Source organism: Ixodes scapularis, unplaced genomic scaffold (genome assembly GCF_016920785.2).
Source record: "Ixodes scapularis isolate PalLabHiFi unplaced genomic scaffold, ASM1692078v2 ptg000044l_1__unscaffolded, whole genome shotgun sequence".
Classification (NCBI taxonomy): Eukaryota; Metazoa; Arthropoda; class Arachnida; order Ixodida; family Ixodidae; genus Ixodes; species Ixodes scapularis.
The window spans coordinates 1498054-1642232 of record NW_024609897.1 but is presented as its reverse complement, the minus strand read 5'-3'; positions in this window follow the sequence as shown (position 1 = coordinate 1642232).

Sequence of the window (144179 nt, the reverse complement as noted above, 5' to 3'; positions counted from 1 at the left end):
CAGCATTTTGCTACATTTTACCGATCACCGCGAAACCCCACAGAATTCGAGACCGTGCATTGGTTAGGCCTACGTCAACCACACCGATCAGCTCAACTGGACCTGGGTGCGTGCCAGGGTTAAGAATGACATACAGTACATACCATATACGTTGAAATAAACAAGGCGAAATCTGGTTATAAGCAATAACAGTGCCTAAAATAACACAAGTGTCCGCATTCGCGAGGTGTACGACAAGGTTCGCGCTGCCGTTCACAACCAGCGACGGATCTGCCGAATCTTCGAATCTGCCGAATATTCATCGTGGGAAGTTCGGAAATATTCGAATCTGTCCGAATCCGAATCTCCTTTAATTCGTCCCATCACTACTTTTGATACATGAAGGGGCACAGTTTGATGCTGATGCGATGCGGCCAAACCGAGCAAGTCCGAATGCAACTACACCGCAGTAACAGCACAACATGCATGGGCGGGGATCGAACCCGAGCCTCTTGCGTGTAAGCCCAGCACGCTGCCGACTTGGCTACGTAATTATTTCTTTATGTTGCACAAAACACGCGATACACGCAAAGCACGCAGAAGAGACCGGGGCTAAACCACCACGTGCCCTTGCTGGTGGCCGCAGCGATCCTTAATACTCCTTCATACCTCTTGGGTCATTTATCAGGCCGACCCACTAGGGCGGGGTGTAACTCCTTTCAAAAACTCTCTTGACTTGCAAAACTTCAATAAAACTAGACTTTAAAAAAATAAGATAGCCGACTCGGCTACGTAATTCATTTTATTGCGTGTTTAGACAGGGTTAAAATTCACAAAGGGCACACACACACTTCCGAATCCACGAATTGCAAAAAAGCTGCCGCGCGTGCGCGAGCAGAGCGTGTTGTTAGCGCCCCCTGTTTGGATGGGAAACAAATAGGCGTGCCGGATATTCCTAGGCTGCTAAAAAGGCGCGGAAGGGAGGACGAATAGGGCTCGCGCGTCGTTTTGTTTGTCACCACGCCGGCGCACTGTGTTGCGGATGGTTGCGTGAATTACTTTTATGGTAAAGAGAACGCCAAGTTTTTAGATTTCCGTCGGCCAGGCTATATCCTGCAAAGAGAGAGGCTTGGATAGCTGCCACGGACGGCTCACCATGACAGCCGAGCGAGCTCTGCCGGATCTGCAGCGCGTATTTTGTCATGGGTAAGTCCATTTTGTCAGACAATTGAATCTGGGTCTCGAGGCAACGCCTGGAAGAAGCTGCGCGCCCGAGCTTTACGCCCCACATGAATCAAGCAAAGTCACGCATAGCGCAGCCTAGTTGCATTACAACCAATTAAAATTTGTTGTTGGCCTATTTGGTTCGAATGACAAGTGATGAGGCGGTGAATCACCTCACCACTTGTCACGAATGATAAGTGATGAGGCGGTGAATAACTGAGTAAACTGAACTTTTAATGGGGCGAACTTGTGCCCAAAAACAAAAGGAAAACGAAAGATAACAACAGAGCGTCGCGGGCGTCGAAGGCGGCGAAGCGGCAGGATCGAACGCTGAGGCGAAAGTGACTCGACAAGGTCGCGGGCGGCCTCTTATCTAGAGTGAGTCACTATCTCGAAGATTCGGCGGAGAAGGTTCGAGTGTAGCGCGCCTGGGGCGAGAATGAACACGCACTTTCTAGAACAACAAAAGCAGGGATAAACGATAGAAGTTATGTTCGCAGCAAGAATAAACGAGAACCTTCTGCAAGTTTGCGCGCGGCAATATGCATCTAGAAGTTTTTTGCGCGACACAAGGGACATCACAAGCGAGTAGACACGGACAAGCGCAAGACATTGCGCTTGTCCGTGTCTACTCGCTTGTGATTGTCTCTTGTGTTGTGCAAAAAAACTTCTAGACTGTATTACAACCCCTTTCCAGCCTCGCACCCAAAATGTCGATGTTTCCGTCGTTGCGCGATAGGCGGCGCACACTATCTTACAAATCGTGGATTCTAAAAGCGCGCTGGCCTCTGCGCAGGCCACGCGTTAACGTTAAAATCGTTTTAAACAAAGTAACACGCCCAGTATTGAAACCCATTCCAGTCGGTCAGGCGGTGAACGATACACTGCGCTGATATACGCAACGCTGTCTTTAACATTGTTCCTTGCAGGGCGGACCTCCGGGTCCCCTTTGTTGACGCCCGTCCTCGTTCTGCAAAGGCTGTGGAGGTTGAGGAGCATGAACGAGGCATACGGGACACCGCCTTCAGTTTCAAGAGGTAAAAACCGTATGCCACGCGCAGTGGGGGGATGCCTTGCTCTGCATTACTGGCCGCCTTTAAAACGCTCATCGCCTCGATGAAACACAAAACAAAACAAAGAAATTAAAAAGACGGTAAACTGAAGAACACAAAGCGCCTACAGCCCTATCGAGTGTAGAATGGCTTGTGTTGAGCGACGTGAACCACCTCGAGTCGTGGTCGGCGTCGTGAAGATGCCATGCGTTCCTTCGTGCACCACTTCGTAGTTGAGTTCCCCGAGGCGGCGAGGTGCCATGTATGGTCCGAAGTACTGTTTCACCAGTTTCTCGCTTAGCCCGCGGCGACGAATGGGTGTTCATACCCACGCCTTGTCTCCGGGATGAAATTGAGCGTCCCGACGACGAAGGTCGTAGCGGCCAGCGCCGCTACGACTTCTTCGACCCGTTGTGCAACCACATGGGCGTCGTCACTCTCATCTTCAGCTGGCTCGTGCGGCAGCATTGCGCCGAGAATCATCGTTACCTTCCGACCATGTACCAGCTGGACTGCTGCAACTCCAGTAGTCTTTTGAACGGCTGTTTTCTAGGCGAACATGGCGTAGGACGACACCTAGACCCATGTCTTGTGCTCTACGTTGACGGAAATACAGATTATGCCGGCCATTGTCTCGTAAGTCGCTCCGTCAGTTCGTTAAGGGGTGTCCAAACAGACACTACAAAACGCACGACTCCGACAAATCGTGAAAATTGAAGCGGGCGCGTCCGCTTCAATTTTCACGGTTTGTCGGAGTCGTTCGTTTTGTAGTGTCCTGTATGGACACCCCCTTCGTCTGCGGGCGAAATTCCGTGGTGGGACGATGGCTGGTGTGACTGAGACGATGACTTTTCTGCGTCAGCTGCGCCATAAAAGATGACCCGCGATCTGTGACTAGCACATCAGGAGCGCCACGCCTAAGAGCGACGGATTCGTTGAAAAAAATGGCGAATTCAACCGCAGCTCCCAACGGAAGAGCCTTGGTTTCGGTGTACTGTTTTAGATAATTGGTGGCGACGATTATCCAGCGGTGCCCCAAACCTGATGGCGGAACGGGACCAAGCAAATCAATTTTACTTTGCTGGAATGATGTAAACGGGGAAGTGATTGGCTGCGGGAGTCCTGCTGGTTTCATCGGTGGCCGTCCGGATCGGGACGGCCAACGGAGCGCTGGCACCGACCGGTGACCGCAAGGTCCTCTCACTTTTGTATCAATAAACTTTTTGATGATGATGATGATGATTCCGTTGTTGGCACTTGTGGCACAATCTGTTGTAGAGGTGAAGGATCTTCAAAGGCTTATGCCAGTATTACCTCTCGCGGATCCTGGCGAGTGTGCGGGTATAGACAAGGTGTGCCGAAGTTGGGTCATCGTGGCAGGCCTGAAAGATAACTTCTCGAAGGTCACTGGGAAATACCAAAAATATACGGTGTTGTTGTCGCGGAAGCTCTCATCGTAAACTACACCCCGTTGAATGACAAAGGACGGTAGGGCTCTCAAAAGGAGTCGGGGCATCTTAGGGTGCCGACTCGGGGCACATTAATATGCCGGCTCGATGAGTGTGCGCAGCTCAGTATCCTCCCGTTGAACTTCTACCATGTTGTTGGCGTTCACTGCGCCACAAAAAACGTCGTCGACGTCGTCGCTGTTTGTGTGCTCGGGACCCAACTCGACGGGGGCCCCGAAAGGCAATCGCCGTCACTATGCTTGCGGCCAGACTTTTAGATTAGAGTCATGTCGAATCCATGAAGAAGTCGACTCCGTCGCACAAGGCGTCCTGATGGATCTTCAAAATTTGCCAGCCAGCAGAGCGAGTGGGGGTCTGTAGCCATCCGAAACGGACTCCTATACAGGTACTGGCAAAACTGGGTTATCGCCCTAACGACGGCAAGGCACGCCTTCTCAATAATTAAGTAATTTCTTTCTGCCGTAGAGAGCGTCTAACTGGGGTAGGCAATCACTCGTTCCTTGTCGTCCAGCAGTTGAACCAACACAGCGCCAAGTCCTGTATTACTTGCTCCCGTGCGAATTTCGGTCTGCGCGAATTGGGCGAACGGGCCGAGAATCGGAGGCGTCTGGAGCCTTTGTTACAGCTCGTCGGAGGCACGCTGTTGCTCGTCTGTCCACTCAACTTTTACGGCGTCCTTCGTGAAGTATGTCAGTGGCGCGGACAGCTTGGCAAAATCTTGAACGAACCGCCTATTATAGGCACAGAGACCAAGAAATCTCCTTCGGTTTTCTCGTTAGAAGGCGGTGAAATTGCGGCCACGGCACGTTTCTTCGCGGGGTCAGGAAGAACACATTGTCTGCTTACTACGTGGCCCAGGAACTTTAGTTCCCCATAAGCAAATCGATATTTCGTTGGCTTGAGGGCGAGTTTAGCGGTCTTGACAGCTTGCTCGTCTCAATTAATCGTCGAAGTTACTGGCGTATACCACAACCTTGTCAAGGTAGACGAGGCAGTTCATCCATTTCAGACCGGCAAGCACGGTGTCCATGAGAAGCTGGAAGGTCGCTGGCGAACGTGCATTGCCCAAATTGCATCGGTTTAAATTCGTTGAGCCCATCCGACATGACGAAGACTGTCGTCTCGCGATCCCATTCATCGATCTCGACCTGCCATTATCCACTCTCCAGATCTATTGACAAAAAAAGTGAAAGCCGTTTACAACTCCCTGTAACGCCGAATTAGAGCGCAGCTCTTGAGGAGGAGGAGGGAAGGGTACTTGGGGGGTCAACTGACCAGGGGGGGTCACGTGACGATGACAATGCCGATGATGTCATCAGTGACGTCACTGATGACGTCATCAGTGACAATGACGATGCGGATACCGATGACGTCATTAGTGACATCACTGATGACGTCACCAGTGATGATCACGGTGACAATGCGGATGTCGGTGACGTTATCAGTGACTTCACTGATGACCTCATCAGTGATGATGACGATGACGATGCGGATGTCGGCGACGTCATCAGTGACGTCACTGATGACGTCATCAGTGATGATGACGATTACGATGCAGATGCCGGTGACGTCATCAGTGACGTCACTGATGGCGTCATCAGTGATGATGACGATCACTGATGACGTCATCAGCGATGATGACGATGCGGATGCCGGTAACGTCATCAGTGACGATGACGTCATCGGGGGTTACGTGACCTCGGCGGGGGGGTCACGTGACCTCAGGGAAGTCACGTGACTTCGGGGGATCACGTGACTTTAGGGAGGGGGGGTGTCACGTGACCTCGGGGGGGGGGGGAGTCACGTGACCTCGGGGGGGGGGGGGTCACGCGCCCCCCGAGGTTACGTGACCCCGGGGGGGGGGGGGGGGGCTCGCGCGGTGCGTTATGGGACATTTCCCATAATGCACCGCGCGGTTAAGCCGACGCTGACGCCGACGCCGACGCCGCTCAAGCCGGAAACGGGCGCCTAAGAGCTGCGCTCTAAAAACATATCTGGAGTAGCGACGTCGGTCCAACGTGTCGTCGATGAGAGGAAGCGGATAGACATCGTTCCCAGTCACATCGTTCCGGCAACGGTATTCCACGCAGAATCTGAACGTTCCCTCCTTTTAGAGCGCACCTCTTAGGGGCCTGTTTCCAGCCTGAGCGGCGTCGGCGTCGGCGTAGCCGGAGGGGGGGTCACGTGACCCCCCCCGAAGTCACGTGACCCATCCCCCCGAGGTCACGTGACCCCCCCTGAGGCCACGTGACCCCCCCCCCGAGGTCACGTGCCCCCCCCCCCCACCGAGGTCACGTGACCCCCTGAGGTCACGTGACCCCCCCCGGGGTCACGTGACTACCCGCAGGCGACGTGACCCCCCTCAGTACCCTTCCCAAGTCCTCCTCAAGAGCTGCGCTCCGATTCGGCGTTACAGGGATTTGTAAACGGCTCCCATTTTAGAGCGCAGCTCTTAGGGGCCCGTTTCCAGCCTGAGCGGCGTCGGCGTAACCGGGGGGGGGGTCACGTGACCCACTCCCCCGAGGTCAGGTGATCCACACGAGGTCACATGACCCCCCCCCCGAGGTCAAGTGATCCCCTCGAGGTCACGTGACCCCCAGGTCACGTGCCCCCCCTGAGGTCACGTGACCCCCTCCCCCGAGATCACGTGACCCCCCGGGGGTCACGTGACTACCCGCAGGTGACGTGACCCCCTTCAGTACCCTGCCCTACTCTTCCTCAAGAGCTGCGCTCCAATTCGGCGTTACAGGGATTTGTAAACGGCTTTCATTTCATTTTTTTAATGAGCACGTCTGGTGAGACCCTTGGACTGCTTGACGGCTGGATGATGTCATCATCGAGCATTTGTTCGGCTTGCTTCTGACTGATGTTCATCTCTTTTACGAAGACTCAGTACGATGTCTCGTGAACCGAGGACGCGTCGTCATTGCTTGCAATGCAGCGCTTCACTACCGTCGTTTGTCGCACTCATGAAAATGTAGCAAACCACTCAGTTAACCAGCCCAGTAGTTCAATCAGTCGTCCTCGCTCTGAAGCAGGAAGCTTCCGATCAATATCAAATTCCGTGGGCGGCGTTTTCTGTGTCTGCGATAATGAGGGGTCTTCGGAGAGTGCAGTGATTACGGCTGAGTCCGGAGTTCTTCCATGCTGCCTACGGCGGTACCTTTGGTAACGTGTTGCGGCTCTTGTCGGAAGTTAGTAACGATGACTGTGGCACGTCCGTCTTGAAGGGTTGTTCCACGTTCTTGCGACTCCAATTCCACTCTCCAGAAGCAACTATACGCTGCCCTTCAGCAGAACTTTGACGGTGAAAGCTTCGTCGGATTTGGCGGGTATCGAAACACTTGACCGCGACGGAAGGTTCACATGGTCGGCGAGTACTCGAACAGCAGCTGCATTCATCGTAGCACCTTTCGTCTTCGGCACAGATTGTCGGTGTGTCAACCTGTTACACCCTACTCGCACAAGAAGTTAATTTTGAGGAAAGCATTTCTCACAATCTTGAAGAACGACGAATAGCACGAGACTAGTTTCGCCGTGAACCTTGACGCGGGCGGTGCACCTTCAAACGGGTGTAATAAGGTGCCCGCCGGCGGTTCGTATGCCGGAACACGTAGATATGCCCGTTTCAAGTTCTGACGCCCCCGCCTTGTTTGGCGTGTTCCGGAACCAGTATTTGCAGTTCAAATATCTCAGCGTTTAGGTGTACCTGTATTATGAGGTATGCGTCCGTCTTGAGAAACTGGCCAATCAGGGAGCGCGCTTCCTTCCCGCCGCTAATCATTTGCTTTTTGTGTGCTTGACGAACGACCGTTGTCTCCGACGCCGGCAACGCCGGTGTCGCCGAGCTGGCCGAGCCAGCCGATCGCGGGGTCGGCCGGGGGCGTTACTGTCCACTTCTCGCGGTGATTTTTCAGCGCCAGGTCGCCTCTTCTTTCTTCAAGTTGCGTTGCAAACATGGGGGGGGGGGGGGGGGGGGGGGGGGGGGGAGAGGTGAGCTTCCCTCACAATGGTTTCAGTGGGGTGACGTTAGCATGCTGTGCTCACCACATGCTTGAGTGCCGTCACCCCGGTGGTGCCTCACCGGACTCCGTCTGCTTCTCTGCTGGCCTTATTAAACGAAGGATGCCTAGTGCAACTTCACCTTCAATTAAGTATTTATTCGTCTGTAAGATGTGTTGTTCATGGTAAATATCGTGATTCGCGATCAATCGCTTGGTGTCGCACATTGAGGCTTCGTGGGACAGGGTTACAATCGTGCCCCGCAGCCGTAATTTTAGTTTCGACGACAGGAAGATGAATCTTTTTTGTCCCCCTACTCCGTTTGGTACCAAGTAGCGACGGTGCATTTTCGCTCCGCGACGATGTTTTGTTCGATCGGCGCCATGCTTTGCACGTGAAACCAATCGAGTGATTGATAAATTGAAATATCTTTATTTTATAAAGAGATTCGGGAAGGAAAGAGGGTGTTCTTTCCAGTTCCAAACTTCCACTGGCTTAAGCTCTGCGGTGACCCTCTCTACCAGCCAGTGCTGGCAGGCTGGATCATCGCCACGCAGGCTGATCTTCCACTGCCCTTTTGACGTTTGTGTGTGATTGAGTCTATAGTTGGTTTGTATTGACATGCCCATACTATGTGCTATGCGTCCGCTTTTTCCCGGCAATACGGGTGGTAGCGAGAATATAGTGGGCGGTACCAGGAGTGTAGTCAAGCCGAAGTGGACACTGTGTTTGTCCGTAGTCTCCTAAGAATGTATTCCTCTTTTTAGTTAAGCTTTTGTCCGGAGGAGGTATGTTCTTCTTTAGAGTTGCAAGTCACTTAAATATTAGGTGAAGGTTATGGTCCCTATGTTGAGGGGGGGGGGGGGGGTGGCATTAGGTGTGTCAGATGAGAAGTCATCTGACTGTGGCGCGGCGGCCTCGTGTCCCTTTGGCCCCGCATGAACTGGCGTCCAGATGACGAGTACCTTCTCTGATGGGTGTTTACAAAATATTTGATGTGTGAGTGTGTAGACTGAGCACTGAATAAAGTGTGTACGGGCCTCTCACGAGTCTAAGATTTGTTGCCCAGGGATTGGATATGATGGCTAGAGCGATGGCTGCCTTTCCATTGTGTGACGATTTTTGACTTTAGTGCAGCCGAGTTGACCACACTTTCGTCCGCGGTGTAGTGACGAGAGCTACCATCTGTCCTTCTTGAAGCCCAGCAGCGCCTACGAATAGGACGTCCTGGTTGTGTTCCCACAGTCTACCGAGGGATTCGGCCCTAGCTCTCATCCTCTAGGCATTATGCAGGGGGTTGCATTTTTCTAGGTAACCGTCTGACGCTGATTTTCTCCCTCATCCCCGGTGTGAGAACTACCGGTGGCTCTAGGTGCCCGCCGAGGAAGGTAAAACCTTGCTACTCCAAGAGCCATTTGCCATTTTCTTCGATGCTTAAGCGTTCTATTCGGGTGATCTTCTGAGCTTCCCAGGGCTCTTGTACCATGTTGTGGACCCCGAGCTCCAAAAGTCTGTAGGAGGACGTAGAGCTCGGGATTCCCAGGGCGTCTTGTAGGCATTTCAGTTTTGAACTTCCAGCTTCTCCACCTCACCCTTGGTGAGCCGGAGGTACGCCATCTTGTAGCGAGACAATGAAGGCTTGCACTAGCCGAGAATCTTTCTTCTCACCAAGCCCGTGTCGCTTCTTCCTGATTCTTCTGATCATCCTGAGCACTTGTTCAGTTGCTTCTCCGAGCTTCCCCATCTCCCCTGCCCTGTGGAATGAGCTGTTCCAGGATTTTGACGCAGTCGAGTCGTGGGACCGGCTCGCCATTGATGTGAATTTTTATTTGTGTGATTGCTCTATTTTTTTGGTGTTCTTGAAAATTAGTAGCTCGCAGTTTTCCGTGGCGCATTGCAGACCGATGCCTCTGGCATATGCATGAACTATGTCTGCGGCCCTCTGCAACTTCTCTCACGCCTCCACGTCGTTCCCTGTCCTGTACCATACCATGATATCATGCGCACATATGGCGTGACTAGTTCTGGGAATACTGTCCGTTGCGGAGGAGAGCTCTGTGAATGTCAGGTTGAAAAGTTGGGACAAGTGAACCGCTTCCTGAGGGATACGTCTGGCACCTAATTATATCGGCTCCGATTAAATGTTCTCGACGGATATAAGGGCTTGCCTGGCCGTAAGCAAGCTTTTGATGTACCGGCAGGGCTTGGGTCCGCATCCAATATCCGTTTTCCTTTCGAGTATACCAAAATAAAGCACATAATCAAAGTCTCGCTTTAGGTGGAGTGCTAGAATGCACTTAATCTGGGCCCTGGTTGGCTTCGGAGCAGTATGTCTTGGGTGGACATGTGCGGCCTAAATTTAAATTGTATGTTTGTTTGCCAATTGCGAGTTATTTTCAATACATTTGGATAGTTTCGTGTTTCTTATCCTTTGAAAGAGTGTCCATAGATACGAGGTAAGCGAGATTAACCGGAGATTCTCTGGCTTGAGGCCCTTGTTAGGCTTGGGGATAAATCTCACTTCGCCTTTCTTTCAGCTCTGGGCTGTGCCTCCCAGGTCCTTGTATGTGATTGTGGTTAATGTTGTTCACGAGTTGGGCGATCGCATCCTCTTCCAGGTTGAACAAGTACCGGGCTGTAATGAAGTCTGGGCCGGGAGCTGCCGTCTTGTTTATTAGTAATAACTCGGCTTGGAGTTCTTCCGTGGTTGTTGGCCTATCTAATTCTGCATTCGGCTCACCTTCTTATTCAGGTAGGTCTTCCGGCCCATCGGCACAGTGCTATTTGTCAGCTAATCTCTGTATTACCTCTTCATCCGATCCTTCTACTAGATGTATGAGCTTGTTGATGTCTTGTGTGGGCTATCCTTATCCCGTTCGGAAAGAGTAGGCCCTTCAGTAGTTTCCAGGTTTTGACACGATTAATTTTCGCGAAATTGGTCGCATAGTGCATAGCAGTTTTATCCGGTCAAACTGATGGCGTAGCTCTCCGCTTCTCTATTGAGCTCTTCTATTTTATTGTTTAACTTGCTCTTAAGCTTTTGTTTCTTCCAGCATATCGTGAGGGCCCGTCTGGGTTCCCAGAGGTGTAAGACATAAGCGTCTAACACTAAAGTTTTGTCTGTAGCATTAATGACTTTAGTTTAGAGCTTGACATCTTCAACTCGGTTTCTCGTTCATATTTCGAGGTTTTCGATGGAGATCGCCTTATCGGCTGTGCTTGCTCTCCAGCTGTCCCATTCGGTGATTCTGGCTTGTGCAATTCTTCTATACCTGAAAACGTCAAATTCGGACGTCAAAATGTAGTCAATTCTTCCTGGGTTTTTGGTCGAGGTTTCTCCAATGTGGATTTCACACGTTTCTGATCATCGCAAGGTCAAGGCATGCATCTCTGCACCTACTGTTGCCCAGCCTGGTGGGAAATTTGTTGTCCGTGAGAAGGGTGCGGCCTTCCTTGTTGATTGCCTCTTTCAATCTCATGCCCTTAGGGGTAGCACTCGCATATCCCCACGAGGGGTGGCGGCGTTGAAGTCACCTGCAGTGATGGCGGGTTCCTCTTTCGGTTTTCCCAGAAAAATCCTGGTGAGTTAGGCAAGGTCCGTCTAACGGTTTTTGGGGAAGGGGGGATGCACACGTTAAGGATGTGTATTCCGGCCGTCCCTCTCGTGAGGGGAAGAATGGTAACCTGACAGTGTGAGGTGTGCGCGTCCAGTGATGATTGGAGGATGAGTTTGTTTGTGCACTAGTATGGCCCTGGAATGACCTTGCTGGTATGTGATGCAGTGCTGACTTGATGGGCGTTGTATTCAGTTCTTAAAGCAGAATGGCGGCTGGGTGGTTGTTTTACTGGGAGATATAAAGACTCAAATTGGATTGTTTGTGCCCTTAACCCCAGGAGTTTCATTGCCATACGCTTAGTTAGGGGGCGTTGGCATACTGTGTCAGAGGGCTGGTCGTCTGTAGTGGCTGTAGAGTCTTCGCGTTTTTACCTCCTTTTCTGCGTTTCCCCGCGCATAGCGGCGAGTGGCATCCGGTTTTCTACAATATTCTCTGCCATTCGCGTAATGGTTTGGTGGAACTGGGTTTGTGTTTGCTGGATCTGCTGGAACGAGGCTTGTAAATGCTGGAACTGTCTTTGTGTTCCGTCTCGAAGGGTTCTAAACTTTTGGGTGATTTGCTTGTACGTGTCCCTCAGAGCGGGTTGCGACTGTGTTTGCCGTTGGTTGTTTTGCTCAGCTTGTCTCTGCATTTGCAGAAGTGCTGATTTCGTGTTGGGCTCACTCGCGTCGTGTTGAGGTGTTCTTCTTTGAGAATTCCTCCAAGCCTGCTTCCATAGCTGCTACGCGCGCTTTAAAGCTATCACTTTTCTTTTTTGAGTGCAAGTAACTTGTCGTGGTTGCTTTGCTGAGTTTGTTGTGTTTGGGGGGCGGGGGGAGGGAGGGGAGGCCATTCTCTCCAGCTCAACTTACTCGACGTCTTGTGCATCTCCGGCAATAGGCGGCCCGAGGACGTCTGCTTCACCACGCTCTTTGGCTTGGCTTGAAGTCGGCTCCCTGGCTGATCAGTTCGGGCTACAATCTTTCGGCCGGCGCTCGCATTCTTAGCAAGCCCGGTAGAGTGGACGGCGGCGTGATGTGAAGCGGCCACGTGACTAGGAGCGGCTGCATGATGACGAGCGTTCACGTGTCACTAACATAGGTGTTGACGTCTTCCATCGCTCCTGAGGCTTCTACCTCAGTCGGCTTCGCCCCAGGCTATTTTACTCGTTCTTGTGTTTGCCCTCCGCCATCTTGAATGACTTATCTGGACGAAAGAGAACTTGCCTTCCTTCGCATGGGCCTTGTGAGGTTCCCTTCATGGCGCGCATACAGGAATATATAGGTGTTCATCCGCGGGATTGGCAAGCCCATAGATAGCGGAGGCATAACCTATCGGTTTTGGGCACACATCCGCTCTTTGCCCTGAAGCACTGCAATTGAGACATGCGCTCTAGTTTTCCTGTCGTTAAAATATTTCTTTTCTAGCCATTCGTACCTCACTGTGCAGGGCACTCTGTTACCGGCGAGGACGATCATGGCGAAATTCGTTCTGTATAGTCTTCTGGCTCTTAGGATGTTGACTCCTGGGTTTGGATTTCCTTCTCGATCTTGTCATTGTTGGTCTGGGATCTGACCCCGTGGATGATCCCCCTGCGTATGTCAGGCGGGAGTGTGGGGTATGCGTCGACTTCAATCTCTTTTGCAGTTAGGCGGATGAGACGTATCTTCGCGATTTCGGCCGCATCCTCTTCGTTGCATGTGCATGCGATAATGATATTTTGATGTTTATCTAGTCTCGTAAGTTGTCCTCCACGCAGCGGTACGGTTTGCGCTTCCCTAATGCTTCTCATGGTTTCCCACTCTACGTGTGTTTAGGCTGAGCCTGGTCTTGGGCTTGATGACGACCTTGTACGGAAAGTTGCGTAGGCTTGGCAGTTGTGGAGACTTGGCCCGTTCTCCTACCTACGCTTTCAGGGGTTCCGATTGTCTCTTTGTTTGGGGACTCTTGAGTGCTGCTTGTCTTTTACGGCTCTGTATTCTCCTCCTCCCCCCCCCCCCCTTCCCCCAGCGTCCTTCGGTGGCGCCAGCACCAGAGCTTTCTGTCGATATGCGCGCTGCTGCGTGAGATCCACGTAGTTATATTCCATTGCCACCGGGTAGATTAGCCTTGTTAGAGCCGTTCTAGAAGAGTCCATGTCCATCACTGTCGATCCGAACGTCTGTGGCTGGGGCGCTGGGCAACGCCTGACGCGAGGCCCAGACGAATGGCCGTCGCTGCCGGCCGGTGTGGACGTACTCGTGCTACGCCTATTACGCTTAGCTTAACCGCAGGATGGTGAACGGTTCAGAGTCTCGTAGCGCAAAATGTCTTGCACTCACCAGGATGTAAATTATATCGAGCAATTTCCTGCACTTTGAACCGTCCAATAAGGTACTATTCACGGCGAAGCAGACCTTTTACGCACAAAGGCTTGAAAAGGTGCGGAGCATATGTGAGGTGCGACCGACCGCTTTGGCCGTTCGCAGAACCTCTCCAATGCCGATCGCCATTGGCGATACCATCACGTCGCGTAGTAGACGACGCCGGTTTTTCCTCGAAAGCAGAGGCACTTGTAGCGGCCCCACTATAGACGTGGCCGCGAAGTACCTCCGCCAGCTTCCGCCGTGCTACGTATACTCTCCCTCCTTCGTCCATATTTTGAATACGCCCATGTTTCCCATATGGCCGTCCTAACCAAGACGTAAAATTTCGGTGCGTATACAAGCGCCGGAACACGTACTTTTTTTTTAAATGTTCTGGTACACGAATACAGTATACGTGTCGGCTTGGACCGCGCTTTCCCATTAGTGTAATATTTTGGTAGTGCTCGTATTTGTCCTGTGTGAATCCATATCAGTTATTTATTCTAGTTCGACTTTTGTCCGGGGTTACCCTTCAATATTATCGCTACAATATGACCCAACGAATATCTTGTCTTTTAGGTATTGGATAAATAAAAGTGTTAATAAACCCGAGATATATTACTGGAATATAATGTTGGACTAACCGAAATTTATTCTAGCAATTAAACTCTGGGTACAGTATTTCCTAAATTCCCCTGTGCTTTCACATTTTGTAAAAGTATGATTTTTTGAATCGTGCATGCCACACAGCAATTGGTGTTCAAAAACATTCGAAGTGCAGCCCCAAACTATCGAAGTAATAATTATCAAATAACAGATAAGATACGGTCAAGAAAATCCTAGGTTTAGGCAAAGTTAATAAATATTACTTATTTGTTTTATTCTTACCTTTATATTCGTAGTTACGTTCGCGCAGGCGTAACACGATGAGTTGCGATGCAGGAGTTCGCCATCGAATAGAACAAATAAGGGAACACTCCAGCTTGCATGGACCTATTTAATTAAGATACTCATGTCGCTTTAATATGGACGCCTCCGTCCCCCAGAAAAATAGTCCATATCCTGGCTCGTCTATAGTAACGAACCATGATCAAAACACAGAAATGAACAGTCGTAGACTACCAAAAGAAAAAAAAAAAACTGTATACATTCTTACTGTCTGTAATATGGGACTGCAAGTCTAACTGTAATTGTTTCTGGAAACCTGAAATCCAGGTAGCAGACGAAATAAGCTCTTGAAAACCTGAAATACATATAAAACCTAGATAAAGCTCCAGTTCCATAAACCAAATAGCAAAAAGTTATACTGGGTTTTTCGGTAGATAGCAACAAGGAATGTGTGGTTTATTTAGATAATCAAAAGTGAAAGATATGTGTTCGTACTAAAGATTTCCAAACTATTTTTATCCAGAAAGGTATCAGGCACCTGAAGTCTTCCTGTATCATCTGCAAGCGAATAGACACGTGGAACGTTTCAGTCAACTAAAGTTATGTTTACAACTGGCAACAGTTCAAGGGCGATCACTTCCAGAAGCACTTCGCGACTACTTAGAAGAGTACAGGCGTACTACTCACCCAACAACGGGTCAGTCTCCTGCAGTTCTTCTTCATGGACGAGTACATAAATGAAGACTGAATCCACAGGGTTTTCCGACACCTAAGGTGCCAGACAGAAGCACGTCACCGACAAATCTCCATACGAAAGTCAAGAAGTACCACAAAAATGAAGATTTACTCGGACGCAAGACGAGCTGCGGGACGGCCAAAGTTCATAGCCGGCCAAGCCGTCCGAAATTTTCGTCCTCGACACAGCGACAAGTTACTCAGCAAATACACAGGTCCGCAAGAGATTGAAAAGCAAGTTGGCCCTGCCACGTGCCAGTTTGGCGTCGGACGGAAGTAAAAAGCTAAGAAACTCACTCCTGCACCTCTCCAGGATCAAGCGAGTGCGCCATACGCAAGCAGATAAACTTCAGAAACGCAACCACTGCTACAAGTAAACTACTTTGACGAAGATGATGACGACGATTCAGCCTGCGATACGCTCAGGTTTTTGAAAATCTACGCAGCGACTATAGATCGCCCACGGCTCCAAGGAGACTGACCGCATCAGGTGAACCAGTAACAAGAATTCCTGAGTCTACGACGGCTGCTGAAAGAACAGCGATCGCTCTTGTCGCCCAGCCGGAGCCCGTAGTGTTACTTCTAGGCAACGTACCTGTAACGACGTGGCAGAGCCCGTCGCGAGTAAGACAAGCGACCCGGGTTGGCTAAACGACTCCGAGGTTTTATCGGTGCTCTCAAGACAAACACGAGGATCGAACGCCACGTGCCAAAGCGAAAAACCAAGCAGGGGATCCTCTTCTGGTATCCTTCTCCGTACTTGGTCAGCGTGGCGATGTACCACCTTTGATGGCGTTGAGACAGTCAGCATTCGCGACCCGGAGGTGGACTTGATTTGACCAGGCGTCCAGTTGTCTACATCCCCGTAGTTACGAAAATACACAGGATCCCCTGGAGCGAAATTCTATCCAGGGTCATCATTCCTAGCGTCCCGTGAAACCGATGGAAAGCAGGTGTCGATCCTCGATCGAATTAGATAGCCCAGCAGGACTTCCGACGGAGATCTTCCGGAGGCTTGTGGCGTTCTTCTGTAATTGAACAGCATCCGAACAAGGTTAGTTTCCAAGTTCTCGCCTCGCATCTTCTTAATCCCGTCTTTGACGGTGCGCACGGCCCTTTCTGCCAGACCGTTGGATTGCGGGTGGAAGGGAGCGGTTCGAAGATTCGAAATGTTGTTCATCGTGACAAACGTCTTAAACTCCTGACTTGTGAACTGAGTTCCGTTATCTGACACCAACGTGCGCGGCATTCCAAAGCGACTGAACCAGATACGTAACGTTGCTATCGTTGATTGAGTGGTCGCGTGGGAAAATGGTACGGCTTCGATCCATTTGCTGTGTGAATCGACAACAATTAGTACCATATTTCCCTTTATTGGCCCAGCATAATCACTGTGTATTCTTGACCAATTTTCCTTGGTCCCGGGTCAATTAACTGGCTCTTTCGCACTTGGCATAGGCATAGCTTGAACACATTCCCTGCAAACTGCCGCCTGGCTTTCAATTGCCCTGTCAAGACCAGGCCACCAGAACTTTGACCGCGCGGTCGCTTTCATTGAGGATGCTCCCTGGTGGGTTTCATGAAGCAGACTTAATAATCGTTCCCTCGCCTTTGCTGGAATCACGACCCGGTGACCCCAGTACACGGGGTCCTTTGCTACTGAGAGCTCGAGCTTCTTGTCATAGAATGGTTGTAATTCGACTTCTAGGGTGCTTTCGGCTCGCTGGCCATTCATCTAAAATGTGTCTTTTAACTTTTGAGAGCACGTCGTCACCGGCAGTCAGGTCTTTCAGCTCTCTGGTGGTTACGGTCCCTTCGTCAAAATTATGTAGTGCTAAGACATACTCCGGAAGCTCCATTGAGCTGCATGATTCCTTAGACGTCGGTAGCGGTAACCGGCTTAAAGCGTCTGCGTTGAACATCAGTTTACCAGGCTGGTAGTCCAGCTTGTACTGGTAGCCCCCAAGCAGCAGTACCCAACGCTGGATCCTTGCAGCAGCCATGGCAGGGGTCGGCCGACCCGGCTTTAGCAATCCCAGGAGTGGCTGCTGGTCGGTGACCAGGGTAAACTCTCTGCCCAAAAGGAAATCGCGGAACTTGGTCACACTGAAAATGAGAGCGAGTGCCTCGCGTTCCAAGTGGGAGTAATTTTTTTCCGCAGCAGTTAAGGTACGTGAGCGGAAACCGATCGGCCTGTCCTCCTTTCCTACATGGTGAAGCAACACGGCCCGAACACCGTATGGTGACGCGTCACACTTCAAGCGCAGTTCTTTCGCTGGGTCGAAATGGGTCAACACGGTTCCTATTGTTAAAGCTTTCCTTGCTTTCATAAATGCCTCGTCCTGTGCCGGGCCCCACACCCAACGACAACTTTTCTCTAAAGGTTAATACAGCGGTGATAGCAGTGTAGACATTTGTGGTAGAAATCTGCTGTAGAAGGTCAACATGCCGATAAATGAGCGCAGTTCACTCACGTGTTTCGGACACGGAGCCCCAGCGATGGCCTCAAGGTTCTTTTCTGTTGGGTGCAGTCCCGCTCCGTCAATCTGATGGCCAAGGTAGGTGACCGATTCCTGCCTGAATCTGCACTTTTCCTTGCGCAACTTCACTCCGTGCTCTCGGAATCGCTGCAAAAGACATTTCAGTTTTGTTCCATCGTTAGAGCTTTGTTCCGAAAGTATGACGTCATCCAAGTAGGCCTGCACATCTGGAAGACCTTGGAGGACACATTCTATCTTGCGTTGAAAGATAGCGGGCGCTGAGGCTATTCCAAATGGTAATCGGTTATAGCAAAAGAGGCCACGATGCGTGTTGATAACCGCAAGCTTTCGCGATTCCTGATCGAGAGGCACTTGGTTATACGCGTCCCGCAAGTCCAGTGTGCTGAAACGGTCACCGCCATTCAGACAAGCAAGCATGTTCTCGATAACCGGGAGTGGATACTGTTCTAACGCACAAACAGGATTCAGTGTCACCTTAAAATCCCCACAAATACGTACGGACCCATCTTTTTTTAGAACCGGCACAATGGGCGTAGCCCATTCAGAGTATACAACTGGTGAAATAATGCCGGCCTGTTCGAGCCTATCCAACTCCAGGGATACTTATCAAACTCCAGGGAAGGAGCCTATCAAACTCCAGGGAAAGCAAACGGAATAGATCTTGCCTTGCAAAACTTTGGAGTTGCTCCATCCTTGAGGTACAGATGCGCAGGTGGTCCCTGAATGACTCCAAGCTCTGGAGAGAAGAGGTCTTCGTACTCGTCCAGTAGACTCTGGAGACCTTGCTGTTGATCACAGGGAGATTTCGGGATTGCTGTCAGGCTCAAAACAGGTACGTCATGTTGATTCAATTTCTGAATCAAGTCTCGTCCGCACAAACATGGACCTCGGCAATCCACGACGGTCAATGTACCCTGTACGGTCGTCGACTGGTATACTACTTTCATGGTTAACTCTCCGATAACTGGAATTGATCCCATGTAGCAACCCAACTACACTTGAGGCTTTTGAAGTCTTGGCCAAGTTTTGCAATGCCTTTCGTACATTTCTCTCGTTATGACGCAGACAGGTGACCCCGTGTCGATTTCCATGACCAGATCAATTCCACCCCACGTGAACGTGCGTCGCACTGGCGGCACAAGCTTCCTTTCTGTTACGGTTACCGGATTCCAAATCTGTGTGGTCAGGCTGTCGTCATCTTCGTCCAGGGACTCTATTGCTCGTACTTGGTTGTTTTGTCCCTTGGCACTCTTAGGGTTACGACACTTGCGAGCCAAATGCCTTTGCTTGCCACACTGGAAACACTTTGCTTTCTGCCATTTACAGTTGCTACTGCTGCGATGGGCATTACCGCAACGTTCGCAGCCAACTGGTGAATGCAGCGATGTCCTGGCAGCGGGAGGCATCCTCTGCTGACCCTTCAGTGTGTGTACTTCAGATAGCCCACTTTTCCGCGCCATTTTTTGTGCGTCGGCTTCTGCAGTTTCTGCTGCCACGGCTAGTGCTTCGGCGTCCTGCAAGCTCAGCTCTCGTTTGGCCAGCAACTGTTTCTGCAGATTCTTTGATCTGACGCCGCAAAGGATTCGGTCTCGTAACATACTGTCCAATGTCGTCCTGAAGTTGCAGTTATTAGCAATTCTTATTTCCACGATGAATGCGTGCACTGATTCTCCTTCCTCTTGGCATCGATTGAAGAACTTGAAACTCTCCGAAATCTCATTTGGTTTCGGGTCGTAGTAATCGCTCAGAGCACGGACCGCTTGGTCGTACGTTAGCGAATTTGGCTTCCTGGGCGCCACCCTTCCGCAAAGCACTTGTATCGTACTTGTTCCCAGTGCTGACACCAGCAGAGCCCTTTTCTTAGCATCATCCACTACATCGTTGCCTTCAAAATATGTCTCTATCGTCACGAGGTAAGCGTTCCACTTATCTTGTTCATCATCAAATTGCGGCAGATGGTGGGCCATGCTTGGAGCGTTGCCGGTTATCCTTGGAAACCTCGTCGCCACTGTTACGACGTGGCAGAGCCCGTCACGAGTAAGACAAGCGTCCGGTGGTGGCTGAACGACTCTGAGGTTTATCAGTGCTCTCAAAACAAAAACGAGGATCGAACGCCACGTGCCCAAGCAAAAAACCACACGATCAAAAGAAAAAGAAAATATAAACACGTGCTTTGGCACATGATGAACATGAATACAAATTACACAAGGAAAACTTTCGTAGAAAATAATAACATGTGGCTGCGTTTTCTACAGTACCAGTGGAGTGTATTGACCCCGTCGACGCAAGCACCCCAGCGGCATCACGCCCCGAGACACAACCGTCGATGCCGCCTCTCGAATGTTCACGAAGTGACGTCAGTGATTCCGTGGCGGTGTCGGTGTCTCCAGTTGTACCAGTTGCACCACTCCTGTCTGCCATGGATCCAGGGACTGCTGAACCACGCGAACAATCTCAAGCTGGACATCGCCTGCCGTTCCAAAGCGTTCTACGCGGCAACGGCGACTTCCAGGAAGACTAATTACTAGGCACTTTCGTTCCTTGTTGTCAATAAGAGTAGCATCTCCGTTTACTTAATGACGAAATTGGACAAAAACCACTGATGCAATATTTTTTCCTCTCGTTATGTGAAAGTGCATAACGCTAGTTTTTAAGACATATTATTGCAGTGAATAACGGAAATCATAGTGTAACTTGTAGTAACGTGCATGACACGAGTCAGTGACTATTTAACGAGAAAGTGTACTAACGTACCTCGTAAAGGCGTTTAGAGTCAAGCGCTCCCTAGTTTTCGCTTAGTCTAGTTACTTGTTATATAAAATACGTTCTCTAACAACTGTTAGTCTCGCAGCAGTTTTAAATGTCTAAAATTAAAACTTAAGCTTCTTTGAGGAATAGTTTGACTATTCTAATCTCAGTAATAGTTGGTTGATTGTTAAAAAAAGGGGAAAGTATCACAAATTAATGCACTGGTTATCAGTAGACATGTTCATCGCTATTTCATATAAAAGAGGGATATTGTGGTGATGTGTAAAAGAGGACGATATGGGACATCACATCACACGAAATGACTGATTTGCTGACATTTGAGATTGTTATGAAATCAATAAAAGGCGAGTGATCCGGCCCATCGCTCGAGGACCCGTTGAGATCACGACCCGAACAAACGTATCTGTTGGCTTCGTCCTGCGGGAGCTGATGTCTTTGGCGGGATCGCCACTCCGAAATGACCGGCCATTTCCTGGAACCCACACGGAAGCCATACAAGTCGGAGCTCACAGATTCAGCGATGTCCCGGCAAACCGACCTTTAGGTCACGACACCTCATTTAGATACAGCCTGTAGACTAGTTGGTCCGCGCGCGGTCCTATAGTACGACAGGGGGCAGTATGGACATAAGAATAGCATATGTCGTGCGAAGATTAAAAATTCAAGTTCATGTTAGGTACCTGTTAAATGCCATGCTGCCCCATTTCTGATGTGTCACAAATAACTCGGTGGCATACAGAGTTCCTCATGGTTGTTTAACCTGTCAAATGTACAGCGCACAAGTTTAATTCAACAAGTTTGTCACTACAAATGTATCTTGAAATCTGGGCCACCCACTCATTCATGACTATGTGTCAAAAATTCGTTTTCATGTGCATTATGGTTTACGAGGCCTATGTTTCTGCACTGATTTGTTGCGATCGTGCTGAAACTGGTACGGGCTCTCATGGATATAAAATGAAAGAGATACACATTCCTTGAAATCAAAATATTTGAAACCTGGCACAGGATTTATATTAGATATGTTTGTCTTAGATTCTTCTTTTTATTGCATATGAGGCATTCAGTTTCTTATCTCATCATAATGTAAAAAAAAGTGAAAGCCGTTTACAAACCCCTGTAACGCCGAATTGGAGCGCAGCTCTTGAGGAGGAGGAGTGAAGGGTACTGAGGGGAGGGTAGACCACTCCTCCTTCTCCTCCTCCTCCCCTCATTCTTTAATATGGTCCGGGGGGGGGGTCACGTGACCTCGGGGGGGGGGGGGTGTCACGTGACTTCGGGGAGGGGGGTCACGTGACCTCGGGGAGGCGTGACCTGGGGGTCACGTGACCTTGGGTGTCACATGGGGGTCACCTCAAGGTCACGTGACCCCCAAGGTGACCCCCCACGTGACCTCAGGGGGTCACGTGACCTTGGGGGTCACGTGACCTGGAGGGGTCACGTGAACTCAGAGGGGTCACGTGACCTGGGGGGTCACGTGGGGACCTTGGGGTCACGTGACCTTGAGATGACCTTGGGAGCGGTCACGTGACCTCGGGGGTCACGTGACCTTGGGGAGGAGACCACGTGACATCAGGGGTCACGTGACCTCAGAGGGGTCACGTGACTTGGGGGTCACGTGACCTTGGGGGTCACGTGACCTTCAAAGGGTCACGTGGGGTCTTGGGGTCACGTGACCTTGAGATGACCTTGGGAGGGGTCACGTGACCTCGAGGGGTCACGTGACCTTGGGGGTCACGTGATCCCAAGATGGCCCCACGTGACCCCCAAGGTCATGTGACCTTGGGGGTCACGTGACCTTCAGGGGGTCACGTGGGGTCATGTGACCTTGATATGACCTTGGGAGGGGTCACGTGACCTGGAGGGGTCACGTGACCTTGGGATGACCTTGGTTACGCCGACGGCGACGCCGACGCCGCTCAAGCCGGGAACGGGCCCCTAAGAGCTGCGCTCTAAAACAGCGCAAACAAACACGGACGAAGGAGAAGAAACACGCACACGGTACAAGCGCTGTACCGTCTGCGTGTTTCTTCTCCTAGGTGCGTGGCAACACACCAATTACAAAACCAAAGTTGCAAAGTCTAAACATCTCCCCGCTCTTCAGCCCCTGACACTTTCACCACATTCTTCCCCCTAGAGGATCTCAATCGAGCGCAGTGTGTTTCGGACAAGCTTCAATAAACACTTACTGTATGTCTGTCTTTCGAGACGTTTGCCGTTTCCGTTTCAGGTGTTTTATAGAACGGCCCCGCACACACAAAGTGACGCTCATTGAGCGGACGTGCTTATAAAGAATATTTTAAAAATTCTGACGTATGTGTTATTCAGAAATTAAAGAAGGAACTGAAAACACGATTTCCAACATGGCGTTCGTGCCGATGACGACGAGGCTGCTATGGAGTGTTCGAGACTCGATTTATGCCTGAGGCGTGTATTCGTGTCCAAATACCACAATCTTACGACCTCGGGTGATTTTGGTGACGGTCTATTCCTTGTGAAGCGTGTAAATTTGTTTGAGAATTTTTATAAATCAGGTGAATTTCACGGGGAATATTACTTAAATATGCCCTTTTTCCTAACACTGTACCGTCTCAAAGTGGGGTTGGTTCGGCCGTTTTTTCGAATTCGTTCATCGTTCGAAATTTGGGCACCCTCGCCACACCAGGGAACGTTTTGGGGACAACGCAGTTTCCAACTAAAGGCAGAATATAAAGTGTTATGCCCTCGGAAAACGCCCTAGTGCTAAGGCAAGCACTTCAAAATTATTCCTTCTGGATAAAACCCGTCTCAAGGGTTCGGTCGTTTTGACGTATTCGAAGTTTTATTAAAATTTGGCCACACGCGCCTCACCGAGGAACCTTTTGATTCTAGCCGAGAAGTTAACTGTTAACGAAATACAAACTTCAAGACCCTCGACTATACGCTGCTGCTATCGCAAATCCTCCTAAACGAGCTATCTTTGAGTAAACTTGTCTGAAGTGGACATGGTGGGACTATTTTCAGGCATTCGTTCATAATTTCAAATATGGGCACTCGCGCCTGATCCAGGAACATTTTGAGTTCGGCCGAGTTCTTAACTAGTCACGAAACTTTAGGGCCTTCCACAAAGCGCTGCTGCTATAGCAAATCCTGTAAAATACGCCATTGGTTCCGAAAGCGTGTCTCGAAGTGAGCGTGGTTCGAGCGCTATGAAGTATGTGTGGATTTTGCTTTGGGTTTCTTTTTTTTTTTTATTTTGGGGCATTGTGCTGTGCACGGGGTTGTTCCGAGGAGTTCTAAATTGGCGAAACAATACAAAATTTAAGGCCGCCGACTACACGTTGTGCTATTGCGAAATCTGGAATATGTGATACCAAGTCGTATATTTCAATAAGCTCTGCCTCTCCCCCCCTCCCCCCCCCTCCCCCTGCCTGATTTTTGTCTTCTGTTGGTGCGCAGGGCGATTGGGAAAGTTCGTATAATGGAAAGATTTAGTAGGCGCCCAGATATTACTACAGACCTGGGAACGTTAATTTTGCAGGAACAGGCATCCCCTTATAAATTGTTCATTGACCACAGCTATAATTTGTCACATTAAAAATAAATTTGTTAAAATGACATAACATTATTATTTAGCGGGAATGTTTAGTAAACTTTTTTTTTTTTTGTAATACAGGCTGTATTAACGCCGTTTGTTTTTCTTGTTTATTGATGTCAGAGCAGAATACTGGAAATGATCGTAAACGTCTACACGAGAACGAATCCACCTTATTTGGCAAGATTGTCTGAAGAACCGAAGAAAAATAATGTTGAAAAAAAAGTGTATCCAGCACATTATCGATTCTTCTGGTTTCCTCCTGTCAAATAACAAACCTTGTATTTTGCGGCTTTTTGTTTTTAAATTGAGTTCGTTCGGACTTTTTCATGTAAAAATGCTTGAGGTGCTTCCGGAAGAGGTTTTTATACATGTATAATACACATCGTAGACACTACAAAATTGCCATAATAATGAAGATCATTCTATTTAATCGATACAATCATTCCGAGCCTTTTTTATAACCAAGAATAAACTGTACACTTGGATTCACTTTCATATGTGATCTCTAGTGGCAATACATCAACATATATATTCGACTGAGGAACCTGCAGTTTACATGTCATGATCTTGAACTTTTGGCAGAAGAATAGCCGTGTATAATAGAAAGGAAGAGTAGCACGGCAAATGAACCTTTTCCGAGAGGCGTTCTGCGCACGCGCGAGCGCCCGATGCCAAGCGGCGGAACTCGGCACGAAAAATCGAGGAAATTCGGAAGGAGGCTGTGGATCAGCGAGTAGAACACGTAATTGCAGCACATATATAATTGTGCTACACACAAAAAAGTGGACTAAAAAAAACAAAAAACACGACGCTTGGGTGGACGCCTTGGATGCCCCTCTTTAAAGTCGCGTTGGGCTCGAGTCGCAGCTCAGAGAGCGAAGAAACTCTTAGCGTAGCTCCCATTATTGGTTGGTAGCGCAGGTAGGTCACTTCCTCGATTTTTAGTTCGTGCAGCCACCGCCTGGTGCCGTCGGTATGTGAAAAAGGTTCATTACATTTATTCAACCCTTAAAGGCCCAATGGGCATTACATAAGGGGGGGGCAAGGAATATAAAATCAAAAATACAGAACACCGCTCGAAGCGAAAAAAACAAACAAAAAAACACATCAATTATACACTTGTACACGCTATAAAGATAGCAGGGAAAATCCACACAGAAACAAATGAGGTCAAAAATCACCAACATATCGTCTATGTAAGCACTCGACAAAAAAAAAAAAAAGAATAAAACAAAATAAGAAATATATAATAAAATATAAAAATAAGGTAGCCAACTATGAAAACAATGTATAAATCGCCTCACGGAACAGGCCGGTGTCACTAATGTCGACTATGGTGTTGGGAAGGTCGTTCCAATCGCGGATGCCTCGCGGGACAGCGGAGTTAATAAACGCATTAGTTTTACCGGTTAGGTGCTTGAAATTTTTGCTATTAGTGGTTCGATGGGAAGATCTGTTAGGAGGCTCAAGAAAAGGTATATTATTATCGTGATAGTAGAGCTTATGGATGAGGCACAGAAGAGCTATTTTACGGCGGTTTTCGAGTAGAGGGAGAGAACACTGATTTTTTAGAGTAGAAACACTTACGTTATACGAATAACTCGATGTTATAAAACGTGCCGCTCGATTTTGGACGGCTTCAATACGTTTGGTTAAGTAGACTTGATGGGGGTTCCAGATTGGTGAAGCGATTGGTGAAGCATAATCCAGTTTTGGGCGAACGTAAGTTTCGTAGGCTAGTTTACGGAGTTGAGGATGTGCTGCCTTGAGGTTACGCTTAATGTATCCGAGGGTTCGAGAAGCATTAGCAGTTACGTTGTTAACGTGGGTGATCCATGAGAGGTTAGAAGTGAGGTGAACTCCCAGATATTTGTAAGAAGAAGCAACGCTAACAGGCGTGTTACCAAAAGAATAGGGGAATGAGGAAAGGGTTTTTTTGCGAGTAAAATTAAGTAATTTGCATTTTGACGTGTTTAGGGGCATTAACCATTTGTCACACCAATTATGAATATTGTCGAGATCTCGCTGAATGATTAGATGGTCATTTGGATGATTAATATTTCGGTATAGCACACAGTCATCTGCAAACAAACGTATGTTAGAGGACAGCGAATTAGGAAGGTCGTTAATATAGATAAGAAACAGAAGAGGCCCTAAGACGGTGCCTTGAGGGACTCCCGAAGTTACGTTAGAAATGTCAGATTGAAAATCTCCATTGACGGTAAACTGAGAACGGAGAGAGAGAAAGTTTCGAATCCACGAGAGAGAGAATCAAGATTGAGCGAGGAGAGTTTAGATATTAAACGACAATGAGGTACGCGATCAAATGCTTTAGAGAAATCAAGAAATACGGCATCGGTTTGAGAGTTAGTGTTCATATTAACATGAAGGTCATGAGTGAATTCGAGCAGTTGCCTATCACACGAGAAGCCTTTTCGGAAACCATACTGATATTTATAAAATAAATTATTAGATTCAAGATGTGATGCAACATGAGAGAATATTATATGTTCCAACAACTTACATACAACACTAGTTAGTGATATGGGACGGTAGTTTTCCGCTGAATGACGATCACTGCTTTTGAAGATCGGAACGACCCTCCCAATTTTCCACTCATGCGGGATGCAGCCGGTGGATAATGACTGTTGGAATAATAGACAGCATATTTCACCTGCAACTTCCTTGGTATTTCTTAATATCTTTGAATTAATTGCGTCGACTCCAGCAGAGGTGGAAATTTTAAGTTTATCTATCAAGTCTACAATCCCTGATGGTGTTATGAGGATAGGCTCCATATACCTAAAATTGAGCTCTGGTACGGAAGGTACGTTCAAAATATCCTCGTTCGTAAACGTTGATGAAAAGAAATTTTTGAAAACCGAGGGGCATTCGGCATCGGGGATAATATTACCGTCGATGCTTGTCAACTGTATTGAACGGGATGGCTCGTTAGGGGAAATAAGCTTCCAAAACTTTTTTGGGTTGTTCTTTAATATTGTTGGGAGGTCGCAGCTGTAAAATTTGTCTTTAAAGAAACGCAAACTATTAATATAAAGTTTGGCCCAGGCGTTATAGTTAGACCAAGCAGTTTCAAAATTATAACTTTTTGCCACCTTAAGCAGTCTTTTCTTTTTGTTACTCATTGTGTTCAGAGTTTTATTATACCATGGTTTATTGCTGTTGGTACGAATGCGAGCACGTGGAACAAAGGTAGTAGTAAGTTCGAGTAGCTTATTTTTAAAAAGACTCCAGTTGTCACCAACTGTACGACAAGAAAAGCCCATAACATAAGATTCAAAAAACTCCAAAAGACCAGCATTAATCTTATCGAAATCCGCCTTATTGTAATCCAATATAAATTTGGAACCAGTAATATTCCTACCAGGTGCAAGTGATACAGTCATATGAATCAGCTTGTGATCACTAAACCCGTCGATGACAGAGACAGACTTAACTATCTGAGGGACTGATGCCAGACAAAGGTCAAGAATATTGTTTACACGTGTCGATTCATTTATCATTTGAACAAGGTTGAAATCAAGAGTTAGGTCGACAAACATCTGCGCTTCTTGGGAGGATGAACTTAGAGTAGACCAATCGACGTTGGGAAAATTGAAGTCGCCGAAGAGAAAAATATCGGCGTTGGGAAAATCGGCTTTTAAAACAGATAACACTTTCTGCAGTTCACTACAAAACGTTCCATCGCAATCGGGTGGCCTATAACAAACGCCAAGAAGACACATCGTCACGTTTGAATATACCGAGACCCAAAGAATTTCAAGATGACTATCTACATGAACACTGTTAGTACGTAGGTCTTTCTTTGTCGCAATTAACACCCCCTCTCCTCTTATCTAACCGATCCCGACGATAAATCTCAAAGTTGAAACTGTTATTGAGTACTTCGTCATCATTGTGTTCTGGCTTCAGCCATGTTTCGGTTAGTACAAGAATATCTGTCTTGCTATCAGTTATGAACGCGCTTAGTTCGTCTCGCTTGGAAAGAACGCTGCGTATGTTAGTGAAAGATATAGATAGGCTTTCCTCACGTCGTGTGTTTGCAGAAAAAGAAGGCTTTGTACAGCGCGCGCGATTAGAGTTGCACTTGCGTTGCTATCTGGATTCCTTGACAGAACCAGAAGCGGGGTCATATTCAAAAACCTTGTTATCGATTCTTAGCTTGTCAAAGCGAAGTTTGAAAGGAACCTGTTTTACTTTCGCGAATTCAAGCAGTTTATTTCTTGCGGTACGCACAGTTAAAGAAAAATCTTCCCTGATGGCGAAAGACGAGCCCTTTAATTTGTACCCCGAGCTCAATATACCTTCTTTGTCTTTAGACCGCAAAAATATAACAATAATGGGACGATCTTTGCCGGGTGCAAACCTACCCAAGCGATGGGCCCTGTCGATAACATCAGTTGTAAGATCAATACCAAGTTGCCCCATACAAAACTCGATGACTTTAGCTTCGGGTGCGTTCCACGATTCATTTGGACTATCTGCAATACGGAAGAACAGCAAATTACAACGCCTAAGTCCATTTCCAGCGTCGTCGCAGCGGGCTTGTACGTCGTTAAGCTTGGATGTAACCGCTGTCAAATTCTCAATCGGTATGGCATTAGCTCCAGCTTCTACTGTTTTAGACTTTTTAGACGTTTCAGTTTCAATGGCAGTAACCCTCGTGTATAACAGCCGTACATCATTCTCTGTCGCTTTCTGATTTTCCCGGAGTTCCTTTATCTCGGCAAGCACGGCGCTCTGCCCTTCCTCTATCCTTTGAACGGTAGCGAGTACGTTTGCGAGGACGACGTCCATGCTTGCTAATTGGACTTCATCGAAAGGCCCGGGATTTGATTCGACATCGCCCGACAACGTTAACAGAGCATTTCTCAAAGCTGCGGACATGGCCGCCCGACACCGAAAGCACACAGCACGAAGACGACACAACCAATCGTTGGGGCACGATACCACTAACACGAAAGAATTCTTTGATTTTGAGGTTTCTAAATAACTAACCTGTAGCAGAAAGATGCGTGAGTGCTCCATCATCGACGTGGCATCGTGCCCCAAGTGACCGGCGTGGTAGGCGGGCTTTTGTTGAGGACTTGTTATCGTTGGCGAAGACCAGTGTTGCCAGCGCTCGAACTGCAAATCCACCAAGATCGGTTGCGGGAACTGTTGATTTCCCCGCGCTGACTCATGGAAAGCAGGCCCAGTAGCGTTTCGGACACGTTCCAGTGCTCCGAGCACGTAGTCGTCGAAGTCACCGGCGGTGGTCAAAAGCAGGATCTGTAGCAAAAAGATGCGTGAGTGCTCCATCATCGACGTGGCATCGTGCCCCAAGTGACCGGCGTGGTAGGCGGGCTTTTGTAGAGGACTTGTTATCGTTGGCGAAGACCAGTGTTGCCAGCGCTCGAACTGCAAATTCACCAAGATCGGTTGTGGGAACTGTTGATTTCCCCGCGCTGACTCATGGAAAGCAGGCCCAGTAGAGTTTCGGACACGTTCCATTGCTCCGAGCACGTAGTCGTCGAAGTCGCCGGCGGTGGTCAAAAGCAGGATCTGTAGCAGAAAGATGCGTGAGTGCTCCATCATCGACGTGGCATCGTGCCTTTGTTCAAAGCGTAACGTTCCGGTGTTTTAGTCATATTTGTATATTAAATACATAAACTCTTAAATGCATGGCAGTAGCTGTCGCGCCGCCGTACTATCGGCGTGCGATTGCAACCAACGAAGAATGAACCACTCGCACGGGACGTCTGGGAAAAGGAAGCCCAGTGTTTTATTTCGTCAGCCCTTTTATAGGCAATCCTGCGGACGTCACCGATAAACAGAGCACACCACGTGTAGCTTTGTCATTGTTACACTGTCGCACTGTTATCACACTGATGCCACACCTGCCTTTCTTGGGAGAAATATAATAACATGTTAGCAAACAAAACAAAAAAAAAAACGTAAAAACTGAAACACTGTTCAGGATACAGCTTAATCATCAATCCCCAGTCTGATCGGTTTCTTAACTACTCTACCTGATCTTGTGGTTACGACGGTCGTCAGTGTCCCCGTAGTCACTGGAGAAGGATCGCAACTTATATCACTTCTAGCTTCCGAATATTGGACCCTTACGTCACTCTCACTGTCCGGTATATCGTAGCCTTCATCGTCCTCTGCCTCCGCTAGCAGTACCTTTAAGTTTCGGCGGTTTCGCCTTAACTTCACCCCTGGCTCGGTCTCCACCAAGTAAGACCTTGGTTTTTCTGTTTGGGCCACGACCGTTGCCCTTGCCTTTCTGTCAGAAACCCACACTTTGTCGCCCGCCTTCAACTCAGAAAGCTCCTTAGCCCGATGGCGCCTATCGAAGCTCTTGCGCTGCTTTTCTCTTAGTTGACGATCCTTTATCGCCAACATTTTGAAGTCAACGTTCCTTTGAAGGCGCAGCTGCGGAAGCATCGGTACGCGTGTCCGTAGACGTCTGCCCATAAGGATTTCTGACGGGCTTTTGCCGGCAATCCCTGGGGTGGGCCTATAGGCTAGGAGAGCTAAGTAAGGGTCTGCTGATTTGAGCACCAGCCGCTTAATTGTGTGCACCATTCTTTCCGCTTCTCCGTTGGCTTGAGTGTGCCTCGGGCTTGAAGTAACGTGTTGGAAACCGTATAGATTCGCAAACTCTTCAATATTACAACATGCAAACTGTGGACCATTGTCGGAGACAAGAGTCTCTGGCACCCCATGACGAGCGAATATGCTTTTAAGCCTCTCTATACCAACAGCTGCGCCAGTCGAAGGGAGAACACAAATTTCCGGGTACCTTGATAAATAATCTACAACCACAAGATAGTCAGAGTTCCTTATTTTGCACAAATCGACCCCTACTCTTTCCCATGGAAAACGTGGAGTCATGGTCGGCATCATCGGTTCAGCCTTCTGAAAACTGAACTCGGTACACACATTGCAGTTTTTTACCATCAGTGCTAGTTGCTTGCTTAGGCCAGGCCACCAAACGGACTCTTGTGCAAGAGCTCGACATCTGCCGATTCCTTGGTGCCCATCGTGCAGGCGAGATAACACTTCCTCGCGAAGTGCCTGGGGAACAACTAATCTTGTACCTTTTAACAAAAACCCATCACACACGGTTATGCCAGCCCTCTCTTGCCAGTACGGCCGAAGAGAGGACGGGACGGACGGTTTTTTAGGCCAGCCTTTATGAGACAGCTGAGCCACCGTTTTACACACTTCGTCTGTAGTTTGACTTGTTCTTACACGTGACAACAAATCGTCTCCTGCTTCAAGACCCATTAAACATCCCTGAGAGAACTTTAACACATCTTGAATTGTGAGACGTTCCCTTTCCATTGGCATTTGATTGAGAGGTGCCCGCGACAAAACATCGGCGGTTGCAATGCACTTGCCCGGTGCAAGCACAACCTTAAACCTATAGCGCATCAACCTCATTCTAAACCTTTGAACTCGAGGCGGCAACACATCTATCGGTCCTTGTCCCAGCAACGTAACTAGAGGCTTATGGTCGGTCTCGAACGTCGTGTCTAAGCCCCTTAGGTACTCGTCAAATTTTTCGGCAGCCCATGTCAGTGCCAAGGCCTCTTTCTCAATCTGCGCGCAGCGAGTCTCAGCTTTGGTCAAAGACCGCGAAGCAAAATCGATAGGGTACGTTCGTATCCCTTGCTGGTCTTGTAAGAGAACGGCTCCAAGCCCAAATGACAACGCGTCTGCCGAAAGGATTATCGGATGAGTTGGGTCATACTTAGCCATACACTCGGAAGAACAAATCATGCTTTTTAGATCGTTCCAAGCACTTTCCTGAGCAGGGCTCCAAGCCCATCCCGTGGTTTTTTTAGCAGTTCTCGCAACGGTGCAGTTTTCTGAGCGAGATTAGGCAGAAAGCGGCCCAAGTGATTGGCCATACCTAGAATGCTTCGTACTTCCGACACGTTTGTCGGCGATTTCATATCTTTGACCGCTTGCAGCTTTTTGGGGTCAGGCCTTATGCTATCTGCGCTCAGAAGATGACCTAGAAAACTAACTTCTTTTACACTGAACACACACTTCGCCCCGTTTAGTGTCATGTTTGACTCTGCGAGTCTGTCCATGACTTTTTTCACGCGCTCATCGTGTTGTGTTTTGTCCGAACCAAACACCAGGATATCATCCATCATGTTAACTACGCCAGAGAGGCCATCTAGAATATCCGACATTCTCTTTTGGAAGTATTCAGGCGCTGACGTAATGCCGAAGGGCAGTCTAGTGAAACAATACCTTTCAAAGGGCGTTATGAACGTCGTTAGTTCCTGGGATAACCTTGCTAGTTTTACCTGATGAAATCCCGAATTAGCATCTAACTTTGAGAATTACGCCGCCTCCGCGAGCAGTCCCAATGCCTGGTCTACCGTTGGGAGCACGTATCGCTCTCTCTGGGCATTTTTGTTTATTTGTGTGAAGTCAACACACACGCGCACGTTTCCAGACGGTTTTCAGACCGGAACGATCCCGGCGCACCAGTCTGTAGAACAATCGACTTTCCGGATGACTCCCATCCCTTCCATTTTTTCAATTTCTGGCTTTACCGCCTCACGCATAGGAATCGGGACTCGTCGGGGTGCGTGTATAGCGTACGGGACCGCATCCAAATTCAATCAGATGTTGTATTCTCCCGGAATGGTTCCAAGATCATTGAACACCTGCGGGTACAGAGCATCATAATTTTGTTTATCAAGAGACACACCATCGATGAAATTAACAACTCCCAAATCCTCGATGGCTGGTAACCCTAGAAGTACCTGGCGAAGCGGACTCACGACATAGACAGTTTGCATCAACACTTTGTCGTTCCAGAATAACTTAGCTTTGAACTTTCCAAGTACCGTAAGGCGATTTTCTCCCGCACCAGTCAGTACTTCGCTTGCTGTTTCCAGCCTAAACGGAATGCCTGGAAACGTAGACGGTACAAGAGTGGCCTCTGCTCCTGAATCGACTTTAGCAAACACTGGTACAGAGTTCAAGGTTATATGGACATACCGCCCTTTCGCGTCCGGAACATTTATCGCCCCCGGAAAAAGTTCGCCAGTATCTTGTTGTACGGATGACACTTGTACCTTTCTTGGAGACGACGCCGACTCCTTCCTGCAGGCCCGGCTGAAATGTCCCTTGGTGTGGCAATTGAAGCACTTCTGTGCCCTTGCAGGACACACCGACCTTGAATGCTGGTCGCCTCCACAGAATGAACACTGCGTGTCCCGATGTGATGTTTCCGACTCGTAGAATTTTCTTCGAGGTGCATTCCGGCGTCGGCTCACGGCGTCTACGTTCAGGTCATCTTTCGTCGAGGAACAGGCCTGTTGACCGGGCTCTCATGAACGAAGTTCTCGCTGCTGCTGGTGCACCACTTCCTTCAGGCGTGCCTTGGCTAACGCCGATGACAAGGTCAGCTTGGCGTCCATTTGCAGGTTTTCGCAAAGCTTGTCATGGTGCCCCACGACAAACCGGTCCCGGATCATGCGTTGTTTCATCTCACCGAATTCGCAGCGGTCTGCGAGGACGTGCAGTGCCGTAACGTACTGGTCCACGGACTCTCCTGGCTTCTGTAGCCTTCGGTGAAAACACGCACTTTCATACACGACGTTTCGTTCCTTGACGAAGTGCTCGTCGAACTTTCGCTTGACGAGGTCGAAGTCCTTTGCCTCTTCTGCCGAAAGGTCAAACGTGGCAAAAATTTCCTTTGCTTGCCGGCCCATTGTGTACAATAGCGTGCGGACTTGTGCCTCACCGGTTCTTTCGTTGATGCCTGTGGCGAAGCGGTAATCGTCGAAATGTTCTATCCACGCCGGCCACTCTGTTGTGTTGTCGAAGTCCAGCTGTGGTGGCTGTTGAAGTCCAAACGTTCCCGTAGGTGCCGGTGGTGTTTCGTTCGCCATAGTCTTTTACGCTTGCTTTCGCGAACCTAGACTGATGGTACGCCCACTTCTGACACCATGTCGCGCCGCCGTACTATCGGCGTGCGATTGGGAGCAACGAAGAATGAACCACTCGCACGGTACGTCTGGGAAAAGGAAGCCCCGTGTTTTATTTCGTCAGCGCTCTTATAGGCAATCCTGCGGACGTCACCGATAACCAGAGCACACCACGTGTAGCTTTGTAATTGTCATTGTCACACTGTCACACTGTTACACTGTTACACTGTTATCACACTGATAGCACAGTAACCCGCTGAGAGACGGCGTAAGCACACGATGGTAAAATTATTTGGTCATGCTCTTCTGCCGCATTTTATTTCCATATACAAAAAAATTGCCGGTTTTTAAGCCACCGTTTTATAAGAGACCTGTCGCGGCTGAAATGTTTCTTGGGTTAAAATTCTTACCGGCCGTTAGACGTAATCGTGATTACGTTGCAATGTATTCTCAGCCGACTACATCGAGAGCCTTTTGAATACAAGCTTGTTAAGGAGTCTCTGTTGAATATCTTTCTCGCAATATTGCAGATGTGCGTCAAAAAGAGATCTAGGAGAAAAAGAAGAGACTCCTCGCGTAACGTATTGTTCCAAGGGCGACCTTCTTGTCCAGAGGAATGTCTCTGTTCACGCAGCCCTGCGAAGGGAAAGACGACCAGTTGCAGATCTTGTTTTGTAACCCCCACCCCAGTCCTCCATCAACCCCCCCCCCTCATCCCCCCACACACAAGCACGCACACACAGACACGCAGGCGAGCACGCACCCATGAGCACACAGATACATCAGTTCCCCAACCATGTAATATTACCTTTATTTTACGCGCAAACATTGTGACGGAGAACAATAAACATTTTGCTAATTGCCCAAAGAGGTTGCTGGGAACTTAGGTAATGTTTCCGGCATTCTCTTCGATGCTTGGGGACTTCGGCAAAATGTATACTATTAAAATCTACGCCGATGGGGACTCTGGTCATCAAATTGAATGACAAGGCGAAGTTTCTCTCAAATTCCAAGAAGGATCCTTAAAAAAAATGCTGGAAATCAATGGGTTCTTTTTTTTTTTATACTAAGCTAGATTTCTATACACGATCGGAAGTAAAATTGTTTGGCATCTCGCGGAGTTTAACCAACTTTGAACATTACGTTCTGAATTTATTTTATTTTATGTGCATTTAAATATAATTTGTTCTCGTTGTATTTGCCTACACGAAGAACATTCTTTTTTTATTCAAATACTAGATCTTGTAAGATTGTGCCGCGCATGATAACTATGCCCAAAACTTGCTTTTCTTTGAAGTGGCAGCAATAGAAAACTAATATCGGAGTAAACAGCCGGAATATAAGGGTAGGGACTTCCCATCGACGCACCATGCATATATACAAATATCAGATCAGAGGGTCCGCTGATACATCGATCAGGAAGCAATAGGCAAATCTGTGACACGAGCTCGCTCCGACGACAGAGATAGACAGGGTTCGCCTTTTTCAGTGCGCTGGTGGTGACTCCAGCGAAATCGAAGCTGTGTAGAGGGTGGCGACGCCGAGAAGCTCCGAGATAAGGGCGTTCGGCCTCTGTCGTCCGCTGTCGCTGCTTGGTTTTCGTCGGGAGCATAGCTTTACGCGATTGTTTATTAACTTGGTCTACTATAAAATCGCCATTCATCGGTGCCGCAGCACAATAAGGGACGACCAAGTACGTCTCATTGCTGTGAAGTTTTCCTCAACGCGATTGAGAAAAAAAAAAGTTCCCGTGCAAGACTTGTACTGATACCAACGAACTGGCGTAGATTTATGAAATAAAAATCGCCGCGAATGTCGTCTTGACAAAAAAAGAAAGCATAACCGAATGCCTATAAAAACCGTCTGTATTTGTTTTAAAGCGACAGCATTATTTTGTTATTTTGTTATTATATTATTTTATTTTGTTCTCGTAGGTTGTCATCACGGCGCGCGCGAAGAATCGAAGAGCCCGTCGGACTCGCCGCGCGAAGAGAGCGAAGAGGGTAGCCCTGTGCATCCCGCAAAAAATTGCGCGACGAAGGGACTTATACAGGAAACTCCGGATTGAAATAGGAGACGGAAGCAGAAAGCGATCCCGGCGCCAGGGAGTGGACAACCAACTATTTTCGCCGGCAATGTAGCAAGTGGGTCTTTCTAAAAAAGGACATAGATAATCTATTACACACACACACACACACACACACACACATATATATATATATATATATATATATATATATATAGTTTTGTTGTTGCAGTATACGGAACATAATGTATTGGTATTGGACGTCTTGGTCTTTTGATGGCAAAGTGCAGCGTGCAACAAAGGCATGTCCAGATTTGTTTAGGAATTTTTTACAATCTAAATATTCAATGAGATTTCTGACCTTGTTGACTTACTTGTTTTATTTCCACCGAGACATGTCTTATTACGCCATTGGCTTCAAGTGACTATAATTGGCAATGCGCATCAATATTTGATGAGATCGACTTGAAATGGCTCTAAAAGACTAAACGTGAATATTATTATAATTATCTGGTCTTTTTAATTGTCTACACACATGAACGGCTTCAAGTAGCCTGCGTTCGCTATTACCATATTTGACCGGAGTGAATTTCAATGGCGGCCATGGGTATTTATGAGATAACCGATCATTAACTATTTCGGTATAGGTGAATAAGTATGCTTTCAACCGGCTAATATTGGTTATAAGCCTGCAGTTATATATCTATGTCTATATGCTTGATATATGGCCACAAATGGCTAGTAATAACTAGTATTGAAAACCTTCCGCTATTTCTTTTTATGAACTGGAAGGACTTCAGGTGGCTAATGTCAGTTGTTAGAATCTATTTCTGACCATACTGGCTTCAAATTGATTCTGATGGCTATTAGTCATTATAATAGCAACAACGAGGTAGAGGGGCTTAGAGTGATAAACCGGAAGTTCGGAAGTGGCATCCTCACGGTTTCCGCCATGATGTACACAAATGTGACCACTCGTCACGTGACCTCCCAAGAGCCGTGACGTCACCGGTAAGATGGCAGCGCCCAGAGCTGGCGGGAGCGAGTTTGTTTAGTGCGCGGTCGCCGTGATGTGCAGCTGCTTTCTGACGACTTCGGGCTTCTTCGTGCTCACTGACGCGGGTATAAGTGAAAATATGAAGGAATGAGAATTTATACTCTTTTTGCCCAAGGTCGCTCTGGATCATCTAGATATTAACACCTGTGAGACAGCATCAGCCGTATCGCCGTGCTGATGCTCAAATTCCCGGATGTGTTCGAGGATCGATTGAACTTTGAGATCTTTTAGCATAAAATTTACGCATTCTCTTATCCTTGTTTGAACGTTGGAATGTCTTAGAATCGACGCGAAATGTATGCGACGAATGTAGGGCCTAGGGGAATTTGTTTTAGCCCTAGGTAACTGCATTATCACAGCAAATTTTAGCTAGGAAGCCCCTGCGATCTATACGTTTTGTACTAATTGACGATTCTACATTGCATCGCAATACTTTTTTTAAAGTGAAAAACTGGCGTTTACTTAATTAACTTGCACGCAAACTCTTACGAAGTGTTCGAACCAATCATTCAGAAAAAAGTTCATTACTTAAGTTCATAAAACAGTTTATTTGTCCCATTGTAACTCAAAACACAGCAAGTCTTTAGATTTTCGATTGATCAGTACACAAAATGTTGCATCCAATATTCCTTAGAAATTAGTATTAGTGGACTCCTTGCCTTGCCGATCGGTATAAATAGTCCGCAGTAACTTCCATGTGTATGATCATACTCCTATTAAATGGTTGTCTAATTCATCATTCTAACATCTAGATTCTTTGAAGAAAAATGCAGCCCCACTCTTTAGAGGTCCCATAGATAGAACCACACATATCAGTAATTAGTTAGATGTAACGCAACTTGGAAATAGAAGATTAACTGCGCATTTTGCTCTTTCATAGGATTTATTAGGAATTAGTCGATCAGCTCTTGACTTGTTTTAATTACCTGGACAAGATGACTCATATTTGTGTTCATCCCTTGCCCGAAGAGGAGTCTTGTTCAGAAATATTGACTATCATCCCTTTAAGTCTCTCCAATAGACTTTTTTCAAACGTGTGGGCCTCCTATACTTTGTTTCACCGTAACTTGGAAAAGGGCAACCGCCAAAGCCTCCTCGAGCCAATCAGAGAGACGGAGTGAAGGTGTGTGACAAATCTGTGCAGATGAGCACTCTGATGATGTGTTGTCATGTGCCTCTTTCCAACGTGTATACTGACTGACCGAGACTGCAGCCTTCGCTGTTTTCCAAATTGTGAGGAAACGAATTACTGTAGCTGCTAATTTAATTACCCAAGGCCTTCATACTTTGGGCATTTGTTCGACAAGAATTTTATGTCAGCCATCACTGTGAACTCGGCTCAGCGCCTATTGGACTCGAATGCTGCATTAGCGTTCGACGTGAACCGGAACCTATTTGTGTGCTTTACGCCGAAAAAAAAATGGTGACAGTCGTGTTGCTTGATGGGGTTTTGCAAAGGGTCTATTGTGTCATACGTATAGGAAGTGTGTTGCTATATAACAATGCAACAACACATACTATTAAACTAGATGCTCAGAGGTGCGCTTGTTTTTGCAATTAAACAGCAATAATTATTTCTTACGAGTGTGATATTTATTTTCCGTAGCTGGGCCCGTTTTGTGCTCATTAATGTCAGTGCGTTTTGATGTTATGATCATGTGTGTAGTTCTAAGTATCCTCTCTGCAATGCGTACAGAGGCCCTTGGAGCGAATAAATTAATAAACGACATTTTCACAACACTGGGGTTAGTTTTCGGGTGCGCCACATGTTCAGGAGAAGTGAAACGAGTGCAGCCCAATGCAACCAGTCTGGTATGCACCATCAATTAATATTGAGGGGTAAGAAATGCGAGTGTCCTCTAAAAGTCCTGCACGTCTGGTGAACACAATGTTTTGTGTTTAGACTCTGAAGGCGTAAAGGCGAGCGTGAATATGTTTATTTTGTTGGTGTATTAAATATGTTTATTTACACTTGATTGCATAATTCTTAGCAAATGGTTCTTTGCAGATGGTTCCATAACGAGTGTTTTTCTGCGACAGTCTCGTGTCATGCGTTCAGTCGTAGTACCTCTGCTCCTTGTTGTCGGATAACGCGCCTGGCACGTCGGTGTTCAGTTTGGTCGAGTTGCAACTCTGATCGACTGATGCCATCTTACCATGTGAGGCCACTGACATATGATGCATGCTGCAGGGCTGGCTTCGAATCCGCAAATTTTACCGGTAGTTTTCTGCGTCAATGTGGCAAGCCCGGGCATGTATTGCTTACGTGACTTTGCCTTTTGCTGTACCGTTGATTTCACGTCCGGCAGCAATGTTTGTTTGCTATCCAAGCCGTTTCACTTCCATTTCGCAATGGCAATATTGTCTGAATCCCGCGACTACTGCAACTTGTGTGAGTCTCCTGTGTCAAAGCGAAGTCGGGCGATGCGTGGTGTGCACTTCTGAGAACCACCAACCATTCTATTTCTTCAAGTCACTCAGCGACATTCTACCTCAAATTTGGAAATTGTGCGCTTCGTTGCGTGGACACAAATAAATGGTGTCAGCAAATTATTAGGTATTGTCCTTGGACGATGACCGACACCAAATCAAATGTCCTTGCATTGCCTCTCACCTGCTTTGTCGTGCTTACCTCCCGTCGAGGTGATGGGGATGAGGAGTTTGGGGTAATGTCGGCACCCGGGGCAAAGGCCGCCGAAGATAATCATCAATGTCCCATGGACGCTCCTCGAGACGTGGTCGAGGGTCGTTCGGCACGAAACCTTGCAGGTCAATTCATTGGTACGGGCACCTCCAACAGACTCGGTTGGCCTCATGCAGTGGTAGCAGAATGGTTTTCGGTCGACCATTCGCAGAACCTCCGTTTCCCTCGGTGTACATTGTTCAGCGCGGACCTACACTGGTGCTTCCCGATGTCGGGAATGCTTTGACGTTGGGGTGTCTCGTTGAATTGGCATAGAATACTAACGGGTAGCGGGCGGTGGTCGTCGCGACTTTGTGGCAGAAGTCGCCCTTGGTTCTTCAGATGCCGCTTCGCTCGAAGAAGTATCCGGTAGAAGTGCCTGTCGAAATTTTTCCGAAACAATCTTGGCAATCAAAAATCCGGGCAGCTGATGGCACGAAGCAGCTTTCTGATTTCCTCCCGGGCAACGTCGTGGATGTCGCGGATGCCTGCGAGGCTGGCGTCGAAGTTGCAGCTGGACGACTTGAGCGTCGAGACGCTGGGGAGTTAATAGTGACAGGTTGGGGCCTGCAGTGTACATTCAAAGTTGCAAATCCTCGGTGATATGAACCCTTTGATTGTTGTCGTGGGGTTGCGGACACGGCTGCCGAAGGTGTTATCCCTCACATGAGGGACATAGGATTCTTAGCTTCTTGTCTTCCGTAGCATCAGGGTTGGCGTGGGTGTTCGATCAGGCGCAAAACATCCTCCACGAAGGCGGCGACGCTCTTGTTGGGGCCGTGTCCTGGACAGAATCAGGAATTCGGCTCTCTCTCGTCAATGTTGGCTGATGAACGTGCACTTCAGCTCGACCTTGCAAAGTTCCCACGACGTAAAGGAGCATTCGTGGTTCTCTAACCAGTGCCTGGCAGTTTCTTCCACGAGAAGTATATGGCGGGCGACACGGTCATATTGTTTAATCCAGACCTCGATGTCTTCATACACCTTGCGTGAAAGGGCGTCGGAGTGTAAGGTGCGACAGGCATGCAAACAATGGTGGGAGCGGGCGCGGTTTGCTGCTACAGGTTTGTCATCGTTGGCTTAGTCATCTTTGGTTTTGCTGGCAGGAGACCGAATTCCGGTGGTTCTTCCGGGTAGCAGCGACTGGTTCGGATTTTAGGTTCTTCGTAGTGTATTTCCGAAGTCTCTCCTTCTGGTAATCGCTCATCTTGCGGTTTTTCTGCCGAGCTCGGGATAGGACTTCGTTCGCGGCCCGCCGGGGGTTTAAGACGCGGAATAGTCCGCCACCCGTGTACCGTTATCGGGCAACTCGGCTGACGAGCCGCCAGCGTGCACACAGAGTGAAGGGATATGAGTAAAGTACTTAGCACCTCTACCAAAACATACGATGACAGCTGAGCATGGCATGGAACTTCACACAATACTGAATATTGATAAAGATAGGACTGGAGCAAGCATCCGTGACAGTATAACAAAACTGACAGAAAAGAGTATCCTGACCACTAAAGAAACTGAACTGCTTTAGTGGCATTCTGTCCGAATAAATCTCTCCTTCAGGGTTTGGCGACTGCCGTGGACGAACCGAACTGAAATGAATGGGGGACCGACCACTTTTCTGGTAATGAGCCGCTGCAGACTGTCGTCGCAAAGCGGCGTGAACGGGTGGACTGTGTAGGTAGCACGCGCAATCAAATGTCCATACAGCTTGCACATCCCGCAACAAGTTTTGATGAAAATTTTGTGTCGACGAAACGTGTGACAGACCAGCGGAATCAAAACCAACTGCAACACCTGTGCTCCGTGAAGGTGCACGTCTACGCCAGAACAATATAGGAAGCAGCACAGCATCACCTAAAGCACGGCACGAGAACTATCAGCTTGAAGGCAGCTCTTCGATGCGCCGCACACCTGTGCTCCGTGAAAGTGCACGTCTACACCGGAACAATTTGGGAAGCAGCACAGCTTTATTTAGCACGGCACGGGAACTACCAGCTTCAATGCCGCTCTCCGGTACGCCGCACAACCTAAGTGAGCCTTCGGTGATTTGAAGGAAGCGGCACCAGGCTTGCACACTGCCAAGCACGACTCACGCGATTTCCGTCGCTAAACTGTGTATCCAAATATATTACACACGCTTCACTGCAGACTTCGAAGATTCCGATTGTCAAAGAGAGCACAGAAACGTCGCCTTAAACTTTATCCTTGCGGTATCCGAATCAATCCGAGGTGGGGGCAACGTAGTGCAGATTGTCTCTTCCGTGGCAATGTCCCCGTCGGTCACCAGCGAAATGAACACCGTTCCTCCGTATTTTCACGTTATACCTACATCAGACACCACGCTGAACTCTGAAGTCGGTTTTGACCGGCCTCAAGTGACGGCTTCCGCGTCTGAAATCAGCTCGCCGAGACAAACGACAACGAACAAAGTATCCGACAAGCTCCGGCCGATGCTCCGGCCCAGCTGGGGCCAGCCGCTGCCTAGACGCTGCCATCTTTCATGTGACGTTACGTATTTGGTTTGGTCACGTGACGGGCGGTCAAATTTGCGTACAATGGCAGCAGCCTTATGGGGGTCACTGTCGAGTGCAGTCCGGAACCCCGGTTTATCGCTCTAAGCCCCTCTACCTCGATGAATAGCAATTATCTGCTATTTTAGGTTTTCTGCATGAGAGTGGCTTCAAGTGGCTATTATTGGCTATAGCCATCTTTTTATTAGATTGACTTCAAATGGCTGTAGCGGCTAACTATTGCTAATTAAGATCGATTCATTTTTATATTTACGAAATGGAATGGCTTCAAGTGGCTATTGTTGGCTATCGGAATTTATTCTTGACAAGACTGACTTTGAATGGTTACTGTAGCTTATTGATGAGATAATTGATAAATCTTTGCTATTTCAGTGCTTTAAAATTAATGCGAAAATTTTCCAAAAGCCGGGATTCATGATTAAAAACAAATATCTCCGACTTGCATAACGACTTGCATAGCTTCAAAATTAGTATGGCCAGAAGCGGCTACTGTGGGTTAATAGCATTTGTTTCTGACCAGATTTGCTTCAAATGGCTAGCAATGTCTATTAATGAGTATAATAGCCAATTCTGTGCTATTTCTGTATTTAATGATGCAAATGGCTACAACTGACTATTTTGGCTCATTTATTTTTATTAGATTGGCATGAAATGGCTGCAAAAGGGGATTAGGAACTGTGTTGATAGGGACTATTTTTGTGTTCAGAAACTAGAATGACTTTAAGTGGCTACCTTTTACTGTTGACCATACCTCGGCAAAACTCACTCATGAGGGCCCTCACTCACCCTCACTCACCCTCATCTTCACAGGTGAGGTGAGGGTGAGTGAGTTTCTGAACCAGGAAAATTCATGAGTGTGAGGGTGAGTGAGGGCCGTGAGGGCTGTGAGGGCGGTGAGGGTCGTGAGGACTGTGAGGGCGGTGAGGGCCGTGAGGGCGGTGAGGGCGGTGAGGGCGGTGAGGGCCGTGAGGGCCGTGAGGGCGGTGAGGGCGGTGAGGGCCGTGAGGGCCGTGAGGGCCATGAGGGCCATGAGGGCGGTGAGGGCGGTAGGGGGTACGAGGGTCATGAGTGCTTGAGGGGCGTGAGGGCGGTGAGTGGCGTGAGGGCCATAAGTGCGTGAGTGGTGTGAGGGCGGTGAGTGCGTGAGGGGTGTGAGGGCCATGAGTGCGTGAGGGCAGTGAGTGGCATGAGAGGCGTGAGGGCCGTGAGGACCGTGAGGGCGGTGAGTGCGTGAGGCCCCCTTGAGATCGAGCATCTTTCTCAGCAATTTTAATGTTAATGGCGGGTTGTTCTCTAGCTTTCCCTAGATCGACACGAATTGCTGAGATCGGGTCCGGCTCAAAATAAGCAAGCAACTCGGAGGAATTCGAATACGTTTGAAGCGGCTGCATCCAATCGGGGACGCAAAATTTTCACGTGATACCTCGTGCCGGTGATGATGACACCGAAAGACTTGGTTCTAGTTTGAAATCGATCGTTTTTTGGAAATAAACTGTTTCAGAAAGGTGCATTAGTATTCTTAACGAGATTTAAATGCATAAAAACACGTTTATAACGCGTAATTCTGCCTAAATAGTGCAAGAAAAATAAACTTTTATGATGACAATGGCAAATTGCAGCAATTGGTTGCTGCGTGTGATCGCGGGTGGCCCGTGTTGCTGGTGTTGCGACGTAAAGTTTCTGGGCGAAATTGCCCCATGTGAAGCTGGCCTGAGTGGCGTGAAGGCCATCAATGCGTTAGGGCCTCAAGGGCGGTGAGGGGCATGAGGGCGGTGAGTGGCGTGAGGGCGGTGAGTGGCGTGAGGGCGGTGAGTGGCGTGAGGGCCGTGAGTGGCGTGAGGTCTATCAGTGCGTGAGGGTCGTGAGGGCGGTGAGGGCCGTGAGGGCGGTGAGTGGCCTGAGGGCGGTAAAACAACAAAGTCGTGTACATGTCTTAATTGGAATCGTATGTAAATCGCGTAGATGTCGTAGAGTCGTCAAGTTGTCGTAAAGATAAAAGCTTCGCTGGTCCTCATCTTCATGAAATATAAATGAGCTCTACATTTTTTTTTGTAAAGCTATGTTGATTTTCTTTTTTCCAAGACACAGACGACTTTGCGAAAAGTGTTCCGATGACCAACGGTCTCCTGTGCCGAGTCTTCCTATAACAAAAGGCCCAAACCCAGAAGACCTCTGTGATCGGTTCTGACGCAACGCGTGGGACTGTGCCAAGTGGTCCAGTTCCCCTACAGAACATAGCAACTTTTCGTCGCAAAGAATGTATAGGTCGTTCTAAAATAGGGGGCCCCAACTACCTATCTAAGCATTCGAATAATTTCTGGGCCTGCGCAGTGTGGCGCTCCAAGTTGCTTAGAGACCCAAAGCGTTAGGGTACCCTATTCTAAAAGTGTATAATAAAGAAAGGAGATCACAAGGCACCAGAGAGGTTTTTCGCTTTGCACAAACATTTCGCTAATGTCAAGAACCATGAATCATTAAAACACTTCTAGTTTTGTTTTCCCTAATCCTTCCCACTTCTCCCGAAGAATCGACGCAGCTCATGATTATTCCTCGGCATTCTCGTATTTTCTAAAACGAACCCTCTACTATACTCCATCTCACAAATGTCTGCGGTAAAGACAAAGGCACCAGCGCGTGAGTCTATTGGCGACGTGCGCGATCGAAAGCGTCGCTGTGGTCGGCCTTCCAGGATTGGCCGAATGCTGACTACGACGTCAGCAAAGGTTCTCTCATCGACAGAAATAAGGGGAATATGAGAACTTTAATTTTGACGGTGTTGGCAGTGTTGCTGTGAGAGCGCAGTGATTTCGAGCCTCCACCATGCTCAATGCAGACACCATCGAATTTGCTGTCCTCAAGGCAATGACGTCACGAAAGGGAACCATAGGAGGGCGCCACAAGAACATCTCGCCTAAAGCCCCTCGATGTGTTTGCGCTTGTCTTGCAAGTAGCGTCAAATGCGCGAGTGCACGAGCCTCATGTCTCGAGCGACCCTTGGAAGCAAATGGCGGCGCAGCACTGAATTGAGCGGGCCTTGGAAGCGAATGGCGGCGGAGCACCCGCTCATGGCACGTGTCTCGAGCGCTTCCACAACAATGGTTGGCGGTACTTGTGAAAAACGCTTTTATCAAGGGACTTTAATCTCGCCGCTAATAGCTCAGGGGAATGTTTTTGTTGCACGAGAATTCACTCGTGCGTAGGAGGCACTTTCCAAAGCCACGCGCTCGTGCCTATGCCTCTGTCTGCACTGCAGATGTGTGTTATATAAAGAAAAGTACTTTACTATTAAAGATAATGTGAGAACTTATTCATAAGAATATTTGCGCTTACAATTCCCTTGTCTATAAGCTGTGTCAGCAGAGAAAGGTTCCTTCCCCACAGCTCCTGTAATCAAGAAAAGAAAACATGATTATACCAAACGCTTTACTAGGGAATGTATCTTACTCCGAGAAATTCCAAGGGCCTTGGCGCCGACAGGTATTGTGCAGTTGAAATGGCTGGACGCGCGCAGGCCCGAGGTTTTCCTCTTTGAAATGGGGGGTGGATGCCACCATCTATTGTTTTGGAAACCTGCCGAGACTCCCTTCTCTGGTCTAGTGGGGAATCCGGTATCTCGGTGCATCGGCTGCAGCCTTCTCCCTCCAAGCTACGCGAGAGCGCAACATTGCGATGCGCCTGCTTTCTCTCGGATGCGGGGATTCCACTCCTCTAGGGGAGGCTTTGGCGCTGGAGTTGAATGTATTCTCCTAGTAAAGTATTTTCAGACCAGATGTGTAATAAAAATACCCCGGCCTCTCATGGAAACAAAAAATACGGCAAGGCAGTGTTGTACGCGGTCCTCAAAAAGAGGAACGAAGCTCGTTCCACGTATCTTTTTTTATTTTTGGAACACATTCCCGTTACTAGTTCTGTCTGTGAGAAAGGAACACGCTTCCATTAAGAAGGGGATCAAAAATAAAGGTTAATTTCTGTGTATCATTTAAGTGATCAATGTTCTAGCTTCAAGGGTGCGTTCGATGTTTGGTAACCTGTTCCTTGTTGTAAATGGAGGTCTCTTTGTGGAAGTTGGAAGCAAAAAAAGTAGCTGAGTTATAGAGGTCTCTCTTTTCGTGCTTGTTCCCTCGACTAAATTTTTTTTTTCTGCCGCAGTCTCATGCATTGAATAAAAAATCAATGTCTACCACCTCGGCTGCAGCCGACTGTTACCAAGCAAGGACCCCACAAATTAAAACCTAAAATAAGTAACACAATATTTTACGACTTTCTGCTCTTTGGGAGGTTATTATTTTTATACATTTTAGAGTTCTTCCATTAAAATTATATAAAATTACCTCACTGGACAAAAAAAAAAAAAAGAGAAGGAACGCCGTTATTTTGTTGTAAAAACGTGACGAGTTCACATTTCAGTTCCACGAATGTAAGATGGAACGGTGTCGTTCCTCCGTTCCTCCTAAAAGGAACGCGTTCCAGAAACATCGTTCCTTGGAGCGCCGTTCCGTACAACACTGTGGCAGAGTTAAGGGAGTAAGAGGTTCTTTAGCTACTCACGGCGTTGAATAACGCGATATGCACGTCTCTGTATAAAAGAACTTCTTTCACTACGGAATACCTCTGGCCTGTTATCGCAGAGACGTAGTTTTTTTTTTTTTTGTTTTTTTTTTTAAGGGAAGATAATATTTTTAGGTGGACAAGGAAATGGCTTTTTTCACTTCTACCCCCCTTCCCCGAATGACTTTTACATTAAACCTTCAATATTCACTAAGCGCCAAACAGGCATCCGTTTTCCTTTAGGTTTATTTACTTATAAAAACAAATTACTGAACTATCGAGTTTTTCTTCCTCTGCAAATCACCGCAAAACAAGCCGGGGCGTAATTTTGACTGTCGTGACGTGCTCTGTCACCGGAACCGGAAGTTCTCTCGGCAGCAGGAGAATGGGAGCGTTAGCGGCGAGCTGTTGGGTTGCCGGTAGGTCTTACCAAAGGGTTTTACTGCGCTGATGGCGTGGATGCCACCGGCAAATTTTCTGAATCGGTGCCTCTCATCCCCGCGACAGCCAGAGACAAATCGCGGCTGAGCGAAAGTCAATTAGATATGTTGCTCTGCAGTGACAGCATGGTACTGGTAGCATTCGCCGACACGCCTTGTTGAAAAGTGCGGCAACTCTTCCGACGAACACTCCAGTTCACGGTCGGAATTGGACGACAAAGATTGCCGACTCCAATGCGAGGAATGTTCTGAGCATACAGGGATGACTTTAGACGTGGGGTGTCTCAAACCGACGAGCCTCTGCACCAAGTGCTTCGACGTGGTTCCTCGAGTGGAAAGCGGTGAACCTGCAGCCATTTCTTTTTAAGCTCCGGACTGCACAAACTGTTATTTGGGCTCTTTCAACGAGCGTGTTAGCGACGACTTCTTCCGTTGTGATCGGCGCGACCAGAACAACCGCTCTGCGCCACGCGTACAGTCCTGCAACCACTGCAAGAAGCGCAGCAGGTCGGCAGCGCGAGAGCCACTCCTCCGCCGCCATCAGACGTTTCCACGGTATCGCTAAAAAGAAGAGGACGAGCTGTCAATCATTGGTGTAGCCGGAAATACACAGAGTTTTCAATCGGCTCAAGATTTATTAACTTTGATTTTATCAGGGGAGGCTCGCAAGGCAGAGTGGATAAGAAAAAAAAAAAAAAAAAAAAAGATGCAGTACGCCGCCTCGGACGATCTCGACTTTAAAACACGACTTTACTTATAGTACAAATCTCGCCACACGCCTTTTTTACGATTGAAAAAGACGATCGTAGCAGAGATAGCAAAGCAGAAATATGATTTTTTGATCACATAGACGCAGGCTTGGGAAGTAATCCGTTAGAAGTAACGGATTACTTGTAATTCATAACTTTTTCAAGTAATTTTGTAGTTGCCACGTTACTCTTTTCGGAAGTCATTTGTAATGTAATTTCATTAGAAAATATTGGTAACGGATTACTTTTACTTACTCGTTACTTTTTAAAAATATGAGCATAATAGAGTAACTGAAGAAATGCGAGCAGAACATTCAAGAGCATAAAGAGAGCAAGTTCAACAAAACAGAAAACATCAGAAGGGGAGAATAGCCGAAAAGAAAACACAATTTTTTGAGTCACCGGTCACTAGAAAATTTAAAAAAAACTTGCAAGGCATCTACAAATCTACGAAAGATAAAGATCAAGTAAGACAATGCCGAGTAGGCTCTCCGTCGCCTTCCATCGTGTTTCACTACTCCTCCCAGGCAGGAGAAAGCTCTTCGTGTTAATTTGTTTTTATCTTTTACAGCGTTTCAACCTTTCCAACTTTTTCGACGTTTACCGCCACCTGCACAGACATCCAAAGCGGGTAAGTACTCCCTCGATTCGCGGGCTCACAACTTGCGTAACAGACGATGTGGCCTCGCGCGAGGGTGTCGAATTCTTTTCGTTTTTGATGTGCGCTATTCTATTCTAGCACGCTCTTAGAGCACGGCTGAAAAGCGCCCGGCGCGAGGCTATAAGAGCATCGTCTTCGAGGGTACGCACGATACTCCTTTTAGTTTACTTGTCTGTGTATGGTGGTCGAGTCTGTAGCGAACAAGCGGGCGACATCATCTACACCGCAGAGCAACGTGCACCAACGCACGCACAGCGAACGAGGCAGGAGCCTCGAACCACGAGCGGCACACACACAACACAAGCGCCGATGGAATACGCCAGCTGCAACCCAGGCTCGTCTCATCTGACATAGACATTAGAGAGTTTTAGAATAGGGGCCCCCAAAGCTTGGGGCCCCCAAAGAAATAGGGGCTCACCACTGCGCATGCGCAGAACCCAAAGTCCGTTTGGGGCTTTGGGTTGGCGCTTGGGGCCGGGTTGCGTCGGCAAACATGGCGGCGCCTTTTCTGCTCACTTCGGAGCAAATTCGTCACGATCGCTGCAGTATTAGCCTATTTTAATGCCAATGAATAATGCAACCGGCTTTCGCTTTGCTTTATTTGGCTCAAATAAAAAAGAATGAGCGGTGGGCTGGCCCCATTTTAAATATCGTCCCCGATTCTGGCCGCTTCTAAGCCTAAACACACGCGGTAACCGTTGACATGGCAACGTTCTGCTACTCCGTGGCTCCGAGTAGATTTCGTTCGTGGCACGATACCTGGGATCGCTAGGTTGGACATTTGGGCTGTGTTCCAAAATTTACTCGATCCGACTCCGGAGTAAAAGTTTCGTACCGTGGCGTTCCAAAACTTACTCGAGCTTACTCGATGACGTCAGAACTCACGTTCCAGAAGCGGGTTGTTTACTCCGGAGTAATTACTCGCGCTACCCTCCTCGATCGGGGGGTAAAGTCGGATCAAATCGAGTAAATACGTCACGTGACCTGTTCGTCGTCTGCTTTCTGCGCCGACAGCCGTCAAAGCTCGCTTGCTCCGTTGGTTTTTGGTGGCGGACGTTCGAAATTACAAAGAATTAGGTGCAGCATGTGTGGTTATTGCGATTTACTGTTGTCAACGCTGGAATTGACTGCATTACATCCAGACCGTCCACCTTCCCCGGGAACGTGTACTTGTTATTATCTGAGTGCGAGCGTAAACAGGAGCTTCTCCGCATCCTCGTCCTCGGCGTTGGGGGAATGCCGTAATCTCACGTTCAAGGCCGAAAATGTTTGAACTTGGTATATGATAATGTAATATTTTTGTTTCCTCCAGAGTGTGTGTAATGAGAGGATAACGTTTGTAAAGCAGTGAAAGAAGCTTCGAAAATTTCAGTGTAATCACATTCGCGTCAAAGCGAGCGTGAGTTTCATATCATTCTGGAGAAAGCACCCTCGCGCTGTACCGCTACACCGTGTGGAATATATTTCTGCAAAACATAATCGGTGCAAATTACAATGCGTAGAATATATGCGTTTAGGGCACCGTGACTAGAATTGCAGCGATCGCGCTGATTAATAAAAACACATTTTTTTATGTCTAGCTGTAAGGAGTAAGTAATTTTGATCTCAATATACAGCTCAAAACGAAGGTGAGTAAAAGGAGCTAGTGGATCCACCTCAAAATACACCTCGTCGTCATTAACATTACCGTTCTTCGGGTGCTTTCTCCATGATCAAAAGGATCGTCTGCTATTTTCTGTCATCGCTGCTGTGTTTTCTTTTTGCCGTCGCCCAAGACGAAGCCAATCCGCGTAGTATCCAGGTGATTATCCTGGCCGTTCCAAAATCGAGTCGCGGATCGTTTACTCGCGATGTCACGTGGTATTACCCGCTGACGTAGGAGGCAGGTTACTCGGGTAAGATTTGGAACATAGCCTTGAGAAAAGGTACATGGAAGTGACGTAATGCAAAGGAGGAGCGTATCCTAGCAACACTCACGTGGCGGCTCTGCCCACTTTGACGCCGCTACGTCATCGCAAACTTGACACCCGTCACCCGTTTCATCGACGTCCGGAGCCAACCACCGACGAGCGGAAGTAGCTACGCATTCCCTGAGGCGTCCCTACGCGCGGGATACGGGGTAGGATTTACTACGACGCGGGGAGCAGTTCCTGCGTTTAGCGAAGGAACGGCAACCAATCCTGTGCGTCGCTGGCCGTCGCATCTGTTCTAGTACAGGTAAAAGTATTGAAAAACAATCAAAACCTTTTGGGCGTTGTTAAAACAAACCGCTTTTTTGTACCCTTTTGCAATACATTTAAGAATTAATTGGAGAGAAAGTTGTTCTAATATTATGCGGGATGTGCACTACGCGCCTTCTTCAAACCAAAATGTCGAACCACGAGGAGCCGGGTGTGCCGGGGGCAGCGGAGGGGTCGGCGGAACCAACGGGAAGCGCGCGAGTGACGGCTGCTTTAGTCAGAAACAATTTTTTTTTATCTTTCGAGAACTTGCTATTGCTGTGCTCAAATAAGAATGTTTGGCGCAACATCTGTGATAATTCTTTCAAAGTGGTCCAGTGTTTATATGGTGGTATGCTAGTCAGAGAATATATATATATTTTTTTTCCTTTCGAAATTTAACTATTGTGCTCAAATAAGACCAGAGTGTTCAACAAGATATCTGTGATATATACTTAAGATTGCCCAATTGCTTACATGGTTCCAGTCGATGCTCAGTTTTACTTCCAAGAATGAATAATTACATTCCATGTTATCACACTTTTATTCATGAAGTCACAGGTTTTTCTTTAAGAAATAAAGCAATTTTCAAAACAAACTACATGTGCACTGTCTTGAGATAACACAATCACCTAACTTTGATGAAGTACCATAAGAGAGATAATAAAATGGAGCAGAAGGCAAGACGCTTTGAAGCATTTGTAAAATGAAACAATGTCCATGACAACAATATCCCTGGTTCAATCAGCAACTAAGAAAGCAATCTCTGCAAAAGCAAGCATTTCTTTCTAGAGGTAGTCTAAATTACTTCTGAGTTCTTTGCAGGGGCAATCCAGATGACCTGTTGGTCTGGCAACTAAACCTCCGAACCTTTTCTGTCACTGTCGACTGCGTCTCGTGCCTTCTGCTCATAAAAATAAAAAAAAAGGCTGTATCGATTTCACCGCGATGCACTCGACACGTATCCGGAGGCAGCACGCTGGCTGTGCGACGAACTTCACAAGGTGTAGGAGCTGAAGAGAGTATGTAGCTTGTGGACGGCCATGACTGTGGAGCAGGAAGCGAAGTGTGCACTTTACGGCTTCCACGGGGAGGGCTTCACTGAGGGCAAGAATGTGACGGGGTCCTTGGTGGTCAGGACCTCAGTCGTGGTGGCGAGAGGTTCCCTGTCGCTGGCGGCGTCCGTGCTGGGCACCACCGCAGCGAGGGCGCTGAGGGGCTTCCCGACGGAGTCCCTGGTGGTCGGGACTACCGTCGTGGCGGCGGACCCCTTGCGTGTGGCGCTCCGCACGGGCACGTCTGCGGCGGGTTCCGAACCGGGCGACAAGGCGCTGCCTCAGAGCCTTCCCCCTGTCCGAGAGGCCGACCGGAAGGCCGACCGGAGGGCCGGCAGGAGCCAGCCTCTCGGGAGCCGACGCTGACCTCTCCGAGCTCGTCTCAGAACCGTCCGAGCTCGGCTCAGACTCCAACTCTGACTCTTCAGGGTCGGAGTCTGACTCCGGTTCTGGCTCGCTCGATGCAAGGCAGATGTAGTGGAGCACTGCACATGCCGAAATAATGGCGGTGGCTGTTGAAGGGTGGTAATACAGAGCCCGGTGCCTTTGCAGACACCGGAATCTGTTTTTCAACAGCCCGATGCAGCGCTCCACAACAGACCTGATCGAGGAATGCGCCTTATTAAACAGGCCGCAAGCGGTGGAGGTCGCGTGGTTCCCGGGGACAGGGGTGATGAGCCAAGGCTCCAAGGGGTAGCCGCTGTCACCTGCACATGTAGAGGATGGAACATATTACATTCTTTACCTTTTAAAATAAAAGGCAAGAAAACAGCTGTGTGCAACTATGTCAATTATAATGTAACTTAAGTGTGACTTAAAAGTGTGTTAATATTTCTGCACTACAGTATCAGTTTACATTATGATTAATTAGCACCAGCTTGCCTGCAAACTCCCTGTTATTTCATGTAACTATGTGTTTTCCTGGTGGGTTGTATGGGATATGTGCACGATTCCTTAGGGGTGCTGTGTTGTATGCAAGTGCATTATTAGGCCCTTGCATCCGACAGATAAAAGCTCTGTTGCTTTTGGGAGTGTGGCCGTGACCTTAGGCACGGGCAGAGCAGAACACGCTGGCCTTGTCTTTGGCAAGCAAGGGGATAAGGCGCCAGTTCGACGAACCTCTTTCCTAATCCTCGGTGGAGTTGGAGATGGGGGAAAAGAGAGGGGGTGGTTAGATTGGAAAGGAGTCAGGTCCTGTTGGGACACGGAGGGTCTAATAGGAGGAGCTATATAGGCAGACCGAAGAAGAAGGGTCAGTGAAAAGAATCCAGTGTGTGGAACAGAGACGACCCGAGGACAGATTTGGCGAGCCCCAAGTGGCCAAGGAGGAATTGATCCCATTCCGTACAAACTGACGACCGTGAAAGCGACCAGGCGAGCCCTCAGGGATCGGCGAAAGAGCTCCAACTTCATGCAAAAACCAACCAGCAAGAGGGTACCGGCAGACAGTAACAGTGAGTGGGCTGAACCGGACAACGACTCGCACTGCGGTTGCATGCCTTGCATAGTCTATCATTGTCGTGAGATTGGTCTAGTGTGGCTTTCGTAGCCTGCAGAGTGTGAGAGTTATGTGGACATAAACAGAGATTAATGGCCAAACTTTGGGTGTTGTCTCACTTCAAGGAGTTCCAGCAACTGTGTCTGTGTGCTCACAACAAGCACAGTACGTGTGGTACTGTGGCTTTCAAGCAGTGGGAGCCACCGTGTGCGTAAGGAATGAATTTAGTATGCTCACCAAGCAGGAACCGGCCGTCGCGTGGCACCTGCCCTTGCTCGAGCTGGTTTCGGAGCCAGGAAAATTGCCACACGAAGGAGTCGTGCACCGACCCGGGATACCGTGGGTCGATGCACATTATCCGGCAGTCGGCGTCACACACCTGAAAGTGAGAGAGATATTGACATGTAATTACCTGAATCCACAAGTAGTAGATTGTACTTATGGTTCACAAACAGTCGCAATTTCAGAACCTTTTAAGTTAGTTTGTCTGGCACATGCATGACAACACACCTTCCTGGATGCAAGGTACAACTAACTACTCTAAAACAAAAATAATGTTTTTTTTTTTTTTTTTTTTTTTTTTTTTTTTTACGGAAGATTACATGCTACGTAGAGCACACGCTCGCGCAGTCGTGAGACCCCACAGCCCGCAGACATAAAACGGCATACTTAAACCGTATCGGCAATACGTTTTTTTTTTTTCTAGAGATTTGGGGCGCGTTTTGACAACGTAACATGAGTGTACTTACCACCATCACGTTGAGGGCGTAGAAGTACTTGCGGCACCAGTACGCCGCCTTCGTGACGGTGGGGTCGTTCTTGGACGGGCCGACGATGGAGACCATGGTCCCGTCCACGCAACTGATGACGCCGGGTATCCTGCCGAACAGCCTGAAGCCCTTCTCCGCGTCGAACCTCTCGCTCGGCGTCTCGGGGAAGTGGATCCAGCCACGCTGGACCCCGAGACGACGCACGATAGCGACGGACACGGCGCGGACCGCAACGCTGACTGTCGTTTGGTCCCGCGCTACGTGTTCGTCGCTCGCCACCATGCCTTGGAAGCTCCCCGTGCCGTAGAAGCGCAGTGCACACAACACTTGAAGCTCCACAGTCATGACCGTCCACGAGGTACGCACTCTCCCCACCTCCGGTTCCTCGCGAAGTTCGTCGTACAACCACCGCACCACGATCTTGGGCAGGCGGTATTGCTTCCAAAAGATCTCCTCCGCGAGCTCGAATGCATCGCGGTGTTCCCGATACAGCCTTTCTGGCGAAAAAAAAAGCTCTATTAAAGAAAAAGACGAATTGACGAGACGGCGACGCCTCGCCGCCGAACACATGCTGCCAATGACACCTAGTTCCGAGCAAGTACCTTTTGAAACGTACTCGGTACAAAACGAAACGTCATTTTGTTGTCACGTCCGGTAGCCGACTCCGCCCAGTTTTGCCGACTCCGCCCACATTTTTCTAGGGAAATTACGTCACTTTTGTTTCCAACCAATCAGACGTGATGACGTCACTTCCGTGTACTAAAAAAAGGTACATGTACAATGTCGAACCTAGCTATCCTGCATCTTGAAAACAAGTATTTCAAGGCTTCAAAGTCGCTCCAGCTCAGATCTAGGTAGTGCAGCTGCTCGCAGGGTATGCGCGCTCGCGTTCGTCTCAGTCTCGGCATAGTTGAAGGCCAAAATCTTCGACTGGATATGGTCAAAGCGCACACGAACGCTCAAAAATTCGAGAACGAGCCATACCTAAAACAGCGCGCAAGCAAAGGAGGAAGAAAATAAAACATAGGAAAGAGCGCTGACTCCCAACTTATGTATTGTGAGAGAAAGAGAAAGAGGAAGCTTGAGACATGAAGTCCACGCGCACAAACAAGGTATAAAGAAGAAAGAATAAAAACATATAAATTACTAAGTTGCAGTAGAAAAGGTGAAAACTGACATTAGAAGGTCACGACGAAAAAAAAGATGAGAAAAACGAAGAAAGAAAAAACAACAACGGGGGCTTCATATCTGAAGCTTCCTCTTTCTCTTTTTTTCAGAATACATAAGTTGGGAGTCAGTGCCCCTTCCTGTGTTTTGTTATCTTCCTCCTGTGCTTGTGCGCGGTTTAGGTATGTCTTCTAAGTACCAGCTAGCTCAACTCTCTATGTTACTACGAGAGCAAGCGCCAAATTAGAGCGCTACGGATTGGATTGCTTCGGTTATACCCGAGCGGGATGGCCGAACGAGTCGAGGTCGATCCAAGGCCAGAAGAAAATGGCGGAAGAGAAGGCTCCCGCGCTTGTTCGGTTCTCGATCGACGATGGCATTTATGTGCTACGCGAAGTGTACGCCACTAACCCATTCCAGGATTCCAGGAGATGGACTTCAACTGCCGAAAGGGTCTCCGAAGCAATCGGAAGAAATTTCCCCACGCGGGCCATCCGCGACCGGGTCGACCTGCTGCTGGCACAGTTTAATGCGAAGCACAGATTTCCCGGTGACTTTTCGTAACGTAACGAAAAAAAAAAAAAAGGGTCTGTGTGAACGAGCTTTTAGCCGCGGAGTAGAAATGCGTCACCATGTCAACAGTTACGGCGTATGTTTAGGCTTAGGAACGGCCAGAATCAGGTACGATCTTTAAAATGGGGCGAGCCCACCGCTCATTCTTTGTGACTTGAGCGAGATTAAGCAAAGCGAAAGCCGGTTGCACTATTCATTGGCAATGAAATTAGCTAATACTGCAGCGACCATGACGAATTTGCACCGAAGCGAGCGGATAGGGCGCCGCCATGTTTGCCGATACAACCCGGCCCCAAGCAATTGGGGGCCCCACGCTATTTCTCGAATTTCACGTTGGGGGCGCGAGCCAGCCCAAAACCCCAAACGGAGTTTGGGTTCTACGCATGCGCAGTGCTGAGCCCCTATTTCTTTGGGGCCCCAAAGCTTTGGGACCCCCGATTATAAAACTCTCAATAACTGTCGTGCTGCTTCAGCTACAGGATGGGCTAAAAGCAAGCTACACCTACCAGCGTCGTGCCTGTGACCGGGGAATGGTCCCGTCCAGTTCGCAGATAATTCCATTGGCGCACATGGTAGCCTGGTATTTTAGGGCGTGCACTCTCTTGTGACCAGAGAAGTAAATCTTCTGATTCAGAGACGGTCGGCAGATGAGTCTTGCTGTGCCCTTCCAACTGGTGTTACCCTCCCGATTATTTGAACCGCAAGGCACAATAAAGTGTCGTTTCAGCGCAAATGTTTTGCGTTTTAATAATTTTTCACTGTTAAGAAGTTCGTTCGTTGTCCACAATGGCGCTGCATGCGGAAAAGGCGAGCGTGCCGCGTTGCGTCGTCACAAACCCTATTCTATAAGCACGCTGCGTGAGGTGTCGTTGCGTTGGGTGCCCCAAAGCGTTGGGTTCCCCAAAGCGTTGGGGCCCCCTATTCTAAAACTCTCTATTATCTCGGACTGGCCCGTTTGTAAATATCTATCTGTAAAATACGTAAATAGCACGTGTGTCAGCAAAAGACGCCTCTCGGTATGTTGACCACAGATTGGTGACCCGGACTGCCAGATATCTTGGACTACGTGCCTCCGACTCCGAGATGTCCCATTGCGATGGCCACGAAACATCAGATGGCGAGGCAGTGGCCGGGTCTGCTACCTCTCCTTCACTCGCTGCCGCCATCCACCTAAAGCTGCCCGATTTTTAGACAAATGATGCAGAACTTTGGTTCCTTCACGCGGACGCCTTTTTCCGCAGCAACCGCATCAATTCCTCATACAATAATGGTCTATGGACGTTTATGGAAAATGCTATGGTGAGGTATCACCTTCTATGGCCCTCTATGGTCAGCCATAAGAAACCATAAAACACGCTATAGCCACATATAGAAATCTGTATGTCTTCAAAGCTTTAGAAACTCGACCATTCCGATTTCTATACCTGGCTATAGAATAATTTATGACTACGCAGCTATAGACTCGCGACTATTCAATATTCTTTAGCGAGCTATAGACATATGTATGTCCTTGATGCTATAGATTCGCGACTATTGAATGTGCTTTAGCCGGCTATAGAGTGGTGTATGTCCCTAAATCTATAGAACCACGACCATTGAATTTTCTTTAGCCAACTCTATCGCATTTTAAGTCACCAAAGCTATAGGCCCCTGACCTTTCAATGTTCTTTAGCCGGCAATAGAGTGGTGTATGTACCTAAATCTATAGACTCGCGACCATCGAACTTTCTTTAGCCGTCTCTATAGTGTTTTATGTCACCTAAGATATAGGCCTCCGACCATTCGATGTGCTTTAGCCGACTATAGAGTGGTGTATGTCCCTAAATCTATAGAATCGCGACCATTGAATTTTCTTTAGCCGACTCAATAGTGTTCTATGTCACCAAAGCTATAGCCTCCGGCCTTACAATGTGCTTTAGCCGGCTATAGAGGGATGTATGTCTTCCGAGCTATAGACTCGCGACTATCCAGTTTTTTTAGTCGGCTCAACGGTTTGCTCAGGCTATAGGCCCGCGACCCCTTTTTTTTTTTTTACTGCAGATGTACGAAAGTAGAAGAGAGTCATTCATGCGCTCGATCGGGGCGAGAATTTTCTTCAGCCAGGTTGACGGGGCGTACGTCGCCGCGGCTCTACGCCCGCGATCAGAAATGCGTCCTTGGCTGCCTATAGGACTATTGCAGTTTTGCCGGCTGCTTTCCCTGCGCATTGCATTATTTCGGCGTTGACGTCATCTCAATCTTCCGCTTTTTAGCTCTAATTATCTGTCGTTTCCAATGTTTTTTGTAAGTATATGTATTTCGTAGCGCGCCTTCTACTTTGTCCGTGTCCCTGCCATGTTTGTATTTCTTTCTGCCTGCTGTGTTAAATATATTTAATGTTTTTTGTGAATATTTCGTCGTTCTCGACGCGGCGTCAAGAACGCTGCTTACGCCACTAGAGAGGTGAGCTTTACTCTTGTCACGACGGTTTATCGCGCTATAAAGCCGTCTAATGGACTCGTATAAAGTCTCGAGAGGGCGGTTTCGAATGCCGGTGCACATGTCATCGGTGTAGGTAGAGCAGCGACGTAGCAATCGCGACGCGAGTGCTGACTGCGCCTTGATCTGGCCGGCCGCGCTCGCTCTGTGGAAATGTAAGCTTGGGACTCTCGAGCCCTGTTAGCTTACTGAAGATGCAAGACACCACTTGATCGTCGCGAATCCTTTGCCCATCGAATGGCTTCGAAGCCGTTCCAGCGCCCGGCGTATACCCTACGCAGTGTCCTCCAACAACCGTTCGCACAGCATCGGAACCTTCCGTCCGCGAGCCCCGGCGGTTCGCCGTCGCGGGGATTATGTTCGCGGAAGTTCATGTTCGCGGTGTTTCATGTTCGCCACAGGAGTTCATAAAATGCTCCCATTCAAGTCGCGACGATAAATCGTCGGCGCTCGCAGACTGCCAGTAGGCTCCGGGCGGTCAGTGACAGGCGCTGCTGCCTAGGGTACGCTAGAGTGACTGTATATGCTCCGCTTGCGGAGCAGAGTACCGCAATGGTGCCATTCTGGAGCCAAGCACTGCGGGAAGCCACGGTCAGTTTTTGCAGGGGCACGAAGGCGCAGACGCGAGGCGGCGTGCTGCGGCGTGCTGTGGCGCGCTGCGGAAGGAAAATAGTGCGGCCTGCGGCGACGAGCCGCGCATGCGCCGTGATCGTTGCCCCGTCGTTTCGGTCGTTTCCTCTGGTTTCCTGTCTCCCTTTCGCAAAAAGCGCACCCGCGTACGCGCCCGCGGGTCCCGCGGGTCGCGTGTGAAGTGAAGTCTTCAAGTCGCTGTTGCTGGGACGCAGATATGAGCCCCCTGTCTACCCAACTTTTGGAGGACCTTTCCCCTCGAGCGATCGCAAGAAGCAAAAGAACGCAGGCCTGCTTATTTTCCTCTTGTGTTCAATCGAAGTGCAAGTGCCGCGCTGCTCAGCCTGTGATTTTTTTTTTTTTCAGCGGGCAGTTTAAGTGATATTATGTAGACGGAACTGTGCTTTACCTTCGTGCGTTCCAATTATATGCGAATCTGAGGAATGTAGAGCACCCCCACTTTCATGCTAAAATAGTGTACAACTTTTTTTTTTCTTTTTTATCCGAAGTTTTTGCCATTTCACGAATTCGAGACGCCCGAATTGAGAGCTCTTGGAGACCAAAATTTTCGCATGCTTTCAAGTTTGGCTAAATTTTGAATTCGCTTGAATCGCGAACATTAGGGGCTCGCGAATAATAAATGTTAGACGGTGCTCCAAACTTTGGGAGATGCCGCAAGGTGCAAACTGCTTAATATAAAAAAAGTCCACCGACGTTCTACTTTTATTGCGGACAAGTCTTTGAAAACGCAGTTCAATTCGTTGCAGGAACCAGAATGATGTCGAGATTGACTGTTTTCCTATTGACCAGTATATTCCGCACCGAGAATAGGGCGATAAAGCTCTGTCTACTTTCAGTGTGTGACACCAACCTGCATCTCGCTTTCTCTTCTATTTTGAACATTTTGCTGAACCTATTAAACTGTTTTACTACCACCGACAAGGTCCCTTGAAGAAATTGCGAACAGGCACAGCACTTACAGTCTCTGAAACATGTTTATCCACACAACTGCCAGCAGAAATCTTTTGGCGTATTGTAAAAGGGCAGACAATGATTAAAAATTATCTTCTTATACGAAAAAGCCAGACGAGGCGGCGTCTCACATCCTGTCTCGCCGTTGGAATCCGGTACAAGCTCTTGCCGCTGTCTGCGCGATTTGTGCACTTGGTAACACTACAGCCTGTCATTTTCACAGGGCTGTTTCTACGCGCATGCAAAATTTAATGCGGTAAACGACGTAGCGGCCTACGAAAACGCCGTCCCTCCGCTTTCAAACGAGAGCTCGCCGACTCGCCAAGATGGCCGGATGTGCCGGTCGCGGTTCGTTATCGCGTATCACTCCGCGAGAGCCGCACACGCGGGGAACGCGATCGTCATCCGTGTCGTCTGCTTCACACCCTGAAAACGAATGTCTCAAAACATCGCTCGCGTTATAAAAAATGGGATTTTACTGTACCCAGTTGATACACATACTGTTTAATGACTTAGGAAGCTTTCGGTTCGTTCGATTTTGGTCTAGGATCTATATTTTGCGAACGAAAAGCGGAAAATATGTTCCCCCCGAAACTCGGCACTCTGGAGGGCTGCTTTCCCGCACGAAGGTCGGATCCAGTTCTGCGCACGTGACCACTCCTCCGCCAATACGGAGATGGCGGCGAAAGGAAAAGGAACGCGCTACTCTGGCTCTGCAAGCAGAGCCTATACAGTTACTCTAGGGTACGCCGAGCACTGGAACGTTTTCGCCGGCGTTCGCAGGACAAAGATTCTCAACGACAAAGCAGCGCCCTGCATCATCAGCAAGTTAACGCTGCTCGAGAGTCCCACGCTCACATTTTATCAGAGTGAGGCGCACTCGTCTCTCACTTCGCGATTGGTGCGTCGTTGCTCTGACTAAACAATTGACAGTTCTCTCGAGATTTCATGAGCGTTAAATCGACGCGTCTATAGCGCGATTGAGTGTCGTGACAACAAAAAAGCTTACCCCGGCAAGGGCGTAAGCAGCGGTGCAATGTCCGTCAACGCCCATGTCGAGAACGGCGAAATATACACAAATAACAGCCAAAAAAAATTAATATCATTAGGCACGCGCTACCCTAGGTGCGTCCTATTATCTCTCTGTTCTGCGAATTCAACAAATCAGCAAGCGCTGTGGCGAATTTTTCTTCTTTTTCTTTAAATTATGAGACATTAAAGTCCTTAGAGCTTCTTGGAGCACACATCCCCACCATGTGTCATCACGGTGTTCAGATATTGTAATTGATGGCAGTGATATAGACTGAACTCACGGATGAAAAACGTATTACGGCACAAATTTCTTAAACCACACAATCATAGATGCCACAACGATGCAAAGATTCCCAAAATTGAAGTTTAAAAATGCGAACCTAACAGTGTACACATAATTCAAAAATGCTTGGTAAAAAAAAAAAAAAATATATATATATATATATATATATATATATATATATATATATATATATATATATATATATATATATATATATATATATATATATATATATATATTTATTTATTTATTTGTGAACATCCTGCGCAAAGAAAGAGTATTCGCCATTAAGAGGGGGCGCACCTCAGAGCCCCATAGAGAATACATGAGGTTTTTCACCAAATTAAAAAAATTCTCAGATAATAACGGCTGCGCGGATCTTCTTGAAAATTTCGGCTTTAAAGACATTGAGTCATTATCGAGTCACTAAACGCCACAAATGTTTCATCATAAATTTAATTATATTCTTTAAAAAATCATGAAAATGGTCAAAATCGGCTAATTCGGCACTCTTGCGTTCGGAGCGAATTTACAAAATTATCTAAATTCAAACATAAGAAGTATTGCGTTTAATGTCTTCTAAATTTATTACGGAATCGAATAATATTCAAAATATTCATGTAAGTCGATTTGTTCCGTAACTACAGCAAATATAAAGAACTAAGGTGTCGGTGCTTGTTTTCGTCGTTTTTAAGGTACCTCTCTCTCCCGTGCGGTGGCGCTCGCTGTCCACGAAATGCGAAATCGTCCGTTCGGAGATCGGCCGGATCGGCACTGTGCGAGGTGTTCTTCCGCGGCCGTATTCCGGCCCGTATCCTGTTTCGTTCTGCACGCCGAGGCATCAGTGTGCGTGTCTTGCTTTCGTGGTTCTCGCTGGGTAGGTCTCCGTGTTTTCGCAAGTGGCAAATTCACCTTGGAGCTATGGGTCGAAGACAACCGTCCTGTGGCAAGCGGACCGCGAGGTGTTCCACAACCTCGCGGTCCGTCAACGCGTTGTGCTTGTTTCTACTTTTTTTTTTCTTTTAAAAACGGGCTCTTTTTTTTTTTTTGACGCAAAGTTTTATTTTATCGTTATCCTTCACACAAACGTCCTTAGGCCTTGGGGTCGTGGAAATCGGGGATGAAGCGTGCACAGAGTAGATCGTTGTTTGCGTCCTTTTTATTTTTCACGGACGTCCTGTGACCTCCGTACGATTCGTTGTCGCCGCAATCTAACGCGGGGAAAAACGGGTCGCCTGCTCTGTAGTCAGGGTATTCCTAGGGGCTGTTCTTCTGGAAATTCACATATCACCCAAAAAGGTAACATGGGTAATGATTACGGTATGTTTTTTCCGGTGTTTATTTTTGAGCGAAAATCGGTGCATGTTTTTCGGTGCTTATTTTTTAATCACCAGTGTATTATGGGTTGAACGTCTTGTGATGACGCTAAAAAGCGTTGATAACCAAAGAAAAATGCGATTGGACAAGAACATTTCAAATTTCCAATTCTATTCACATATCCATTACGCTCTTCTCGTGGGAGCATCCATCCTGACGAAAAATGCCTAAGTCATTGAGCTGTGAACGCATACTCAGTGTACAATCTTTCGGCCTAGAGAGGTATTGCGCACGCTCGAACACGCTTCACAGCCCAGTAGACGAAGTTGGTGTCACCCAGAAGGCGAGTTTTTGAATGGTCTGTAGTAGGCAAAAGAAACAAATAACAATCAACGCATATCAGCTCTTCAAGCGAAGAGGCGCGTTTCTAAAGTCAATGGTTCCGGACGGCACTAATGTTGTTGGCGTTGTCGTAAGATGACGTCAGTTCATACGAACTGACGTCATCTTGCGTGATCACGTGACACAAACACGTCATCTTACATGATCTCGTTACACGAAATGACGTCATCTTACGTGATCACGCTGTACGAAATGACGCCATCTTACGTGACCACGTACCACGTCATCTTGTAAGTCAACCTCTCCCCACAGCAGCGCTTTCCGGGCCCGTGCAGTGCTGTAGTCGAAATCAAGCTCCCTATGGCAAGCGAAAGCTTCTGAAGTCTCACATTGAGAATACTCGCAAGCGACCGTCTGTGGAAGCTTCGCACGTTGAGGTTTTTGGTGAGATCGAGCCATCGTGTTCCATTAACTATAGTTGAAGTTATCATTCAATAAAGCCCTAAAAATATGAATGTAGTTGGTGTAGACATCAAGATCTAATCAAAAATGCGGTTTGACGTCGTTTAATTAACGTGTATATACAAGTGTAGAAAAAAATGAGTTATATGTGCATAGATGTTTAAAAAAGTGTTTATTATTCGACATAGCACTTTGGGAGAAGGATGTGTTCAGATTTTTCTTCATGAGCGCAAATATACCTGACGCAATAAATAGTGACGATTTCATCGTCCCAGTGATGAGCAGGTGATTTCTTGCTCGAAACAATGATGCCATTTCATAAACCAAGTTCTGTGACATATGCTTTTCCAATGTCTGGTCACTATTTTGTAAACCTTTCAGTCCAAACGAGTATACTTTTGTTTGTTTTTGTTAGCTTAGGAGGGGGTCACAGAGCCTATCTTTTTGTCTTCCTCTAGGACAGACGTACAGAGTTATACCGCAACACGCATCTGTGGAGCACACAGAGCTATCGCTCTCCTGTTGGCGGTACAGTAGCAGACGACACAACGCAGCTCCGTAGTCTATCGAGGGCACGGCTAGCCGCGGCCCGTAGCGCGACCGTTCAGACTAGGGAAATGGTTTTGAAGAACCGAGAAATGGTATCTTGTATACAATAATCACATGTCGTTAGTATATTCTACTTGCTAAGCCAAATAAATATTTGCAGCTTGTGAGAATATGTTTGCGTGACGATTTACCGTTCACACCCCTGACGGATGTTAGCGAATCCTTCATGTTCGTGGCTCGCAGTTATCGGTACCCCCTCGGAGTGACTTCACCATATATATTTTTTTCTTGCTTGCAGGACATCATAAAAATCACAAACACGCGAGAAAAAAAAATCTTATGAGTACGCGTGATTTTGAGCTTCGCAGCTCTAAAGATGCCCGGTAAATGTCGTCCAGCTTGGGAAGAAACTAATCCTTTTTGTTGGAGTTCGACTATCGTATGCTGGCAGCTCGTTTCCGGTCGGTTTTGTCTATACTCCGTTTCACCATAATTTGGCAACCCTCAGTCAGAGCTGCTGTGAGGGAATCACAGTCGCGGAGCAAAGCACGTGACAGCTACTTTTAGGGTTCCCGGACATTTCATCGAACGCCGTTTCGTCGAACGCCGTTTCATCGAAAAAATGGACGTTTCATCGAATGCCGTTTCATCGAACGCCGTTTCGTCGAATCGCTGACGGCCGTTTCATCGAATGTTTTTTTATATAAAAAGTGTGAAAGATACTCTTTTATGCACGGATCGAGTGCATTTTTTGTGCCATTCACCCATTACATCGTCAGGTTTTTTTATTGTCCAAACTCGTAGCTGTTACAATTTATTTTCATGCAAGTAACCCATGGGGACATTTTTACCGATTTTTATGGTTGTTTCGCATATTGTGCTTATCTGTTCACCCCCTCTGTACTACCCGATGAGCCTTGAGGGTATTGTAACAAATAAATAAAAAGTCGCACTCTCGGTAAGAGCGCACTCCAACTCATGGAGGCCGGAAGCGACTTAGGTTTTGCGCAGGCGCAACAACTTTAGCCATGTGAGCCTCCTAGCCTCTCATGTCTTTATATTGATACTTTTTTACTGCCCGAAGCTTGCAGCAGCTAAAGCTGAGGTGCTATTTATGAAACTACAACGAAGCATTTTTTTTTTTTAGTTCTAAGACTCAATGAAGTCAAAAGTAAGTACGTCACTTCAAATGTTATTTGAAAACTTTCGGGGGCTCATATGTTCGTGTGACAGCCATTCACCGTTTCAAAATTGCTCTCAAAAAGTCCCCCACAGCCATGCTCCGTCGGTTCTTTTAAAAAAGGCGGACCTTCCCTTTTCTTGCCGCTATGACCTTCTGGCGAGGAGGCTCTTGGGAACTCAGCATCGCCTCCAGCTTGTCTTCCATCAGTTGATGTTCTGCGGCGATGCAAGTAAAAAACTTCCATAACCCGGGATGGGCACCTCCGACCAGCTTCAAGAAGCGGGAATGCCACCCTGGCGTTTGATAAGACGGCGTTCGATAAAACGGCGTTCGATGAAACGGCTTCGATGAAGCGGTGTTCGATGAAACGGCGTTCGATGACACGGCATTCGATAAAACGGCTTCGATGAAACGGCGTTCGACAAAACGGCGTTCGATGAAATGTCCGGTCCCATACTTTTAGGACCAGTACTATGGCACCTGCAGCGCGTCTCCGACCGGTGTGTTTAGCGTCTTATGCTGGCCATACATCAAAAGTGGTCCCGAAGTGCAACAAATGACGTCACAGAAGACAGAGTGTCACGCTGTTGCATCTCGCGATCCTGGCAATTCATCGTAGAAATGCTGTCGAAAACCACGAGGGAACACGAGTGTCGCTGTCGTCATGGCGTCCCAACACGACGTTTTTGTAATTCGGTAATTTAAATTACTGTATACAATTTTTAAGAAAATAAAGACATCATAACCAAATAGGAACTTCCGCGCTAAAACATGCAGTGCGAAGTGAAGACAACTACTATCTTTTTTTTTTTCTTGATGTCCACAAAAAAAAGGCTATGCAGCATCAATCCTACCGTTTTTTTTTCGTTTTTTTTTTTTCGCACATTATGTGATGTCCTCTAACACGAAAGTACTGACGTAAAAGCGCTGTAGAGACGATATAAAAACAAAAATTTAAGTGAATCGAGCTTTGTAGTGGAACGGAAAAAAAATAAATAATTAACGACTTTTTACGGTAAACACTTCACCTCTAAGTAGAACTTAAAAAAGTGACGGTTACGCGCTTTCATGCCCATGTCAACAAAGTTGGGAGAACAATGTATTGCATCTTGTGAATAGACATGTGGAGCAGCATGTTTATGTCAGAGGCATTGTGTGTAATCGCTGCGCAGTACCTGCCAAAAGATGATATTATTTGGGCACAGTCTCAACCGTTTCCGTCTGTGTGTGCTACGAATACAGCAACTCTTTTCGTAGAAGAAGTGATGAGGAAATGGCGTGCCCTTGATGATACGATTGTGATTATGAAATAAAATTTTTAATCAGCCAATACTTGCGACCTGTCCGGTCGCCTGGAACCCCGACAACAACTATCGTTCTCTGGAAAGTTCATTCTAATATTTACACGTTTTGTGGAGTTCATCGAGCGAATAAGAATGTTCCAAGAATGAGCTAAACCTACACGAGTTCCCGAATCCAACACGGCGCTTTTGAATTTTAGCGCCGTAGATAGTTCTGCGAACAGTGTATACTTCTGTGCAAATATTCGTCTAACAGTTTTGCAACGTTGGAAAGCATCGGAATGATTCAGAATCACTGCGGAGTTGATACTCGGGAAGATAAGACGGGCACTTGGGAGAAACGGACCGTGGCATTTGAGACAGGGGCACAACCAGGGGACAAACGTGCTACAATCGCATACCCGTCCAAGGTCATCGCTTGGGCGACCGCGCGCGCGCCCAAGAAACCTTTTTTTTCTTCTTTTTAGGGGTGGTGGTGGGGGGGGGGGGGGGGGGGGGGGGAGGGGAGTGGTGTAGGCGCTGATTGTCTTCCTCCTTTGTGGCTTTTGACAGACGCACAACGAGACTGGCAGGCCAAGCGCATGATTCATTTCTTTCGATGGAGGCGTTCTGTCTGTGTATGCGAACATGATTTTTTTCCCCTTGTAGTAGTTGGTCGTTCTTGCCTTGACCTGGGTCCCAGTTGGAGCGTTGTCGTTGTATGCCACTATTTTTTTTTTTTTTTGGTCTATGGAAGTTTTTGCGCTGATGGGGTATCAAGGTAGACAAAAAGAAAAAAAAAATGAAATAGCGCCTCGACAAAAAAAAAAAAAGTTGTTGCGAGCAGGAACGTTTTCAAGGCGATTTTAGGAGCCTGCAGTGTTACCACAGGTGCAGGATTGAGAGCGTAACCCACGAGAGCGTAACCCACGCTCTCGTCTTATTGGAACTCTCTTTTATGGGTTTCCACGTCGCGATTGTCCTTCAAAATCAACTGTCATTTATTTCTCGCTCGTGGCTTCCAAGTACTGGAAGCCACGACTCGAGCCACAATAGTTTTGCGAAATCAAGGTTTCGCTGAAATGGATAACTCTCACGTACAGTTCGACGCGCAATACTTTTGCCGTATTGACTCGCGAGAGATGCCCCCAACACGGCTGAGTATGGCGGTTCTCCAGGCCTAACATCTAAATTTTGTTGCCTTACCTGTTACTATTTCGCGCCCATTTTGAGCCATATCGAAATGAAAGCGCATGATGAAATAAAAATGACAGTCGTTTTCCGCTCGATGGAAATTTCACGCCAGCTCGCTGTCTTTGCGGGTACCTTGAGCGTTTCCCAACGATGCGGAGAGTTAAAACAAAACAAAACAAAAAAACACGTACGATGGCATCCTTTGCACACTCATTACTTCTATAACACTGAGCCACCTCGTATCCTTTTGTTTTTCTTTCATGGTACTAATTTCTTTCTGCGCATTACGGCTGTTACGACGCTAAGTCTGTCTGCCCTTCGAATTTGAACTTAGGCTCAGATCAGGGACGAACCAGTTTAAATAAGGAAAATATAATTAACACTGTAGCAAAGTAAATCTATCATATCGATCGGAAACACGATTTAACACATTCCATCTGAACACATATTGTGCACAGCGAATGCAATAGCGAGTCAGCGTGCAAAACGCCGCCACACTGAGCTACCATAACATTTCAGCGATTTTTGCGTAGCACCGAGCACGGAAAAGAGAAAACAGTTATTCATTCACATAAACGAAGCAAATTTATTCAAAGCCCGGACACTCCGTACGTCCAATCTAGCTAAGGTTATCAATAGACTCGACCATGTCATTTGTCGAAACAGATAAAAGACCTTGGCAAAAATGATTAGACTGAATAAGTGAATCTAACGCACGTATTTTACCAACCGACGGTCGCGCGCCTTCAATACCCTTTCCAATTGTCATTGCGCACCTTGGACACACTTTGGGGAGCAATGCATATTTACATCGCCGCCCGAAGTCTCCATTGAACGTGTAGTGCTGACCCAAATAAAATGCTAACCTGACTCTCAATCGCTCACCGCAAAGGACGATTTCGAACAGGCGGTACTGTAGGTCACTTGAGATAAAAAAGAAAAAAGAAAAACAAGCTATAGAAACGAGAGTCGTAAAAAAGGGGACCGGCATTTTTATTCCTACCTTCGAACAGAAACGAGCGCCACCCACTGCATCACACAGCGCAGAGGCCGGACTCGGCCACCGCGCTTACATACCAAGCGCGCGCGAGGGAAGGAGAAACTTCCTCCGCCGGGAGAACACGGCACATTTCGGGATCTATTTCACGCAGCGGATAACGCGGGCCTTTTCACACCTCGATACTGGCGCCATCTAGAAGTTGCGCGTTCAACCACGTTTCGAGCCGCGCGCCATCTGGTGGCTGAAACGGACGAATAAATAGAGGTACCGCGCCCTCTTAATTATTCATTTTAAATTATAATGTGGGCTACAGGGCGTAAAATATGATATCTTCAAACCTGCCTCGTTTTGGGTCACTTCTGGGAAGTGCAGCTTTAGAAAAAAGTCCAAAAGCTGGGGGGCCTTCATGGAGCTGTCCTGTTCACTCGGTAGTGACAGCAGAGTAGACGCTATACGTGTTTGAGGCCAATCATGTCTCCGGTTAGGGTGCCGTGACAACTGTCTCGAAGCTGGTGATAACGCTGGACACGGCACCTGCCTTAAGCCGAAGGCCACACATAGTATCCACTGCACTATCAACCTTGGCTCGAACTGTCAACAGGATATAAGTGACACATTCTCTCGCTGTGTTCATTGTTGGTATGCCCCTGAAGATTAGTCTTTGTCATCGCACCCCCGTTCTGGCCTTGAAGGAGCTCTACTTTTCAATTTTTCTGTTTTCTCTCTCTCCCTAAGCTAAAAGCATTGTAGAAGGTGCGGACTCGGCGGACCAATCAACCGTAGAGTTTTTATCGCTTCACTCAGCTCTCTGTGCGCATGTAACGGAAGGAGCGTGATCACGTGGTTTGACGGATGACGCATTAGCCGCTGCCAATCCCGGAATGAGGCTGCTTGCGGACCTAGTTTCGCGTGTCGTGCGTCCCGCGGGGCTGCTGTGGATTTCGCTTCTATGGTAAACGGTAGGGCGCCTTCATGTGCGCTTTGCTATCCCGATCGAAAAGTCCTACCCGTATGTCGGCAACAAGCGATTTCTTCAAAGAAGCCCAAGACATTCTTGTGATGCGTTCAGTGTTCGGTTCGGCAAATGACAGCTTGTGCTACATCGTGGTGAATCTTCACGGATCTCTTCCTTCTCGGTTTTGTGTTTGAGTGGTTGGTCTGCAGTGCCCGTGTCGACGTATATTTCGGATTACATCTTTCAAGTCCGGTATTTTGAACGTAAGTGCGCTGCAACCTACTCGGCGACAATTGACCGTTCTGTAGCGTCTATCTCCTGGCAGTGCTGGGAGAATAATTTCCCCGTAATTCTACCGCAGTCGCCTGCCATTAGCTCTCTGAAATCATGTGAAAATTGAAGTTAGAGTACTGACATTCTTATTCTCCCAGCGTTTTGTGAAAAGACGTTTCATGGACACCTTTTCGTGGATAGACGTTTCACGGACACACGTTTAGTCGGCACTCGTTACGCGAATTGCACGCTGCAGGGACATTTCGTCGCGCCTGTATTCCTAAGGCGCGTGCTCACCAACTCAGCCCACCCGTTCACGCCACTTCTTGGCGAATCATTACAAAAAGAAAAACAAAAAAACAACATATTTTGAGTTGTTTATAAACGTCACGTGTTGATGAAACGATCTGGATGAAACGTCTTTTGATAAACTGATTGCAGCACCAATGAGTGGCGACTGGCATTAGAATTTCGGGGGGAAGGGGGGGGGGGGGAATTCGGCCGGCTGCCGGGGGACTAGACACTACCCAGGAATTGCCTTTGGTTCTTGTTTGCTTTGCAATACTCTCAGTTGTATAACAGCTCAGTAGTACCTCTTCACATAGTAGAGATTGCTTAGTGTGTGCTTATCTACAGAATGGGCTGTGTGTAATAAACTTCTAGGAGATCTGAAAACAATACCTTGTGTCTGTTTACCTGTGCTTTTGCAAACACCTGAGTGAGTGCATTTGTTGTTTGTTGTTGTTTTGTTGAAATGTGAGCTCTCTGTTTTAAACGGGGCTATGAAGTTCGGCACGTCTCACAAGTTTTTTTTAAAGATGTCCAGTGACAACAAATAATTTGTTTCACATTTCATACGATTGCGGTAAAAAAAAAAAACTACAGGCGGCTATGGCACGATGGTAAAGAGACTCATAAAACGAGCTATAGAATGAGCTATAGCGGACCATGCGAAGAGCCATAGGCGGCTAAAGAAACTTTAGGAAAAGCTATAAGCAGCTATAGCACGGTGTCTAAAAAGATCCATAAAGTAAGCCATAGAGATTTCTATAGCAGACCATACAAGAAGCTATAGGCGGCCGTAGCACGAAGGGTAGAAAGATCCATATGACGAACTATAAAATGTACTATAGCGAACTATAAAAAAGGGCAATAGGCGGCTAAAGAAACCACAGGAAAAGCCATAGGCAGCTATAGCACGGTGTCTAAAGCGATCCATAAAGTAAGCCATAGAGATCTCCATAGAGGACCTTACAAGAAGCTGTAGACGGCCAAAGGAACCAAAAGAAAAGCCATAGGCGGCTATAGCATCTTTTCTAAAGAGACCCATAGATTAAACCATACAAAATTCGATAGCCAAATTTCTATTGAAAAAGCTATAGACAACCATAGGGTAGACCATAGGAGAAGCTATAGACAGCCATAAAAGCGGCTATAGCTAATTGGGCCAATTTTCTATAGCCGGCCATACAAAGGATTTTCTATAGCCGACCATAGACCATTTTTGTATGGGTATCAGCGAGCCAAATTTGATTATGTCGTGACGGCCCTGCCCCAGACGACCACATCAATCGTAAGAGATCTCCTCCGTGCCCCTCCGGAAAATCTTTACGATGGCCTAAGGGATGCGTCGATCCAGCGTACTACCGCCTGCGAGCAGAAACGGCTGCAACAGTAGCTGACCGCCGAAGAACTATACTCTGTTTTATCTCACGATGGACCGCGCAGTACGCTACCAACCAACGAGACCAATCCAGCGCCGTGTAAGTATACCAACAGACCGCCGGGAAGGGCGCTGCGTCGAGCAGAGCGAGTTGTCACGCAATAGCTTCACAGAGCTGGGTTGGCTGGGATGGCTGGTAGTGCCCGCTGCGGTCCATCATGAGGTGAAACACGCTATAGGCGACCACAATTCGTCACCAACTTCTTCACCGCATGCAGCAGCTACCAGGAGATAGAACCGACAACCCGGATAATTCACTCATCCGCGAGCTCTTTCTTCAAATTTGGCTCCCCAATGACGTGCGAATGATACTTACTACATCCGACACAACGTCCATGGAAGCGCTAGCACGCATGGCGAACAAGATCATGGAGGTTGGTTCCCCAGCTCTTTACGCCACCCACCAAGTGCTTCCCACGCAGCAGGTTCCACCTCTCCCCACCGACATGAAGCTTTTTGAGACCATCCGCAGTCTCTCATCAAAAGTCGACCAACTATCGGTGCAGGTTGCCGAACTTCGAGCGTCAACCACCTTTCGTCCTCGGTCTCGCTCCTCCAGTTTTGACCGAACCACTGGACGCAGAAGCTTTTCAAACTCGACAAACCGCAACTGATGGTACCACCAAAAGTTCGGTGATGCGGCAAAAAACTGCTCCCCACCCTTCTCTATGGGAAACGCGAGAACACCACGTTAAAGACGGCCAATGTGGTGATCCCACAAAAAGAGCCGTCTTTTCTTTATCACCTGAGAAGACCACCGAAATTCGATACCTCATGGACAAAGACGCGGAAATCTGCGTTTATTCCTCAACTCCGGAGGACAGCCGACACCGTCAGCCTTTGACACCTCTAGCAGCGGCCAACGGCTCAGCTAATAACACCTATATGGTGAGAAATTCATCACTCTCAATCTCGGATTAAGACGGAACTCCGCTTGATATTCATAATCGCAGACTTCAAGTACCCTATCCTTGGCGCGAACCTCTTCCAGTTTTTAACCTAAACATAGACATGCGTCAATACGAGCTTCGCGAGGGTGAGACGCATCTACACGTCCAGGGAAAAGAGGTCCGAGACCAGAAGCTTCAACTTCACCAGCCATGTCCTCCAGCCTCGACACAATCGGAAGCCCTTGTCTATCACTTCCCGAGACTAACACGACCATCGTTCCATGCCGCATCCACGCAGCACACCAATACTCACTCCATCGAAACTACCGAACCACCCGTCTTCGCATGACCCCGGCGACTAGCTCATGACAAGCTAACAATCGCTAAGAACGAGTTCGAACAGATGATTGAGCTTGGCATTGTCCGGCCTTCATCGAGCAGCTGGTCATCCCCCTTACACATGGTCCAAAAGAAAACCGGAGATTGGAGGCCATGCGACGGCTACCGTGTACTGAACAAAGTCACGGTATCAGACCGGTATCCCATTCCATATATTCAGTATTTCTCCGCGGCCATTGCAGGGGCAGCCATCTTCACCAAGCTAGACCTCCTGAAGGCCTACCATCACATCCCAGTTGCGCCAGAAGACATTCCTAAGACAGCGATTGTAACACCTTTTGGATTGTTTGAATATGTGCGGATGCCATTCGGCCTCAGAAACGCCGCTCAAACATTCCAGCGATTTATGAACCAAGTGCTGCGAAACCTCCCATTCTGTTTCGCATGTTTGGATGACATTTTCGTGTTCAACAAGACATCTGAAGAGCTCCAATGTCATCTCAAACGATCTTCGAACCTCTCGACGAATTTGCTGTAACCATCAATGTGCAAACATGCACATTCGGCGTTTCTGAACTGGACTTTCTCGGACACCACCTCGACAAGGACGGCATTCAAACTCTGTCGTCAAAAGTCCAAACAATCAAAAAGTTTCCATGACCAACCTTTGTCCGCAAACTCAGAGAATTCCTGTGACTTATCAATTTCTACCGTTGCTTTCTGCCAGGATGCGCTGCTGTACTTCGCCCACTTAATGCTTTCCTCGCGGGAGTCAATCCGAAGATTTCACCCCTAGCCTGGAACCCCGCAGCCGAGGAAGCCTTAGTCAGAATTAAGGAGCAGTTAGCCAACGCGGTACTCCTGACGCATACCAGATCGGACGCTTCAACTTCCATCATGGTTGATGCCTTGGACACAGCGATCGGCGCAGTTTGTCAGCAGTTGATTTATGGATGCTGGTGCTTCATCGCCTTCTTTTCAAAATCACTGTCCCCTACAGAAGTGAAATACAGTACCTTTGGGCGTGAGTTACTTGCCACATATCCCCGCTGTCAAGCACTTTCGTCAATTTCTGGAAGGGAGACAATTCTTCATACTCACAGATCATAAGCCGCTGACGTACGCCATTGCCTCTCGCACTGCTGCGCACTTCCCGAAAAAAATTCGCCAGCTGGCATTCATATCATAATTTACAAAGGGCATCAGGTTCATCAAAAGACAAGAAAACATTGTAGCCGATACTCTTTCCCGCGTTCACATTGATGCTTCTTTCATAGAACACCCACCTCTGGACTACTCGGCCCTCTAAGCTTCCTAGAAAAATGATTCTGAACTCCAGACGCTGCTCACTGCAGCTCCTCCTCCTGCTCACTGGAGCTCCAAGAAGTCCAGACAGATTTATCATCACTAACACTGGTATGCGACGTTTCAACAGGTCAGCCATGTCCTCACCTCCCTAGGAATTTTCGACGCCAAGCCTTTGTTTATGTTTATTTTTATTTTCAGTGACCCACCAACAGCTTGACGCCTCCTTAGTGCTGCACTTATTCCTTCAGAAATGCAACGCTAAACAGGATAAATCGAAACGTTAGGAAAAAAACAATAGCCTCAACACACTGTCGAAATTTACGCTTTTCATCAAATATACCAAGGCTAGCATTCGCACAAATCTATCCTAAATGGTTATAAGTAAGTTGTAGGCATGTCATGGGTGCAGAATGGTAAAAGTCGATAGGATAAAACAAAGTATAAAGTCTACAAGAATGACGAGGAACGTGCAAATAGATGTGACTTAGTAGCTCTGGGGAATCAATTATACCGTTTACAATCTTATACAAATATGTCAGTTCACGAATTGTTCTCCTGTTGTGCAACGAGTACGAGTTTACAAATCCTCTCATAACTATAGAAATAATTCGGTTGAAAATAACGATCAAACAAAACACGAACAAACCTACGCTGAACACTCTCAATTAAACCTGAATTTGTCACTCCAATACAGTTCCAGACAACTGAGGCATATTCAACGCGACTACGCACCAGTGAAGAAAACAAACGTAAAATACAAAGTGGTTTAGAAAAATCCCGTGTCACTCGTGTAATGGCTCCCAGCACTCTAAAGGAAGCATTCGTAATTGTGGTCCCGTGATGGTTGAAATTAATTGCAGGATCCATAAAAACGCCTAGATCACGGGTGACCTCAACGCGAGTAATATTGGTGGAATCTAATACATAGGGAAAACTCAGAATTTCACGCTTCCTAGAAAAGGACATAACTTTCGTCTTTGACTCAAAAGAGTAGGTCATTTGAAAAACACCACGCCGAAATAGAATCTATATCGCGCTGAAGACATTCACAATCGTCAACCATTTTAACCGCTGTAAACAACTTAATATCATCAGCAAATAACAAAAACCGCGAGTGTTTAATACAGGAAGTTGGATCATTTACAAAAAACTAAAAACAGCAAAGGACCGAGGTTACTGCCTTGAGGAACCCCAGAAGTAGATAAAAAAGGAGCAGATAATTGGCCGGATACTCGCACAAAGTTCAGCCGATGAGATAAGTAACTTTTGAGGAGACGACAGTAGTTAAGGGACAGACCGTAACTACAGAGTTTACTCAACAGTAATCGGTGATTAACTTTGTCAAAAGCTTTGCTCATATCAAAGACGATGAGGAAGACACAGGACGTGTGTGGACGCTGCTCCAAGGCCATCAATGGGCGGCAGCAATATATTGCGTCTACTGGGACCTGCAACCGCCGGTTCCACTGCAGATGCGTGAATATTGCCGCTGCGGAGTATGAACTTCTCGTTCAGAACGGAGTCAGTACCTACGAGTGCACCAAACTGCCCGGCCTCGATTCGGCTAAGCTTTGCTCCGACGATGTGCCCTGTTGTGAGGATCCCAGTGGTGATGCAGGCGAAGAATAGCCTGACAAAGAGGAGGGACCTGGAGACAACGTAGACCTTCGAACGATCATCATTCAGCTTTGCCGGAAGGTTGATGCTCTGTCATTTGAAGTACAGGCCCTGCGAGCAGACAATGAACAGCTGCACCTTCAACTGGCCCGTAATGCGGAACTCCTTCGTAAGTCCTTAGGCACTGGTCCTCCTCGCCCCCCTTTGTTAAATCAAGAAGCTGCACATGCAAGTCATATGTCAGCGACTCCGAGTACTACAACTAATGTAACGGTGCCATCTTGTTCGACTTCTTCAAATTTCGAAGCTAGACCTACAAGTTACGCGTCCACGCTTCGGACCACTACAACTGGTGGTGACATGCAAGCAGGGAGACAAGTACGCCCCCTACAAGTTTGGAACCGTGCACCTGACCTGGAGCATGGGGACCCCTTCTTAAGGCGCGTTCACACTCTTGCAACCGAGTACGACCGAGAAAGACTTCTTGGGACCGGATGCACTGAGCGGAGCTGGTCCTAAGAGATCGCAAGAGGCTTAAAAACCGGTTTGGTCTCTCTCGGTCGCACTCGGTTGCAAGTGTGTGAACGGGCCTTTAGCTTCGACCACCAGTATCCGCGGCAGTCGATCGACTACTGACGAAGACGGATACACCCTTGTGCAAAAGAAGAGGAGGGTAAAGCCCGCCACGGGCACGAACTCTACAAGTAAGCTGACGGCTGTACCTCGACCTCCGAGGAGTACGGCGCTCTTTGTGTCTCGGCTTGACCCTACAACCACTGTTGACGACATCGCAGCAATACTCAGCAACGTCGTCAAAACATGTGTCTGTGCCGCACTTCCCTCTAGACATATGAGCTATGCATCGTTCCACATCGCTGTAGAGTGGGACGATTTCGACAAGGTGAATGACGCGAGTGTGTGGCCCATTAGCTGTCTCTTTAGGCAGATTTTTTGGGTTGTTGAGGAGAAACGAAGAAGATGCATGATGAGTGTACCATTTGTTATCAAAATGTACGTGGTTTGAGGACTAAGGACGCCAAGCGTTTTCGGAGGCGATGTCCAGCACGCATTCGATCATATGCCTAACAGAAACTTGGCTCGTAGATGAAATTTCTAGTTCTAATTATTTTCCACCCAAGTACGAAGCATATAGACGTGATCGTGACTATGTGAAAACGGAAAAGAGCTTGGGAAGAGGTGTCTTGATTGCTGCAGATAAGAGCTTGAAAGTTCATCGGGGGAGCGATCTCGAGTGTTATCCTACTGTCTACCGATGGTAGAAACTTTCTCATTGGCAATTACTATTTTCCGTCGATGTTTGATCACATTATTTTCTGTGAGCATATCAACTTCCTGAAAGAAAGAATTGACTTCTTTAACTTTCAAGTGCACATGTATGGCGATTTCAACCTTCCTGGTTACGATTGGGAGCCAGGCAGCTTCTTAGTCATACGAACACAAGGTTGAAGCGACTTTGTTAAACTTCGTTCATTTCAATGGTTTTGAACAACGTAATACTGTACGCAACTGTTGTGGAAACATAGTTGACCTTGCGCTGGTCACCTCGGCTTTTGATATCAGTTGCCGAAGCTCCGCTATCTCGGGTGGATAACTATCATAAGCCTTTTATTGTATCATTTTTCTTTCCACTTGCCAAGCGAATTTTCCATTCACAATCACGGTTTTCCTACTCCAACGGTGATTACTATTCATTGTATCAGTATCTTCGGGACTATGACTGGAGTAGTGTTCTAGCTGATCAATGTGTTGAATGATCAACTTCCACACTTTCGACTATTGTCCAGGAAAGCATGCGACTCTTTATACCAAAGAGGGTGTCTCATAAAAGTGACTATTCCATATGGTTCTCGAAGGAACTAAGACATTGCTTAAGGCGCAAGCTACACTATCATCGCCTGTACAAAAAAACTGGCAATGTCGTTTCGTACATTGCATTGACACACTGCATTCCCTGGCACACCCTGGTATCAAGTCAACACAAAGACTGGTTCCATCTCGGTATGTATGACCTGGCATGAACTCCGACGTCCGACGTTGGACATGTGTCTGCATCAACTGCCAGAGAGCTAAAGTCCATGGCCATACTGTCTCACCGACTGCCACATTTCAGCTTCCCCACGGATGATTCAGCCATCTCCACATGGAGATCGTTGGCCCCCTTCCACGGTCTCAAGGTTATCGGCACATCTTCACCGTCATCGGTCGTTTCACCAGATGGCCCGAGGCGGTACCCCTAACCGATATCACTGCTGAAGCCGTTGCACACGCATTCCTCACTTCGTGGGTTGCGAGATTCGAAATTCCTACCACTGTAATCACAGACCGCGGAAGACAGTTTCAATCCCACCTGCTCACAACGCTATCAAAACTGCTTAGTTTCCATCACATATCAACGACGTCATACCATCCGAGCGCGAACGGACTCGTCAAGAGATTTCATCGGCAGCTCAAAACAATAAAGCAGAAAGTTGGGCTAGTTGGTTTTGGTTATACATAATGACAAACACACAGCGCAAAAGGACAAAAAGGGAAGAGACACACCGGATAGAACAACGCTCTGTTCTATCCGATGTGCCTCTTCCCTTTTTGTCATTTTGCGCTGTGTGTTTGTCATTATGTATAGCTCAAAACAGCAATCACTGCAACGATGCCATCCACATGGAGTGAATATCTTCCGCTCGCCATGCTGGGAATCAGAGCTGCGCTTAAGATCGACCTTGGATGTAGCTCAGCAGATTTGGTTTACGGCACCCCGCTCCGCCTACCTAGCGACTTCTTTTGTGCTCCACTATCCAGCTCTCTGCCTGACCCCCTCGACTACGTGGAAATGCTCCGCTCCCACATGGCCACCCTCCGTCCTTCACCCACACGTCGAACCAGGCAACAAAAACTCTTTGTGAGCCCCTACCTCTCCACCGCCACGCGTCTCTTCGTGCGCCACGATGCTGCGCGACGCTCCCTACAGCCAGCATAAGACGTCCGTCCGTACAAGGTCCTTGGAAGAGCTGAAAAGCACTTTATCCTGGCCTACCCGAACCGTGAAGACCATGTCTCAATCGACCGACTGAAGCCTGCGTATATCCTGAGCTCCGTCGACACGAACAACCTCATACCGCACACTGCGAATGTGGGATGCTCTGCCACGATGGACATCGCGCGTCCAACCCAACCCGATCAAGCCCGTCTCCGCACCGTCCGCTTCACTCTCCAAAGCACTACCAACTAGCGCGCAAACAGCATCTTTCACCGCTATTCCGCTAGGGGGGGAGGGGGGGGCGAGCTTATGTAGCGAACAAGAGGGCGACACCATCTACACCGCAGAGCAACGCGCACCAACGCACGCACAGCGAACGGGGCAGGAGCCTCGCACCACGAGCGGCACATACGCGACACCCAGCTGCAACCCGGGCTCGTCTCATCTGACATAGACATTATCTCGGACTGGCCCGTTTGTAAATATCCATCTCTAAAATATATAAATAACAAGTGTGTCAGCAAAGAACGCCTCTTGGTATGTTGACTACAGGTCCACTCCTCACTTTACAGGATCAAGGGGGGGGGGGGGGGGGGGTTAGGCCATCTAAGGAGTGCTGACAGAGAGAGAGAGAGAGGGAGGACGTGTAAAAGTGGTGTGATCCTCTATTGTTTTGTGGGACCAATGGTCACCACTTCTCACGATCTCTATGCCCTCCAACTCCCGGCCTCCACGAACCCCGTTAAGCCGGTATTTAGATTATCACTTTCCTTTTATTTTAGAGCGCAGCTCTTAAGTGCCCTGTTCCGACTTGAGCGGCGTCGGCGTCGGCGTAACCGCGCGGTGCATGATGGGTAAATTTCCTCACTAAATTTTGCGGAAAGCTTTCCACGCTAAATTTAGCGGGAAAATTTCCCCGCTAAATTTTGCGGAAAATTTTCCCCGCTAAATATAGCAGAAAATTTTCCCCGCAAAATTTAGCAAAAAATTCTCCCCCGCTGAATTTAGCGGAAAAAATTCCCCGCTAGATTTAGCGAACAAATTTCCCCGCTGAATCTAGCGGAAAGTTCTTCCCGCTAGATTTAGGGGAAACTTTTTCCCGCTATATTTATCGGAAAAAATTCCCCGCTATATCCAGTGGAAAACGTTTCCCGCTAGATCCAGCGGAAAATATTTCCCGCTAAATTTAGTGGAAAAAATTCAACGCTAAATCTAGCGGAAAATTTTCTCCGCTAAATCTTACGGGAAATTTCCCCGCTAAATTTAGCGGAGAACTTTTTCCACTAAATTTAGCGGAAACTTTTCTCCTAAATGGGGGCGAGCAGGAGAGGACAAGGGGCATAGCCCCCCTCCGTACCTTTCCCTCCTTCTTTGCGGGCTGAAAGAAGAAGAGTTCATTGCCCCTTTGTTTTAAGTTTGTTATTCGCTCTGTCGTCTTTGTACAACAAACTGCTTCGCACGCCGGAGAAGCGGAGAAAAGAAAAACACGCGGTTGGGTTCAGTTACGTGACTTTAAGCCATGAGCTTCCGTGTTCCTTTTTCGGTTTTGAGCTGTTGAGGTTTTTTGGCTTTATTAAATATATACGTGTCTATGTAGCGAAATATAGCAAATCGCCTTGCAAAAATTTTAGGCAAAGTTTGGGGGGTTTCAGTGTTTCTTTCAAGCCGCGAGGACTACAAGCTTCCTCCTTGCTTTTTGCACATCTCAATGAAATTGCCTCTGGCACTCCATATTTTTGGTCCTGCACGTCAAAGATAGAAATGATAAGAGGGGACACCGAAAGATATCGTCGCCAATAGACTTGGGTAAGCATCGACTCACACGAAAATGTCCTACTTCTGTTTTATTTTGGGTTAAGGTTACGTCACGTTTACAAACTAAGGCGTTCAATCGCTACCGCTTGGCTCGCATTCGCGCGGTGTTTCAGAATCCTACAACGCGTACATTATTTATGCCAACCAACACACAGGATTCTGTTTTTTTTTTTTTTTACCGAATCATGTACAAGTGAGAGTGAGGTGAACTTACAGGATTCGAAGTAGCCGACCAGAGGCCGTACGCCCGGTAGCATTTCGCAATGTTGTCTTGGGTCATGGGTGCGTTCTAGAATATAGCACAATGAGGTGACGTCGACATGATTTAACTTCGAAGATAAAGCATTACTGATTACAAATTAATATTCTTGTTCTATAACGAGTAGTATTCAACAAACCTTTAAAACTATATGGTTTTAAGGGAACACTGTTTTGTAATGGCTTCGACATATTGAGCCCTCCTAAGAATATCGATTGAGTCCTGACGAGAAGACACACATCTAGAACCTTCAAACAGGCTGTGATGTGGTGAGGGAAAAACACAAAACATAGCGCCTCAAACATAGCTGGCTCCTTCACTTCAGACCGATTAGTTATATTCCTCACCGGCTCCCTTGGAATGAAGGGGATATACTGCTCTTTAATTGAATTACATCGAATTAAAATCAATTCATATCGTAACATTTAGCTCCTATTAGTAACAAAATTAATAAGGACTGTAAAAGACGAGACTGCCTTTAAAGGGTAAACCCGGGTACTTTTTGTCGCTTTTAGCATTACGACTGTTTTAGTGCAGGTAGTGTCCCTGAATGGGCCCATATAACATGAGCGAACGACGTTTTGGCGAACCGCAAAATTTGACCGAATCGACGTTCTAGCAAGTAACGAGGGCTCGTGTTAACCCCCCCCCCCCCCCCCCCCCCCCCCCGCACTGCGCTTACGCCGCTTCGCTGCGACAGTCTGCGGCGGCTCATTACAGAAATGTGAACCTGCATGGCCCACCCGTAAACGCCGCTTCGCAGCGGTCGACTATTCGCTAAAGTGTCATTCAATGTAAACGTGGGTGTTCGATAAAACGTCATTCGATAAAGTGAGTGCCTCCCTGTCCGAATTACGAAGTGTATTTTAGTTCTCGCCACCTTGTGTAGTTTTGTAGATAACTTATACCAAAGTTTTGTTTCGGGGGTCAACGGCGAAACACCAAACTACCGCCTTCAGAGTTTAGCAAACCTGGAGATCATCTGGATGGCCATCATGTGACAAAAGGTCGGTGCCGCGTTACCAAAAAATGTACGACTGGACTAGAGGCTAGTCGCAAGACCAGCTTCCATCAGTCAGGTAGCATGCTACGGCTGTTTTACTGCTTTGCTTCGTAGATATCAAACACCTGTAGCAAATATTATTAAATACTGGCGGCTGAAAAGCGAGTTCCCCGGGATAAATAGGCGATATTCACAGGGCGCCATATTTGACCGCGGTGTTTGCAGCGCAGGCTCAGAGCGAGCGCCCATTTATCTTCTGAGAAGAACCAAACTTGATGGTGTTCGATGTACGTCGTAGGGGCGTTGCTTGAAGTTTATCGTAAGCTCGCGCTCTGCAGAAACGAACTCAACCAGTAAATGTCCCAAACTCAACGGCTTTCCAAAATGCTTTCGACGACCGGCGTCGACCCACTCCTTTCTGAACTTCGCGTTTTAGGGGAACTGGTAAAAACGCTCGTCCTGGTTGCCCAGCGGGCTGTTTCCAAAACTTCCAGTTCAGCAAGGCGTGTTCGGCATTCCACAACAATACCAGTACCTTGGGCTCCTTGCACTTTGGCATCACAACACGTTTGAGTGAGCAGGGAGTCAATAATTTGCGGAGCACTTACAAACGACGGCCGCTGAAACATAACATATCAAGCAGAAATCGGCCTTTGAAATGGCTGAAAACGAACCAGAAAAGCACATCGAAACAAGTGGCACTACGAACAAGTAACCTCGTTGAGTATGAACATGACGTCGAAGCACAAGGTTGGTTGACAAAGAGCCAACCCGCTAAATACCCACCGAGAAGCTGGGGATAGCAATTTTAATATCGGTTTTAGAGTGGATCGCGGTTTAGCGGGGTTCAAACCGACACGTATTACGGATTCGCATGCCGGAACACGTTGTTTTTTGACGTCACCGTTCCGCTTTGTTTCTGACGTTACAGTTCTGCTTTGGCGTCTTCCGGCACCAGTATCTGGAGTATAAATATTTCAGCTTTTACATGTACCTGTATTGTGACATAAGTACCCGCATTTTGACGTAGATACCGGTATTGTGACGTAGGCGTCAGTCTTGAGCGACTGGCCAATCACAAAGTGCGCTTCCTTCCCGCCGCTGATCACTTGTTCTCAGCATGCTTGACGACCGAACGCTGGCTCGGCGGCTCGGCGGCTGGCCGATCCGCCGAGCCAGCCGAGCGCGGGGTCGGCCGGGTGCGCTGCCGCCAGCTGCTCGCGGTGATTTTTCTGCGCCAGCTCACGTCATTCCCGTATTTCTGTCGGTTTTCGCTTTTGCGCAGAGCAGTTTCGGTGCGCTGACTTGAGAATTCGCCTGTTCCACCGACGAGTGTTCTACATCCCCGCGCTAGGTCGAGCCGATCCTGAAGACGAAGTGCCCTTCGATACCGGAGGGCGGTTCATAGGCGCCGCTGGTCTGTATTGCTAGTTGCTTCGCAAACTCTTGGTGGTGTGATCTTCCCTCACGGTGTCTTCTCTGAGTATTTATGACGGTATACGCTTTTGTGCTCGGTGGTTTCTGTGTGATGGCATGAAAATTCGCCAGGTTCGCCATCGACTGTTCAACGTCTCTGCGCTTGGTCGAGCCGAGCGTGTAGACGAAGTGTCCGTCGAGACCCAAGGGCGGTTTGTCGGCGACGCCTGTTCGTTCGTCAAGTTGCGTCGCAAACTCGTGGTGGTGTAGGCTTTCCTCGCAATGGTTTCAGCGGGGTGCCGTTAGCACGCTGTGCTCACCACACGCTCGAGTGACGCCACCACCGTGCTGCCTCACCAGACTCTTTCTACTTCTCTGCCGGCCGAAATCCAAATTGCAAAAAGTTACAATCGTGCCCCCCCCCCCCCCCCCCCCTCCCCGCCGTAAAGTTTAATTTCGACGACAGGAATTTCGAAGTTTTGTGTCCCCCTACTTCGTTTGATGCCAAGTAGTGAGGGTACGTTTGCCGGCTCGCGGCAATGTCGTTCCACTCGATCGGCACCGAGCTTCGCGCCTGAAATCGATAAAGTGATTGATTGATTGAAATATCTTTATTTAAGAAAAAGATTGGGGGAGAAAAGAGGGTGTTTATTCTAATCGAAGGATTCCATTAGCTTCCAACGCTTTCGTGACCCTTTCTACCAGCTAGTACTGGCAGGCAGGGATATCGCCACGCAGGATGGCCTCCAACGGCTCCCTTGATATGTGTGAGTGATCGGATCTATAGTTGGTGTGTATTGCCATGCCCATTCTGTGTGGTATGCGTCCACCTTTTCCCGGAAACACGGGCCGTAGGGAGAATATAGCGTGGGGTACCAAGAGTGCAGCTTAGCCAACGTGGACAGTGTGTTGGTCTGTAGTCTCTTAGAATGTTTTCCTCTTCTTTACTTAAGCTTTTGTCCGGTATATTCTTCTATTCAGTCGCGATACACTTAAATATTCGGAGAGGGTTATGGTCCCCATGTCGAAGGATGAGAACTGGCATGTTGGTACCCGTATGAAAACTCCTCTGTCTGTGGCGTTAACGGCTTCGTCTCACTTTTGCCCCATGAGTTCTGGCGTCCAGATGAAAAACGCCTTCTCTGGAGGCTGTTTAAAAATATTTGGTGGGTGAGTGAGCAGATTGAGCCCCGAATAAAATGCCTATAGACCTCTCGGCAATCTGTAAGAGTGATTGCCCGGGGGTTGGATGTGATGGCTAGGGCGATGGCTGCCTCTTCCCATTGTGTGATGATTTTGGTCTTCAGTGGGGCCGAGTGGACCACTCTTCCGTCCCGTGTCATGACTACAGCTACCATCTGCCCTTCTTGAGGACCGGCAGCGTCTACGTATAGAGCGTTCTGGTCGTTGTCCCACAGTCTACTGAGGGATTTGGCCCTAGCTCTCCTCCTCTCGGCATTATGTATAGGATACATGTGTCTAGGTAGCCGACTTGTGCTAATTTCCCCCATAATGTCCGGGGTAAGATCTACTAGTGGCTTAAGGTGGCCGCTGATGATGGTAAGGCTTAGGTGATCCAAGATTCACTTGACATTTTCAGGCACGTTTAAATGCTTTAACTTGGCGATCTTCCAAGCTTCCCAGAGCTCTTTTATCATGTCGTGTACCCCGAGCTCCAAACGTCTGCAGGAGGAAGTGAAGCTTGGGATCCCCAAAGTCGTCTTGTAGGCCTTTTTATTTAAGTGTCTAGCATCTCCACCTCACCCTTGGTGAGCCGGAGGTACGCCGTCCCGTAGATGATGCTCGAGACAACGAAGACTTGCATTAGCCGAGAAGCTTCCTTCTCACCAAGTCCGTGGCGTCTGTTCCTGATTCTTCTCATCCATCCTGAGCACTTTCTCCTTTGCTCCCCCGAGCTTCTTGAGTGTGACCCCATTTCCCTAGCCCCGTGAAATCAGCTGTCTTAGGACCTTGATACAGTCGGGTCCTGGGACCGGCTCACCACTGATGTGAATTTTAATGTGTGCGCTTGCTCTCTTTCTGAGATTCTAGAAGATTAGTAGCCGGGACTTTTCTGTGGCGCATTGCGGACGCATGCTTCTGGCGTATGAATCAAATATGTCTGCGTTCTCTGCGAGTCCTCTTCCACATCCGCGTTGTTCCTTCTCCTGCACCATACCATGATATCGTCCGCTTGTTCAGTGCAGTGCGGCAGAGAGGTCTCAATGCCACGTTGAAAAGTAGGGGCGAGAGAACCACTTCCTAAAGGATACCTCTGGTACATAGAGCGGTTGGCTCCGATTAGATGTTCCCCAGTGATATAATGGCTTGCCTAGCCCTAAGAAAGCTTGTGATTTAAGGGCAGGTCTCCGGTCCACATCCAATATCCATTCACCCTTTGAGTATACTGCTATGTAGCACATTATCAAAGACTCGCTTCAAGTCGAGAGCTGGAATGCACCTAGTATTGTCCCTGGTTGGCTTCGCAGCAGTATGTCCAGCGCGGATATCTGCGGCCGAAATCCAAATTGCATGCTTGCCAATATCGAGTTATTTTCAACAAGTTTGTTGAGCCTCGTCTTTACTAGCCTTTCAAAGAGTATCCCTAGACGCGAGGTAAGCGAGATTAATCGAAAATTCTCCAGCTTGAGATTTTTGTTATGCTTCAGGATAAATCCGTCTTCGGCTTTCTTCTAGTTCTGTGCTGTGCCTCCGAGGTCCTTGTATTCACGGTTAAAGTGGTCCACGAGTTCGGCGATCGTATCCTCGTCCAGGTCGAACAGGTGTTGGGCTCTAATGGATTCTGGACTGGGAGCTGCTGTCTTTTTCATGAATGTTAACTAGCCTCTCAAGTTCTTCCGTGGTTGATGGTCTATCTAGTTCTGCATTCAGGTTCGCCTTCCTATTCAGGTAGGTTTTCCGGGCGAGCGGTACAGAGGTATATTTCTGTTAATTGCTGTATTACCTCTCGTCCGATCCTTTTGCTAGATGCCTGACCTTCTTGATGCTGTCTTGTGTGACTGTCCTTGTCCCGTTCGGATCGATCATTTCCTTGAGTAATTCATAGGTTTTCAATACACTTAATTTCTGAGAAATTGGTCGCATAGTATTGTAGGAACATCGGACACGGAGAAAGAAGCACAAGTTTGACTTAAAGGAGCGATGCAACAATTTTTGTACTTTGCGCAAATACCGCTTAAAACGGATCCTTAACGTTAATGACATATCAAACACGCGTTCGACTTTCACCCCACGCAATAAAAATCTCAGAAAGAAAAAAAAAAAAAAAAAAACGAGCAGCGTTTACCCCCTCAACTCGCAGCCAGAACAAGCGGCCACGTGATCTGGAGCCGATTATGTGCCGCGTAGAGCCACTCTATATGGCAGCGTAGCTGCCAGAGTAGCGACACGACGCAAAATTATCTAGATGCACGACGTCAGAAGCGCTGATAGTGATCTCCATTTTGGGCCTGGGAGGTTGCCATGGTAACCGTGCTTCTAGCGACGCCGGGCGGCAACCTTCGTATTCTAGTTGATATCTCCATTCGTTCATTGAAATGTGGTATAAGACGTTTGGCATCGCGGTACAGCAAGAACCTCTGGAGGAACGGTGCCTGTTTTTTATGAAAAGTGAGACGATTTGCAGCCCTGGGACTGTCGGGCGACGAGAGCTGCTATAGTATCGTACGTGCACGGGCAAGGCGAGTGGTTTTCGGCGCCGCCGGGATGGCGGCCGCTTCGTGGGACGAACGTACCGTCCTAGTACTTTCGGACTTCGCTCCGATGGAACAAAATCCGATTACGCCGGCCACGACAGGACGATTGGCTCGGGACATGACTGCTGCTCGACTGCCTCATAGTGAGCGAGTATATGTTTAGCATCATACTTCTTCAAGACCCGATCATCCCTTCAAGATGAGATTTTCTCACCGACTGGTGAGGAGCGACGTCGACGGGGTTCAACCAAGAAGGACGGCATGGTGGCCTCTATGGAATCGTTGACGCCATCAAAAGAGACGGACGCCGGATATGAGGTGTTCTTGCCGACAAGCCAAATGGTCGTTCGGAAGTTTACCGGCATTCAAAAAGTCAATATTTTTTATCTGGTGTAGCACACATATCTGTGTTAAAGGGGCCACACAATTATTTTTAAGCTTCTTCTTCCTTACTTGCAATCCTCAACTCAAAAGAGAACTGTGAAATCACGCATTCGTGAAATGCTGGGGCACCGTGCTTTTTAAGCACACCGTAGAACTTGGCATTCGCAAGTGATGATAAGTTTTGTCAGGACACTCATTGGCCAGGAAATAAAATTCAAATATCCATGGACGAATTGATTGCTGACGAGCGCATACATCCGAGCAACGCAGTTTTCGTGTCCAATGCGTGAGTTGGGGTCGGCTGACGTCATTTTGGCCTTTGTAGGCATTGTAAAGAGGATATTTGGAACCAAGCACACTGACATTAAGGAGCACAAAACGGGCCCAGCTACAGGAAATACATATTACACTCGTAAGAAATAAATACGTCTGTAACTTGTTAATTACAAAGACGAACACACCTCTGAGCATCTGTTTAATGGTATGTGTTGCTGCATTGTTATATAGCAGGACATTTCATATACGTCACTTGAGCAAACGCCAGTTTTTCACTTGAAAAACAAACCAAAAAACACTGCGATCAAATGCAAGCTATTGCAACGAAAGCAAGTTATATCAAAATCTTCAGAACTGCCAATTCGTAAAATTGGCGATTAGTAAAAAAAGTTAAAGATCGCAGGAGCTTCCTCGCTAAAAAATTCTGTGATTATTCGGTGACCCAGGGCTGAAGCATTTTCCCATAGGCCCTACACGCGCCGTATACCCTTCGTTATGATTCTCAGAAATTAAGACTTTGAAAGGAAGCTAGAAAAATGCGAAAATTTTATCCTAAAAGCTATGTACTGGAGCGCAAGTTCGTCTGCTTTTTTTTGCAGGGGTTGTGGGGACGTCAGAACGCCAAGATCTGAGTGGTTCCGGTTGAAGGATAGTGGGTAGACCTAAAAGCAAGCTGCCTTGAGGCCTACCCACTATTCTTTATTCAGAACCAATCAGAGCTCGGCGTTCTGACGTCACCACAACCCCTACTAAAAGAAGCAGACAAACTTGCGCTGCTCATATCGTAAAATTGTTGATTAGTATGCTTGGAAGTTGTGTGAATATTTATACAGCGTGTAGTTGGTCAGCCATTTCAAAGTGCGACGAGTCACTCGCTGTAGATGAGCAATTTAGCCAATGCAGTATAACCGCTAGCCTGGGGTCTATAGGTCCTTAACGTGCACCACGCAGTAGTGATGCACAACCGCAGGCCGGTATGATGCTCATCCAGATCGAAACGGGCAGGGGTGGGGATTGAACCCAGGTTCCGTGATTGATTAGTACAAAACGTAAACATCACGGCAGCTTCCTCGCTAAAAGTTTGTGATCATGCGGTTACCTGGGGCAAAAACAAATTCCCCAAGGCCCAACATGCGACGCATAGATTTCGCATCGATTCTCAGACACTAATATGTTCAAATAAAGCTAAGAGAATGCAAAAATGGCATGCTAAATGTCTTATCGATCCTCAACCACATCCGGAAACCCGAGCACCACTATGGTGATATTACTGATGCTGTCGCACAGGTGCTAATATCCAAAGCGATCTTGCACAAAAAGGGTATAAAGTATCATTCTTTCAGATCTTCACGTTATACCCACGTCAGAAAGCACGAAGAAGCCCTAAATCGTCGGCAAGCTGCGGCACATCACGACTCCGCGCACCGAACAAACTCGCATCCACCAGCTCTGGGCGCTGCCATCTTACCGATGACATCACGGCTCTTGAGAGGTCACGTGACGAGTCGTCACTCGGTTGCTACGGAAACCGAGCCAGCTCAGCTCGTTGCTATGGTACCGTGTGTGACCAATCGCGGTGAGAGGCGGCACAGGGAAAAGCGTGGCGCTACTCTGGCAGCTACGCTGCCATATCGAGTGGCTCTAGTGCCGCCAGTGTTGATCATAGCCACGCGCTGGGGTTGGCAAAGCGCAGGACACGCGCTGAGTTCCAGACATTGTTATGACTCGGCTGTTGTCGTCGTTGCAGCGATTGGACACGGGTCACTACCCGAATGCTTCTCGAGCTAGCAATTATCACGAGCTCAAGTCGAGTACCCACGCAATGCTCGGGTCCAATTTATGAACTGCATTCAAATATCGTCACTTAGGTGTACTGCGATCCAATCGTTACGTCATCAAATTTTGAAAAGGAGAGATTGAATGAAAATGATTGCTTTTGTCCTTGAAATTACACCGCAACAAAGGAGTTTCTTGGCCAGTGGCGTTGCGTGTGAGTATCCTTGAGCCCCAGGTGTGCCAGTAAGCTCGTGTCAAGCGAAAAACATTCCAATTGAATATCGTTGCACCGCTCCTTTAAGATGGAAGTGTCCGTGGCCGAGGCCTGGCTTCCCAGAAAATGTTTCATACGACGAAGTTGAGAAGGTTTTCTGTCGCCGGAGTTCCTCAATCATGGGTAGCTGCTGCAGCCGACGCTGCTCTGGAGCGATTGTTCGACGGATCAACTCATTCTTTAGCTGATCATAGGGATCTTGGGCGGGGGGAGAAATTACTATGTCACGTACCTTCGAGGCCTCGGTTGAAGGCAGTGACGTGACAACTTCTCGAGAATTTCGTCGTCTGAGAACTAAGTGATGTTCCGGCGAGCGAACTCTTGTTCGATCTGAGCAAACCAAATTTCCGGGTCCGCCGGCCAGAACGCCGGGAGCCGTCGGGTGACTGAAGCGAGTTGTTGAGTTAAGCGACGGGTTAACTCCTCCTGGTGTTGGTCTTCGTCAGCTTCAGCCATGTCGTACGGTGTGGTCTCCAAGGCCTCAGGCGCCCAAGGAGTTCCGAGACATGATAAGTGGAGGTCAGGATCCTGGAGTGGGCCGGTCTGACGGTGCTGGAGGCGTAGTAGACCACGTCCGGGTCACCACATGAGGGTTAAGCCTTCACCCCTAACTTTATTTACATATTATTTACCAAAGGCTACCGAGGGTTCAAGGTGAATCGATCGAAAAGGCTCTTCCACGAGCTGTGTCTCGTCAAACTTCTGCTTCTTCTTTCTCCGTGTCCGATATTCGTACAGTATATACCAGTTTTGACCGGTCACGCTAATGGCGCAGCTTCCACCGCCTCGTGAGGGACCTTCTGGCCTCCCAGAGGTGTAGGAGACGAGCGTCTACTGCTGGAGTTTCCCCTGTAGACTTTAGTATAGGGCTTGATATCCTCAACTAGGTATCTCCTTCATTCTTCGATATTTTAGATGCAGATCGCCTTATAGTCTGTGCTTGCCGTTAAGTTGCTCCATTCGGTAATTATGACTTGTCCAACTTTTTACACCTGGCAACGTCAAATGCTGTCATCGAAATATAGTAATCACTTCCTAGGTGTTGGTCGAGGTTTCTCCTATGTGGAGTTCTAACGTTTCTCACCATCGGAAGGCCGAGGCATGTATCTCTGCAGAGTCTGCACACATTGTTGCCAAGCCTGGTATAGAACTCGGATGACCGTGAGAACAGTGAGGCCCTCTTGGTTGATTGCCTCTTCCAATCTCCTTCCCTTGGGTGTAGCACTCTGATATCACCACGAGCGGTGGGGAGGCGTTGATGTCGCCCCCAATAATTTCCTGTTCCATTTTCACTCGTCCCCGGAAGCTCCTGATGAGTTGAGCAAAATTCGACTGACAATTCTTTTTTTTTTTTTTGAAGGTTCGGGTGGGGGTTGTACACACTGGGGTTGGGAATTTGGGCTGTCGGTCTCTTGAAGAGAAGGATGGAAACATGGCATTGTGGGGCGTCCGCGTCCAGCGATTCTTGGAGGATGACCGTGTATTGTTTGTACACTAGTATGGCCGTGTAGTTATCTTTTTGTATGTGATGTAGTCTGTTAACTGGATAGGCGTCATATTCAGGTCATGGAGCGGAATGGCGGCCGGGTGGTTGTCTTGCTGGGAGATAGAAAGACTTAAAGTAGATTGCTCCTGTAACCCCGGCAGTTCCATTGCCAAACGCTTAGTTGACGGGCGTGTGACATTCTGAGTCTGTGTCAGAGGGTAGGTTGTCTGTCGCGGCTCTAGAGTCCCTTCGTCTTTTCCTCCTTTTCTGCGTTTCTCGTGCATGCGGGCAATTGCCATCCGGTTTTTCTCAATACGTTCTCATATTCGTTTGAGGGTTTTGTTGGAACTGGGCTTGTGTTTGCTGGATCTACTGCAACTGTGCTTGTAATTGCTGGAACTGGCCTTGTGTTCCGTCCCGAAGGGTTCTAAACTCTTGAACGATTTGCTGGTATGTGTCCCCCAGAGCGGGTTGAAAGTGCCCTTGCCGGTGTTGTTGTGCTTGGTTCTTTATTTGTAGAGGAGGCGATTTCGTGTTGGGCTCACACGCGTCGTGTTGAGGTTTTTTTTTTTCTTTATGAGTTGCTCTAATCGTGCTTCCGTAGCTGATAAGCGCGCTTTACGTCTTTGATTTTCTTCTTTGAGTGTCAGTAACTCGTCGTCGATGTTTTTCTGAGTTTGTTTCGTGTGTTGGGAGAGGAGGCCGTTTTGCGCAGCTAACTTTACTCGTCATTTTGCCCATGTCCAGCACTAGGCCCCCCGAGGACGTCTGCTACACCGCACTGGTTGGCCTGGTTTGAGGTTGGCTCACTGGCTGATCACTTCGCGCTCCACTCTTCCGTCCTGCGCTCACATTCCTCACGGGCCGGGAGAGTGAAGGGCTGCGTGATGAGGAGCGGCCGCGTGACTCTGAGCGGGTGCGTGATTACGAGCCTCCATATGTCACTGACGTAGGGGTTGACCAGTTACACCGAGACTGAGGCCTCCTCCTTAGTCGGCTTCATCCCTGGCTAGTCTGCTGGTTTTCGCGTTCGCCCTCCGCCTTGTTCAGAGACTTATCTGGGCGAAAGAATTTAAACTTTCCTTCCTGCGCATAGGTCATGTGAGGTCCCCTGCACAGTGCGAATACAGAAATATATAGGTGCTCATCCGCGGGATTGGCAAGCCCACAGATTACGCAGGCATAACCTCTCAGTTTTGGGCACACATCAGCTCTGTGCCCTGAAACCCTGCAATTGGGACATAGCGCTCTAGTTTGTCTGTAGATGAAGCATCTCTTTTCTAGCTATTCCAATCTCACTGCGTAAGGCACTCTGTTCCCGGCGAAGACGATCATGGCAAAATTTGTTGTGCGAAGTCTTCTGGCTGTTAGGGTAATGAATCCCGGGGCTTAGATTTCCTTCTCGATCTCGTCGTTGTTGGCCTCGTATCTGATGCCATGGATGACATGGGCGCACCAACCGGGGTGGGGGGCAAGGAAGGCGCTTGCCCCCCCCCCCCCGCCCCCCCAGTTCTTAGAGTGGGGGGGGGCAAGGCATGTGTTCCTTCCCCCTGAAACAGCCGCCACTGGGAGGGCAAACACTCGCCGGCGGCGCCCAAGGGATACCAAGGACATCGCCCACCCGCCCTGGGGGTGGGGGGGGGGGGGGAGAGAGGGGGGGAGGAGGGGGTCTGGTGTGCCCCCAATCAAAAAAATTTAGTACGCCACTGGTGGATGATCCCCCTGGACATGTCTGGTGAGAGTGTGGGGTGTGTGTCGACTTCAATCTCCTCTCCAGCCAGGTGGATGTGTCGTATCTTCGCGATTTCGGCCACATTCTCTTCGTTGCATCTGCATTCGATGAGGATATTCAGTTGTTTATATACTCTTATAGGAGCTCCTTTACGTAGGAGTACGGTATGGGCTTCCCTAATTCTTCTCGTAATTTTCCTTTTTAAGCTTTTTTTTTAGGTTGAGGGTGGTCTTGGGGTTGATGACGATCTTGTACAGAAAATTGCGGAGGTTCGGCAGTTTTGGAGGCTTGGCCTTTCTCCTACCTACGGTTTCAGGGGTCCCGCTTGTCACTCCGGTTGGGGACTCGAGTGCGGTTTGTCTTTTACAGAGATGCACGCTCTCTTCCAGGTCTTTCTCAGTGGCGCAAGGGCTTTCTTTCGGTGGGCGCTGCCGCGTGGAATTCACGTAGTTGTAATCCTTTGCCGATTCCATGTCCTTCCGTGTCAATCCGAACGTCGTGGCGGGGCCAGGCCTGACGCGACGCGCAACCGGAAAGCCGGATGGCCTTCGCTGCCGGCCGGTGTGGCCGTACTCGGGCTAGGCCTGTTACGCTTAGCTCGACCGCGGGATGGTGAAAATTTCAGAGCCTCGTAGCACAACAAGTCTTGCACTCACCGGGGAGCCAATTATATCGAGCGATTCCCTGCACTTTGAGCCGTCCAATAAAGCACTATTCATGGCGACGCAGGCCTGTTTTTCGCACAAAGGCTTGACAAGGTGCAGAGAACATGTGAGGTGCGACCGATCGCTTCGGTTGCTCGCAGCCATACCTCGGCATTCTCACTCATGAGTGCGATCACTCACGATCACTCACGCTCACCGTCAGATTTGAGGTGATCGTGAGTGAGGCCGCGAGTCTCGAAAAATTGTGAGCGTGAGTGTGAGTGGGATCGTGAGTTATATGAATTCATGAGTGTGAGTGTGACTGTGATCGTAAGTTACGTGAACTCATGAGTGTGAATGTGAGTGTGAGTCCTGAGAGCTCATGAGCGTGAGTCTGATTGTGAGTGTGATCGTGAGTACTGAGAACTCATGAGTGTGAGTGTGAGTGCGAAACCTGCGAACACATGAGCGTGAGTTTGATCGTGAGTGTGATGGTGAGTTCTGAAAACCATTGACTGTGAGTTCGAGTCCAGAGAACTCACGAGTTTGAGTGTGAGTTCTGAAAACTGATGAGCGTGAGTTCTGAGGACTCATGAGTGTGAGTGTGAGCTTGAGTTCTAAGTGAAGTACTCAGGAGCGTGAGTTTTGCGATCTCTTTAGTGTGATTGTGAGTTTCAAGGCTCATGAGCATGAGCCTGGATCAAGACGCGAGTCTTACCGCTCATTCACACTGGAAGCGGATCCGCGTTCGCAAAGCGGTTGCGAACGCGGTTGTAGTATAAAGATCCAGTACAATTGCACGCGCACTTGATGTCATCGAGTGCGCGTGCAGTTGTACTGGATCTTTATACAACCGCGTTCGCAACCGCTTTGCGAACGCATGTCCGCTTCCAGTGTGAATGAGCGGTTAAGGCAGATATGAGTCCGGTGGTTGCATTAGTCTGCCTGATGACGTGAGAGCTGCCGGGCCATCTTAGTGTGCGAGGAGACTCCCGCTTCGCAACTACTGTTTGGGGCTCAGGGTTGGTTTGGGTGTCGCTCGCCTGCTCCTCCGCCATGTAAGCGCGCTGGGTCAACACCTAGGAGGTGTTGGCTGGGTCCTGTGGAGGGTAGAGGAGGAAAGGGAGGGGGGGGGGGTGCTTGCTCTTGCAGGCTCCTCCTTGCCAGCGCCCTATGCAATGTCTCAACCCGCTGTGGAGGGCAAAGGGAGTATGGGGGAGGGGGGGGGGGGGTCGCTTTCGTCTCTCCTCGGCGTTCGCTCTCCGCTGCTTGGCAGACGGCGAGACGCCAACGGACTGACGGCGCCTCGAGGCGGTGCGGTAACGTCGGAGTTGGGGAAGCGCTCCAAACGGTTAGCGCTCCTCTCTCTGTGGCATAGAAAAGCTCGTGTAGATTTCGGCTCCTGTTGTCAAGTTGGTGCCGGTGCGCATAGAATTTTATGATTGCGTCAACTATACCGTTCGCACGGATGCGACAAAAATTAAGTGACTCGCATGATCCTCATCGTCACCCAATCGAACAAACAATTTTACCGTTCGCACGGCTGCGACAAAAAATTAAGTGGTTCGCATGATCCTCATCATCACCCAATCGAACGAACAATTTTATCTTTCCGCACACCTCACCGTACTTTTCGCATATGAGTTAACACTTAAAAAGTGCAACGAAGGCGGTGTCATGATAGATCAAAGCTTCGAGTGAGATGTTTTACATTGTGCGATATCGTGCTTTTATGTGTCGTTCGGGGCAAGATAGCACAAGCGCATGATATCCAGCCAGCAATGGCCAGGCGGAGCCACGAGAGTGCTGCATTGAGCTCCACAAGCGGAGGTGCCTCTGTTAATGGGGCGGTCAGTCTGCCCGTCAGGCCGTGGCGAGCGGCGGCGACCCTAATTTCAGCAGTTCCTGTGTGCACGTGCGCGCCATGTCCCTGTTTATTTTATGTTTGGAGCATATTCTAGAGTTGTCATTTGAACACCAGTTTGAGTTGTCTTCACCACTTGTGGGGTCGCTCTATAATAATCGCCGCCCAATCGGTCTGAGAAGGCAGCGAGAAGGCAGCGAATGGGTTTACTGCACTTCCCGGTTGCCCGTCTTCGAGAGCCGGCAGTCGGACCCGCCGACCATAGTTGTTGCCCGTCGTTCATAGCTCGCAGTCGGAGTCCGTGTCCAGGCCTGCGAATCGCCCTTCCCACGCCAGCGCTGCGTTGGCTAGCTGTTCCGGGCTATCACAGTCAGAGTCTCGCTGCAGAACCACTCCTGGACCGTCATGGCCTAGGACGGTATAGCAAGGGCTCGCCATTTCCGCTAGTCCTGATCCGAACCTCGCTGGTGAAATGCTCCGGGGATCGACATGGGCCGGACCAGCCAGAACGGCCCTATCGTTCCTGCCCGGCCCCAGCCTCGTGCAGCACGCTCTTCCTCTTTCCTCGCCGACTGACCCCCGCTCGCGCCTCGCTCGGCCGTCCTCTTCTTCTCCCGACGCCCCCATGACACTAGAATAAAATGTGGATAATTAGAACCGAACTCTGCATGCTAGAGAACAGTACACAAGCCTGGTATAAAAAGGCGACAGGCAACAAAGTGGACGTGAGAAGGATATTTACGCTTCGCATGAGCTTTTTCAAAAGAAAACCTTTTGCGTCCTATTTTTTGCACGCCGTGACATTTGTTACCACACTCAGGATTAAATTTTGTAGCCGAAACAAACAAAACATTTTTTCTACGAAAATCTACTATTTGAAAACTTGCAGGTTTAAAAGGTTTTGGTTGCGACCGCGCGTGCCGAACGGCTCGCACGGTCGCAACCAAATGCACGCTTAGAGCTACGAGTACCGGAACGGGGCAACGGGCATCTCGTTTGAAGACCTGATTGCCTGATCCTCGATGACACAGCGAAGCCCAACAATCGGCCTGATTTTTCCCACCGTATGTTTCTATGTGGCTGTCTCAGAGACTCGTAAAACAACTTGTTTAATATGTTATTTTGCCGAGTAGTCTGCAAAACGAGTTTGTCAGACCACTTTCCAAACCTGCACATGTATTTTCGTTCAATTCAACAATTAATGTAAAATTCACTTACTTGATGCGTCGCACTGCGGTAATCCACTACTTTCGCCGTGTCGCTTCCCAAAATCTTGAAGGGAAGCGGTAAAGTTTGACGCTTGAGTCACCTTCGCGACTGTGGCAGTCTTTCACGCAGCGATAACGACGTTTATTTTTTGGGGAAACTCTACGAGTGGGCGAAATGTCACAGGAACCCGGTGAGGTCATGGAGACGTGAAGTTGAGGCTTACTTTTGCGAAAAACGGTTCCAAAAAGGCTCACGCCGATCCGAGATGCCACGTTCACACGCGGTTCCTAAACGCGCCCGCCCGCAGTCCCCGTGCGACCCGGGTCGCCCACCTGTCTCAGTCCAATGAATTTACTGGCTCCACGGGATGCGTAGAATTCGCCGTGTGCCGTGTGCCCGCTTACACTGAAAAGTAGAGGACGGCGGCGCGCGGCGCCGCAACGTCGCGGCGCATGCCCCACGGCCACGGCCGGGTTGCCGGCGCTCCGGCTGGGCGCGACTGCGAGGCGCCAATGGCCCGGGCTTCTCGGGCTTCGTGCATGACGTACGCTGTGCTCCCCTTGCCCGTTGTTTACTCGTGCTGCGTTTTTACGTTATTATGGTTGAATGTATGGGTACTCAGAGGGTGGTAAGAATTTATTGTAAAACAAAAATAATATATTTGAGAATCAACTTTTTACAATTAAATTGATTATATTCTAAAACACTTCTTATCGCTTGAAGGCCTATGACACATATCGCGATGATTCAAGCCCGTAATGAAATTTTACAATGGTGTAGCACAGGGCAAGATTGATCAGCGGGTCGTTGAAGACTTCAAGTACGCTACTGCGTTGAATGAATACTTGTCAACCGAGCGACAGAAAACCTGTCTTGAACCGATGGCTACAGAAACGACGCGGGTTTGACAATTATGTAACATAAATTATAATATTTCTTGTGAATGTGCAACCAAATGACTAGAAAAACCGTTTCTCATAATGTCTGCCAGTTATGAAAAAAAGAATGCCACTCAACTTCAACTTCCCGAATGTGCTGCTAATTTCCGGGAGCTAAATGCGCGAAATAATGTTAAATATGGTGTTTAAGAACACCGACCAGTTCAATTTTGATTGTGCCCGCGTAAGCTGTTGTGGTCGCAAAGCTGTGACACTTCATGTCGTGGAAGCACGCACCCTTAAAAGGACCATGAAGACACGTGCACCTTCGATATTTTATTTTACAATTGGAATAGGCTTCAGGCAATCTTGTCAAAGTCATAACTAGGGATGCCGCGAACCACCCTAGGTTCGAATTCGAAAGGTTTCGATATTTTCGAACCGAATTGAGGTTCGAAATTGAAATATTTTGATATTTTCAACAGTACCGAGGTCGAATTCAAAAAGTTCGCAAGTTTCAAACACCGTGGAGTTTCGCAATCAAAAAGTTCGAAGCTTTTACGGTTTCTTAAAATTCGGATTCGATTGTTTTGAATATTTCTTTACGTGTTATTCGAGAAATTCGAAGGTTTCCAACTTTCCTAACTTGAAATTCGAGAGATTCGAAAATTTAAAACTTCTTAGGATCTAAAGTTAGAAAACTTCGAACGTTTCGAACTTCTTTGAATCTGAATTTCGAAGATTTGAAGATTTCGATTTTCTTTCAATCTGAATTTCGAAAAATTTGAACGTTTCAAATTTTTATAGACGTAAAGTTCAATAAATTTAAAGATTTCGAATTTATTTCTGCACAAAGTTCTAAAGTTCGAAGGTTTCAATTTTCTTTTAAGGCTAAACTCGAAAAGAACTTAGAAGGTTTCGAATTTCTTTAAAGTCCAAGTGCGCAAAGTTCGAAGTCGGGTTTTCATGTTCCTCCACAGTTTCAGTTTCAAATATTTTTTTTTTCACGCCTCAGTGGTTTTTATGAAATCAGGTTTAGAAAAGTTCGGGTGTGATATTTAGACTGTGCGAAGTTGGTCAGGCAATTAAATGAGACGACGAGTGTCCCGGATGTACTGGAATATTTGTCAGTGCAGAGCGACGTGTGACCATAGAACAGTGATTGTGACCGCCAGCCCGGGGGGGGGGGGGGGGGGGGGGGTAATTAACGTGCATCACGCAGTAGTGATCACATGAACGCAATGCTTAACTATACAGTCGATACTCATCCAGTATGAAAGGGCCAGGGGAAGGCAGGTGATTGAGGCTCAGAAAAGCTTGAAGCGATCTGGCAAACTGCCTCCCTACCCCCTTGCACGCTGATAGTAATCCGATCGAACGCCGCCCGAGTGACGCTGGCATATAGTAATATTAGTTTGTACATGATGCAAAACCATGATGGAATGAACTTTGAAAGAAAAATTGTACGAAGACAGAAAAACGAGAGGAGAACGTCTCAAACTCAGCTAGCTCAGGACAACGTCGAGTTTGAGACGTTGTCTTGTCCCCTTTTTTCTGTCTTCTTACACTTTTTCTTTCAAATTTCATTTTCAGTCTCAGGATTCTGCATCACGATCAACATACACCAGCTCGCCTGCACCTTGGCAATTTTTCAGTTTGTAATTGCTCTAGATGCTTATTTTCCGGGACGGAAGAAGCGCCGAGCAAAACGCACAGAAGCCGACACAACTCGAGGTCGAGGAGCGTTCTACCATACCAGTGACGTCAAAAAAGTAAAAACTGGGGACAAAAAAAAAAAAAAAAAAAAGGGGTGGGATTTTGGACTGTTAAAGAAAACAATACGGGGAAAGACGGTGTGGTCGAGCTTATTTTAATCTGAAATTATTTTTGCATATGTATAGCTACTGTCGTCCTTCACAGCATAAAAGATCGCGTAGATGGTCGTTGTTAGAAACTCGTCACTACTCGTCACATGCTCAGTGGTTCGGAAGTTCAAAGCTATGTCTTTGCAACCTATATAACTATGCCAATAATAATAATAATAAAAAAATGAAACATAACAATAAATACGGAAATGAAAAGCTGGCGGGGGGGAGAAAGAAATTATCAAGAATCCGCCGGAAGTGTTGTATTCTTGCAGATTCAGAGGCCCAGAACTACGAAACAAGTTTCTCCTACCAAAATCTGTACAGACTAAAAGAAACACGTTCCAAAAACGTAAAACGACAAAAAAAAATGATTTTTTTTTTTAATAACGTGCTGAACTTGAACAGTATTACAAACCTTCCCCCATGAGTTAATTTATTCCTGAACGTGAAAAAAACAATAAATACATCATTTTGCATTCTGCAGATGGCAATAATATGTACTGTCTGTGGTGTTAATTTAAATGCGAGACGAAAACAATTACCGAGTTTAGGGCATAGTCGCCCGTAGATACATGTTTGGACATTTCTTCGAAACTCATCTTGAACAGCAATATTCTTCCCTAAGGACGACACTTACCTAGGCTATACATAGATAAGTCTTAAAAAGTTTAACATCTGTACCATACAGAGCTTCGGCTATAACGTGCTTCAAATATGGAACGAACGACAATTGTCAAAAACCCGTCGTCCTTACTTGCTCCTTCGGGAATTTATTTCTTTAAAACCAAGCATGCCAGATGATTGAAATAAACGGCATTGTCTTTCGCAAGGAATGCGGCACCGCATGTCGAAATTTGAGAAGAGAAATTACGAATGTACATCGTACGGCTTAAATCCAAATGAAACTGCCCGCCCGTCTTTCGAAGTTCGACGGACTTGAAACTTTTACCCTAAAAGCTCGAAGTTCTTCGAACTTTTGACTTTTCAGGAATGGAAAGTTCGAAAATTTTCGAATTTTTTAGGTAAGTAAATTCGAAAGTTCTTTGATAGGATGGATGCTTGGGCGAGTTGGTGAACCATACTTGGCGGTGACAGCGCAGGGAAAACCAACCTCGCACCAGACACTCATGAAGACAAGCGCGTATGCTTGTCTTCCTCAGTGTCTGGTTTGAGATTGGTTTTCCCTGCGCTGTCACCGCCAAGTTCGAAAGTTCGAAAATGATCGATTTCTTAGCGTAGGGAGTTCAAAAGTTCGAAAAGCGTTAACCATTCTAGTGGAAGAAATTCGAAAGTTCGAAAATCATCGATTTTTTTAGTCTATCAAGTTCGAAAGTTTGACAAGCATCCAATTTCGCAGCGTAATAAGTTCGAGAAGGATCGAACTTTTTAGCGTAAAAAGTTCGAAGGTTCGAAAAACATTGCGTTTCTGAACGTGTAAAATTCGAAATTTCTAAAAGCGTCGAACTTCTTAGTTTAACAAGTTCGAAAATTCGATTTCCGTCGACTTTCTCGATATGTAAAGTTTAAAAATTTGAAATATTTCGAACCGCTTGAATCGATCATCGAACCTTCGGTTCGAAAGGAGTTCGCGGCATCTCTAGTCATAACTCATAACCTGTAGTGACGCTTGTGTGCCGAATAAATCACTTAAATAGACCCCGTTAGTATTCGTATCCGTGGCGACGCCTCGAAAAGGCGGGAAGACCTATTTTCCATGACGTTCAAGCGTAACATCAGAGTAGGCTCGTAAAGGCCGGTTCACACATCTGCGTTCCGATATAGAGGAACGACAGAAACGACACGAACGACATGACACCGGGACCACCGTGACACATGGTTGCTTGATAAAGCTGCTCATTGCATTATCTGTCACGTTCTGTAATGCGAACAGAATCGTCCCGGTGTCATGTCGTTCGTGTTGTTTCTGTCGCTCGGAACGCAGATGTGTGAACCGGGCTTGAGGTAATAGACCGACCCACCGCCAGTTTCGCTACGCCTCCTGCGGCGCAATTCATTGCGGGAAGTGTAGCCTTTCCGCACGAGGGTCAACGCCTCTGTAGGCTTGCGAGTGTCGATCACGAGCCGTCTCGTGCACTAGCACTGCCTCCTGTGAAGTACAACTATATATATGGCTGCGTCACGCACGCTCCAGACGGTTGGTGAGGGGGGAGGGGGTTGTATAAAACGGGAAAAGGGGTTAAATGCCTATGCAGATTGTTATCCTCCAGGAAGGGGGAAAGAAAGATGAGAAAGGGGTTTGTTCAAAATAGTTGGCCGCAAACCTGCGGAAGGGTGCCAATCAATCAACGTATGTGAGGGAAAAGTTGGAGAGGAAATGTAGAGCGTTGGGCAGATCAGCTCATGGGAAACAGCGACGCTCGCAATCTAGCTGGTAGTTGTGTCTCTTTCAGGACTCATATGAGTCACACAGGTCTGTCGCGTCCCCGCGAAGCGGCAGCAAACGGCGAGCTCTGGTTTTCATTTTTTGCCGGGAGGTGTTTACAGATATTCCGTTTTCCTGGTTGATAACAAGAACCTATTGATATGTCGGCCTGAAATGTTCACTACAGTACACACGGATGAGCACTGTTGAGCACTATATAAATAGGATTACGCTTCCAGCGAGAGCTCCAGCATGTAGAATCGGTCAGCTGCCCAATGGCAAAGAAGACGACGTAGGCGATAGATCTCCACCAGCTCCGACTCTACACACTACAACAATGTAAATACCTTGTTCATCGACTCTGGAAGACTACCGAAACCGACAGGGTAACCTCTACGTCACTACCTTTTTCGGAAAACTTGCAAGACGATAATGCAAAACATCAGTTTTGGTATTTTGCGTGCATTGCTGGACACAAAATAAGCCTTACATAATTTTACAAAAAAAAAAAAGAATGGTATACGAGGCCACCACCGCGTCGAGAAACACTCCTTTAGAAAAAGTTCGGAACGATTATGCATCTCGCGAGCTTCGAGTGTGCACGCAGCCTAAAGCACGACAGAAAGCAACAATTACGTCCGGCCGTCTGGCTGTTGAGTGCCGAGCCTCAGCTTCATAGGGCACGCTCCTTACGTAAACAAATAGCCGCTAGACAGGCCGATCACGCGCCCGTACAGCCAACCGTAACCAAAAGAACGCCTCGCCGCACGCACCACTCCAGCGACGTAAGCGCACAGCGCACTGCGTACAAAGAGCGAGGAGCATTTGCGCTTGCGCCACCAGCGCCCTGTCCGTAGCGGACACCACGGTAGTGCGCTGCGAACATGCGAAGAACGCGAGACGCCAAGAAGCCGCGTCGATGAAAGAGAGAGAAAGAGAAATGTCCTCTAGACGTCTGAGTAAAAAAAAAGAAAAAGACTTGTCGACGAAATGTAGCAAACTCTGTCAAGCATCGAATGTCGAAGAAACGGTCTGCCGACGAAACATCGCAGTGTCAATGAAACGATCTGTCTATAAAAACTTGTTCGATGAACTGCGCGCCAAGAATGCTTGCCACATAAAAAGTGGCGCACCCTACGTGATCGAGAGCGCGACAAAGAGACACACGGAGACGACCCCAAACCCCCGATCCACTCTAAACCAAATTAAGCAAAGTCATGCCAAACCAATCCAAATGAAACCAATCCAAGAACGGCTGCACGTATCAAGATAATAAATGCTGACAGTATTTTATAAAGGCCGAGATGACTGATAAACAATGTCGGCTGATGATTCCTTAAATCGCAGCCTAGTGCGGCAAGCACGGTCGATCAACAAAAGCAGAAGTAACTCGAGTGAGAAGGAAAACTCGGCCTCCAACGGTCTCTGCTCATAAAATAGCATACGACTGACGGACACCACAGAACTGCGGAACCCCTCACCAAACGCATCCAACAGGGATTATGGTGAGATTTTAAACCAGACGGACGTCACCCTACCTAACAATACCGCCCCCCCCCCCCCCCAAAAAAAAAGAGAAAAAAGAAAAAAAGAGAGAAAAAAATTTGGTCAGTGCTTATGTTTATTATATATATGCTGCATAAACTTCCGTAGAATTACGTGTGGGTGGCACACGAAAAAAGAAACGGGGATGATATATGCATTAATCGTTCGTTTGTGTACAAATGAGCGAGGTATGCACAGCAAGGCGATCCTCTAATCACTGCGACGTTGTCTGTGTAACCTGTCGGAAGGCGCGTTTGTGTTTTTCCGCTGCCCTTGTCAGCAGGCGAAAGTTCAACACACCCAATTTCGTCAGCTTGCATTTAGTTATTTTCGTAACGAATCAAGGTGAACGAGATTTGGTAGAAATGTGCGGAGCATAAACATAAACATAGTACATTTTTTTCAAATTGGATAAGCGGTTCAGAAGTTCACTGTTTTGGGGTTTCCCCGTCGCACGACTCACGCGGAGACAAACCAACGGCTTGCGAGGAACAAAAGAAAAACAAAGAAAGCAACCTGTAAGCGTGATGACCTGTGAGTGTGAGGACCTGTGGGTAAGATAAGCGTGAAGACTTGTGTGAGTGTGAGGACCGTGAGGACCTATGAGGTGTGAGGACCATGAGAAGCTGTGAGTGTGAGAACCTGTGAGTGCGAGGACCGTGATGACTTGTGAGTGTGAGAACCGTGAGGACCGGTGCGAGTGCGAGGACCGTGAGGACTTGTGAGTGTGAGGACCGTGAGGAGCTGTGAGTGTGAGGACCTGTGAGTGCGAGGACCGTGATGGCCTGTGAGTGTGAGGGCCGTGAGGGCCTGTGTGAGTGTGAGAACCGTGAGGACCTGTGAGTGTGAGGACCGTGTAGAGCTTTGAGTGTGAGGACCTGTGAGTGCGAGGACCGTGATGACCTGTGAGTGTGAGGACCGTGAGGACCTGTCAGTGTGATGACCTGTGAGTCTGATGGCCTGTGAGTCTAATGATTTGTGATGACCTGTGAGCGTGATGACCATGGTGATATGTGAGCGTGACGACCGCGATGATGACGGCGAGTGAGTTTTGGTTTTGCGTTGAACCGTGAGGGTGAGTCCGGGTGACGACCCTGTTTTGAATAAATCGTGATCGTGAGTGGGCGTGAGTCCTGATTGGGGAAAAAATAGTGATCGTGAGTTTGAGTGAGGACAGCTTAAAATGCCGACCGATGCTCGCAGCACACTCTCCAAAACCGATCGACATTTCCAATGAAGCCACGTCAAGGAGCAGACGACGCGCTATTTTCTCGACAGCGGAGGCCCTTGTATCGGCCGTATTATACCCGTAGCCACTAAGTACCCCCGCCAGCTTCTGCCGTGCTACGTATAGGCTCTCCGCCCTATTTTGAAGACGCCCATGTTTTCCATATGGCCGTCCAAATCGAGACGTAAAACATTTTACATGTTTCGGTACACCAAACCGGAATACGTGTCGGCTTGGACCGCGCCTTCCCATTAGTGTAATATTATAGTAGTGCTCGTATTTGTTGTGTGAATCCATATCAGTTGTTTATTTTGGTTCGACATTTGACACGGGGGTGCGCTTTATATTATCGCTACTATATGATTCAACGGAATATCTTGCCTTTTAGGTATGAGATAAATATGAGCGTTTATAGCTGGGAGCTTTATTACTGCAATATAATGTTGGACTGAACAAAATTTATTTTAGCAATCAACCTCTGGGTTCTGAATCTCCTAAATCCACCCGTTATTTCGCACTTCGTAAAAATATAAGTCTGAATTGTGCACGACACAGAGCAATTCGTGTTCAAAAACATTCGAAGTGCAGCCCTTAACTATCCAAGTAATAATCATGAAATAACAAATAAGATACAGTCAAGGTCATCCTAGGTTTACGCGACGGTAATAATTATTATTTGTTTGTTTTACTCTTACCTTTATATTCTCAGTCACGTTCGCGTAGGCGTAGCACAGGTGAGTTACGATGCAGGAGTGCGCCATCCACTAGAAAAAATAAGAGAACACTCCAGCTTGCACATAACGATGTATTTCGAAGAATCGTGCTTTTTAATGTGGATGCCTCCGTTGTTTAAAAAAATCGTCCATAGCGTGAGTCGTCCATAACAACAAGCCACGCTCAAAACACGTATATTAACAATCGCACCGTACCAAAAAGAAAAAAAAAAAACGAAAAACACAATAATTTTTTACTGCCTAAATTCTGGATTATGGAATCGGAGATATTACTACAACTGTTCCTAGAAACCTGAAATCGAGATAGCAGACAAACTAATAAATGTTGTAAACCTGAAGTACAGGTAGACACTAGATAAATTTCCATTTGCATATTCCAGATTGCGAAAAGTTATACTGGGTTTTTCGGTAAGGTAGCAGTACGAAATGCATGGTTTCTTTACCTAAAAGAAAAACTCTAAGTACAGCTAACCACTTCTTATGAGGTGTGAGTGCGAAAGCATGCAAGCGGCTCCTCCGATCGCTTATATTTTCGTCTGCTGCGTACTTCTCGTCGCCGGTGAGCGCGCGCCCTCTCCTGGGCCCGGTGACGTAACGGCATGCTGACGGACACGCAGCGCCATGGGGTGAGCGGTCGTTGAAACTTACGCGCAGCGGCCAATAAGAGCCTTGTCAACGCGTGCCAGCCAATCAGCATCGAGCTTTGCGGCCACGCCTATCAGGCTTCATCTACCAGGCTTTTGAAAATGCGGAGCAACTAGCCAAAGATCGTGCCACATTAAAATTACCCCAGCTTGATCACGCTGACAAAGACCGGGGAGCAGAGAACATGTTAAGCGCAAACTACCACCTGGCAGAGCCACCTCGCAGAAATTTGTGTCACGTGACTTGAGGTAACATGTCGTAGTCACGTCACGACAATTTGTTCGCTACATATGTTACGGAGAAATTGACATCGCGTGACTTGAGGTCACCGGACTTGGTTACGAGACGCAAGTTTTCTCGCTAAATTCAGCGTTAAAATTGATGTGACGTACGTTGAGGCCACATGACCTTGTCACATGACGTCAACTTTGCTGCTAAATCAAGGGGGGAAAAAGATGCGACGGCTCTTCGTCGTGGCTCTTCGTGATAGACTTGTCACGGAATTCAGCTGATAAATCAAATTTTCTGTCAATGAAAACAAACATGAACGTTTGAGATACAACAGCGATAACATGAACCGTGTGCAGGGAAGCCTTGGAGATAACCCTTCGGATGCGTTCTCCGAAAAAATACTAAGGATTGAAGGTCTTGAAGTGCGGAGAAAAGTTGGAACATAACGTGAACGGGCCCTCTGGTCTACGTCATTTTGTCGTAGGAATACCCGGTACAGGGGACCGTTCGTCACCCGAACACTACACGCGAAATCATCTGTGGTTTCGTGGGATGGGGGTAATCCTTGATTAACACGAAAGAACATCAACGCCCGGAATTAGTACTATTTTTTACCAGCAATAAAAATGTGAACCAGACTTATAAGTAGGCTTAGAAGGCTTCTATTAAGCCTATTAAGATGCTTAACCAACTCGCCCAACTCTCTGCCGTGTAGGGATAACAACTAGTTCAAGTCAATCGATAAAATTTCACGCGTTCGTCAGTATTATGGTTGTAACTAGCACGCACTCTAATTTTTGGGATAAAAGAGGCTACTCTTCAAAGATACGCCAGAACATGAAGAAAAAAAAAAACGTATCTCCACGTGGTGAATGATATTGATTGGGGCGAAGCTCTGGGGGTGGTTGTCTGCGTAGACGCTGAGCCGCAGTATGCCGAGCCTTTCGTTCGTTTTCATCCATGTCACGTGGCGGTCAAATGCTCATGCGTATATAACCACGTTCCATACCACACATTCTCTTCTGACATGGATGAAAACGAACGAAAGGCTCGGCATGCTGCGGCTCACCGTCTACGCAGACAAGCACCACCAGAGCTTCGCCCCAATCAACATCATTCACCACGTGGAGATGCGTTTCTTTTTGCCCTACACGAGCACGGGAGCGCGTGCTCACGTGCTCGTGAGCACGTGAGCTTACGAGCAGGAGCACCTGCACCCGACGGCGGACGGATATACGGTTATGGCTAGCCCCTAAGGAGCTTCGCCCCTAAAAATCGGCAATATATTTTTGTTTCGCTTTATATGCTCAAGAGTACTTACTTTACATGTCAGTTTTGTACTTCTTTTCTCAGATATATTTCGCTCTGCTTTTTTGTCATCTAAAGATAATAAAGCGACCTTATACATAAAATTCCACTTGATGGCGGATGTTACTTGATATTCGAAAACGTCTCCAAAATCAGCAGACTTCGGAATATTACAAGAAACGTCCAGTTAGCCATTTGAGACATTTGTAGGATCTGCTTAAATGCAATAAAAATAATTATGAAACACGTCCCTTTAAATTTGTTGTGCCAGTTCCGAAGACTGCTAATACAGTACTAATTTATTTTGAAGAAAAAATAACCACACGCTGTTCCGCCTGGTATGGAAGTCAGAAACGAACGAGCGAGCGGAAAACTTCGAAAAACACTCTCCGGTAAAAATTTGGTAAATTCTGATTTATCAGGTAGTTTCCGAAGTTCGATGTGCAAATGCACCCCCCCCCCCTCCCCTCCCCTCCCCTCTCCTCCTCCCCCCCCCCCCCCGCCAAAAAAAAAAATGAAAGAAAAGAAAAATAAGTTATGGTATTTGAGAATTAAGTTTGATCAGCGTACAGGGTCAGTGGTCCTTGGAAAATGTTCCCCAGTTTCGTTTCAATTATCGGACCATTGCCAAAAGGTGTATCTCACCGCTTATCTCGTCAAGGTTCATCCAAGACAACAGGTCATTGTACTTTCGGTCGCGACAAGAGTCACTGTTTTTGGTTTCAGTTTGGGCTATAATATTTGTGCATTCGAGGAAGGAGTGGTTGTGTTTTTGTTACTAAAGGTGTATTCACACGAAGGACCTGGTCCGCGGACAGGTCCCTACTAAAGGCGCGACGTCACCTCTTCTCGGGTATATAATCGGCCATTTTTCTGGCGAAAAAAGCAGGCAAAACCAAGGGACATGTCCACGGACCTCAAGAACGTGTCCTCGGACCTGATGTATGTTGCGGATCACGTGGGCGAACGTCACAGAATATGTCCGCGGACCTGCCAGACCATGATTATAGGGGTTTGGATCGCGATCCAATTCTGCCTTCTTTCGAGTCCGCTGTGGTCCACGGGCAAGCCCGGGAACCGATTGCGTGATCGTACTCATGTTACACGTAGCTGCACGAGCGGTTTTCTTTTTTTTTTTATATGCCTCTCACGGTTCTAGTACACGGATGGGCCTTTGCTCAATTTCCAGCGCGATTAGTACTCACGAGCTACAGCTGTGGAAGGTGCTCGAGGGTTCCTGCGCATAGTGAAAAGAGGAGCAGAAAAGAAAAAGAAAGAAAACGACTGGAAATTGTTGTCGATTCGAACATGGAGGCCAACAAGGCTTCACGAGTTGTTGTGTGCATGTGCTCTCATGATGGTGGATGAGGAAGTCACAAAAGCACCTAACACCGACGCAAAAAAAAAAAAAAAATACATGGATTAAAACATGGATGTCCAAGAAGAAGTTCGGTATACAAAATCTACTCTATCAAGAACTTCTGGAGAGCGACCCTGTGGAGTACCGCCGCTTGCTGCGCGTTGACTCCAACCAGTTTGCTGACATCCTCTCGTCAATTGCATCATGCATCCGAAAATTCGACACTGAAATGCGTCCAGCCATACCAGCCAAAGACAAACTTCAACTGACGCTGCGGTTTCTTGCCTCAGGTGTGTGGCGGTTATTCTTACTTTTGTCCTTGTTTTAGCATATTTGAGAACTACGCTCGACTTAGCGGTGTTTCTTGTTTTTTTGCGAATTTTCAGGAAAGTCAACATTCCTTAAGCAGGCAGTTCCGCATTAGCCACAGCACCGTCAACGGGTTCATCGTTGAAACTTGTGACGCCATTTACAATGTGCTGGGACCAAAATATCTAGTTTCTCCGCGGACGAAAGACGAGTGGCTTGCAGTAATGAAGAACTTTTACGAAAGATGGCAGTTTCCGCAATGTATTGGAGCGCTGGACGGAAAACATGTCACAATTATCAAACCTCCAAACTCTGGATCTGTGTATTTTAATTACAAGAAGAGCTTCAGTATCGTGCTTTTTGCTCTTGTGGACGCAGACAGCAGATTTTTGTACATTGGTGTTGGCGCACCCGGGTCTGATGGAGATGGAGGCATTTGGAGGACGACACCACTGCGGAACGCCATCGCGAGCGGAACAGCTGGGCTGCCGATCTCAGCACCTGGACCGGTCGGCGTCCCACCCGTAATCGTGGGATACGACGCCTTCCCCTTGTCTATAAACTTAATGAAGCCGTACACTGGTACAAATTTGGATGAAGAAAAGGTTATATTTAACTACAGGTGTGTTGCTTACATCATGTCATTTTTAAACATCGTTTTCCTTATCGTTTTAATTTTTTTTATTTATTTAAGATTAAGCCGAGCCAGACGGGTAGCAGAAAATACGTTTGGCATTCTGGCAAAGCGTTTTCAGGTTTTTGCACACGACTGTCGATGCCAAACCAGGAAGGGTCATCCTCATTCGTCACGGCAGCGTGTGTGCTGCACAACTATTTGCGAGCTGCACCTGTACTTTTTAAAGTTTCGAGGGAGGAGCACCAGCGAAAAAGGGCAATCTACTTCGGGCTACGAAGTTGCAAAGGGCGCTCCGGGTCAAGAGCTCTAGATGTGCGTGAGCGTCTACGGAGATACTTTAATGACGAAGGCGCCGTGGCATGGCAGAGGGAACAGGCGGGCCTAAATCTGCGGATAAATAACAGAATGTAACCTTATCTGCATGTGCAGACAAGAGCAAAAGCAAAAGTAGCATTTAATGGTCTGTATATTGCTACTTTCTTTACTTAACAATCGTTCATGCATGTGTTGGAACTTTGACCACCAAAACTTTTTGTGTTATGCTCTAATTGTTCAACTTTATGTAAATAAATTTCAAAGAATCTTCAATGTTTTCTTATTTTTTTATTTCGTCATGCAATAATATTGGTCACAATCTACTACACTGTCCCACTCCAACAAAAACAGCCATCAGTTCCGAATGTAATAAGTATGTTTGCTTCCAAGTATTCCTTTTACTTACGAGTGCGAAATGCTGATTTTGGTTTAACATTTTTTTTTGTTTAAATTGGGTTCGTTGAATCACATTTATTATTACTGTCGGTCTTGGTAACGCTCTACTAGTTCCATTACCTCTATCTGACACCCAATAAAATTGGTTTCGTTCCGGTTTCTCATGTGGCCCGCCACTACTTTTCCGAAATTATCAGCGTCGTCGCCATTTTTTTTTTTTTTTCAGTTGCAAAACTTTCGGCAATTTGAGTGAAAGCAACCGTGCGCTCTTCCCGCCCAGAGTTCAAGCAGTCATCCGCTTTCTTTTTTCCGTCATCGCGCTTTGGGCGCTTCACAGGAGTGCCAGACGCTTCAACACTGGAACTCGTTCCGCGGTGTGTGTGTGTGGAAGGCGTGCCAATGACGGGTTTCCTCATCTCGGTCATAACAGACGCCAATTCTGTCTCACTGTCGATCTGTAAAGGTAAAAGAAATACGGATGCGTTATTGTAGAGGAACTATATGTAAAGCACCGCTTGCACAACAGAATATCGCGAATGTCGGCTATTTACTGTTCAGAGCATTGAGGCCGAGAGAGAGAGAGAGAAAGAGAGAGAGAGGGAGTTTTAGTACTGAAGGGAGGACGGCGACGGGTTACGTGAACAAGAGCAGATGTCACCATCCTATAGTATTGTGGGAGAAGCAAGAGTTGTTTTTAAAGAGACGCGGCAGGTCGGACCCATCGAAGGCTCACCGGCGGTTGGCCGTTTGACTTGCAAAATTTAATAAAAAAAAGGTTTACTCAATGAAGGACCCTGTACAGTGCTCTTAAGGTTAAAACTTTTGCATGGCCATGAAATTTGAATGAAACTGCACTGCGGCCAGGACCCGGCCCGCGGGCCGCCGGTTGTCAAACTCTACGATAGTGTCTCGCAGCTTCATCCAGAGACTACCAGCACTTCAAGAGACCGTGATTAACACGGGTGAACGAAACAAAATGCTGAGGCGTGTAGAACACAGCCAGAATTCGAATGTCAGCCAAGCTAATAAGATTCATTCAGTGACCTCCATCAACGAACGCTCGCCAACGTTCCATTCGATAGGTCTAAAGAATCAAGTTAAACGAATCGGTCAACTAGCCAAACGTTACTCACTCCACTGGGATTTTTATGTTGGTAAGATTCGTTGCACTCCCTAGAAAGGACAGGTTTGCTACGATGCAAGAACAGGAGACTGCGGTAAAACCTCCATCTACCGTTGTACGTATACCCCGCAGCCTGGCCGCTCTTCGACTTCATGACCTTTTCCTTTTCCCGTCTGAAGATGCGTCGCTTATTTTGAAAAAAGCCCCTCACTGCCTCTGAAATATCAAAAAACAATTACAACATGGAATCGACACTAATTGGTCTGCCTTCAATGAACTCACCTTCCGTGTAAGGCCCATACTGGGAGTAGCGCCTTTCCATTTCATTGGCAATTTGTTTTCAGAGCTCTGATTTTATGCCTTTCTTGCGGTACTGGTCGTTTTGAAGGCACCAAAGCTGCGGAAACTCTTCTACGATAGCAATTAAACACACCGTCATTTCACCGCTGAGAATCTTCATCGTTTTCGTCTTTGATGCCAGGTTTATCAGACGCTGGCTAAATTGGAATCAACCGTCCCGTGGGTTGTGTGGCCGTTCTCTTGTAGCTTACAACGCAGCGAAGCACAACTAAGGCTCTCGGCGCGAGGTGAGAGCGTTGGGAAATACCAATCCTGAACAGAGAGCTCGTGCAGCGAAGGCAGCGAGAAAGGTATACGAGCTCGGACTCGCAGTTCTCGCCTTGGTTCGCGGCAACCATGCAGTATTAATTCGTAGGTCCTCGGACTTGCACAAGTCGGCGGACTTGTCTGTTTTGACGTCGGAGCCACGCGATACGCATATTTTACAGGTCCGCGGACATCTGTCCCGAAATTTGTCCGCCGTGTGAATACACCTTAAGGGGCCGGTTGCACCAACGCCGCTTAGCGCAAAGCGGAGCTTAGTCGGGAACCTAAGCTAAGTTTCGGTTCCGTTCGGTTGCACCAAATTCGCTTATCGCTAAACCTAGCACTAAACTACGCTCATCGTAAGCGCTCAACATTGGGCGCTTTGCTTTTGGTTGTTTCTTAATCCTGGATTTAAAACATGGTGGCTGGTTTGTGGCGGTCGACGTGGGGGACGAAATTGGTTGTACAAAGTGTTTTAGGCTGCAACAGCGTGAGAGTCTCGACAGAATGACCTTCGATTGGGACAAGGATGCAAAATATTGTCGCGTGAAGTGTTTATCGACCCCTGTTTTCAAGTTGGCTCTCCACTTTAAGTGCGTGTTAGCCCTAACCAAGATACGTACGGAGCTGTGGGGCTCACGTCTGTCTACCCGTTGGTTATTCTGTCAACGAGCTTATTTGTATGAACTTACTCTACCGATTTTCGCATAAATGTAACGTATTGTTATTTACCACCTTGTTTATTTCTATTCGCAACACATATCCTTCAATCCGATCAGTGCGTAGAATAGTGGCAGTACGTACATGAGCTCGGCGATCAGCTGATTGTCGACACTTCTGCCGTTTGCCTCAGATTGCGGCGCTTTTAAGTTATAAAACAGCGGAAAGTCAATTTCTTTCGTTTTCTGAGTTTCGAGACAATCTTCGGTGAATTTTTCCTGTCTCGCGAGTAGGATCTTGGCTTCAGAAAACTGTATCGTTCTATAACCGTAACTTTTCTGGTGATCGCGTTTTTTAGGAATATTTTGCTTTATAGCTTTTATTCGTGGTTACGACAACTTCTATTTGTGACAACGACAACTCGACGACTTCTATTCGACGATTTCCGCGCATTTTCGCAGCTATTGTGGCGAGTTCGTCACTGTTTTGAACTTCATCGGTCTCAGGCATGACTTGAATTTAGTAGTCATCTTACCTGCCTACTTATTCTCGATGATATTTTGTCTTCAGCGATGTAGCGAGGAGATCGTCCTTTTCGCGTTCGGTGAAATATGGGGCCCCCGAAAGGCTCCTTTATTTCCAAATGTGAGCACGAAAACTACTGCCACTGTCAAAATATTCTGTTGTCGACCGATATTAAACACACAATCACAAAGGTGGAGAGCATTCGTGTTTATTTAAAGCGTTGACTCCTGTTTTTAAAAGTTAAGCGAAAAAAAGATTGAATTTGGAGACCTTTAATTCCTTACTCACCGAAAATCCAGGGAAAAGCAGACGCCGACTACAGCAGGATTTTTGTTTACATCATAAGATTCCTCACCGACAATCGTATTCGTCCCCCTGAGCGTTCCCTAGTTCGCTCTGTTTGTCTCTATAGATTCCCTAGGCAAATCCAGCGTTTAGCTAGGGGCGCCCATGTAAAGCCGGGTTAACGTTGGTGCAACCGGAATTTAAACCCGCGCTAATCCGAGCTTGGTTTAGGACGCTAAACCGACTTAGGAAAGAGCCGCATTGGGTTAAGGTAAGCGACGTTGGTGCAACCGGCCCTAAGAAAGCTACATCCTTTATCACTCCAAGTTGGAGTGGTAAAGGATGTATTAATAAAGTTTCATCTGCTCCTCTTCCCCAGTTTATTCAATCCCCATGATTGTTTTTATTTTTTTTCCAAAATAAATAAAAAGGAATAAAAAGAACCATGGAGATTGAATAAACTGGGGAAGAGGAGCAGATGAAACTTCATTAATACATCCTTTACTACTCCACCTTGGGCGGCCGCGGGGTAGCTTGATGGACTAGGATGAGATGAATACGAGCTTCCCAGCGAATACCTTCACGAGTTTATTTGTATTAAGGTATCGCCGTTTAACAAAACACTTGTTTGCAACTCGTGTCGTGGGACAAATTAGTATTGTTACCTCAAATGGGGCACCAACGCCATATCCAGCAGTAGAAATATTAATTGATATAAGCGCGTAATGTTTTATCGAGCACGCGTTTACAACCGGATATTATTTATTTATTTAGCATTTTGGAAAGCACTGCGAAGTTAAGCCCCTCAGATTTGGGAATTGGAAATCCTTAAAAAAATAAACTCCGATAAATTTTTAATTTTAGGGAAGAAATAAAATTCGAAAAACACCCTCCGTATTTGACGAAAAATAAACTCAGAAAACGCGATATCTTATTTATACGACAAGAGTTCTTTGCCAAAGCTCCACGCCTAGCCTGTGGTTTCTCTTTAGCGTTCCGCAAATTATATATTATCACGAGCATTTGTATTCATTAACTGCTTTATTTGAAGACAATATGAAGGTTTGCGGGATTGTATGTCATTACTCTTTTATTTTTCGGGTACCTTAAAACGGTTCTAGGGAGTTTTGTTAGGTGAACCGATTCGTATAAAAAAATTCATACAATTAAAGAAAAACAGAAATATAACGCTAAAAACGTAGAATAAAAACAATCAGTAAAAGCATTTAAAACAGCAAGGAGAAAAAAGCACCCTCAAGCCTAATATAAAGAATTTTTATGCAAAATATTTACATAAATATAGAGGCAAATACAGGGTGTTTTTTTTTTATTCTTACACATTTGTTTAAAAAAAAAAAAACGTGAAACCTACACTAATGCGGTTTGTGCAGGTGGGTTATACGGCCAGACGGACATTATGTGGGTGGCTAATCTTTGGGACAAGTCGGCTAATTAATTCAGATACGTTAATTAACTTTTTAATTAGTTAAAATAAACATATGGTTTTAATTAGAAAATTGCTGAGCATCATCGAAAACCCCTATATCAACTATTTTTCGAAGGATACAATGCCGGGGCAGCATTTTACGGCGTTCTGTAAAAACGCTTCATTTGGACGCGTTTCTAGATTTCGGTTTCTTACCGGAGCGCATCTTTAATCCCGCGGTCCTGCCCCCCGGTGGTCGCGACGCGAAGCCACCTCCTCGCCTCCCTCGTAGAATGGGATAAGCACGGCGCACGTGTGTTTCGCTTCTCAGCCACTGGGGAGCAGGACCGCGGGCGCGGTGATGCGCTCCGATAAGAAACCGAAATCTAGAAACGCGTCCAAATGGAGCTTTTTTACAGAACGCTGTAAAATGCTTCCCCGGCGTTATATCCTTCCAAAACTAGTTGATTTAGTGGTTTTCGATGACGCTCTACAAGTTTCTAATTGAAATCATGTGTCTATTTCCACTAATTAAAAAAGTTAATTAACAAATTTTAATTAATTAGCCGACTTATCGCAAAGATTAGCCACCCACATAATGTCCGCCTGGCCGTATGACCCACCTGCACAAACCGCATTAGTGTAGCTTTCACGTTTTTTTTAAACAAATATGTAAGAATAAAAAAAAAACACCCTGTATATATTAACGCTATGGGGTACGTGACCAAAATTTATTCTGGTATTTAGGTTTCCATGAGTTTCGAAGGAAATAATAATTTCGATTGCAACTCAAATTGTACGTATTAACTCACTGTTTCCTATATTAATTAATCCTATTGTAAAACCGAAGTAAATTGACTTTTCTGCGAAAAAGAACGCACGTCGCACTGTATAAAAATCAATTGCTACGACGAGTCATCTCTGTGACGAGTATTCGGAAATGAGAACAGTTCCTCCTACGAGATAACCTGTGGGTAGTAGGCCCCTCCGGACGAGTTTACGTATGACCAGTTGGTCTGTGACAGCTGGGCTTGTGAGGGATTTGTTGTAATTAAAATTTACCGTATCGCGTACGTGGGCGGTGAGCTCGTGGTATGAGCCGCCCATCCTTTGTATAGGATACGAGGTAAAAAGAAAGACGAAGCAGTCTTGCTCTGAGCCCGACCGAGAAAAACGTAATCGTAATCGTAATCGTAATCGTAATCTTTATTGGCTCAGGAGAGCCGTGGCACCGCGGAAAGGCGAAAGCCCGTACCATGGAGGCCCGTGGTGCCACGTCTAGTGATGATGATTATGAGGCGATATATACAAGGGGGGGGGGGGGGGGGGGGGGTACGACGCGGTCTTCTCAACATCGCAAGCACCGTTGCTTGAAGGTTCGGGGTTCGCCAAGACACCTCTACCAGCTGTAAGGAGTGTCTGGGCAAAGGGTGGTGTCCGGAGGCCTCACCGTGCGTGGCGGCTGAAAAACCCTTGGCGGTTTGATGGTGCTGAGGACGACGTGCTCTTCTGATCCGCCGCACGAGTTTTGGAGGTTCGGCGGCGGTTCAGGCCAGTAGGCACGCGAGCCAAGGTGATCTTCGGTAGGCTGTTCAATGCACGTTCTGGATGGTAAAGCCCTGGCCGTTGATGGTGCGCTCGCTCGCTTCGTCGAAGGCAGCGGCTCCAGGTGGTGGCCCAGTCAAAGTAGACGGCTGCCACCCCCTATGCATTGATGTCCAGGGCTAGAACATAGCGCCGCGGTCACCCGGCGTAGCTTCCTGTCATCGTCGTCGTCGTCGTCGTTTCCTTCAACAGCGAGTCCAGTCTTTGGAGTACGCCATGACCCACGCGAGGGAGCACAAACACGTCAGTCCTAATCGTCACACGACGCGGCCACGACCAGCCCAGGTCTCCTAGATACAACAATTTGGCGACGAGGACGAGGCGACGAGGGCTCCGCGCCGCGGATGGGTGGTGGCCCCTACCGGCCCGTATCGGCAACACTTCTCTCAAGTTTAGTTTTCAAGCTATCGCTTTGCATCGTTGTTTCGTTTCGACCTTCAGTTGTACAGTCTACTAGTCATTTCTTGCGCCTTACTTGCGATGTTCGAACCTGCAGGCAATTTGGTGGAAGCTTGGTCTACGGCTCCACCGCCATTTCTCTCGACGCCAGGCGCCCCAGCTCAACCTTGGCTGACTTGAAAAGCGTCATCTTTTAATTATCTCGAAGTGATCGAGGCTGACGAGCTCACTTCAAAAAGAAAACGCGCAATTCTTTTGAGTGTGCTCGGCCATGAAGGCCAGTGTGTAGTTTCCGCTTTCAACTTGGCAGGTCCCGCCGTGAGTGCGACTATTACAGAGTCTGATGTTCTTTTAATATCTTTAGATGGGCACTTCGGTACATCCATGAATGTTGTCGTAGAGAGTGAAGTTTATGACAAGACACTGAGCTCCGGGTTAGAGCATACTGGAGTATCTCGGCGCATTAAGGCACCTTGAATAATTTTGCGATTTTGGGGAGTCGCTGAGTACCGGCATAGCGGAAATGTACTTGGCCAGAAATCAATCGACGGTGTTGCGGGATCGCTTAATCCGTGAGGCTGTAGGAGCTAACCCACCTAGTCTCGACCGTGCTGTCTTCATAGCGCAGCAATTCGAAAACACTTCTCGTAAGTGTGAGCTATATCATCGTCTTTACTCTGACATACGCCCAAACCGGTCACAGGCCACTACCGCCGTTGAGAGAATTTCTGCTTCCCTAGACAGGTTGGTGATAGGCGGCATTTTTCCTTCTCGTCCGCCTCTGATAGCTCCTTTCCTTGTCGTTATGAGTCACAAGTGCTCAACCGTACTTTTGAGCGTCGATCACCGCGTTACGGCCCTCCGGGAGCATGCGCCTTTCTGCACGAGGTTGTGCAACGTTCCTTCTGCGGTCACCGGCCCCATCCCCGAGAGCAGTGGCCTGCCTCGAAAGTCGCGTGCTTTTCATGTGGGAAACTTGCAGATTTCGCCAATATGTGTCAAAGTTGTCCGCCGTCGCTGGCCGTCCCATCGCGTCGAGACGTCGGTCGACAGCGCCCAGTTCTGGGGACATCGAAGTCAGGGCTCCCATTCACGGTGTCGTGCCCTACCCGGACGAAGACAATGACAATGAACGGCGACCCAGTGTCTACATATACACTCCTGGAACACTTCTGGAACAACAGTTCAACCGCAGACTTCTCAACTTCATCCCCGACGTTCAGGTGAATGGCCTCTTGATCGCATTGCTCATCGATACCGGATCAGAGGTGTCCATTTTTTTGACGCCCATTTTATCCGCTTCAACGGAGATGGACAAATTTAACTGATGAAGCCAACGCGCATTTCGGTGCACTACCTTCAAGGGAAAGTTCCGGTTTCGGGCTTGTTTTCATGCAAACAAAGTTTTTAAGAATTGTTTCGCAACTATACTTTTTTGTGTTGTACGCAAAAGTCAGTTCTTACTCAGCACTGATGCTGCGCATGAGCTCAAGCTCAGTTTGTCGGGCCTTCAGCTAAAACTTTTTCGTATCAATGCAGCTACTCCCGGTTTGGCCACACCGGAGATCTGAACCCTGGAGTTTCAAAGTCACCATGTGCAGCGGCTGCCTCTTTTTCGCCCAGTTCGTCCAATGCCTCTAACACACTGTCTACAGCTGCATGTGCATCTGGCGCTCACAGCAACCAGCTTGCGTCCACAAGAGATCCCTGCACATTCCGTACATCACCACCGGATCTACAGTCTTCGTCGGTGAGGAACTTTTCAAAACTTCCTCCCGGTTTTGTGGAGTTCGAAGAACTGCTTTTTCCTGAGTTGGGTTTCGTTAAAAAATCAGACACGCACTGTCACTCTTCGTCACCATATCTCGCCGGTTCAAGCGGAGCTCCGTCGATTGCCAATCCCGTTACGTAAGTTATCGAGCGCATAAGTTATCGAGCGCATAAACGCGTCAAAATTGGTTTTCTCCATAGTTGCAGTAAAGAAGAAGGACGGTGAGATACGGATGTGTGTTGATTTGCGAGCGCCTAATCGTGCGATCGTCATGGACTCATTTATACTACCATATTAACGAACTTTTGAACTCGCTAAAAGGAGCGTCGTATTTTTCGAAGCTTGATTTCTCATCCGCATATCACCAGGCGCAGCTTGATCCAAACAGTCGGGATCTTACAGCGTTTATAACACAAAAAGGCCTGTTTTGGCACAAACGAGTTTGCTTCGGCCTGGCATCTGCACCAGCTGCATTTCAACAACTTATATAAAACATCCTCAGGGATTGTAGAGTGGTTCAATTTTACTTGGAGGGGCGTCATAGTGTACGGGTTATCGACACAAGAGCATGACGACAATTTGCGTGAAGTCCTCAAGAGGATCATGAAAGCAGGAATAAAGCCGAACAAGACAGCCGTCTTCAAGGTTTCTGAGCATTCCTTTCTTGGCCATCGTCTGTCAGCGGAAAGCGTAGCGCTCCTTCCGTCCAAAATTGACGTGGTGTTGATCTTTCCCGCACCAACCGAACCTTCCCAGAAGGCATTTCTTGGCTTGGATGAATACTGCAGTAAGTTTCTTCCCCACTGTGCGACGGTTCTCGAGCCTATGTGCCGTCTCTTTCGCAAAGGCGTTTCGTTTTTCTGGTCCTCATATGTAGAGGCCAGCTTCCAGAAGGTTAGACATGTCTGCGACAAGTACCCATTTCGTCAATGTTCAACACTACATTTCCGGTTGTCGTTTCGACGGACGCTTCGAACTACTGCTTGGGAGCTGCTCCTCTGTAACAGCATCAACGACATCACAAAACTGTCGCGTTTGCGACTTGTTCTCTCTCTGAGACAGAGCGGAAGTATTCAGCGGGCAAAAAAGAGGCTTTCGCAATCGTCTGGGCTCTGAATAATTGCACGTCTACCTTTGGGGTCGACAATTCACCATCCGAACCGATCACCTAGGTCTTGTAGCCCTAACATATACTCAAGGAACAGGAGTCCGTCCACACCGTATCAGCCGATGGGCGGCTGGGCTTTTCAATTACAATTTTCCCATGGAGTATCTCAAAGGCAGTGACAACCTCATCGCAGACGCTATCTCTCGTTTACCTGTGTCGGACACTGAAAGTGGCACGACCTTCAAGGGAGAGGTTGTTTCGATTGATTGCGCATCCCTCAACCAGAAGGTTTTCCAAGAGGCTACGTCAAGAGATGCTGTGCTCTCAAGGGTCATGAGCTATATCTCCTTTACTTGGCCCTCTGAAAATCAGTTGCCTTTAGAATTCAAGCAGTTTTGTGCTGTTTGTGATCAGCTCTCAGAAATCGACGGACTTTTGTTCCAAGGAGAAAAGATTGTCATTCCTTCCAGCTTGCGCGACAACGTCATCGAAATTGACCATGAGACTCATCAAGGGATAACGAGGACAACGAGCCTCATCAAGGAGCTGTACTGGTGGCCTCAGATCAATCAGCACATCAGACAATTTGTCGAGAATTGTACAGTTTGTCAAGCGACGGACAAGCCTGCTGAGGCTTGCCCGTCGCTTGCACCCCTGCAGCCTGTTGCACCCCTGCACCCTGCGGCCTGTTGAATTTCCCTCTCGTCCATGGAGGAAGTTGGGAATGCACATCGTTGGCCCCTTCAAACGTGCTCCACACAACGAACGTTTTGTGGCGCACAACGTTCGTTGTGCTATATATATATATATATATATATATATATATATATATATATATATATATATATATATATAGGTTGTCTTTTGTTTATTCTTACTCATTTGTTTAAAAAAATCGTGAAAGCTACACTAATGCGGCTTGTGCAGGTGGGTTATACTACCAGGCGGACATTATGTGGGTGGCTAATCTTTGCGATAAGTCGGCTAATTAATTAAAATTCGTTAATTAACTTTTTAATTAATGAAAATAAACATATAGTTTCAATTAAAAACTTGTAGGGCATCATCGAAAACCACTAAATCATCTGTTTCTGGAAGGATATAACGCCGGGGAAGCATTTTACGGCGGTCTGTAAAAGTGTTCCATTTGGACGCGTTTTTAGATTTCAGTTTCTTATCGGAGCGCATCAGCAAGCCCGCGGTCCTGCTCCCCAGTGGCTGAGACGCACAACACACGTGCGCCGTACTTCCCTCCCTTCTACGAGGGAGGCGAGGAGGTAGCCTCACGCCGCGACCACCGGGGAGTAGGATCGCGGGCGCGTAGATGCGCTCCGATAGGAAACCGAAATCTAGAAACGCATCCAAATGGAGCGTTTTTACAGAACGCCGTAAAATGCTGCCCCGGCGTTATATCCTGCTAAAAATAGTTGATTTAGGGGTTTTCGATGATGCTCAGCAAGTTTCTAATTGAAACCATGTGTTTATTTTCAGTAATTAAAAAGTTAATTAACAAATTTTAATTATTACCCGACTTATTCCAAAGATTAGCCGCCCACATAATGTCCGCCTGGCCGTATAACCCACCTGCACAAACCGCATTGGTGTAGCTTTCACGGTATTTTTTAGACAAATGTGTAAGAACAAAAAAAAAAACACCCTGTATATATGTGTATATATATATATATATATATATATATATATATATATATATATATATATATATATATATATAACTTTCATTGCACGATTACCACAGCAAGTGGCCGGAGGTGGCTGTGGTTCAGAGCGTAAGAACTGCTTCGGTGATTGACTTTCTGCGGTTCGTCTTCGCCCAGGAGGGACTTCTGGAAGAAATCATTACGGACAATGGTCCAGAGTTTACCTCAATGGAGTTTGCAGAGTTCTCGAAAACTCGTGGAATAAGGCAAGTGAAGTCGTCTCTCTACCACCCTCAGGCGAATGGGCAGGTAGAAAGATCTAACCACGTTCTGAAGCCAGGTAGCTTTAATACAACATCGCCGTCTACACGAGGCCGATGTTAAGTATTCGGGTGTCTACCGTAACACTCGCCAAGCTGCTAGAGGAGAAACTCCTGCGTTTCTTTTGCACGGTCGAAATCGCCGTACACGCCTGCATCTCACAGGTCTAGCAACTCCCGAACCTCGTCATCATAGAACCACAGTTCAACAACAGCTCCCTACACTGGTCAAGAGCTACCAGGAGAGGATGAAAATGTATTCTGACTCACGGCGTGCCGTGAAACAACAACATTTTGCCCCTGGACACACATTGAAGGTCTTTAAGCCAAGACACAAAGGAAAAATTCAAATGTACTCATCGCCACAAAGAATTCACCTGCAAGTTTGTCTGGCAACGTATACGTTCGACGATGGAACAGCTTGGAACACAGCAAAATGAACACATACAACGTTGCATCCTCAAATGGCCAGGTCGTCGTGGTCGAAAAAAACGAACTGTTACTTGTGGTTCCAACCCTAGTTCCAGTGAAATTTCCTGGATTATTTCCACCTGTTGTACCCGAGCCTGAAGTAACAGGTCTGCGAAAACCGATCTCCATGGTGCCAGATTCTCCCTGTCCCGAGCATGCTGCTCCAGATGATCCAGAAACGAGCCAAAGGATGCTCGTGGGCCAGGGTCAGTTCTGTGTCCAGTCTCCCAGGATATCTCCGAGGCCGCAACTCCCATGGTCACGCCTCCCTTCAGTCCGGTGTCGAATCGCACGGAGACTGCGAATTGCGATGTGTCGCTACCACCCGTATTTCGCCATTGAGTTAAGAGGATGTAGCATCCGAGGCTTTTCGTCAGCTTGGTCAGCCCCAGACAAGCCAACAATCTACGCCTCAGCCAGGATTTTCTCGACAAGACTTTGCTACTCCAGTGTTTCAGCGTCGCCCAACCCGAACCAAGCGGTTGCCAGAACGTTTCAAAGATCACTTTTTGCTTCTGTATGAGTGAAGCCCTTACCTGAAAAGACTTTTAGACTAGCATCAGAGACGTGTGTATTTTATTTGTCCTTATGTATTTACGTGACATGAATTTCGCTCAGGAAGCATCGAATTATTTTGGCAATGAACAACGAGCATTGACAATGCTTGATGCACGGAATTTTTTTTTTTTTTTATTTATGTATGAGCAAAGCGATTTTTTGGTCCGCCGTTGTATTTTGTAACATTGATCGGTATGTTGTTTTTTCCTCTTCCAAGAGGATTTGCGTTTTTTTTAAAATTATTTGTAGGCTTGTTAGAAAGGGGAGAAAATGTGTGTATTTATATTTTTGCGCCTTTTCGATTTATACCGTTAAAAAGGAGGGAGGCAGGATATCTATCTATGTTTTTTTTTAATTATTATTTCGTCTTTCTTATATTCTAAGGAAGGAAGAACGCTGTGATTCAAATTTAGCGTATCGCGTATGTGGGCGGCGAGCTCGTTATATGAGCCGGTCATTCTTTGCATCGGGTACGAAATAAAGAGAAAGACGAAGCAGCTTTGCTCTGAGCCCGACGAGAAAGACGTAGTTTCCTTCACCCGCATGTCCCAACTTTCCAATATGCCATGACCCACGTGAGGCAGCCCAAGCAAGTAAGTCCTCATCATCAGACGAGACGGCCACGACCAGCCCTGGTCTCCTAAATACAACAGAGTTCCCCTAGAGCCGACGGTAACTTACTTTTGCCAGTAAAGCCGTTGATGCGTTGAACCGAAGCATAAGGCGAGTGCCGCATTTCGTCAGAAGCCTGGATCCAAGAGAAGCACTCCGTGTAGCAGTCACGACTCCTGCGTTATGTTTAATAGATGTAATTGCCAAAGATACTGCGTTTTTGATAAAGTCCAAGAATTCGCCATTTACATGGGTTTAACCAACAGCAATTGGATAAATCAGCTTAGTCTCTCTTAATTTCAAGACATGTCTTAACAATAGAACAACCTCTTTGTGCGGTACTACGGTGTTCACATTAGTGTTTCTTGGAAAGGCGGGATGTGAAGAAGCGCCTTAACAAATCGGAGAAATCTGAATTAAATCGTTAAGTGTAATGATTTAGATGAAGTATAGAAGGTGGAGAAGACCTATATGAGTATAAATTGACTTCTACTTAAAACAGCACAGCTCTCGCCCCCATGGCTAATGGTTTGATGCTGAAAAAGTATGCCCCTTCCGGAGAATCATCCCAAAACATCTCAAGTCTGACTGGAAACTATCAACGCAGCTAACCATGAGCTTGTCATCAGTAGAGCTATGGTGCCTGGATCGTGTCTCCGACTGGTGTGTTTAGCGTCCCATCCCGCCCATACATCAGAAGTGGTCCCGAAGTGGCAACAAATGACGTCACAGAAGCCGGAGTGTCATGCTGTTGCCTGTCGCGATCCTTGCGGTTGGCCATAAAAATGCTGGCGAAAAGCACGAGCGAACGCGAGTGTCGCTGTCGTCATTGTGTCCCAGGCGTACCAACTTCCGGCTGCTGTAGCTTTCGCGGACTGTCACAGTGGAGAGCGACCTGCAGGAGAACTGGCGTCTGCCACATACACCACAGCTGTTGGAGCGACGCCAGGATCGCGACCGGCGACAGCATGACACTTTTATGACGTCATCAGGCGGAAATCGAGGGATCACTTTTTTGGAGGCGGTAAACACACCAGTCGAAGACCCGATCCAGGCACTATAGTAGAGTAAACGCACGTTAACAGTTGCCAGCACTCCTAATTAATAAACTGGTGGGGGCCGTTGACGTCTGTCTTCTCTTCTCATGGCAATATTTCTGTTTGTTAAAGTGCTCCGGTTGTTTTCGAAAAGTCTTGGGAATGATGTCCGGACCAGGCAGAATTTTTCAGCGGCAAGCCGGTCACTACAAGGTGCGAACTGCGCTCGGTCTCAGGGTGAAATCAATTTGTTTCTGTGTTATCAAATAAATTGTTTTAAAGCGACGTATCAGGCCACTTTTCAACTGTCTTGAAAACACAGCATGTAAACTAACACTTCAAATGCATTTCAGACGGCCCGAAAAAATCTTTTTGTAAACTATTGTGCTGCAATTTACTACAGAAGTGCAAGCAGTTCGTGGAAGGTTGCAGTGAAAAAATCAAAAAATAAACTTACCTCATTAAAAAAAAAAAAAATTTTTTTTGCTCAAATTTACGTTGCTACTTGGCAGACTATGCACGCGTAGAGAGAAGTGCGGCCGACAAATGGCGGTCGCCGCATCGAGGGAGCACCGGCCGATTCGTGTTCATATCAGAGGATCTCGCAGAATAACCCACCCGAATCGGCCGGCGCTACTTCGGCGCAGCGTACGCCATCTGTCGGCAGCACTTCTCTCCACGCGTGCTTCGTCTGCGAAGAAGCGGAATAAATTACTCAGAACAATATTTGTTTTTTTTTGTTTTTTTTCTGAACGAGATAATTTTATTCATTGATTTGTCACCCTATACTTGCCCCACCTGCTTGCACCTCTGTAGTAAATTGCCGGGCAATAAGTTGAAAAACTTATTTTTGCGAGCCGTCTAAAGTGCCTGCAAGCGTTGTTTATTTACTGTAGATTCCTTTTGTTTACTGTGGTGCAGTGAGAGTAGCGTATCTTTTACCTCGCAATTGTATACTTGCAAAACGTTAGCGGATCTAATGAAACCAGAATTTTCAGTCTCCCTGTCGCAAAAGTCTTGATTCTCACACCAGTATTTGTCTGATTAAAGTGCGAACATTTTGACCACACGGTCTAGCGCCCAAGTAATGTAGAAATGTGTACCGTATTTATAGGTCCGTTGGCCGTACATCTGTATAAGTCACAACCCTCAATGCACAACTCTTATCGACAAGGTTGGTGGACAGGTCGCACATTTGTATAAGGCGCATCTATACAGGGTGTGTTTTTTTGTTTTGTTTTTCTTTTCAGCTTTACTTTCTGCGGTCTGTGCAGGCGGGTTATATGGCCAGGGGGCATGGTATATGGGGCAAACCATAACGATCAGTCGGCTAGTTATTCTAAATTTGTTACTTCACTTTTTAATAAGTGAAAAGTAGGTTCATGGTTTCAATCTGAAAATTGCTGACCGTCATCCAAAACCACTATATCAGAATCTTTGGATATACTTTGAGCGAGTGAGAGGCGCAGTAGTGCGCTAAAGGTACTACAGAGGAGTCGTGAGACGACGGGCTGAACGACGCGCTTTTAATTCGACATCATCTGGAAGCCTAGCTGGTTGCGCTCGAGTTCACTTCATCACCGTTCTCTTTTCTCGCGACCGGACCACTACATTACCGCTGATGCGACAGGAACAAAGCTACACTCTTAGAAAAAAAAAGGGTCAGTATAGTCCTCCCTAAAAGGAGGAACGCTATTGATACATATGTTCCTTCAGAAAGGGAGAAACTTTCGTCCCTTAAGCAGGGGAGCAAAAGTTCCTCCGCCGACTGCATCTCATTATGGCGGCCACGAATCGAGCAAATCGACCTCGATAAGGCTTAACGAGAACACTAAGTCTATTGTACGAAGCGAGAGGAGCAGCAAATAAAAACGTAGAACGAGCTTTCCGCGAACTGTATTTATTTCCGAAGCCGGCTTCCCCCTGCAGAAAAAGAAACTTACGTTTAGAAAGCATGCAGTCACTCCGTCTTCTCATCGTCAGCACTGCGATGTTCAACGGAGACAACCGGCACCTAGTTCGCGCACTTTATGTCGTACCTTTGCTATTCCTCGTGCTACAATTCCTTCGTCAACCGTTGCGTCAACCGCACATCACGGAGGAGTGAAAACCATTCGCCCTCAAAACCAAAAACCGCTCTCAAAAAAAAAAAAAAGAAAAAAAAAAAAAAGCAAATATTTAGCAAGTTCTTGGCTTATCTCAACACGGTAACACGAAACTATGGCGTAGCCGCGTAGCGTAAAAGGATGTTAAATCGCGTGCCACCGGATGGCAGGGTCAAGCAGAGTAATCGCAAGTAGCTAGGTTAGGTGGCGCTAGGTACCACCCAATCCATGTTTTACAAAAAAATATTTTTATTTTTTTACGCGTCTCAATTGCGTTTCCTTTTTTCGGGAAACTCTAACACGTTACGCACACTACAAGCATCAGGTGAACATGTATTGAGCGCATACGCATGCATAGCACATTAACATCAATACAACAGCACACTAACCGATCACTACTCTCGAGCTCTGCGTTTCCGTCTTTTATACTGGTCGTTTTGAACGTACGGAATTTTTCGGTGACTCCCTAAGCAATAAAAAATATTCCGAGCATGGTCATTTTTTTTCCAGCAATGACATACATCTGAGACTATTTTTAATGACTCAGGGGATGAATCTATTATTAAAAAGAAAACGCTCGATCATGCCGTAATTATTTGAAAGCCAATAAATCGAGCCACTCCAATGTGGTTCCAAGCCATGAGTTTGTTTTCCCGCACGGCCCTTCGTAGCCAATATTTCTATTGTATTTTTTGTTTTTCTATTTGTGCTTTTCGCGCACGGCTGCAATTGCCGTCTTGAATTAATCTTTGTAGAGCGGATATTCACTCCGCTGGAAGTGATGCTTCACAAGCAGAGAAATCGCTTTTCGATCAACTTGAACGCAGTCAAAGCCGCGACTTCCGGCAGGTGCTAAGTGTACGGAGCTACGCCGTTGCGAGCTCGAAAACTTCTAGTGCTCATCCCAGCGCGCCACTTGGAGGGCAGTTTCTACAGGAACCGTAGTATATTTAAACAGTAAAATAAAAGATAGCGTTTTTTTTTCTCGATTTTACCTATTTTTTTTTTTAATGCTAAACTTTCATTGTAAATATACGTACTTTCCGTCATAATTTCGTACTGTTCAGTCTTTTCCCCAGGGCGCAATCGCTGTCGGGGACCGACAGTCACATTGGCCACTGTACGATAGGAGCTTACCGTTCAGACCAGCGTTCCAACATGATTATTCACACGTCGATCGACTGCACCTAATCCCTCAAGTGGTCTTAAACTCTTTAATGTAAAGCGGAATGTCATCCTGCGACACCCTGCCCCCTCCGATCACGGCCTGACCAGCGGCATCAATGCCCGACAGTTTACCTCATCTCATCTTGTTGTTACACCACTGATACGCGAACACACGGTCACATCGGCGATAATTCCAGTCTTCTGTTCGCAAGCCACAACACTGCCAGCACAATGTTGCTGACACGCAGAAATACAGAACCACGTTGACGATGTTGCTGACACGCAGAAATACATAATGACGTTGAACGCCGGTTGGGATTTCGGCACGGGACAACAGAACCGAACTCAGCACGGAAGGCACCCAGGCAGCCGGCAGGAAATACCTGCCTGCCTTGGACGCAGTTCCTGCGAATTCCATAAAGTTGAAAATGTCGACACAGTTCCTCGTGGTTTCGCTACTGTAGTTCCGCGTGTCTCCCGCAAATCGGAGACGGCCATTTTACCCAGTGTATGTAGCGCTGCTGGCACTGCTCCGGAATTTCGCTGTTTCTAGCGGCTTCGTTAGCTCGTTTGATAAAATTAGTGGTAAAAACGTCAATGCAACCGAAATGTTCTGCACGTTTGGACTAGAAGACGGAATTACAGGCGGCCTTCGCTGCCGCTGAAGCTCAATCAACTCAACAGCTATTTATTAAACAAAGTGCGCGACCTGCTCGAAAAACGAAACCGAAAGAAGGTGAGTCGGGAGGGCGAAAGCTTTCTCCTGTCTGCCTGGAGAAGGAAGAAAACGTCTCGTTCCTCCCTTCTTCTCGTGTCCGCTTGGGGGCGCGTCCGTAGAAGGGAGAAAGACGCGCCGTTGCTACCTGGTTCCTCCATTTTAGAGCGCAGCTCTTAGGCGCCCGTTTCCGGCTTGAGCGGCGTCGGCGTCGCCGTCGCCGTCGGCTTAACCGCGCGGTGCATTATCGGTAAATTTCCCCGCTAACTCCAGCGGAAAAATTTTCCCGCTAAATGTAGCGAAAAAATTTCCCCGCTAAATTTAGCGGAAAAATTTCCCTACTAAATTTAGCGGAAAAATTTCCCCGCTAAATCTTGCGGAAAGATTTCCCCGCTAAATCTAGCGGAAAAATTTTCCCGCTAAATCTAGCGGAAAAATTTTCCCGCTAAATCTAGCGGAATATTTTCCCCGCTAAATCTAGCGGAAACATTTCGCCGGTAAATCTAGCGGAAAAATGTCCCCGCTAAATCTAGCGGAATATTTTCCCCTCTTAATCTAGCGGAAAAATTTTGCCGCTAGATTTAGCAGAAAAATTTCCCCGCTAAATCTAGCGGAAACATTTCCCCGCTAAATCTAGCGAAAAAAATTCCCCGCTAAATCAAGCGGAAAAACTTCCCCGCTAAATCTAGCGGAAAAATTTCTCTTCACGTCAGGTGACCCCCGTGGTCACGTGACCCCCCAGGTCACGTGACACCCCCAGGTCACGTGACCCCCACGTGACCTTGGCGAGGGGGTCTTGTGACCCCTCCAAGGTCACGTGACCACCCCTCCCCCCGATAACACGTGACCCTCAGTACCCTTCCCTTCACCTCCTCAAGAGCTGCGCTCTAATTCGGCGTTACAGGGAGTTGTAAACGGCTTTCATTTTTTTTTTTAGAGTGTAGGGCTACGATAAGAAATGGGGACATCGCGCGGACGCTTTATCGCACCGGTGGTCTTGCTCCTGCTGCACGAGCGGTAACTTTAACGAACCACTGCACTTCTCACGCGCTGAATATCTCTAAAAATTACTCATTTAGAAATTTTCAATACCACTCAGCAAGTTACTAATTAGAACCGCGTGTCGATCCATGTCACTTACTAAAAAGGTAATTAAAAGATAATTATATAGCCGAATGATCGTTACAATTGGTCCCTATACTATGTCCCCCTGACCGTATCACTCATCTACACAAACCGCAAAGAGTAGGTTTCAAGCCCTTTTTATATCGGATCTCTAAAGCTAAAAAGATAATCTTATATTTGTACGTTTGCCGTGGCAAAACTGCACTGAAAAACGCGCATCTTTGAATTGTGATCGAAATGTGTGCTCAAACCAGTCCAAGTTTCAGTATTCGCATCAAAGAAACAATCCTGACTATAAGCCCCGCAGTAAATTTAAGCCATCATCGTTGATACTTATATTTAAAAAAAAGTATAGTATACGTCGCACAGCTGTGCAAGACCTACCGATGGAGTTTTTACAAACATAAAGACCGCGACTTAAGCCACAAATTCAACGGTATTACTGCAATCAACTAAGGCTCTGAGCGGATTCCCCGGACCCAGGCGCACCGCACTTTTGTTTTTATTGTTTTGTAGAGCTAATCCATGTTTTTCTTTCCCGACTTACAACCCCCCGCATTCCGCCAAGTCGAGACTTATGCCATCTGGGGCTCATCAAACTTCCACTTGCTTTCTTAAACCACTAAAATGTATATTCAATGAAAAGGTTTTCACTTCCATTACAAAGCAAGAGCGGGTGCAAAATATACTTTTTTTTAGGTTCTCTCCGATTAGCAACATAAATGTAGTTTCAAAATTCAAGTGGTTTTGGCGACGCGAATATTACTTCTCCGTGACTGAACAAATCTCGGATAGCGTGATTTTACAGCCACACCGCCCCTTATCATTGTTTTATAAGAGTAAGCAAACCTTGATACCCATGACGATCATCTGCTAAACTTCAACACAGGAGCCTCGTAGATAGAAAGAAATGTTCGCTCATGTTATAACGCCACCCCTGTCCAATACCGAAGGGTGACTGATTGTTAACCCCGTCAAACTGTTGACCATGGTGGAGCGCCCTGATTCAGAATGCTTAGATGGCCAAGGCTTATCAGTATGCCTGGCTTCTCTCAAAGGAGGATCGACACATCCCACAAGTAGATGTTTCATTTCTCAGACGCCAAAGTGTGGGCGAACTAAATAACTCATAACCAAAGTCAAGTTATATATTTTTTTTTTAATTTCAAGGGACAATCCACCAGCAATGTACGTCCAAACTGACGGTCCCCGACCGCAGCTTTTGACCTTCGAACAGCAGCACCAAGCGCCAAGATGACAAGAAAAAACGTCGCGTTCCTGCGCTCTTATCGCCAACTCTCGTGGCGCCCAAACTCAGTCGAGTCAAAGTGCACACTTTTAAAACAAGTATAAATATTCCTTCATAAAGGCAGGAACAATTTTGCCCCCTATGTTCTTTTAGAAACGGAGCAACGTTCCTCCCTCTACTATGTAGCAATATGGCGGCTCCTAATCGAGGGAATCGAGCTAACCAAAGTTAAGGAGGACGCCAAGACGCTACGCATAGCGTAGGTCTTTGAGCGCAGCGCTGCCACGATTCAGCCGAAAAGAGCAAGGATAGTTTCCAGACAAACAATTACCTCGCACCCTAGGCCTGCTAAGCCCCTATCGTAAGAAACTCAGTCAACCGCTTTGCGCACGTCCAAGCAAGTCTCTGCTTTCGGAGCGAGAGCTGTAGAAAATTTAAAAAATGTATCACGAGCTTTTCATGTAGCATACTTATTGCGGAGCCTGGTAACCCCGCCGGTAATGAAATGTTTTTCGAACGCTGTCACTCAGTCTTCTCGTTTTCAGCACTGCGATGTTAAGCGGAGACAACCCAAACTGGGCCACAGCGCACACAGCACGTCTCATCTTTGCAAATCCCCGCGACACATTTTCTTCGTTAGCACCAGACGTCAGAGAGATATGGGTTAACCATGGGTTAACCAAAAGTCGTTCCCGAGAGGGTGAATTCAAAGCAGCATGACAGCGCTTCATTGCACGGTCAAAAAATATCGCGAAGCGTGAAAGAAGGTTAAATCGCTAGACAAAAAAAAAAAAAAAAATGGAAAGCACAGGCGGAGTATTTGCAAATATCTGGGCTAGGTGGAACTAGGTACCGCCCAATTTAACTGCCGCAAAAACTATTTTGCTTTTTTATCGTGTCTTTCACATCTATATACTGCGCACACACGCACTTTTGCGTGCCACTGCATATGGTACAATAAAGTTCACATACAAAGGGAACATTCATTTAAACAACACATTCAAACATCAACATGACCGCACACTATACACCCTTTACCGACTCGGTATAGCGCGCTTCCACCTTTTGTACTGGTCGTTGTGAGAGTAGGTATTTTCTCAATGACTTCCTAAACACTAAATAATAATCCCATCATGTTCAGTTTCTTCAAATTCAGATTCAAATTCGTTTATTTTGCCACAAACAGTACGTTTGTGACAGGGGAGCTGGAAAAAAAGCTGCAGGCCTGCAGCTCGACGGGTTCCAGCGCTCCAGAACAAGGTAAGGGCGGCACCGGCACATACAGACAAAAAAGAACGAATATGCACACACATACATTTGCATACACCTATGCAGAGGATATACACAAGAAAAACATAAAGAATATAACTTCGCAATCAACAGTATACAAAAAAATGGTGATTACTGATCAACAAGCTTCTTGAATGGAGCGATGACTAACAGAGTGCATTTCAATATCACGTGAAAACAGGGTGTTCAATAAAAGTGGTAATTAGTGGCGATATCTTTGTAGACCAAAATTTGTCCATGAAAGGAGTATACGCCAGGGGGGCCTACTTCGCGATGGGTATACACTCTCGTTTGCTTCTAGATTACCAATATCTAAAGAAATTACATTATTTTCCCTTACGGATCGTTGATAATTATCTATCAGTCTATGCGCATACAAATTGGTTATATCAATGACTTTATGTTTTTAAAAAAAAGGAAGGGAATGATAGTCACGTGGAACATTTTCGATTATCCTAAGTGCCTTTTCTGTAATAGGCGTAACTTGTCAATGTTGCCCTTTGTAGTCGAACACCATACCAGGTGGGAGTAGCAGAGCCCAGGGTAAAACAAAGCATTGTATATTAGTTTTTAAATATTTACCGGAAGTATATGCCTGAATTTATTCATCAATCCGACAACTTTGCGTAGTTCTAATGAATATATAAGGAACATTACTATTCCAAGGCATGTGACAAGAAAATATTAACCCCAACATCTTTATACTATCAACACAATCTATCGCACACTCCCACAAAAACAAATCCCGTGACAACTTAATGCGTGACCCTGGACACTGAAATAAAACTGCCTTTGTTTTTGATATGTTAATAACAAATGGAATTCATAATTGCCCGTGATTTTAATTTATTCAAAAAATAATTCGCTTTGAAAGTGAGAATAAAAAAAAAAATCTCCCAGTAGCGTCATACCTCCGAAAGTTATTTAAACAGCTCAAGATGAATTTCTAGGTAAAAAATGAAAGCCGTTTACAACTCCCTGCAACGCCGAATTAAAGCGCAGCTCTTGAGGAGGAGGAGGGGAAGGTTTCGGAAAGGAGGCTATGCCCTCCTCCTCTCCTGTTCGTCTCCCATTTAGGAGAAAATTTTCTGCTAGATTTAGCGAGAAAATTTTCGGCCAGATTTAGCTGAGAAATTTTTCTGCTAAATTTGCGGGGAAATCTTTTTTTGCTAGACTTAGCCGGGAAATTTTTCCGCTAGACATAGCGGGGTAAATTTTCCGCTAGATTTAGCGGGAAAATTTTTCCGCTAAATTTAGTGGAGATATTTTTTCGCTAGATTTAGCGGGGAAATTGTTTCCGCTAGATATAGCAGGACAACTTTTCCGCTAAATTTAGCGGGGATATTTTTTCGCTAGATTTAGCGGGAACTTTTTCCGCGAAATTTAGCGGGGAAATTTTTTCCGCTAGATTTAGCGGGAAAATATTTCCGATAAACTGTGTGGGGAAATTTTCCCGCTAAAATTAACGGGGAAATTTTTTCGCTAGATTTAGCGGTGAAATTTTTCCGCTAGATTTAGCGGGGAAGTTTACCCATAATGCACAGCGAGGTTACGCCGACGCCGACGCGAACGCCGCTCAAGCCGGAAACGGGCGCTTATTAGAGCTGTGCTCTAAAAGTAAACGCTCATGCTGTAATTATTCGAAAGCAATTTAAACAAGCCTCTCCGCTGCGGTACGAAGCCATGCGTTTGCTTCTCCGCACATTAGTCGTTGAATGACGCGAATGAACGATAGTTTTTTATTGTACTTTTTTATTTATTTATTTATTTTGTATCCGTGCGGCTGCATTTGTCGTCTTGAATTAAACTCCGTCAACACGACCGCACACTACACCCTTCACACAGCTGGAAGCGATGCTTCACGAACAGAGAATTCGCTGTCTGACCAATATGAATGCAGTCAAAGCCACGGCTTGCGGCACGTGTTTGGTGTACGCCATAGTGAGCTCGAAAAGTTCTAGAGCTCATCCGACGAGCCACCAAATCCGCACCGTCTTGTAAAAGCATCAGCACAGAAGTCCCTCCCGCATTCCATTGCTTCAGCTCTTCGTTGTCTGACCGAATGTTTCGACGTTGCGGGTTATCCTTAGGTCATTTTAAGACTCATTTTAAGACAATTTATGTATCTGCTCTGTATCTCCGGGTTGCCTTCCGTATTTTCATAGAGTGTCTCAGAATATCAAAGCGTTATCCAACAAGTTCAAGGTCGACACAGCCTTTAGCACAGATTATACATTGAGCCGTTTGACCCCCTTTCCCAACGTTGAAAGCTGGGCTAGTTGGTGCAGGCTAAACAAAATGTAGTCCTTGTCGTTCTGCGCTGTATTAACTACATTATGTTTACCCCCTTTGCGTGGACCATTTAAGGCTGTACGAAAAAACACAAAGAAGGAAATGTGGATTATGTGTCTGCTGTCATTTATTAAATACCCTTTTTATGAGGCCCTTGTTGTATCGGACAAACTAAGCGTAGTATAATAAAGCGGTTGACGAAACATGATCGCTGCATAAGGAAGAGGGACTCGTACTCTGAGGTTTCGAAACGTCTGGTCGAATATAAGAATTGTGTACCTTTCTGAAATGTGACATGAGTAAGAAAACGGGAAAAAAATTACCATAAACGTTTGATAAAAGAATCGCTCACAATAATGCGTCAAAGAAACGCTATTAATAAACCTTCGTTTTGTTTGAACCGCGAACTCCAGCGTTTTCTTAGGCTGTGAAAAATTCTGTCGTAGAGTGTCTAGGAGTTTCCGCGATGAAAAGTTGTTTTGTTGATTTTGGGTCGGTGTTACAGGGTTCAAAGTTGAGAGAGACAGAGGATGTCGCGGAAGCCGTCTTTGTCCTGGTAACTGTGGGACAGAACACCTCTGGAAAGAAGTTTTCTTGGAGTTTTCCGCTTCCCCTTGTTCGGTCGTTTTTTTTTTTCCTATTTAACCAGGTTTTAGAAAATAAATTTTCAGCTGTATTTGAGATTTTAAGTGTATGTGTCATTACCAGCAGTCTCGGTTTTTTTTTTTTCTTTGATCATGTTTAATGTACACCTGCTCGTCTGTGCCCTATCATTTATTTTATAAGAAAGTTATTTTTTCACGAACGGTAGTGTATTTAAACAACAAAAATGAACTATAGCATGTTTTGGCAATTTTACCTACCATCCCGTCTAATACTAAATACTAAACTATATACATGTAGTTCCCGCAATTTTCAAGACTGTTCAGTCTTGAAACAGTTTAGGCAATCCTGGATAAAAACTTCTTAGGTTATTCTTAAGGCTTATTTTCTCTATGGCCTTGATAAGTGTCTAGCAGTTTTAACTAATTTTCGTCATTTTCATTTTGTTGAAGAGCGGTAATGCAAACTCGCCGTAATATTTGCTTTTCAGGTGAAGAAAGCTTATAGGAATTACAGTTTTTACTGAAAGTATGTTACCTGCTGATATGCCATAAAAGTACAATGGAAGTAGGAAGTCGATAGTTGTAATGTACGAATTAAAAACCACATATAAGCGGCTGTACCGCACTGACCAAGTTATTCATTTGCGGCTTAGACACCTCACCCCTCTTTGAAGTCTATTTCCGTTCCTGTTCTCTAAATTTCCGTTTCATTTCCACTCTTGACACCTACAAACCTTATCTGGATATAAAAAAAAAACATTCCAGATGAGGAATTTCGATGCTAGTTTCTCCGAAGAACAAAAGTAGAAAGCTTAAAAGGGTACGAAAACAAAATGTTTGCCATAATTTCTTTGTGTAGATATAGGCCACATTGTGCCGTCAGCCGAGAAACACCAGACAAGACTAGTGTTTTTTGGGTTGCTGGCAGAAGAGTAAGAAAAAACTAATCTAAAAACGAGTTAACATGTTGCAAAACGCGCCTGGTGGCGGTCTAGAAAGGTCCGTTGGAATACTGCCACATCATGAGTTCCTAAGAAGCAGCGCCAGTTCACCGCAGTAGGGCTGCTCGTGAAGGTACTTAGTCCTGATTGTGACTAGGCGCAGAACGCTAACTCTCTTACTATGTTGTATATGCTAAAGCGGGTGGTGCATGAAAAAACCCAAACCCGAAACACCTATGTTAAGATCCCTGCTGAAAAGACCCCGCGTTATCTCCCCCGTCCTAAAACTCTCTGGCTTTCAGAACCTCCTCTGCCCCTATACCCTTATCAGTTACCCCGGCTTTTCCCCCAAGTCTCGTTAAGGGTTATCTAAACTGGTGGCGTAGTTCATGAGCGGCTTACCGCTCCGTCAAAAAAAGCTGGATTCCCTAACCTTTTTTCTGTTTGAACACCACATCGAGCCATGGCGAGCCGTTGAGGTAGGAGTGGGGGAAGGGGTGCGACTGTCACAACTGCCCACCAATGGAAATGTGTCTGTTCACGTGGTCGGTGCTTGGATTCATTTGGGAGGAGGGTGACGCCTCAATGTCTGACTCTCGAGCCAAGCAAGCGTTGCGCCTTGCCAAAGCCTTGACCTCCTATCCACCCGGCTCGTAATGTGGTCTGTGTAATCCAGTAATTCCGTCATGAAGTACACCATGAGAAGAGACCCCGTAGTCTCCCCGGCTTCGCCATGAACTTTTTACGGTCCGCCACGGCCACATCGCCGGTTCGCATACTCCTTTACAGGACGAAGAACAAAACGGAAAGCTACCAACACAAATATTTAACCCGAGAAAACAAGGTTTTCATGAAAACAATGGCACAACAATTAACGCTAAAGAAACGCAACCGTATTTCTATAAAAAACACAAAAAAACAAGAACTTTGGGCGATTTTTGTTTTCCAGTGAAGGTGAAGATGCAGGAGGTGGGATAGGAGGCCTCACCAGGAAGGACTTCGAAAAGTGCGTCAAAGGCATCTGGAACCTCGGCAGGTGGCAGGAACGACAACGCGGGTGACATTCGCCTCTAGAAAAAAAACTTACACTCTCAGAAATAGGGGTTGTGGGCGAATGCACCCGTTCTCCAATATGTAACATCCCAAAATTACATTTTGAAGCATGCGATACAATTTGGAGCATGCGATGTGGAGCATGCGATAACAACATTTGAGCGGCTTGATAGCTGTTGGATATAACGTGTTAAATAGCTAATCTGCGTATTAAAACTACAACAAAAATGACTGAGTTTTTGCAGCAGGGCAAAAAAAAAAATTAATTGTCTTACTGTAGCCTTTAATGAGTACATTATTTTTTTTAAATAAGTTGTATCGCTCGACCGCGAAGCCGCTCGGGAAATTTGGTATCGTCGGTTCGACGTCGGTGAAGTGAACGTCGAATTGTTGTTTTAGGGTGTTACATATGGGACAAGCGGCGTACCCCTATTTCTGAGAGTGTGTTAGCATATTCTCCGATTAAATAGTGTATTGGCTTGACCGCACCTTTGTTATTTTGTGATCATATGTATTTGTAAACCGTCTTTTTTTGGCTCGTGAAGAAAAGAGGCGGCGACACAACTGGTTCGTACTGATGAAATTAAATAAGTAATGAGAACGCGAAGAGCTAATACACGAATGAAAATGCGGCATTTAATATTAGTTCTGGTGATTGGGCTGGGCAATACTATATTTTTTTAAGAATATGCAACAGCATATGACTTTACAACAGAGGAACGCAGTTTTCTGAAAGGCTTCATTATATGGTAAGTTGAATAAGACATTAGAGAATCAACAAGATTATGGCTTACTTTCAGCCTTAGAGAATAGAACGTAATTACCTAAAACAAAAAAATCTTCGCTTTGGCAGCAGCGCGCTTGCATTCCACACTCGCACATCTTCCGGCACACCGATTGGCTCAGATGAAAAAAAAAATCCTTCAACCACCGCTTGATAGAAATGCCTACGACACGCTGCGATCACGGTCGCCTCGAAGTCGCAGTAGATTGCCTCGCCTTCCACACTTCACATAAAGCCGGAGAGCACCGAAAAAAGTCTGAAAAAGAAATGAAAGTTCTGCTATAGTTTGCATGCGACATACGAAAACTCGAACCATGCAATATGCTCAATGATTCTTACTGGCTGTAGATTTCCTCCTCCTCGTTCGGAAGCAAAGCATATAGTAGCGGTATCATAGCACCCTGGTACAGCCGATGCACCGTGTACACCTGGTAGAATAGCGATGGCGTAACCTTGAACCATGTTCTCTAAGTAGAAAGGCGCTCAAAATGTTTCGGTGTGCTGAAAACCAATAGACGGTCCTTGTCTCGAGAACCGCTGTCATGAGCAAGAAAGGACACGTCATATAGCCCCGACACCTGAAAGGAATACAAAACGTGTTGCTCTAATTGATGAACTGGGTAGTTCAATAGAAATTTATGGTACAAAAACTTGAATTACCTTGTACTCGTCTGGTAGAATTATGTGTTTTCTCTCAGTTTTGAGAGAACATATGAACTTTTGCGTGGTTGTCTCTGCTATCGAATGGTACATTTCAGCTAGCTTGGCAAAGGCATCTGGGAAGCCCTATGCTCACTGACAGTAGCGGCGGCATCAACTAGGATTCGATGTGGCCGGGTCGCTTCTATTCTCTGCAATAAAATAGCACACAAGAAAACAGTTTAGAAACAACACTAACATTTTCCAAGATACAAAAAGACAGGGTACCTGACCTGTTTTTCTGATGATGCTCTTGCGGAATTTCAGTATGATGGTCTCAGTTGGATCATTCAGCATGAGTGTGAGTCCCAGTTACGGCCGTCACAACAGTAATCGACTCGTTAGTAGTTACATTTGCCTTGCAGATATTACGATCCCTACATACCTAGTAAATACCAGCACCACGCATTTTTCACTAACTGTATAGGAAAGCCCCTCGTACAGTAGCAACGGAGCCCCCCACGCTGGGTTTTCGTTACTTCCATACTCTGCGCGCTCCTAGCAAAAGCGTAAAATTTGTACTGAGTGCAGTTTTTTTATAACCCACGTTCACGGGTCAGTTATTCTTTATGCGGGATTGGTTAAAATTCGTGTTCGAAGTTCTTTGTTAGACAAAGCATGATTAGTCTAAGCATGGCTATCCCAGTTCTAAACAGGCGCAGGCCGGGCTTCGTTTGTAACACGCGGGTACTGGTCCTTTTGCCTTTTTGTAAGCAAGGGAAAGAAAAAGAAAAGAAACTTTTGCTTCACGAGGACACGGGACCCTAGTCATTTCTCTGCAAAAAAAGGTCAGACGTATTCTTTCCGATACGAGGTCAAGCTTCTATAGAAGCGCAGACCGAGATTGGTTTGTTACAAGCGGGCACTGGACCCTTTTCCTTTGTGTCAAAAAAGGGAAAGGAAAAAAAAAAGAAACTTTTGCTTCATGAGGACATTGGACCTTAGTTAATTTCTGCAAAACATGGTCAAACCCATTCTTTCTGATACGGTGTCAAACTTGCAATCACTGTCCAGGTGGCATTGATGAGTTCTGCCTGTAAAATTGATGGGTGTTCCTGTGACGAAAATACCTCGTACGAGAGAACCGGTGTTGCCAGTTTTCCTATGACGAGTGTTCCGGTGAGGAGTGGGATTGTGACGAGCGGGCCGCTTTCCCATCAACGCAGCCAAAAAGTAATGTGCAGAAGATGAAAAAGAAGCTTATAAAACATCACTCCTTAGTTCAGTAATAACCGACGGAAAATTACGAGTTTACATGACCAAGCATCGAATGTTCCATGCGCCGAAAAGTCTGTGCGCCGACGTCTATTGCTCTGAAAAAGCATACCGATCCGTGCACCGCAAAACACGCAACCGAACCGTCCGCGGGTGCATAGCGGGGGAATGGGGCATGGGGATAACGACATTCGGGGTAAGCAAGACAGGGACTTTGAAAACGGGGATTTTTACACTCGGGGGAAATGGCACGAGGCATTTGGGCCGGGCGAAATGACATCGCGGGAATCGTGCTACACCCGTTAAAGCCACGTTCCTTCCGGAACGTGCATTCCACATAATCAAGATCGCCATTTCTCGCAGACGATAGGTAGGAGCTTGCTTCGAGGACCTCTCCTAGGCCAACCATGCCACCCCCCCCCCCCCCTCCTGCCACCCCAGGATGCGCTGGGGTGGCAGGGGGGGGGGGGGAATGTTAGTACACGTTAGTACGCAGCAATGGCCAAATATGGCCATTGCTGCGTACTAACGTGTATTTCTGCTTGTTGCTTCCCTCGAGTTATTACTTCTGCGCTGTGGAACTAACACGTTCAACTAAGCGCCCATTGCACATAGAATACATGCATAGCCGCGAATGAGTTCACTGGCACGCTATGTATAGGACATAGGCCGTGCAGTCCTCAGATATTACGGCTAGGAGAGATTGTCTCACCTTGCGGCAGCGTTCGCAACTACAGTGCTCTTGGCCGTGAACGAACTCTTGACGTCACAAGCGCGATACGCATTACGCTTCTCGCTGGTCGACTTTGAAGTGACAGGTAGAAAGAACGCGGTCACGTCATTTAGTTTTTGTACGCCTTTAAAAAAGTGACCCTGCCGCGACTCGCGCGAGAAGGTCAGCCAATGAGCCAATTTCACTAAGCGTTCCACGAATGCGTGACGCCGCCATAATTGTAGTTTAAAGGAGGCAGGCGCCAGTTTACGAGGGTGCTCGTACCGTCTTGTGCTCTGCTTGAGCAGAACCCGAGCAACTCGTCTTCTCACAATGCATGGTGGTAGCGGTGGCGTAATTAAACTGGCTGTGAGATCGGTCTATTCACACTTTTACAAAAATAAAAGGTGTTACCCGTCCTTCCGACACAGTAGTCTCTCGCCGTAACCAACATCATCCCTTCTTGAAGCACCGAATTGTAAATGACAAGAGTGGCTACCATGAATAGTCCTGTCACAGCCATCGTGAACACGTTAATGCGACAGGAACTTTCGGTGGACAGTCTCAAATTGGAAGACGAGATGCTGCTGTTGGTTTAGGATGACTGATCTTGTTTACTCAGAGGCGTATGGCGTTTGCGGAAGGCAGGTGTGCCTCGCATCGCCAAGACGAGACGACGAACTTTCTTTAGTCCTTCCTCGCGTCTCTTGTAGTTTTACTTTTGCCAATAACAGTCCAGACACGTCTGTCGGATCTAATTGTTATTGCAATCTAAGCCCCTGCCGGTTGTGTTATGAATGTTCACCTCCCCAGCGTGCGGCCCTGTACAGCGTGATGCATGCTGAAAACCCAAAGTTAATAAGCGCAATGCACTGGTTATTTACTAATGTAAACAAAGAATAGCCTATTGTTGTCCAATCATTGTTTCTAGAAAGCGACACCCCATAGCAGAGCTGTTGCAACTTGGGATGACGGCATCATAGAGCTCAGTTGGCCACCTCTTTTTTATCTAGTGCATCGTTAGAATGTACACACTCAAGATTATTTTGTCGTTCCTTGGCGCTTTTGAACGCAATGGCCATCTGTAATATAAATACTATAGGGTAAAAGGTGTCGAAAACAATACGGTTGAACTTTAACGACCGCACAATTTAGCAGCGCGGATTAATATCGACTTTTCGTAGACGGTAAATACGAGCTTGGTGTTACTAGCGAAAGCTTGTGTTGTGCCGACCCTCGTTGTGAGTTGCACAGACACAGCAAATAGGACTGGCCATTGAAGTTAAACAATACGCAATGTTAAACCATTGTTGCATTTTTATGTTCGCATAACTCTCACACTCTCCAGACTTCGAAAAATTACACTACATCAATCTCTCCAGAGTGACAGATTACGCAAGGCTTGCGAACGCGGGGTGAGTCGCGTGTCAGGTTCAGCCACTCACTGTCCCCGCAGGGGGCACCTGTGAAAGCAGGTGTTTGGAGAGTGGCGTCTCCACGGACCCCGAGCCATGCGGGTTCGCCCGCCCACGTCTGGCTGTGCGTGGCTTTCCCGTGTCTGGGGAAAAGGGCATCCTGGTGGTTGAGCCGAGCCCGGGGTAGGTTTGGACCCTTCGGGGCCCCCCGGGTGAGGCAATACACCACTTCGGCCCCTGCTTCTCATAGATGGGAGTCCTGGTAAGGCCCGGCCAGGATGATTCAGTCTAGTCGCCACTTCTACTATCCCCTCTCTCCTTTCACCCTTGTCTTCTCCTCCTTTTCACTCTTCTCGTTTCTCTTCTTTCCTTTTTCAACATCTCTGGCGGCAAGGGCTAACCTTGGGTGGCGACGGACCCCTTGTCCAGAGCCACACTTGGGTATAGTTCCTGGGCAGTGCTAATAGCATAACGTTTCCAGCAAAGCCCTTTTTGTTATGGTGCGTTATCTATTCCCTTGTTGGGCTCCGTGGTGGGCGGCACACCACAGGTTCCGAACAAACTTCGCCTCTTATGGTAACCCCCAAACCAAAACCCCCAGTTCTGGACGTGCCGCTAAGAGGCATCGTCCCGAACGAACAGTCATAGTAAAAGATAAAGAAGACGAAACATTTTCCAGTTTCATGGTGATACACTCCGAGGTCCCTGACAAACCGCTCTCTAAGATGTCACCGTTTCTTGTAGCGAAGGCTCTTGACAGTCAGATTGGTGCTGATTACAAGGCAAAGAAACTGCATTCTGGTGATCTTGTAGAAGTTGCCAAAAAAGTCCCAGAGCATTACGCTTCTAAAATTGACATCCCTAGGTGACATACAGGTAACAGTGAGCACACATAGAGCCCTCAACACCATTTGAGGGGTGATTTCAGAAGATGATCTTCTTTCCAGTAGTGAAGATGAGATCTTGGAAGGCCTGCGGGCATCTAGAGTAGTGGCGGTCAAACGCATTATGACGAGGCGTGACGGTGCAGAGGTGAGAACTAAACACCTTATCCTGACGTTTGAACGTCACACACTTCCTGCACTCGTCAAAGCTGGCTACTTGAATTGTCTTGTCAGACCGCACGTTCCGAACCCACAGCGATGCTTCCGTTGCCAGCGTTTTGGTCACGGGTCGCGCAGCTGTCGGGGGAGCGAGACGTGTGCAAAGTGTGGGAGCCACGACCATGTGGCCGACGTCTGTGAAGATTCAGTTGCCTGCGCGAAATGTAAGGGTCCTCACCCTGCTTACTCTTGGTCCTGCCCGCTGTGGCGTCAAGAAAAGGAGATCCTTACCTTACGAGCCAAAGAGAACTTATCATACCCTGAAGCAAAACAAAGGTTTTCCTTCATTTCCAAAGGTACCTACTCCGACGCGGTGCGCAGGGGCCCTGCACCACGTACGGAGTCCAGGGCCACTCAGTTCTCTCTTGAGGACTTGGCAGACCCCTTTCAGGCCCCGAAACAACCTGCGGGGAAGTAGGGTGCCCCAGGTAACGCTGGGAGCACACAGACTCCCCAGTCGATTCAGGCACGACCTCCGGCTGACCGGCAGCCTCGTGCCAGTGGCTCTTCTCAAGATGGAGAGCAAGGCCGTCGTTCCAATCCCTCGGAGGCGGCCCGCCTTGTTACGGAGCAACAGGGCCGACCTGCTGCTCCATCAATGTCAAAAGACGTTGAAAGCGTGAATGTAGGAGGATCTCGGCCTGGTACGTCGAAGACTTCTTCGGCGGGGTCTGGCCGTGGCCGGAAACTCGTGGTCCAGGTCTCCGACCACGTCGGAACTGGTAAACCTGCGTTAAAGGTTCAGGATGCAGTGGGAGGTGTTGACATTGCCGTCTCTTCAGCTCCTTCCTCGGATCAGGAGGACATGGAATGGCAAACTGCTAAATCAAAACAAAAAGGAAAAAGCCGGTGGTTCCTCCTTAGTGTGTAGCACATGTAGAATTGCTTTAATTCATTTATGAAATCTTTTACCCTTTAAAATGGGCTCTGTAATACTTCAGTGGAACTGCCGT